The sequence below is a fragment of the Strigops habroptila genome, chromosome 2 (genome assembly GCF_004027225.2).
Source record: "Strigops habroptila isolate Jane chromosome 2, bStrHab1.2.pri, whole genome shotgun sequence".
Lineage (NCBI taxonomy): Eukaryota > Metazoa > Chordata > Aves > Psittaciformes > Psittacidae > Strigops > Strigops habroptila.
This window is the reverse complement of record NC_044278.2, coordinates 107,037,112-107,149,474: the sequence shown is the minus strand read 5'-3', so window position 1 is coordinate 107,149,474 and position 112,363 is coordinate 107,037,112. Positions and strand designations below refer to the sequence as shown.

Here is a 112,363-nt window from a genome sequence, read left to right as displayed (position 1 = left end):
CACCCACTTTGGTGTCATCAGCAAACTTGGTGAGGCTGCTTTCAGTCCCATCATCCAGATCACTTATGAAGATGTTGAGCAGTGTGGGGCCCAGTGTTGATCCTCAGGGACCCCACTTATGACAGCCTGAGTAAAAAACATTGTGTCTAAAGTCAGTGCCATAAAACAGTAGAACGTCTTACTCAAAAATCAATGCAATAACAATGCCTGGGTTATTAGTTGGTCAGGCCTGAATTGTGCGGTGAGCACCTGAGCTGAAAAACCAGACAACTTTCTACTGTCCATCAAAAAGAGTGCCCTGGCAGCAACAGAAATCCCTCATGACACTAAGGATCCTGACAGCCTGCCTTGGAAAAGAGAGCTCAGCTTGCAATGAAAACAAATGAGCATGCTGGATCGAAGAATGATTCACCCATTGTTCCATGTTCAGTAGTAAGTTGTTGTCTGCCCCTAAGAGCGGGTTATTTCGTTAATTTGCTCAGCTACTCCAAAAGCGAGTGCTCTCTCCAGCTGCAGTTCAGCAGGCCAGGGGTATGGGGTTTAGAAACATCCATTTTCCCTCTCCCCACCCCAGCTGTACTAAAGAGAATCTTTCATTTGGGAAATTCTTTAGTGACAACTACTACTAATAAACGTGTTGTGAGGAGGCTCTTACGCATGTGAAATGACATGGTTTTGGTTTTAAAGTGAGGTTAAAGCGTAATTTTGCTTTTGAAAGGTAGGTCAGTTCCAGAAGCCAGGTTGTAGCCCAGCTCAAAGACAGTTCTATCAGCCCATTAGTTACAAGAGCAGCAATACCTTAAGCTGATATTACAGACACTCTGTACAGAGAAACTACAGCCTTTGGCTGCTCCAGAGACCTTGGGGCTGTCTTTGTCCTTTTTTCCTGCTGTTGCTCAGTCCAATGCACACTCACAGAGGCAGCACCCAGCAAACTAAAGGGAGCTGCTGCAACACTCCCAGCTGGACTCCGCATGTGAAGTATCGTAGGAGAGTCTCCTCCTTTCATTTCGATAGAGAATCTAAAACCACATGGAGATGGGAGCATGTCTTTCTCTTAACAAAATGGTGAACACTCATGGAAAAAAATTGTTTGGACCAGTGAGGTCTTGCTGCATGGAAAGGGCTCCAAGGCACTCTAGCACTGTAACAATAATTGTAAAGAGAATTTAACTGCCACAGAGAGTGTCCAATTTCCACCCCATAATTCCTCAAATTACCTTTCATTTTTCTCTTTTTTAATACTACTGTGTTAGAAGGGAAGGGTAATTTCATATCAAATTCTTGTCTCAGCCCTTGACCCAGAAATAGCTATAAATACTGAGTAATGTGGCTGACATCCCAAGCCACCGTCCTTGTCACTGTTCTTGACAGCAAACCCTCCGAGGTGTGTAACACTACCAGCTTGTCTCGCCACTCACCTCAATTTCAAGCACAAATGCCCCTCCAGGCCCCTGTTACTGCAGACACACAGGCCACACCAAGCAGCAGATCTTCAAGCATATGTCGAGATGTTGGATACCACCGAGTCAGAAAAGAGATCATACGGTGGGAGGATGTTGCAAAAAGAGTAGTTGGGATCACTCAAAGAATCACCTCCAGAGATACTAGCAAAAGTGATTTTCATATAAACTTATACAAGTGTGATTCAGCAGAATTCAATGGCAAGGTTCACTCTACTGCATACAAAAGGAAATTGTGTCAGAATTGGTAATGATTTATACAGAAATGGACTAAAGTGACGTGCACAGAAAGTAGAGATATAAAGGAATAAGGGAGATCTTCCCATTGGGTCACAAGGTTCAGACCGGACTCCCTTGCTTTCTAAACTCCTGACAGAGCCTAGGTGCAGCTGAATCCTATCTTAGTCTCAGACTTGGACAATGATTTATGTCTAATGGAAGGAATAAAGGAATAAGGAAATTCTTCTGTTGAGTCATGAGTTCAGACTAGATCCTCTTGCTTTCTAAACTTCTCCTTAGAGAGGAGTCTAGGTTCAGCTGGATCTAGACTTAGTCTCATACCTGGGTCAATGGTATTCATCTAAAGGGTTACACGTATCATTTGGCAGCAATTTGCAGTTTTAAGGTGAATCACAAGATTTCTAAAAACACTTGATTATTAAAGCTAACACACATGCACTTGCAATCAAATACCTAAACCAACACACACACGCACACTAAGATAGATATATAGGTGCATAATTGTGCATATAAATATATATTCATATTTATATGTGTATATAATGATCCTGTCACGCAGCAGTAGTGCCTTATAAGGTCTTTATGCCTCATAAAGCCAAGCACATATTAGACAGGGTGAGAAGTGATTTCTGCCCCCGTATTTCCTCCTGCCTGTTCCTTCAGGAGACTACCTTGCTTGTCAGCCTGGCCATGTGTATTGACTCATCTGAGAAGATTATTTGGGAAGAACAGAGATGAGGGAAGAGCTCTGGCCATCCTAACAATGCTCCTACTAGGGATCCTGGTGTGATAAGTGTAGCTGTGGCCTGCAAGCTGACTCCATGTCTTCCAGGTTTTATGACAGAAGAGAACAGGAGCAGGGCCATAGACTGCAGAATTATGTTTATTTAATCTGCAAGATATCAACAGAAACAGATTAATCGCAGTAATTCCTCTAACTCAAAACATACAAATAAGATAAATCTTCATAATCTGCATTGATTCATCAAAAGGGATTGGTACAAATGTGTTTCATTGCAGATCCCCTTCTAATTTACATCCTTGCCACGTACAGCCTGAGACCCAAGAAATGTGCACAATAAACAAACATGCTTTTTTTAGTGCATTGTTAACAGCACTGCCTCAGAAAGAAGGGTTAGAGATATTTTCTGTAAGACCAAGAAGCAAAACTCAAGCCCAGGTTCAAAAATGTGCCTCCTATTCACTGATACAAGAACCATTCATGCGAGGCCAGGTTCAGCTTTAATGAATGGCGTGCTAAATCACTGCTTTCACTGAACATGTTTGCAATGCAGAATAAGGTGATATGGGCTAGACATATCTTAGTATGCATTTCAGTCTCTTTTCATTGCATTTTAATTGAATACAGGCAATGTGATGCTTTGACTCCCTTAGAAATGTTGCTGCTTTTTCAGAGGCTTCAGTTAATCTAGACGAGGAGGAGACCACGTTACTTTGTGAGTAAGCAGAACAGGAAGTACTGTAACAGTTTTCCTCTGGTCCACATAACTGTGACCCAAGTCTAGCCCAGGGGCAGGATTCTTGCAGGTGACAGCCCTCTCTTGCCAGTGCCATAGGTCTTAAACCAAACCACCTACCAGAACCAGATGCCTTTTAATGCTCTGTGTGAAGCTCTCTCTGCAAATATCAGTTCACAAAGGCCAGAGCAGAGAGCGCTGATAGTGGAGGAGAGTCTAATTCATTTCTTGTTAATTAAAAACGATACCAGACTGGTTGGAGAGCTCAAAAATACTTCTTATGCTCTGAATATGGATGCTAGTTTCCAGTGTCTTTGCAGTAATTTAACTTCAAGACAATTTGAGAGGCAGCAATCTGAAGGAAGACAGGGAACCAAATGGTTGGGCCAGGTGACATATATCCTCTCATTCTGGTGGCCTGAAGAGATGAACTCCAACTAAAACATCCTCTGATCCTTCCTCAGAATATGGGATGCAGAATAAGGAAAGTGAGATGTGAAGCGAATTTGCAGAGCAAAATAAAAAAATAATGAGATAGGAAGCATTCCTCAAATAAATTATGCTTTCTTGAAGGGCAAGACCCCTTCAAGCATGACCCCTTCAAGAAAAGGGTCATGCTAGAAACAGGTTCTTCCGGTAAATTAAAAACAGCATAAGGCTAGTTACCAGACAGGCTATTTACTAAAGGGCTTTATGTCAAAATTTCCCAGCCTGAGATGCCTAAAGAGAACTTACTTTTCAGGAACCAAGAACTGATCTCAGAAAATTCGTGTAGACTTAAAGTGTAGTTGTTAAATTCATAGAGTAATTCCTTTTAGCTCTGTGGAAGTCAGGTCTTTGGTCATGCTTGATCCTCTGTGGATACCTAAGACAGAGAGAGGGTTCAAGGGCTCATCCAAAAAAAGAGCAGTATTTGGACAGTATTGAGGCTTGTGAGTAATCCACCCCTGAGAGGAGTGCAGACCTGGTGATGAGACGGCCTGTTCTTCAAGGCTCCAGGGTTCACATCTCACAAAATTCCTTCCCACAGAGCCCTTCCCAGGATGGCCAATATCCTTTTAAAAGCCAGCACTTGATTAAAAAAGATCTATAAAACGACATGGTTAGAAGTAAAAAGATTCAGGTATGCAAAAGATTGTGTAATGTCCTGCAGTGAGGAGCAAATAATCTGAAGAAACTATTTGAATGGGAAATATAAACTATTAGGATTTTCAAGGGACTTAGGCATGGCATTTCTTGTGAGTCAAGGGATTATTTCAATGTTGGTGTATTAGGAAATATGATGTGGGTGAGAGTTTGGAGGCCATGAGGACAGAGAGAGGAGGCATTCGTGAAGGTGCAAAGATGGACAGCACACACAAGCAAGGCCTCAGAAAAGGATGTTGTGCACAGAAGATTGATTTGGAAAAGAAGAAAAAGAGAAAGAAAAATAGCAGTTCTGTGATGCTAGATTTAGAGAGACCAAAAGAACATATCAAGACTATGCACTGTGTGAATCACTTTTGGAAACTAAGCAAGAGACAAGGAGGAAAAAAAAAAGAATGAACAACCTCTTCTCTATTTCTCATAATTGCCGTCTTTAACTGGCAGAATAAGGCAGCGTGAAAAGCTGTGGAGCTTTGAAAACGGAAAACTGAAGGCAGGGTTTGCCTTCCAATAGCAGGATTCACTGTAATTGTTCTAACAGAGCGTTAGATGTTGTCAGATTGCAACTTGAATGATCGCTGACGAGAACTGCAGCATACTGTAAAGGACTGTCTCCCCGAGATGAATGCTTTAGCAGTTCCTTGGCTGAAAGTTTATACTTTGAACTCATCCAAGGATATGAGAAGTGTGACATTAAGGTCTGATGTGTAAGCAATTGAATGTGGTGAGAAACGTACCTCTCCATCTTCTGCTCTGCACAAGGCATCAAAGATGAACAAGCTGAGGAGATAGGATGGCTCAGCAATCCGGAGCCTATGAGCTATTTTTAATGTTAATAATGTCTAAACTCTGTCTAGGCCTCAGAATCACGTCAGTTTTGTCCCAGATTCTGAACAAGACATCACATAAAGAGCACAAAATCATTTACAAAAATCCATATTTCACACTAATTTATTCTACTGTCTTACACTTTGGTTCGGCAGTTCTCCTTTTAATTGAGATTTCAGTAGGAATGTAAGACAAAGACATAACTAAGAACAAATACATTGATATCATTGATTGTTGTGTTAGAAGATTGCAGCTTGTCTGCATACCAATGATAATTAGTTTTGTATTTGTGGATGAGACTACATCCGTCAAGATAAGAAGAGAGAAACAATGGCAGACCTCATGGAGTATATTGGGAGAAAGGAAGAGGAAAAGGGGAGAAAAGGGGAAAGAGGGGAAAAAAAGAGGAGAAAGGGAGGGGAGCAGGCCAAGCAGGAAGGCAGGCTCACGCAAGGACATGCACAAAGTGATTAGAAATGCAGAAAGCTCAGGAAGGAAAAGCATCACAGGAGCAAGGGGAGGACAAGATTTCAAAACAAGAACAGATGACATTCTCAAAGGTAAAATGAATGTCAGTGGAGACGAGGCTTCAAAACCTTAGCTAAGTCTTAATTTTGCAACTGTCTGGCAGGAGATGGGTATTTTGCTGCTGACCTGAGATGTGGGCTTCAACATCAATATCTTTTTATGTGAGGTGAGATGGCTCAGCCTAGAAATCTGTATCTAGTTTGTCAATGAGAGCACCATCAGGCACTGGAAGAAGCTGTCTGCATTCAACAGGCATCTCTGTAGCAAGTATCTGGTGAGGAGGCAAGCAAGAGAAGGAACATGATTCATTTGTGGCCACAGGAGATGTCAGGTGTGGCCTTTCAGAGCAGTTTGGACAAAGCCATGCAATTCTGATTCTGCCCCAAGAGGACACACATCAGTTAATGCAGGGCAAGTTATTTGCATAATACATTAGGGTCCAAATGCTGCTGTTGTCAGTGTAATCACTTCATATAAAGCACATTAGCACAATTAAAGGGATTTGCAATGATGAATGAAATGTCTTTCCCTCTTTTCTCCCCAATAAATTATAGAAAACTATAGTGACACATAGAAAGTGATAACGACAAGAAATCCTCAACTGCAGCAGCAAGAAGTATACACAAAACAAAGCACACTGGAGACAGTAACTATTAATCTTCTTTAGTATTTCTAGACAAATCTTTACTCTTTCTCTTTGCAAATGGAAATTGTTTCTGTGATATTTACAGGCATAACATATCTGAACTGGAATTCTGAGACTGAAACTCATCCAGATTCTATTAAATCTGAAAATCTTGCAATGTATGGAAAATATTATTACTGTAACTCTCTTGTAACATTTGGGATGGCTTACCATCATAGAATGGTTTGAGTTGGAAGGAACCTTAAAGCTCATCCAGTTCCAACCCCCTGCTGTGGGCAGGGACACCTTCCACTAGAGCAGGTTGCTCCAAGCCCCATCCAGCCTGGCCTGGAACACTGCCAGAGATGGGGCAGCCACAGCTTCTCTGGGCAACCTGTGCCAGCGCCTCAGCGCCCTCACAGGGAAGAATTTCCTCCTAATATCTAACCTATATCTCCCCTCCGTCAGTTTAAAGCCATTCCCCCTTGTCCTGCCACTACATGCCTTGCTAAAAAGTCCCTCTCCAGATTTCTTGTAAGCCCCTTTAGGCACTGGAAGCTGCTCTAAGGTCTCCCTGCAGCCTTCTCTTCTCCAGCCTGAATGGGCCCAGCTCTCCCAGCCTGTTTTCATAGGAGAGGTGCTCCAGCCCTCTGAGCATCTTCATGGCTTCCTCTGGACTCACTCCAACAGGTCCACGTCCATCAGGAGAACACTTTGTACAAATCAGAACATTTGCTGTATGCAGTGACAGCTGCATGACGTTCATTTCTGGCACATGGTTCCCTAAAAATGCTCATTGCCATTCACTTTATATAGAGTATGTCTGAGCTCTGCTCAGGAGAGATTTTCCTACATAGCTGACTTCCTGTATTGTTTTCAGAGGTTCTTTTCATCCTGCATGCACACCAGCAGCTTCCTATCATTCAGACGGAATGCTGTTTCTCTTTCCTATATTCAGTATCTCTGACAGACATTTACTTTAATTGTTACCACTGGGATCATGCCATTTAACTGATCACTGTTAGTCTCCACCCTCTGCCATCATGCTCTGCTGATAGTAAGCTGTAGTTCCTATTCACCAAGTTCTTCCATATAGCATCTTCTTATAATCTCTGCTTTTTTGGCTCCTGGAAGCTCAGAGATACCTTGGTCAAATCATGAACCAGTCATAGCATGGACAGATGTGAGAGACGTGGCTCTGTTCAGGCTGGAGATGAGCACCCCATACCAGCAGCCAGGCCTGATTTGGAACCATCATGCACATGCAGTATAAATAGTGTTGCTCTTCCCAGGAGATCCACTACTTTCAGCATGAAGTCCCACTGGCTTCTCTCTGCATTGGCATCAGCCTACCGACCTGTTTGTCAAACCCTCACTACAATACTGCCCCCTGAACAAGTCTGCAATGTCTCTGAGACGAGGATAAATTATGCTCAGCTCTAGACAGTTTGTTCCTGTACTTTTCAAACCACTGAGTACATAAATTGGGATAAAAGACCTTGACCTAAGTACCTGCATCTCCTGTACAGATTAACTGCTTTGTCTGCTACGAGCAGACTGATGGTCTGCAGAATTAAAGGCTGAATACCTGGCAAATTCTTCTGAACTGCATGTCTTCCTAGGTCCTCATCCTGCTATACATACCATCCTGCACCCTACCATGCAATAGCTTTTCCAGAGGAATGAAACTGGAATGCTCTTTGCTAATGCAGCAACGTGTGAATTCTCTATCTTGATGTCACTATCTATTCAGCTGTCACTTCTTAAAAAGCTTACTATAAACATGTCAATATACTTGTAGAAAATATGGAGAGATTAGGCGAAGCAAAGCTTGGGAGGTGGTCAAATACCATCTCCTGCTGTCTGGACCCTCTACATATCTGCATGGATCCATGGAAGAACCTTGAGCTGGGGCAATCTCATCTGTCTCAGGCCTCTTTCCTCCTAGAAATCACCTATCTCATGGAATTTTTCCCCACGCAGACATCTCAAATGGAATTTTCAGCATAGCTGAGAGATTGGATCTGTGGCTTAAGAGAAGACACATCTCAGTCTGCCTTCACCAGTGAAGAACATGCCTGAGGAACCAAACCCTGTGTGAAATACAGGCAGAGAGGAGCAGCCCCCTGCACTCACACTGCACAAACGTGAAGAGCGCATGCCACAGAGAACATACAAAATAAGGCAGAAGGAAAGAGGGATACACACGAGGGGAAGAAGGAGTCACCTGGCTGTGGGACAGGCAGTAGCTACTCATCACACAGTGCCCCAGTATCGTCCAGGCATTCTGCTGCAAAGGAGACAAGTAAGAGGACAAGACAGTATGTACTATTAAGCATACAGAAGACAAGGCAGAAGAGTTAACCAAACCCATTTTGGAATTTGCAGAAATATGGATCCCAGTAACATGGGAAAATTGTGGGCTGCACATTGAGACCTCTCCAAGATTCACATAAAATGGGAAAACCCAGACTAACCGCCCAGCCCAGAGGCTGAAGCTTGGCTTGCCATGAGGGGCGGTACTTGGGATCTTTCTGTATTGGCTTTTTATTTTCATGTTTGATAACCTGTGCTGATAGAACAAGGGGTAACGGGTTCAAACTAAAACAGGGGAAGTTCAGGTTGGATATAAGGAAGAAGTTCTTTACAGTGAGGGTGGTGAGGCACTGGCACAAGCTGCCCAAAGAAGTGGTAAATGCTCCATCCCTGGCAGCGTTCAAGGCCAGGTTGGATAGAGTCTTGGGCGACATGGTCCAGTGTGAGGCATCCCTGACCATGGCAGGGGGTTGGAACTAGATGAACTTAAGGTCCCTTCCAACCCAAACCATTCTATGAAACAAAGAATTTACTTAAAGTTTAAAGCTTTTTGTATTGTTTCTTGCACATGGAAATTATTTTTCTTCCCCACATGCAGAACTTCGCTAAAAACATGCACAAATTTTTCATCACAGATGTTGTGCACATAAAAATAAAGATCTTGAAAAACCACTAAAAATAAAATAAAAAAAACCCAACAAACCACCAAAACACCCAAACAAACACCAAATAAAAAAAATTAAAAAGTCAGGCAAGGATCAAACCTGAGACTTCTGTTGCTCGGTGATGACTTAGAATGATCACTTGGAAGCTTCACCAGAAATAGGTTCTTAAGTAGATTCTGATGCTTTGATCAAGGACTGACACATAAATCTATCAAGAATTCTTCCATTATATTAAAACTGTTGGAGACTTTCCAGAACAGGGAAGATTGCCTTTCTACTGCATTCTCCTCTGTGGTGACTTCATACAGCCTTGGGGAGCGGTACAAGAGTTCATCTTTGCTCACTCTGCCGAGGCCACTCCTCCCAGCTCTCTGAAGAGAAGCTGTGGTCCCCATGCAGCTTTTTGGGGCTCTCACTCAGCAAAGCAACAGTGTCAGTGTGCTGTCCCTCGCCATCTGCTGTCCTAACCCTCTCCCTGCTAAGCTGAAGTTGAGCACTTCCAGGGAAATCCAGCCCCTCCGAGGTCTCAGGAGTTTTGTCACTGGCAACACTGCACCAGGGTGTCAGCCTGAAGGACCTCTATGAAGGTAAGAGAAGCCCTCAGTGTTCTGCAGGTTTCTGTTTTTGCCTGCCCCCAGGACAACAAATCACATTGGTTTATACTTGGCTTTAAGCCCACAAATGCTCTGAAGCACTTGTCTAGGCAGGGCAGGACATCAGCGGATGGGTGTGTTTGATGCAAGGTCAGGTGGGGTGGCCTGGTGGTCCCTGGAACAGGAGGCTGGGATCTAGGAGGGCAGTGACCCCCAAAGAGCCACCTCTGGCACACCACTAGATGTTTGCCTGCATGTGTCCAGTGCTAAACCAAGGGTCATATTTGGGCCAAAGCAAATATTCCCACCTCCCCATCCTGGGTGCACTAAGGCACTTGGAGGGTGATGGGGACACAGGGAGAACTGGCACAGGAGAGGCACTCACATTCATAACACAGGTCATAGCACACAGAGCTCTGCTTTCCCTTTATCTTCCAGACTGCAGGTGAATAACCATTTAAGCACATCTGTTATTTAAATAAGCCCAAAAAGGAACATCATTATTATGAAAACCACCACACTGTAAAACTTGTAACATTTAAATCTCATTGTTGACCTTAAAGAGTTTCAGCTCATTACACTTCCAGGAGGTAAAAGGGGTGAGTACTGCAGAGGGCAGCTATGGTGGCAGGTAATTCTGTGTTGTAATGAGCTCCTCGATAAACCTCTGCAATAGATTTAACGCCTACCTGTCATCCTCGTCATTTTCTCCTTCACCACTTGATTCTTCTCAGAGCATCATCTGACTTCAATCAAAGAAATATTTCATAACATTTCCAGGCCTCGGAGGATGTCAGAGTTCTTTCAACTCTCCCCATGTCTTTGAAGACCTGACACACTCCTGGACTGGTCCCTGACTCACAGCCCTCAGGAATGCCAGGAAAACTCCTTTTGGTAACAAGTTATGTACTGCGTGTTCAACCCACACATCAGCATTGCCCAGAGCAGGTGTTGTCCATACCAGAACCTCCTTCCGGAACCAGGACCAGCTGAAACCCATCACCACTGGGCTGCCTGGGACAGGGTGAAACAGGAATGGTGACTGGGAGCCAAGTGCCAGCACAGCTGCCTTCAACCTGCAAGTCTGAGGCAGGCAGGAGAAGGCCAAGTGTATTCAGCTGTCCTCCAAGTCCCCACACAATTCAGGATGGGGACTTGTTTAGATGCCATTAGTTACAGCAGCAATGACCTGCCTATACCATAGATCTTGCTGTAACTATGGGCAATTAATCAATGAAAGGGCAATGAGGGCATAGCCCAGCAGTACTGGGTTCCAGAGGCACCAACAGCCACTCACCCTGCAAAAGCCGGTTCATTATACTTTGATTCTGGAAATGCATTGCAGGGGGCACACTCCTTTGATTTAACACATTGAGCTGTGTTAAATTGTGCTGGTCATTGCAGACAATGGCAAAAATAGCCACTGTGAGTCAGCCAGCCCAGCATCAGTTCCCCTCTACTCCAGTTATTTGTTCATCTCAAGTACAATAAATACGTGTTCCACTGCCAACATTTCAGGGTTGAAACTACCCTGCAGAAAATCAGCATCAATATTGCCTTCACTTTAATCTTTTCCCTGTTTTTTTCCAGGGGGATCTGTGCTGTCACCGGTGGCATCCCACGAGCCCTGGTGCCACAGGCACAGAGCCCTGTGCTCACAGGACAGCAGGCATTCAGCAGAGCTGGTCAGGGTGTTCCAGCTGGGCAACCTCACACCTCAGAGGAGCTGTCAACACTACAGTGAAGAGTTAGAGAAATCTGGGGAGTGACAGCATGAGATGTGGGTGCCTCAGGGTCAAGGAAGAGAAAAAGGGCTCTGGTATTCCCAGCAGCTCTCCAGTTCCCCTTGTGGAAATCACTATTACCACAACCAAGAGAGTAAATTCCAAACTGAAAGAGGTCTGTGACCCCTGACAAACACCAAAACAGGCAGGACAGAACTTCAGGCATTTTGACTCTTCATCTAAACTGCTTTATGTGCCATTCGTTCATTCAGCTGGAGCAAGAGCAGAGAGAACCAGGCCCTCTGTCTTTCAGAAGCTCAACCCTGGCCATACTGATTTCCACAGCGAGTATTTTCCCACTTCATCCTCTTCACTGTAATCCACATAAGTAAAATAAACACTCTGCAGAGGCAGTACCTGAGTTTGGCCATTATTTAAACACACACACACAGTACTAGTTACTGTTATTAAGTCCATAAATAATCTTTATTCTGCTATTTTAAAAGAGGTAATAGCTGCAGCCTGCATTAAAAATACCTTTTGCATGGTAAAAAACAAACAAAACACCACATATATTGGAGGTAACACCACAGGCTACAACTTTTCTAGAACCACACACCAGTTTCCCTGATCATAGTAACTCCTTTGAACCCTCACACAATCCAGGGATCTGCACACTGCTTCCAGTTCCCCTTCACAGAACACATGGTAATAGCGGTGGAAAACAGGGCTGAGTTCTTGTGATTCCTTGGAGCCAACTGGAAACAACCCTGTATCCAAGCTTTCCCTTTTCTTTTTAGAGCCACCTTTCAGGTGCCAGGGAACCAGCAAATCCTGAGAGTGAAAGGAGGTTCGGTTGGTGTGAATGGGCAGTGTGGTGTCTGCCATGGGCTTTGCATCACAGCCTTTGTCCTTTGGGTCACTGAGGAATCGGTCAGAACATGCTGAGTCTCGGCTGCTGCAATCAGACATTTGATTGCTGAGAGGTCTCTGGGCCGTGCCAGTATTAATTTCCTCCTCTTTGTCTTTACTGCCATTCTTTTCCTTAAGGTATTTAGACTTCTGGTTTTTGTATTCTTGTTCCATTGCCCAGACATAAATGAGTGCCGTTCCACCAGGTCTCAGAAGCCGGGCGAGTTCATGGATAGTAGCCAGTCTCCTCTCCTACAAAGGAAAAGCAGAAGTGTGAAGCTAGTGCATAAACAAAAAGACAGGAGAATGGAATGGCAGCAATTCCTCCTTACTGTCCACCCCAAGGTACAAGAAAAGTCAGAGCAATTTTTTTGTACTGTTCATTTTCATTCATAATCTAGTCCATTGCTAGGTGCAAGCCAGGCCATTTTCCTAAGCACAATTCTCACTGAAATTTTTTTTCCCGGGTTTTTTCACCAAAAGAGTTGTCAAGCACTGGAACGGGCTGCCCAGGGAAGTGGTGAAGTCACCACCCCTTGATGTATTTAAAAAGACATGTAGATGTGGTGCTTTTAGGGACATGGTTTAGTGGTGGACTTGACAGGGCTGGGGTAACAGTTGGACTCGATGATCTTAAAGGTCTTTTCCAACCTAAATGATTCTATGATTCTCTTTCAATTTGAAAATAGTGCAGTGTTGAGCAGAATTTTCTGGACGTATCAGTCCAACTGGAAACAACACATGCCTCTTCAAGAAGGTTGTTCAGTATCTAAAACCCCAGATTCAAATCCACCATACCTCATGACACACACTCTAAGTCTGCAGCTGAAGGAGTCAGATTTAGGGCTTAAACACAAGTCCACTGACCACCTGAACAGATATGTCAGCCTTCTCCCTACTTTTTTGGAAACATCTGCTGTATTTCAGGTATGGAGAAACCAGTGGGCCTCGCCTAAGACTGTAACTCCATGGTCTAGAAGCTTGTTACAATGGCACAGTTCCTGCCAGGAGAAGCTTGCAGAGCCCAGAGATACAGCAGACTAGTGAGCAGTGTCCCATTTGTTTAAAGATGGACAACAAAGGCAGAGAGGAAAAAATAAACCACACATGAGATCTGCTCAAAATCTGAGCTGGGAAGAATGTACCTCTTTGATTGCCAAAGTAGAGCCCCCTTCTCTAGTGACATTAATTGTAAGCAGATGAAAATAAACCACAAACACCTAGATCAAAGGGCATCTGGCAAGCAAAAGGAGAATGTGAAGTCTTAAGAAGCAGCAGCACAACAGTGTAACTCTGCTCCAACAACTGCTTATACCAACGCACACCTTTGATTTCTCCTCATTTTGTTCTTCCCTTTTGCGTTCATGAGCCCAAACCAGCAGTTTTTAGTAGAATTAGTAGCTGTGCACAGCCACACAGCAGTACAGTGGAGCACAGAGAGGGGCGACTTACCGCTGTTGAGAAATGGTGGATTACAGCAATCGAGATGCAGGCGTCACAAGAACCGCTGCGCATTGGCACTGACAGCGCATCGCAAACAAAAGCCTCAAGATTTTTCTCTCCACAAATATCCACCAGGTTTTTGCTGCGGTCACAGCCAACCTAGAACAGAGTGTTTCATTAGGCTTTTCATAAGAGGATAATTACAAGACTGGAAAATGATTTTTCACTTGATGCTTACAGTAGAGTCATCACAGTCTCCTACTGAGGAACACAATTTAGTTTAAAATAAAAACAAGAGCAAGTGGGAGAAAATAGCTTTAAGAGGCATATATAGTTCCCAGGTATAGACAAAAAGAAAAAACCTTTAAAACAAAGGTGGCAGACTGGATATTAGACAGCTCATTAGAGCACTCTGATTTTGAACCAGCTTAAGACAGAACAGGTTTCAACCCAACTTCTCAGAACTGCCTCGTAAGGTATCCTGAAACCAGCAAAACAAGACGTGACCTAAACTCAGCATTTTCTTTTCCTTCCAATTGCCGTTTGTAACCTGACAACATTTGAAGCAGCCAAATACTGAACTCACAAAAGCTGAATGCACAGCTTCAAAGGACAATCTGGTGACTTTGGTGGCACCACTGCAGTATGCGGCACAGCTTCACTAATCACCCAGGTTTTACCATTTCAGTGTAAGTCAAGAAGTGCTCAGGTACAGCCCTGTTTGCCCTCAGTATCACAATCCACAAAAATTTAAGCACAGTATCATTTTCCAAGGTTCTGTACAGCTGCAGTGAAGTGATCCCTAGGAACCACTTCAGGACACCTCATAAAACATTTCTTTTTTCCCCTTTGAACCTTGCCCAGTGTCCAGGTCAAAGATAAGAAAGTTTTTTTACATGCTTGCATAAAACCACTAAATCCAAACCGAACAAGGAGCGAGGTATGTACCACCCTCATTTTCATGTCTGCTGCATACACTGAATACTCAAACCAAGGCCCTGCTAACAAGATGTATACTGAGCTCAGCTTGCAAGAGAATATTAAGTTTATTTTCGGTTTCAATGATCAGCAACAGGTAGGTAGCAGAAAACAGATTCAGAATCCTAAATAATTACTGCTGACAGTGTTTATTGCATTTGACACAGAAAGAATACTTGATGCAAGAAGAATAGCAAACAATTTGCTCTGGTTAATCAACCCAGCAGAGACAACAGTACTGCTGAAACTAAAAATCTGTTTTGCAATGATTAATGAAAATATATTTATTTTCCATTATAACTTTGTTTTCTCGGTCCAAATCATTTTAGCTTTTAGTGTTACATCACAGTTTTGAAGAACACCAGGATTCTATTCCAGACATATGTCCTGAAAGCTTCCAGGTGAGCTGCTTTCTAGTCAGGTCCCCGACTTCTGGTCCAAAGCAAACGAAACAGTTGTGAAAATGCCAACCTGACAACCCAAGATAATCCTCCACAAAAGCAGTACTATGAATATGCACATATTGTCCTGCCAATTAGCATTAAACAGACCTGGTAAAATCAATCCTAGCATTGCTTTCTTCCCATTTATTCCTTGGCCTCTCTGTGCTTACTGAAGCACTGAGCAAGTAGTGTTATTTATGAATTAAAAAAGGATACTCTTGTTTACTTGGAAGAAAACATAAATCCCCACCATTTCACACTGAAAGCCAACTGAGGCATCTTTTAATTACTCTCATCATGGAATGGATTTAGCTGACAACCTGCATGTTAGAGATTCCACACCTCATTACCGATGCCTTCGACTACTTCTGCAAGCAAGACATTAGCATTCAGTATTTAATAAAACTCAAAGGACCAAATACACTGCTGGCAGAAGGGAAATGAATACTTGCAACTCCCAGTGACAACAAGTCTTCCCACAAAGAATTGCTTTGGCCCTGCACATCTGTAGTAAAACCAGGCAGGATAAGGGAACTCAATAATCCCCTCCCAAAATGTCCTTGAAAAGGACTACGCTGTATGTTGATGAAATCCAATGAACTGAGAATGAGAACAAAGGCACGGCTGCCAGAATGTGAGCTCCTCATTTGCATCTAAATTATATCAAATAATTAGAAAGTCAGGCTTACTTGTATTGTCAGACTTATTAAAGTGACTCTACATCCAAAGCAAAAAGGTTCTGTTTGGCAATGAAAATGGAGATCTTGAAATGGATCACTTTGAACACCCAGCTACTCTAAAATAGGTATATTAAGCTAAAACTTCATGCAGTTTTAATGTAAACATCATAATAGGCGCTATGCATATATGCATAAATGCTGAACACGGGGAGTCACTGCAGATATGCCTGGCACTGAAGCTAAGCAAATGTAGCATCCTCACTAGAATTATCTCTGAATATTTTAATAGAATTATCACCGTCACATTTTCTAGTTTACAAGAAATACACATTCATTAAAAACCAAAATACATTGGTTTCAGTCACTTAGAAAACAATAAACTAGCACAAAGCAGCTAACTTCAGCGGTGCAGTGCCAGCTTACAGCTGGAAAATGAGCCTGCGATTTTTGTGAGTACACAAAACTGGGGCAGAGACCCCAAAACTCAACTTTTCACACCTGCTACTGATTTCTACATTCTGAAGCTCACAGAAGCTTTGATGTGATGAAGCTTCATTTACAGAAAACAGTTCAAAGGACTCTTTTAATTTAGAACAGGCTTATTTTTATCTAATTAAACATGTAATCAAAACTTTTTTTTTTTTTTAAATCTCAGAACACAACTGAAATGTTTTAATTTTTGCCAGTTCATATCTCTGCTGTTGATGCTCAGCACAGGATAGCGCCCTTGCTGACATCTCTTCTAGAAGAGTGGAGGAAGGTAGACAATTTTTATTAGTTCATTGTCCAAACCCAACAGAATCTCGTACCATCTCCTCGTCAGCCATGCTGTATACATTTTAAGGTTCCCTATTTCTCATTATCTGTGAGTCCTCTCAATCATTCCTTATACTTGTTTTCCCAGTTTTCCAAATCAAATTCCTTGTTCAACCCTCCTAATTTCTTATGTATAACTCAAATAGCACTGTTTACTATTCAGCTGAATCCACCTTTTAGCAGGTCCACCTCCCCATAAGTTGGTCTACACCTTTTAGTATTTCCCCAAAGGAGGTTGGCTTCTCAGGTTTCTTGTAATTTACTCCAGGCACTCATTCCCACATCTCTGCCTTTTCAAGGAGTACCTCCATCCCTCTCTTCACTGCTTTTTTGTGATGTGGACAATGGCTCACAGGAGCTCCAGAGTGGCCACTGACACTGGGGCTCAGAAGCCACTTCCATTTTTAACAGCGCTTTAAGGCACTGACTTTCGTTGTATCTGGATAAACACTTACTACATCCAACTCTTGCCTCCACTCTTGTTTTAAGTCAGGAAATCTGTATTAGTATGGAGGCCTGTCACTCTGCAACTAGAACCCCAGCAAACACAAAACTCACAGAAGAGGCAAAAGCATGTCATCATCCTGGCATACAGCACCCTCTCTTTAGGGCGCTGGGTAACACAAACCTTTAGACTAACAGAAATATCAAAAAAGACCAAGATAAAAGAGGATAAGAGAAGGGAGAAACAAACGTAACACCTGTGGTTTGTCTGAGTTTGCAGCAGCTCTGTACTGGCCTTCTGGGAAAGGGATAATGCAGGCAGATACCCCATTTTGCTCCTTTGCATTCCCAGGCACCTTCACCTCCACCATTTCAGCCAGGAGCAGATAAACTAAGTTTCATAAAATCTATCTCATGCAGTGGTTTGGAAGAGATCATTAGGGGGCAAAAGGCACTAAATAGCTTGCTTTGTAATGGTGCTGCAGATCTGCAAGAGATAAATCCTTTTGCAAGCTTAAATAAAAGACAAGCTTAAATAAAAGACCTTAAAAAGGTCAGTGCTGCCCACCATGATACATATTTTTTCCTACATTATCTCATTATAACTAACTCTATCTCGTAGAATTAGTTCATTTAAGTATCTGGAAACTTGATTGATTCAGCACATTAGAAACTGATGAAGAAAACGACATCTAATTCCGAAATCCAGCCGCCAAATGAATTCTGTGGCTCCCTGGAGGAACACCTCAGCTATAACTAATAGCATGAGAGCCTCACGGAATCAAATTACATTCCAGCAAACACACACATAGGTAGGGACAGACACCAGCACAGCCACAGCAAGACAGACAAATCTCCTTGCTCTAGTTGGTCTGAGTCAGGCCTTTAGCATTCCTTCCACGTAGCGTTTTGCTTTGCAATTGCGTACAGTCAGGGCGTCTGGGGAAGTGCTACGGCTAAAACCTGAAGTTCGTTTCTCAATGACAAAGTATCAGAACCAAGCTGAGCAACTCAGTGTTCATTCTGGTTTTATGCTGCTGTTGCCCAGTTCCTTCTGAGCTCTCTTCCCACATGTTCCATCATTGTAATAGCTCGGATTTATTGAGAGAAAAGGGCAGGAAAGGTTCTTCCTGCCTCGCCCTCTGATCCCTAAGATACACTGAACTTGCTCCAGGTATACCTTTACCAATTTGTTTTGTCCTTGCTGCTTTTTACCCACTACTAATAAGTCCCTTGGGTAGGAATCTGTTCTCAATCAACAGAGAGCCAGTGACAGTAAAACCCACCCGCCATTATGCAACCATACTGCAGCAAACATTCACCTTCCCTCTTCCCCACACCCTAGCAAAATCAAACCTGTATACAGTTCCAGCGGATCCCAGTTTAGGACAGTAATGCAGAAAACGGAGATGCACATCTCACAGCAAAAGGGTGTCTTACAAGGTCATGTGAAAGACAAGCTACATTACTGATTACCATTGAATAACACACATTACAGAGATAGGAATGTCTGTATTAAAACAAACCATTTAGGTTCCTGTAACGCCACCACTTTTATTCCTAGCATAGGTACTCTGACAAGGAAGAATAATTTCTTTATATATAAAGGAAAAATATCTACCCAATGGCATTTTAAGTTGTTTGTAACTGGATTTCCCACCAGTTTACCAGATTAATTAAAAATGTAAACCACAAAATTGGAAGGCTTCAATGTCCTTCACTCACACCCTGGCCCTGTAAGGATGCTGAATGTTCCTGGGGGGATTTACACACCACCACACCTACCTGAACACTGGAAACTCGGAGAAAGAGCTAAAGCTCATAAAAATTGATGAGATACATTGCAATGATGTCAGCTGTCTCAGGAATGAAACCCTTGTGGCGATGGGGGGATGGGTAAGGCTGAACCTTAGCATTCTGTAAAAGTAAAAGCCCTACTTACAGATATGAATATTAAGCTTAAAATCACTTAAAGTGTTAAAATAATTTCCCCAAATGTGGTTGGGTGGGAAAGGGATTGTGTAAGAACAACCCTAAAACCATTTCTCTCTTTCGCATTCACTCAAATAATAAAAAAAGCTGGATGTGACAGAAAAAAGAAAAAGTGATCTGAAACTTTATTGAATTCAATCTTTCTCCAGCCTTTGTCCTAATTACATCAGACTTCGATTCCATCTCTCACTCAAACATTCTTAATCTGAATTTGTCATGAAATTGCTGCTCTTTCACTGTGTCAGATAAATGCAGCCATGACAGTGCTGTCATTTTCATTAAGCGTAGATGGACTTATGTGCATTTCATTGTCACACAACAGTACTCAAGTAGATAAGGCTATGTGTAATCATCCAAAGAAACTGAAGCAAATACAATAGTATAGGCCACAGTGGAGACATTCTCAGACAGTGCCTGAAGATGAAAACCATCAAAGGAGCTACCGTGGCTTTGATCTACTATCATTAGTGCTGCTACTTAAACTATCCTATCTAAAAAAGTATAGTAGCCTTTAGAGCATATTGCTTGCCACAAGTTTTCAGTATTTCTGAGCCAAAACACTCCAAGCTGCATAGCTAGACTAACAGTGCTCTACCCACCGCCTAAATAACTCCTAATTTCACAGCACTGCTTTATTGCTTCTTTCCCAGTGGGGCCCAGCCTAAGAACTCCAGCGCACTGTGCATAAAAACTTACCAAGAGCCACAGCAACTGCTGTGAGGGAAAGGCTGCAGTAGTTAAGTTTCTCCCTGGATTTTATGCCCCCAAGTCAAGAGGAGTAAATGAGGGAGGAAATGGATGCACTGCATCTAGCGAGCACTCCCCTCGTCCCATCACTGCACCTGAAATTCAAAGCATGTACTCTAACCTCTCACCCTCAGCTCTGTGCACAACCCACAGTAAACCGAAATAACACAGTCCTCTTCTTGAGATACCTTGTTGAAAGCTTAAAGTATCTGTAAAGACGATATACACCCACCCTTCTTTAACCACGCTTTGGCTGACACATAAAAATAAATATAGTAGAAAGAAGGAGTCACATCCATCCTCCTGGGACTCGGTGCTGGCCTGCAGATAAAAATAAGCAAATGCAATGTCTAGAGTCTAGCTCCAACCGAGAACTAGCTGTCACCAGCAGAAAATAAAACACCAAGGGAGGCCAACTGAATGAAGCTATTCCCAGATCCTGTTTTTAAAACCACCTCGACTGCTTCTTTAAGTTTCCTCCTTTCCACTGTTGCTTTTCATGTTTTGGGTTTCTCCTGCAGGTACATATGAAATGACACAACTCCTAAAGTAACAGAGGAGAGGGGCTGCCTTTCATCTGACTGCCAGTAGATCTTTCTTTCCTTTAGTTGGTTAACAGTGGGCTCCCACAGCAGACTGGTGCTGGTAATTTCGGAACACAACATCTTGCAGATTTCACCTTAAAAATCTACCACAAACCTACACGACAGCATTTTACTAAATTCATTCTAGGACCACGTGACCTTCATGGTCCCCTGATAAACTTTTCTCCTCTCTAGTTAGGTTTGCTGATTTTTCTTATAGGAGAAAGGAGTGAAAGAATGTACTGAACATTAATAATTATACTCAGGCTATGGCAGTCAGGCATAAGCATGCCTACTTATAAATCAGTTGATTTTGCTCTAGCTTCTAAGAACAGTAATGGAAATAAATCCATTACTAATACAGACAAGGCTGTATTAGCCATATAAAACTTATGGTTTATAGCAGGATGGAAACTCCTGAGACAGACAAAGAAGTCTGACTTTTATTATTAATAATGAATGTGTTGCCTTACACAGAAGTTTTCAAGCCTGGTGGATTTCAAGTGTTTCACAGTATAAGCACATGAAAGACTGAGACAACTCTAGAACAGGGGAGAGCAGATACCATGATGCACACCTTTCAGATTTATTTTGGGTAAAAAAAAAAATCAGGAAGTTTGACCCTTGCAAAAAATTCTTTGAAATATTTGCAATAAAAACTAGCTCTTGGTTCATATTTGCATGTGCTTCATATCCCTCTGATAGGAAGGGAGAGAAGTAAAACTGCTCTAAGTACAGACTGAGGCAGAGAAGGTGATAGGAACATCAGCAAGAATGATATCAGAACTGTCTACAAGTGAAGAAAAGTGAGCAAGAGACAGGCCAGAAATCTGTGCTGAAGTTGAGAATCCCCCACGAATTTTATGTTGTCATATTTACTGGGCCTACGCACAGAGTCAGAGGTGGGACAGCCAAACACAACATCAGTCACAGATAAGCCTCACCACCAGGCAAAAGGGAACTGAAGAGGACATATGAAAAGTAGTGCTGCTGGAGATTTCAAGGACATGTACATTGCATTCCTCACCCACTACCCAAGTGAAAAACTTGTTGGAAGCATTCAACCTGTTCATCCATTTTCCCTTTCAATAAGTTTAAACAACAATAACATAAAAGGCTAAAGCATCCATTACAATTTTTCAGTTCTCAGCATCCATTACTATTTTTTTTTATTAACATGCTTTGACCTGCAAAGCAAAAGTGGCTTTGAAAAAAGAAGGGTAATGCACATAGTGAATAGATGTGGAAACCTAACACAACTGGTAATCGATCTTGGATTAGGAAAGAGCTTTCTGTTCCTGGCACTCTTCCCACAAGTGAAACTCCAACATGCTACAAATGCACGATGGAATAAACACTAGTACCAATGAAAACAAAGGAGAGTAGCTACTACTTACCATGTATAAGTCCTTGTTGATGCCTAGATACTTCCCATTACCACAACCAACATCAGCCACTATTGATCCTTTCGGTAGGGACCTGAGAAACTCTACAATCTGGGGCCATGGGCTATGCCTGGTACTGCTGAAGTGTGCAGCAATCTCTTCATACACCTTGTGTACATATTCTTGCTCCAGCTTAGAAGCCTCCATCTCACTGTGAGGAAACGAAGGTTGAACCTGTCTTTGCTGTCCTTTCTGGCTGTCACAGACAGATGGGTAAACTAGATATAGCAACAGATACACAAACAATATTTTGTTAAAGTAATTCCTTGTTGGTTAAGCTTATTTAGCAAAATAAAATTAAAAGTGAAATATTAAAATGCAAACAATGCTTCATTCCTCCTTTACCTTTCAAAAACTGAAATGCAGGTTGAACTGCGGAAGTGTTCGATGACCTTAAAACAAGCAACCTGCCCACATGTACCACAGGCTGTTTGCAGTGATCATTCATCCTGCTACATTAACAAGGTTTATGTTTTCAAAACTGAGACGGTGCCCTTAATAACCAAGATCATGACATTGTCGCAATTCAGCCTCTGAAATTCTCTTCTGAGGGCACAAATGGACTTCAATTCCATGTAATTATTGAGCCACCTATTTACTATATTCTGTCCTGCCCTAAGGCACTTACATGGCTCTATCATTGCAGATCTGACTGCTTCTCCTTCTCTAATGTACTTATTTTCACAAAATTGCAGTCCTCTTCAAATAAAAAACAACCAAAACCGACTGGAACATGAAGAATAATAGCTATTTCTATCCTGCTACATTATTTCAGCAGTTGAGGTCCCAGTAGAAATGCAAGATTCCAGATTACTTGCCCAGCTCTGGAACAAGCCAAATGCCTTCCTGTATAGAGCAACCACACAGATGCAACCAACTCCAATGATACAGTATGCCTAACCCTGAGCTGTTCAGGAATGGCTACCAGGATGCCAAAATTACCCAAAGGGATAAACTGGATGGCTAATAAAATGCTTACATATTGGCAATAAATAACAATTTTGACTTGAAGATCACCTTAAGACACTTACTGCAATTGCAAGGGCTTCTCCTCACTTTCCTGAATGTAAATGATGTCCTTGTTTCCCTTCGATTCAGTGTTAAATCTCCAGCATCAGCAGTGATTGTTCCAACTTTCTGCCCAAGCTCCGATGCTTGAATGACATCATATTTTCGGGGTGTAATCCTAAAACAAAGTAACATAAAATAAAAGAATAATTCAATTTGCACCAGAAAAAAAAACAATCCATTATGAGAAGGCAATTCTTACATACTGTGACAAGTGTGATTATAACACTATTTAATGTACTGCTGCTTCTCAATTTTCAACTTATTCGATTTCAGATGAAAAAGAAAAGAGGAGCTGACACAAACTAATGACGTTAATTAAAGTGTTATTTGATTGCAAGTAATTACATTTCCCTCCCTTCCTTTCCTTCCATAAAAGTTTGATAGTTTATTTTCTTAGGACTTATTTTTTTAAATATTTATTTTCTATAAAAACATGTATTTGCTAAAGATAAAATAGACTACTAGAAATGGTGGCTGTGGGTACAGAAGCATAGAACTGGCTGAGCAGATTGAAGTTTCTTGTTGCAAATAGGCCTCTACAGTGAATTCTGCTTTGCAACAGAATTGCTTTTCCATTTACTGACAACAGAAGATGCAAAGAATGCGGCACTTGGGGACATTTGCTAAAATGCCTAAAGGAACAAACTCTGCTATAGATCTTTCTTGACCAAAATCTATCAAGCAAACTGGGAAGAGAGCTGCTTAAGCTACTTCTGGATTTGGCACGGATCTTAATGGAACAGAAAAACAGTTTGCAAGGACAAAATTCATGAGATGAAAGTGATCTGGAACTTTCTTGGGGTGACAAAAGTTTCAAATAATTTTATTAAAAGTTTTACATTACACAAAAGTATCAAACCCAAGAATTTTTAATAGCTCTACAAATGAACCTCTCTCCAAGCTGAGAAAAGAAAAAAGACAAAGTACAGTCTGAAACACAACATGAAAGAAGAGAAACAGTTGCACCCACAAGTAGCTTCCCATCACTTGCACATGGAAAAAAGTAGATACTCTTGGGGCAAAATGAAAACTCATCAGGGAAACAGCTTAGCACTTCAAAGCTGTTACTGTCACACTGAAGCACTTCCTGAACTTACATCATCAAGGAGATAAATGCCAAAGTTTCCTCAAGAAAAACCAAGAGAAAACATCTCTAAGGAATTGGCCTCTCAATGAAGCCTCTTCAGAGCTGCTGACTTCAAAGTACCTGACTCTCAAGAGAACAAACTCTCACTATAAAACTGACTTCCACATTGGTTAGCCAAGTTTAACCCTTATAGGTTGAGCCAAAAGGGGAGCTGGGGCGTGGGGAAGTGTCTTTATATGTTTTAATAAAGCAGAGCATTTAGCCTCATCTCAAATTTCTACTGGAAATTTCTACTGCAGGTCATATGAAACTGCTGACCAGTGCCTGTAGTTAACCAAGAACGATCCAAATACCGACAGGCAGCCTGCAGCCTGATCAGCATTCCTGTACTTTGCTGTAAGCCATCTTTCCTACTGCAGGGAAGCTGATCTCTAACAGCCACAGGGAAAAAGCATGCAGGGTTTTTCTGTCTGGAAATCAGGGAGCAGCATATTGATGATCCATCCAGATGTTGCAAAAAGGAGACATGGACCAGCCCTGAGAATGGAAATCTCCCAAAGTCAGCCATGGAAAGGATGGGATCTAATAAGGAATTGCCTTGTTCATGGCAGATAATGAAGCTATGATGAAATGATCAGCTGATGATGCTCAAGATTCCCTCTACAAAACTTCAAATACTGTTTGCAGATTTTCTGTTTGATTTTCTTTTGTACCTGCAGCAATAAGCTAAGCATAGCAGCTAATATTTTCAGAAATAGTCTTTTTCAAGGTTCACGTTTCAACTTCTATAATTTCCTTTTGCCTATACTACAAGCAAGAACTCCAGATAAAGACTGGGCTAAAAACAGCATTCTCAGTGTCAGACACTGCAAACCCTCTTGCCTGGCAGAGTTGTTTTACTATTGCAGTGTCAGGAATAGTGTTTTGCCAGGTTATACCCAACCAAAAATGAACCTCATCAGAAAAGCCATAATTTTACTTTCACCTATGAGACAAAAAGAGCACTTATCTTTTGCTCTCCTTGATGTCACTGTATAGGTTATTTCTTAACCATGTTTCTCTTTCAGAAAGAACAAAAAACCTTTTTTTGTGAACTTTGTTAACAGGGTCAAAAGGAAGTCTCTAATTCCCTTGGCATCCAAATATACTCAGTGAAAACATTTCCAGAATAATTCCAAAACTGAACCTTTTGTTCTCAAATTGAACTTCTGAGGATTAGATAAAAGGCATCACAAGTGATTTTAAATACATCCTGACGTTATGCGTGCAAGTGAATTAATTGCGCTCGCTGGACGATTAATCTTGCAGATTACAATAGTATGCCCCATTGGCATGATGGAAAGCCTACTCCAGTTGAGTATCTTATGTGGGATCATCATTTTAACTCTAGTTTATGTCACTAGTTCTCAAAAGACAACCACCACTTGAAGGTACAAGTAATGATCTCATTCTGATTGTTAGTAGGCAGGTTATACTACTCCACCTTGAACACCTGCTGGCAAGTACTGCAAGTGTTGCTCTGCGTGCATCTTTTCTTCTCCTGGAAGTTTGGCTGCCCAGGGCCAGGTTAGGAAGAGCAGAGCTGGTGGCCTTGGAGAAAGCTGTCGTGAAGACAGCCAGAAGCCTCAGCAAGGGCCACTCCTCCTGCCCCTGGGAGCTGCTTTTAAACTGTCTCACTGGGCCAGCCCCAATCACAGCTCTGTCTGTGTGCAGCCACTGCCCCACTGACTCCCAGGCTAACATCCCAGCCCGGCCTCAGCCTGGCCCCATGGAGTTGCCTGATGCCCAGGGGTAGGCACTGCCCCCCAGCTCCTCTGGCCAGCAACAGCAATGAGGTGGAAACTGCACTACGTTCTCAGAGTTGCAAATGACCTTTCCAAAAGGTGACTGACGGTATTTGACAGACAAAATAAGTAGCTTGTAACACTGATATCCGTGTTCAGTCTTGTATACCAAAAAACAAAGGACTTCACTGCCTTGGGCTTCTATAATGATGCACATCACAAGTACCACTTGCCTTTTGCAACTATTTCATTTAATGAAGGAATATACAGGTGGTATAAGCCCTCCGTAAAAATGAACAATGTAAAAGTCATTGGGGAGTTCATATTCGCCCTTCTTCACAATGCAAATTAACCAGTAAAATTAGAAAATCTTCTGCCAATAAAAGGATTTGAAGTTTAATTTACAGAGAATGTAATTAGTGTCTCCAATTGACTGCTGCATCCAGTGACAGCTTGGGTCAAACAAAGGAAGAAACATTTACCATGGGCATTTCTGTCCAACATGAGGGTTTCTATGTTCTCCTGAAGTACACTGCTGTCACTCCCAGAGCTCGCCAAGGTTTTAGCCTTTTTGCCAATGTCAGCACTCCTATTGTAGGTAGCTCCCAGTGCTGCATGATTTAAAAAGCATGTATTTAAACTCTACAATAAGCAAAGCCTCAAGACATATTTTAAAAAACCCAAAGATGCTCAGTACAATACAGCCTTATCAGTAATTAAAAGTGTCCTAAAGCAGCCCTTCTCTAAAGCCTTTGGCATACCTGATCCAATAGGAAAAGCTGGGGGCTGAAAAGAAAGAAAGGAAACGGTAAAGCTAATTGCACTACAATCAATTCTTCGCCAGCTCAGAGTCATTGAGGACTTTCACAATGCAGATGTGAGAGCAATTTCTGAGCAAAACTTTGCTTTTGACAGCAGAGGGAAACTGCAGCTCTGGGACTGGCAATTAGCTTCCTAAAATCCCCAATTTTCTCAGTTTAACCTGAGCAGAGGAATGAATTTGCATATTTATTATGAAATTTAACTTGATTTCTTTTAGAGCAATTTAAAATACATAGTGTCATTGACAAAGCAAACAAACAACATATACTATTCTATTATCAGCAATGCAGGGACTCTTACACGTACCCATGTGTCCACAGGTATCTGGATTCTCCAGCCATCACCAATAAACTGCATCGGGGCAGCATAATTGCCACCATATGGCCATCAGGGTGTTTGAAATCCATCACAATCTAAAAAAAAACCAAAACCAGCCACCATGAACAAGCGTGACTTACAGAGCTTCATATACATGCCAGGCATTCACAAATCCTAGCTTTCTTGGTCTCTTCAATGTGTTCATCAGAATACTGCTATGAAACAGCTACATATTCCTAAAGAGGCAAAAATCTCTAGGTTTCTGTCCTTAGGATCTCTCCTTTTCAGAACTGTGTTCAAAAATCTGAGGCAGCCACAAATACGTGTGTATATATAGATAATTAAAATACTAAATATTTTTTTAACAGTAATAATTTTCCTTGTGAGAACACGGTAGCACTGTTTAACCTTTGTGTGTACCGTATACCCATAAGGGAGAAAAGGATTACTACCCCTCAGCTAAAGGCAACTGCATAAAAGGAAGAGAGGGCTCATTTGCTGTAACTCGGGCACCTGAAAGTTACATAGCTGGGCCAAGGCAGTCAACTGCTGTCTTTTTGTGAAGTCTATGCAGCGAGACAAGCATCTCCCCGGAGTGACTCATCCTAGGCTAAAACATAGAGCTAAGTGAAGTGGAATGACCCCTATGCCCTCTGGAAATGCCTATCCCTTCACACCAGATTGAGCTCAGACAGCTAACTCAGTGTAGATGTATAACATTTAGATTACCAAGAAGAGGTGAGAGAAGTAATTTCCAACCTGCCTACATTCTTGGAGGCTTACAGCACAGCAAGCACATGCAGTCTCCCAAGATCCTAAGATGCCAACTACCAGACCATCCTTTTATTATTTGCCACCCAGCTTCTAGCGATGGCAATATACCAAGGTAACACTTTCAGCTTTATTCCAATTTCACAGCCCAGATGGCAGTGCTACATTTTGCTTCTGCCTGGGCTAGGAATGTTATCCTTTCACATTTCCCAAATGAGAGAAACTCTCACTGTGGAAAATAATAAACACACCAAGTGAGTTACAGAAGACTTATGATAAAAGAAAACTAGTCACAACCTATGCAAGTCAGCAGTTCCAGCTACACTGGAGAATCAGCACCATGAAAGTGCTGCCACCTGATTTGTAACCTAGTAAGTATGCAATTTAAAAGCAGACTTACTACACTATGCCAGACTGAAATGAATTAAGCAGTTCTGCTCCTGCATACAGATGCTTTTAACAAAGACAAAACAGTGGTGTAATGATCAGTCATTCAGCACAAAACCCCAGCAAGACGGAGATTGAATAAGCAAGACTTTTAAACACTAAAAACTACCACTTCCAACATTCACTATTTATTGTTGTGCACACTGAAGCAAACTACAACGGCATTTACATTTTTAGGAAAAAAAAAAAAAACAACCACCCTATTTACACTGTAATACCACCCACATAGAGTGACACAGCTTCTCCTGTTGAGCTATCTAAATTTAAGGCAAGAAATGACGAGGCTGATAAACAGTGGGGCTGAAAGGGGAAGAGAGATGGGGGAACAGGAATAAAGCCTACCTATAAGCTCTGATTAATGATTATGAAACACTTCAATAGCTACATAAATAGACGAATGGCAGCCACTTGCTAATATACTCTTTCCCTTGCACTTTCAATTTCTTCTAGGTATGCTCAAAGAAGCATGGGGTGAAGGAGAAGAAACACAGTGGCTTCACGGATCTGATGGGGAGGCTGTCCCATAAAGCATGACTAGATGCAAGCCTCTGTAAAAAGATGTAGCTATCCGGCAAGGCAAAGAAACCAGAAGGTAACTGATCAAGACCAGCACATAAGGAAAGAAAAAGCATGAAAAGAAAAGGAAAGAAGTGAGGAGTGAAGTGGTTGGATGAAATGGGTGAGATGATAGTCTGTCTTTTGCTCCTCCGGCTCACTGCTGTTGGGGGACAGGTGTGAGGGGACAGTATAGAGACTGGGTTCTTCAGAATAAACTGAACATGAGACTGAACAGATTCCTTCCTGGAAGCTCAGTTACCCCACTGTCCCTCTTTCTGGGTCAGTAGTAGCTACAAAGCTCTGTCCTTGCAAATGATGTTCAGGAACTGCACTTTCTCAAAGAGTCAACGAGAAGAAGGGTCCCCTATACTTCCAGTTCCCATTTCCCCCCGGGGCCCGGAAGAGGACCTTGCTCTCTTTCATTTCTGCATGTCAGGCTGGGGACACTACATGAAGCGATGGGAAACAGTCCCTCCAGCTCCCTGTCTTCTCTGCAGCTTTACCCTACGCATCTCCAATTCCTTTTCCCTCACCAACCACAGGGCCCCAGAGTCTCTTCACAGAAGATGCTCCTCAAATCCCATCCTGTTAACGACCATGTATCCAAACCAGCAGAAGTTCAGAGTGCACTATAACAAATAGCATGTTGGGAATGAGAGGCCACAAAACTATCCCTGGTAGCTGGATTTTCAGGCAAAAGTGGCAGGGAAATAGTAAAAGAGAACATGTCCTCGTGGCTGAGCTACACTAAGCCAACAAGAAATACATGAAATAATCTCCTGCATTTCAGCCTCGAATTCTGCACCATCAGAAATTTTATCTAAGTAACACCTGGCAAGTCTCATCCTCACCAGCACAGGATCCCAGCTCTGCCCCTGCTCCCTATTTTTCCGTGGAGGTAAAGCTTCTGCACTACTGTCCCACATTGTGGCTGCTCCTCTTCTAAATGAACTTCATCCTTATGACAAATCATGATGTTTTGGGGAGGAAAATATAAATAAAGGATTCGTTTACTTGCAGATGGGCAATGACATTCAGTAATGAGCAGTTAGTAGGCCAGTCAAAAACCCAAAACCGAGTTTTGCTTATGAAGCAGAGATCCTCAGCTAGAAGATATTCAAATTTCACATTTTCTGTATTACCAATAAATTTGATATTGCAATTCAGACAGAAAATCAAATTTTAGAAACCCACTGTGAACATCTGAAGACAATTAGTGCAATTCCTGTGCTTCGGTCCTTTATCTAGAACAACTGCAGCTGAATGCTTAAAATAACCCAAGCAAGAGTACTTCTTCTATCCTTTGCTTACAGTAAAGAACATTTAACCCAGAAGGGGTTTGGAAGAACTCTGTTCTTACCTCTGACAAGCCAATCACCGACTGAAGCAGATAACGTTCCCATACTACTACATGTGTCTTTACCACAGAATCATAGAATCAACCAGGTTGGAAAGGACCTTTAAGATCATCGAGTCCAACCTTTACCCCAGCACTGCCAAGGCCACCACTAACCCATGGCACTGAGGGCCTCGTCTGCACGGTTTTTGAACACTTCCAGGGACAGCGACTCCAGCACTGCTCTGGGCAGCCTGTTCCAATGCCTGAGCACCCTCTCTGTGAAGATATTTTTCCTAATATCCAATCTGAACCTCCCCTGGCGCAGCTTGAGGCAGAACATTCTAAATTGTCACTGTCACACACACGCACACAAAAGATTAACGTATTTGGTCCTCTTTTTAATTTACTAAGGACTCACAATCAATAAAGCCACTCTGCCACTGCTGAATCAATCTCTTCATGACAGTTTTGCTCCATAGGAGCTATTTCCAATTATTATTTTTGGTTTTACCCATTTTCTTTTTTCTCTCAGATGGCAGAGTCAATAAAGATCAAATTTCCAGCTAGCCCGCGGTGCAACACCAGGGATTGCATTCAAAAAATAAAAACAGTGGATGCTTTTATCTTATACAACTTTTACCTTCTTCCTTGGTACTGTGGAAAAAGACTGTCTCTAACTATACAAAAAAAAAACCCATAAAAGAAACAAACAGCTAATAATACCTACTTGTGGTTTTAAATACCTTGTCATGATGCCAGGTTTATTTAAGAGATAGTGTTCATGACAAGGGAGCACATGAAGCAGTAAACAGCTTTCAAGGATGGCTAAACATCAAAGCAAAGGGACACCCACATCCCAAACATTGTTCCTGTGGCATAAAATACAGCAACATGCAAAAGCCAGAGAAGAATCCAGTACATAATAAAAAGGAAAGAAAGTATGTTTTCCTTAATTCCTCAGGGAATGAGAAGTCTGCATCACCTTTCAGTGCAATGGCACCACACTTCATGAAAGAGCAGGAGGATGAAGGTGAAGGACTGGTCTATCAAATAAGCAACGATCCAAAAGCAAAATGGCAGTAATGCAGCAGGGCTGGCAGGACGGTGCCAATAAGGATTTCACTGCCAGAGTGTGCAATGACAATGTTGTTTTATCAAACTTTGCCTCTGATGCAATTTGCACTTGATGTTAATAGACTAACTTAGACAAAACATACTCTAAAGCTAAAAAAAAAAAACCACAACACAAAAACCAACAATGTGGAATGCTCCTTAAGTATTCCTGACATTATTTACTGTATTTTCAGAGAGCAAAGACATTATCAGCCTACATAGCAGTTTCCCACATGTAAAACAGATGAAAAAGAATGTCTCCTTCAAAGACAGCTGAGAGGTTTACAGCCCACACATGGAGCTTGAACTACACAGTGGGGCTCTATGTAAAGACAAGAGCCTGCTGGCTTACGCAGGACACTGCAAAACCCATGCTAAATCCCCAAATATGGAATTCAGAAAATGCTGAATTTTACAGGAAAGGAGAACGGGATGATCTTTTCCAAGTAACCCATGTAATAAGGAAATTTATCTTATGTAACTTATGCTGGTATTTACATCCTACATCATGGTCTCTAGCCATGACATGAGCGCAAAGTTGACAATCTCGATGATGAAATATTTCAGTGCTGCCTACCTCGAAAATCTCTCAACACATGCACAGGCCTCCCCCATATCAGATTTAGAAGCATATCATGCCCTGCTAAGCCTGCTTATCTACTTACGCACTATGGTGACGCTAGTCAGATGTTTAATATACTCCTAGGTTTTCTTTCTTCAAAAATTATATACAATTTTCCAGTGCAATGCATTACTATCTTCCTAAATTTTCTGTGTTATTTGAAGTATCTTTATATTTCTTCCTTTTAACTGAAGTCTAGCATAGCAACATGTAAAAAACATTCCAATATACAGACAGCACTTCACTCTTTTCTGAGGTCTCACCTTGTTTGATTTTCTTGATAACCCCAAGGAGGAGAGTGTACGTACAGCATACCAGTACCTCTCCTAGCTATTACATATGCCATTGACTCCATGACACAAATTCTCTTGTTGTCTGTACGCTGCTTACAAGATTCAGGTACTGCACAAAAAGAGGAAAACCACTGCAGTTTCCAAGCTAACTCCTACTGGATGGAGGAGCTTCCAATCCTCTGCATGCCAGCTAGCTGGAATATACACCACTCTTTCATACCCTGGGATGCATCTCTTGAGGTTCACCAAGGTATTAGTCACCTCACTCGTTGGATGCTGACTCCTTACGGTGTCCAGTGGGGTGGCTGCTCTGCCCAGCCTTGGCAGAGGTTGGGATGCTGGTGGTACCTCTGGCAGCGTCACACCAACTTTGGACTGCTGCTGTTCCTATTCCAAGGTCTCTCCACACTGCTACAAATTTTTATGCTTTACTCATACATCTTCTCAAGCTGACTCTTCTTTGATTTAAAAGCCTCTTTGTAAATCCAAGGTTACTGTTTAATCTTGCTGATTGAACAGCAGACTAAAAGTACACAACAAACCAAATTCATTAAAGACTACCCATCAAATACATCAGTTCTTACTACCCCTGAAACCACTGAATTTCTTTTGTATGTCAGGCCATTACCTGAGGCCTTTGTACCTTCCCAGATCATTACCTGTGTTCAAACTCTATGCTGAATATTAGACTCCTACATAGAAGACTCCCAATCTCTACAGTAAAAGGCAATAGTTGCATTACCACTGCTACCCTCTCTCTGCCAAAACAGGTATAAATTTCTCCTTTCCAGAAAATACTATCCAACCCCAGCATATGACCTTGACCTCCTTTTGTGAGTCCAAAGACAAAGACTCAGTGTAGTTCTCAACAACATCCAGTTTATTCAATTTTGCTAACATACCATTTTCATCCTTTAATAAACTACCTCCCTAGCTCTTAGTTCAAACTCCTCTAGGACACAGAAAGGAAAAGGCTAATGCTGTTAGTCTTTATTTCATTTATTTTATTAGCTTAGCCTCCTCTGCAATATTTCCCATTCTTCAAGTCATATGTCTTCCCTTACATCCATGGGTGCTACAACACTGACATAAAGGGAATTGCATCCACCTACAAAAGGGCAGAACGTGCCCCAAATGTACGAAATCATTCATTCTCCTCTCCACAGGAAAGGAAGTTGCCAAGATTTTGTATCACTTGGAGTCTAATGGAGTACAGTTCAGAGGAAGACCATAAGAGGCCTCAGACATCCGGCCTCCAGAAGGCTCAATCTGTTCAAGACATAATGCCCAGATGTCACAAGAAAGCAGTTCTGCATCCTCAAATATATCTCCTCAGACTTGCACTTAATGTATTACTCTATGTCCTGAAAGCAAATAATCCTTATTTACATGGTTAAGGCTGTGCCAAATGTCTACCAAGAAACCACTGAACAAGTCCTTACAACACAAACACAGCTGTTGTGCAACTTCCTATGCAAGCACAATGACATTTACAGGATGCACATCTGGGTTTGTAGTGCTGTGGCATATCTGCAACTCTTTCATGCATTAAAAACTTTCAAGTTCTCAAGAGATTTTCAATAAACACACTGGGGTTCAAAACCAGCATATCACCTTCTTAAATCACTGATAATTTACAAATATCTGTGGAAACACACACTACAATCAGCCACTTTCATGTTACCAAGGTTGCAAATACATGTAGCAGGACTCTCTTCAACCATGATTTTATTTCCACGACACCCTACCTCGACATTATTCATCCTGTCATCAACCATTATTACCTTTAATTACAAATTTTCTGTAACAGAAGCAGTGAATAGGGCCTCCACAAGACAAACCAGGCCTTGGCTGAATAAAACTGCCAAACATTATTTACAGTAATGAGACGGGCATTTCCAGGAGGACAAGAAACACTTACAAGAGGACCTGAAACACTTAGATTCTGGGTGGCACTGACCCAGCAGCTGTAGCATGACAGCCCAGCTCCTTACACGTTGAGACTATTTCAAGGCAAGGGTAAAACATGCTGCACGTTCATTATCCCGTATAGTGGAAAATAGTCTTCCCTCCCTCTCTACAAACATTAGGGCTTTTCATCAGACCTTACTCTCCTCTGGAGGTCTCAGCTTTCTGCTGGTAATGCTGCAGTACAGGAATTCAAGCCAACTATAAGTCATAGGGTCGGAATACTCAATTCAGTTCAAGATTCAGACATCTACATTTGGGCATATATTTTTTAAAATCCTATTAGAGAACTGAAACTTGTGAAACCAGACACTAGATGTCTATTTAGCATGAGCTAAATCACCCCTTTGATTACATAGGAACTCAGGCATGCAGTGCACATATAGACACCTACTTGTAAACACTAAAAATTCAGTATCTTGATCCTGGAAGGATACTGCTGACAGTAACTTATGAAATAAGGCACCCAAATATGGATTCAGCAGATGCTGCAACTCTGTTTGAAACAGTCCTGCCTTAATTAAAACTTCTTCCTGCACTATTTTCACTATAATCTTGCTCTAAACATACTGAGAAAGTAGTATGGAAACAATCCAGTGCTGAATATCTGTAATTCAAAAGAATGAAATTACGAGTTTACTCAGCCTGAGTTTGAAACAAAGGTCAACTAGCCCTTCTCACAACTCCATCTAACAACTATCTCAGAAACCACTGCTATGACAGAGAACTGCCAGAATACAAGACATGCAACTGTGCCTTCCCAAACTAATTCCTACATCATAACTCACAAGAGCTGACAAGACACAGGTTTTAATCTATTGCTGTAGAAACTACCATATGGCCTGTTCCTTAATCCTCTAAATTTTCACTGTAGAAAAGAAATCTGCTGAGGAACAAAGATCTGGGCACAAATGTGCAGAAGTAGCATAAATACATTAAAAAAAAAAAAAAAAATCATTCCTCAGCAGACAAAAGCATATAACTCTCTCAAAAATAAAAAAGGGGGAAAAAGAAATCACAATCAAAAAACAAAGAGTGAACAAAAGCCATCTTCTTGGTTTGATGATGTCTCTTAGGGCCATAAAGTATAACTCAAAAAAGCATGACACAGAAAGACTTCTTTAAAATCATTTGAAGAAAACTTTTCTCAATTCCCAGAATTGCCATGTTTCACCCCACAGAAGTAGCACACGTCTGACATCTAGGTATTATTTTAAAGCAGGTAAAGACAAACTAAAAAGGAAAACCACATTTTGAAGTTTGGCTAGGCAGTATTCCAACACTGCTGATTTTCATCACAAGCAATGCCATCTCCTTCTTCCCTCATTCCCTCCATCTGCTTCATTAGCCCAATGAGCGTCTTCACATAAGGCAGCCAAAAGTTATACAGAAGGGCTCCACCAGGGCCTTGGCATCTGGCCCTGAATTTACAATGACTTACATGAACGTGCACTGCAGAGAGATGTACACAGCAACAGAGGAGAAGGAACTCACAAGGAACTCTGAAGTGTCTACTTTCCACAGCTGCACCATCAACCTTGGGTCCTTCCAACCTTTCTTCTGTTGCCCCAGAAGACTGGAGCTTCACCTGCATTGCCCCTGCAGTGCACCAAGAGGCTGCCTGCCTACTTTCTTCTTCACTGAGAGCACACCTCTTCCCCTGTCTTGAATCAGAATCTTTCTGTCAAGTGTATCAGCAGCACAGGTTTGACAGCTCTGGCTCCAGCACGCTTCTAACTGCTCTAAATTGCCAGTTCCCTAATGAAAATTTCCAGAGTCAACTCTTCTGAAACAAGAATTCTGTGGAGAAACTTCTCCTGAAATATTCAACACAGCTGGAAAGAAAAACAGAACACTGCAGAATGCAAAATTTGTAAAGATGATACAAATGCAGACAGATTTCAAACCCCTTTGCTACACTTATTAGTATTATAAAATTCTGGATCAAAGCTAAGAAACAATACACTACAGCATGAGCTTAACAAGCTAAGCTTGTTTCTTTGTTTATAGACTACTTGTGATTATTATTATTATTATTGAATGACGACTTGTTATTTCTACATGAAATTTGCCACAGTCTTAAGATAGGCTCCTATGACAATAGAGATGACATCAGCAGGTAATGAAATCAGACTTCTTTATTGAATTGCAGAACCGAAGCTCAGCTGAAATGCAACAGCTAAAGATAACAACTTTTTAATGCCCCAGAGTTCAGCCTGCTTCTGTTAATTTAATGCCAGGATTCCATTTCACGCATCAAGAACTGATCTTCTAAAAATAACACGGGGAATAGAAACAACTTCCACTGATAAACCTGTTGTGGAAATTAAAATTTCTTTTAAAAATTAGTAAAGAAAATTAGTAACTACTCAACAATGCAGAGGTTTCTATTAAAAAAAAGGAAATTAACTCTATTTCAAGAGCAACAATCCAAAACCTGACTCAAAAATAGTTTCAGCTGCAAAAGTATTAATTGAGATGAAAATTTAAATGCTCTGTTAGTTTTCTACTATTACAATGATGACATTTTTCACAGCAATAAATAGCAACTTCACCTTTAAACCGTTAATTCATCTCACCACTACTGAAAAGTAGTTCATGTACCATAGTGAGAGGGTACATGGGGCAAGTGAAATGGAACAACAGGAAACAAAAGGTTTTCATTTAAAAAGAGCAATATTGTACATCATAATCTAATGTTTTCTGAGATTTTTATTTATCTATGTATTTCCTACCACATGAAAACCTATCAGAAATCTCTAGCAATAGCAAGGTCCTTTTCAGAGAGTACATTTGCTTCCACTGAAAAATTCAGTATCTGTATTTGTGTGTCACAGTAAAGCCAGATGCCTGAGAATTGGAAATGAAATGACACTGCCTCAGCATACAAAATAAGCACACTACAGAAACAGCACATAGCCTGGAGACAACAGGTTCTGTAAAACAGAATCAAGTTGGTAAAGGAATTATGCAGGAGTTTTCCTTCATTATTTAGCAGCTATGACCACAGTCAGAAAATCGTAAGCGCTACTGCAGACTTCAAACATTTTAGAATGTTTCATTCACAGTAGGACTTCTGTGTGACTGTGAGAAAACTAACTGCAGCTATAGGACATTTTTCATAACGTCTCTATGTATTTTTTCATGTGATATTGAGTAGATTTCATTTTCAAATTCCTCCTAATTGCAATTTCTTTTGTCTCTCTTCCCACATTCACCTCGGATGCACTGCTGGTGCAACTGCCCAGAGGGGTTCAGGAGACAATGAGAACATTCTTCCCACATCCCTTTCTCAACACCAACAACTCAAAGAAAACACAGGATGCTGCAGAGCAACCAACTGACTGGGAAGAGTGGTACGAAGCAGGAGGAGCTGCAGCTCTGCCTTCCCCCTCAGCAGCCAAAATAATGGACCACATGCAAGAAATATAAAACTGCTACACAGAAAGGAGTGAGGCAACTTCCCACTCTAGCAGACCCAGGAGAAATACCTCAGGGAGTCGCTGTGTAGTCTGCAAATCGGAGATCCTCAGCACTCAAACTACAGGCCGACCTTCCTTCCTCACCACTGAAGTAGGACTCTAGCCATTTAGGACTTACTAGGCCTTGCATAGTGACTAACAGCTTTATGGAAAGGTATGGGAGATGACAAGTTTCTTTCTTCTGTGAAGAGGAAGAAAGGCTGGTACAAATCCAACAAAAGGGAGGCAGGAGACAAAGCTTTGCAGAGCTATTTGCCCTGTATTGACCCACAAGTAGTAAATGCCAGACCTCAGAGACTCATCACAGGGACAAATCATACAAAAGAGGCACCTGGAAACTGTAATGTCTCACCAATATGAAAGGGAAGAAGAAAATATTTTTTACATACAAAAATAAGATATAGGCTCTGTCCCAGCTTAGCTTTGATTTTGTTCCTCCAAAATAGCTGAGAAGGTAGTGGAGAAGGTAGGATCTCCTTGCTGCTGTCTTGTTTCTCAATATATTACTGCCCCACAGCTTATAGAGAAATAATGTATCATTCTTCTGGGGCAGTTCTGTCCAAATGCTCTTCTTGTAGCATTTCAGTGCAAATCCAGATTATTCAGCAGACTCCTACAGCACCTGAGAAACACATGTTTGTCTGCATCAGTTGCACCCAGTGGGTGCCTTGCTGTTATCTTCAGCTAAAATAGGAGTTAGCCTATAAACAACCAAGACTGTGGAAAGAGGTGAACAGGTATTGCAGGACAGGTTCCCTCTGAACATTTACATGAAAGCTCAGCAATCAAGATCCTTACAAAGGTTAAAATAACTGACGAGGTGGAAACATCAACATGACATGTTGATATGTGAACAGAATCCTGTACACAAACAGAGAAGAGACATCCAGCACAGAAATAAAAACCCAGAAGAGTATGTTAACCTTTCCCCCAAAACCCAGACTATTATAAGTATTCCCATGAAGAGCTGCGGGCTTTGTTGCTTACCTCAGAGGGCACAACTGAATGCTCAATTACATCAACCGAAAGTTCTCCCTTGATTTTGATGGGTCTTGTATCGATCCAAGCTCAATGACAGTACATTATGTTATGACACAAAGAGAAAGAAACACACAGGACATTTATACAGAGTAAATGCAAACAGGAGGGACAGATTTATGAAGCCTCATGCATTTAACTTGTGGTGCTCAGGACACCTTTCACATGGAAAAGCTCTTCAGTAGTTTTCAAAAATGAAATACCACTTTTAATGGCACAAACCAACCAAACTCGGTATACACTTATACATATAATCCCTTTGGGTTTCCAGCTAAACGATACAGAAACCATGCCAAATCGCTGTTCTTCAAGAACTGAAAATCCATGACTGTAAGAAGGGTACAGCTCAAGAAATGTGTCTTACAGATCTGAAAAGCACACTATTGAGCTACAAGAATCCCACTAGACTCACTTGAACAAAGTTCTGAATTCAGCGTTAGGTTGCAGTCATTAAAATTAATGTCTTCTATTTGGGTTCTATTGGTTCTTCCAACCCAATCTCTTTTTAAATATTGATTGCTATTACTACTTTTTCACGTACTACAATCATGCTGCCAGCATGGACAGAGAAAAAAGTTTGATATAGCCACTGCCAGAGTAATTCCTTAAACAGATAAGATGCTTTCTGCCTTTCCTTAAAAGAAAAATAAAGCAATCTAAATGTAAAGAGTAAATTAAACTGCATCAGCAACTAAGATAAGCAAAATAAGAGTGTGACAACCAAGTTAACAAAACTATACTCGGTGCCTGCCTACCTTATTAGAGCCAACACAAGACATGAAAGAGGTGCTAATGTCAAAGGCTGGGTGCAATCTAGACTTTCTAAAGGCTTCTAAGAACATCTCTCAAGCAGCTATTGCAGAAACAGCTGCTGCTATAGCAAGTACAGGTTTCTGTTTGCTAATTGAGACAGATTAGAAATAGATATGAAGCAAAAGTGCCAGAAAAAATGGTCAATTATCAGCCTGAGAGACAAGTAATAGCAGCGTACCTCATTCTATCAGTTCTAGGACAACCACCAGTCAGACGCATTTCAAAAGGTCTGGTGGATTTTCCTTTTAATACCGCTCTGCTTTCAAAGCTTGAGAGTCACAGCTTTCCTTTACAGATCAAGGTGCTTGATATCTGCAGGCTAGGAGATGATGAATATGTGTTCAGATGAACAGAAGTTAGGCAGAAGTTAAGGACGATCCCCACATGGCCCCACTGTTTAACTCTGAGCCACAAACCTGACTCAAAAGCTTGCAGCTTCCCTTTCACAGACATTTGGTCAGGGGCCATGTCAGAGCATCACAGCAGTTCTCAGTGTTCACACCTGCCCTCTGCCCGGCTGAGGCACAGGAGTAGGAAGCAGAGTAAGGCACTCCAAGAGGAAAAGCAGAAGCTATGGAGAAGAGAAGGACAAGCTTGGGGCTTCCACATCACGGCTGGATATTAGTAAAATGGGACAGAACCACATAAATCACAGCATGGTGCCAACACAACACACCCTTCAGGAAAAATATGACTGCACTTCACCCTCTAGCATAGGGCTATGGGTGACCCAAAGCAGTCTTGGAACAGGGCAGAGCTGATGAGGAGAGACTGCAGCGTGTCACTAGCTGTTTAGTGGGGGTAAGATCTACAGCCAGGAAGGGAAAATTGTTTTATGGGCTGGATGCGCTCATAGCACTACTTAGCTCATTAGAGAAATGCTACCTCTGTATTTCTAAAACTCTAGTGAATCAAGGCTTACATGACAGCATGTAAAACGGCAAATTAGGAAAAGTGAAAAGCAGAAATCTCAATATTGATCAAGCTCCTGCTGCAAACCTGCAAAAGAAAATTTGACACAGGCTTTAACTAGGATTTTTGGAGACAACTGCAAGCTTGGCCAGGCTCCTAAAATGAAATACTGTAAAATTATATATCTTTAGAGACACCAAATGGAGGCACTGAAAATAACACCTAACGAAAATAAAAAGTTCTCAACAGAACAAACTGTTCACTCTTTTTCAGTATCTTTATTCAAATTCACAAACAGAGGACAGGGTTTATCATTAAGCTTAATAAAAATCACTCTGAACTAAATTTACCCCATTGCCTTTCTTCTCCTACTATGACAACTTCTGAATTAAAAATTGTATTCAATAGCACAACATTGAAACTGATATTCATTAATATTTTCAGTGTATCAGCTCCTACAAAGAAAGGGTGAATGTGGTTATTTATAAAATGCCATTATAAGCCCAGAGGATATTCTGGAAGTCTCACTTTATTTTGCAGTTTCCCAGGAGATGCCAAAGAAATGGGTCAAAAACCAAATAAGTGATTAGCCCAAGACTCTCTCTTTTCCTGGAGCATTATGGGACAAGACATCACACCTCACTGCTTTGCCCTCTATTTAGTGGGTTTTATAAGCTAGAAAGAAGTACAAAGTAATAGTGAGACTTTTCTCCTTCAAATCAGGTTTAATCTGTCTTGTAAACACCTTAAAACACAACACACTGCATCAACTAGAACAAGATTGAGACACTTGGTTTCCCTGTGCCTCTTGACAAAGCTGTTCCATGTGTCTGAAATAAGGAGAAACTCCAAATCTCACACCTACATTTCCACCTCGTTTTATGCAAGTGTAAGAATTTGGATTGCTGTAGGTTATCTGATGGCAAGACAAAAGCAATGTTGTGAAGAATCATGCACTTATTTTCTTCTCAAGCTTGTTTGTTCATATTTAAAATGAACACGTATGCCACATAACTATTCCTTTTCAACTTAAATCAAGTTTGCAGAAACAACTTAGACTTATTCCTCTGGCAAAATAGTACAAAGTGCTTTGTTACTGGATAAACTCACTCACCACTGAGGAAAAGACTGATTCTCAATAATGTGATTTAGGTTGCAAGGTATCACTGAAGACAGCAGGGGCACAAACTGCAGTTGGAGACATGCCACCAGTGGAGTACCATAGGAGTTGATACTGGGGCTAACACTGTTTAACATCTTCATTAAATGACCAGGATGATGGGGCAGAGCAGACCCTCAGCAATACAGAAATGGGACAGGAACCTCATGAAGGTCAACAGGGGGAAGTGAAAAGTCTCAGGCATCACTACACGCTGAGGACTGATCAGCTAGAAAACAGCTTTGCCTACAAGGACCTTGGGGTCCTGGTGAATAAAGAGATATACATGAGCCACCAAAGTACTAATGCAGGGAAAAAAAACCCAAGAAAACAACCAAACAAAAAAAGCCATCAAATAAGATGGTTTTTATCAATGTGTATAAATACCTGATGGGAGGGAACAGGGAGCCAGACTCTTGCTAGTAGTGCCCACCAACAGGACAAGAAACAATGGACACCATTTTAGTTACTAGAATCTGTGTAACTCCAATTATTTACTATCAGTGTGTAAATTTTGTACATGGTAAGCTTTAATGGGGGCTTCACTCCTAAAACAGCTAACTTGCATATTACTGCAACTGGTATTTACATTCTAAAATCAGCTGAAGAGCTAAGTGTACAAAACATACTAAAAGAAATCAAAGTAAAAGTACCAGAAAGAAAAGCCATTAAATAATACAGCATTTCATGGGCCACCGGCTTGTTTTACTACATCTGTGCATTAACCCTGCACACCCAAAAAGTGTATTAATGGCCCACTAGGAAAGGCACTGAAAACTTGGGAGCTATCTAACAGACTGTGCCCAATGCCTATGCCCAAAATATCTAAAAATTGCCCAACTCTGGCTGTTTCCCTGATTGAAAAGTACACATTCCAATTTTTAACAGCATCATAATGCTCCAGGCAGTCCACTTCCCAGAAAGGTTTGTATTTCTCAAGTGCTTAAAATCACTTGGCTTTCGGCCATCTCTGAGACTATCACAAAGGTGTGCTGTAATATAATCATCTAGAAATGCACTGCCTATGGTGCCTCATCAATGAGGTATCTGGGCCAGACTCAGCCTTTTAATTGAAATGGAAAGGCTAAGAAAGCCTGGGGCTGCAGACTGAGGCAGACTACGTGAAATTACAGCACCAACACAGTTTTTATAAAGCAAACTAAAGTAACTTTTTTAATTATTAACAATATCAGCATAGGAATATTGTTGGGGTCATCTACTGTTGCTGTGCTGCTCTGAATGCTCAGCATGTATTAGAAAAATTAAACTTAAGATGGGTAAGTTGCACAGAAGATCAGTTAAGAGTCCTTCTCATACAGAAACTGCTCCCTAGCATGGAGGTGCTGGCACTGTTAAAGACAACACTGCAGTTGAACAGAGGACAATACACTATCTCTGAGACAAGGTTAAGCGCGGAAGCCACGTGAGGAAGTAGCCCCTAGGTTAGGAGACTCTAAAACAAAAGTAGCAAGAACTCTACTGCCACTGAGTATACCACCATCACAACTAATCCCAGATGTTCCTACTCTAGAGTAGATGCCTTTGTCCACAGTCAGGCTGAGAGACTGGCAACACTGACACCCGATTTGCAAGTGACCATGAACACAAGCGTGCCACTGCCACATGTTAATGAAAAAGCTATTCCTCCTTAGACTCACCCCTAATCCCAGGAGCTCCACATGCACCACACAACTTGCAAAAAAAGAGGAAGCTGATGCCAAAGCCCAGACTAAAGATTCAAAAATTGTCAATGCTCAGAATATCCAGCCATGTTCTTCTCTCTGCCTAAAGAGCAAAACAAACCAAGAGCAATAATCAAACTGTTGTTTTGTAGCAGGAGAATGCTATTGGTAGTACAGGTACAACTCCACAAGCACACACATCTGTCATCTACACACCACTGCCAGAAAAAACAAGGAGCAGATTAGATCATTCTCTTACAGAATTCATAGTTTTTCACTGAAAGATTCAGAAGTCAAACCTTTTATTACCCACTGCAGTAACTTGTTCTCAGCCTTGTTAAGCTTCTAGCTACCCAGTACCATGGGAATACACAGCAATACATATAACTCCCCTGTCACAAAATCCCAAGACAGCAATGGAAGCAGGCCCTGCAGATGTGTAGATAACACTGTCAAGAAATGCATATGAAGATGGGAAGCTGTACTGGGTTGGCGCTGGCCGGATACCAGGTGCCAGTGACAGTGCTGCTCTGTCACTGCCCTCCTCAAGTGGTCAAGGGAGAGAAAATACAACCAAAGGCTCGTGGGTTGAGATAAAGATAGGGAGAGATCACTCACCAATTACCACATCACAGGCAAAACAGACTCAACTTGGAGAAATTAGTTCGATTTCTTCCCAATCAAATCAGTAGAATAAAGAGAAATAAAACCAAATCTTAGAACACCTTTCCCCCACCCCTCCCTTCTTCTTGGGCTCAACTTCACTCCCAAATTCTCTACCTCCTCCCCACCAGCAGCACAGGGGATGGGGAATGGGAGTTGTGGTCAGTTCATCACATATTGTTTCTGCCACTCCTTCTTTCTCAGGGGAGGACTCCTCACACTGTTCCCCAGCACCAGCATGCAGTCCCTCCCACAGGAGACAGTTCTCCATGAGCTTCTCCAACACGTATCCTTCCCTTCCCAGTTTTTTCTTCACAAACTGCTCCAATGTGGGTCCCTCCCATGGGGAGCAGTCCTTCAGGAACAGACTGCTCCAGCCTGGGTCCCCCACGGGGTCACAGGGCCACGGGTCCTGCCACAGGAGCCTGCTCCAGCACGAGCTTCCCACATGGTCGCAGCCTCCTTCAGGCATCCCGCTGCCTGCAGGTGGGTATCTGTTCCACCACGGACCTCCATGTGCTGCAGGGGCACAGCCTGCCTCACCATGGGCTGCACCTCATTAGACACTAATTAGAACACTAAGACTCAATATATAGACTGTTCTCAGCCCTACTGTTGATATGTTGCAGAACTTCGTGCTAGTCCACTGTTCTTCCATTTCCCTTCTCACTCTTCATCTACATCATCTGCACATGTTAGAAGCTCATGAGATTGGAGCCTACCTCTGCCTGCACCATGACAAGCCCAGTAGGTTCAGACTTTGACTGGACCTTCTACAGTTAATATGTATACTGAATATATAATGGGAGGCTTATGCAGACCAGAGGGAACAGGGGATGACACAAGGAAAAATGTACGTATAAAAAACAGGAGTGATACACTTCTAGATAAATACAAAATTAAAGGAGGTCAGTGGAGAACTGGTTAAAAAGAACGTATCATTGATACCACTGGCAAATCTTCCAGTGACAACATCTCATTGTAGTTACTCATTTCATCAGCATATCGCTTTACCATACATGCTTCATATTAAACTCAGATGAGTGTGAACAGACACCATGGAAAAATTAAACGGACTTGCATTAAACAATGTAAAAATTAAAATTCTCAGTAAAGCATCATCAAAACACATACAGACATTAAGTTTACCTCAGCTCCTAAACTGAGAGAGATTATTTCATCCTCAAAAGCAGAATGTGTATCAATATGAGGAGGAATTCCTGCATTATGGGGGGAAAAAAAAAAGTCAGTATAACAGAAATAGAGTGCAATCTCTGTTGGTAAGCTCAGCTTTCATGGATGTCCATACAGAAGACTGGGATGAACAAATTGTTGAACAAACAAAACTACCATGAACAAGGGAGATGCCTTCCTAAAGAAATCAGGGCAGTTGACTGATGTACATGCTACAGATCAGATGCACACAGTTAATGCAAGTGTCCTGTATCAGTGGAAATATCTAGAAAATAATTCAGGGCACCCAAAGGCCTGCCTTGCCCTCTGAAGACTCCAAATGCTCTCCTTGCTGCAGAAAGGAGCTATAAATCATGATGCTCTCCTCTCAGGCAGTAGAGCACTTAGCACTGAGTTATGCTATGTGAGGTAATTTTGAGCCCTAGTTCATCCATGATCATTTATTTCTCCCTCATTCTCTCCACAGAGAAGTCACCCTAAATACTCCCTCTATTACTAAGCAAATAATTGAGATAAGGCTCTCAACTTCAGAATTAGGACCCACCACCACAAACGCAGGTACTGCCAGCGTCAAACCCTGCCTCTGCTTTGCAGTTCCCAGAAGTGCACACACCACTGCTCAGCTAACCCCTGGGTAGTGCATCTGTTGGTGTGTGTACGAGTAAACACACAGTTGAGAACTGCCAGAGTGACAGCAATTATTCATTTTCATTTTTCTTTCAGATCTGCTAATTGGGAAGAAAACGCCAGCTCGTGCCACACATCTTAACGGCAAGTGCTGAACCGTGAGTGTGCCGCAGCGAGATCTCACCACACGGTGGGGAACTGGAGTCAGCAGTGAGCCTTGCGAGAACTGCAACTACACCTCCCTTTGACACCATTGCAGGCCGAGACAGATGGAGTAACTCCTATGTGATCCAATCTAGAACAGTTATACTTGCTTATTAAAATTCTAGCCACATTCATTTTGGACACTATCGAATTTCTGAGCCGAAAACATTTTTTCCTAACAGTATCAGCCCTATAAAGCATCTTTATTACACACCAGATTTTACCTCCAGATATAAATATCTCAATTCCATCAGTTTCAGTGAAAGCAATACAAGCATTTTATGAGGCCAATGTTTAATCTGACAGAAAATCAGTGAGACTTGAAAACCAAAGCCATACCTGTTGTGTTTGCTCATAACTTTGCCTCAGAATAAAACATGGAAACTCTGCCTTCAGATGCACACCCAACTCAGTGCAATTCACTGTGCAACAGAACACTGACCGCTCTCTTCAGCGTCACCCAGACAATTCAATCAAGATCCCACCGACCTACCTACCTGCTGTTTATATTCCATCTATGAAGCACACAGACACGGCCAGCTATGCATTCAGAAGGTAACTTTCAAGTATAATCTACAACTTTAAACACTGCTGATCCTAAATGAAAACAAGTGCCCTCATAAAGGAATTCATTTAATATGTCTTAAGCATAAACACCCAGAGTCATCAGTCACATCTTTAAATCTCAAGTATAATTTCCAATGACAATCTGGCTCAGAACACCGATACTAAAGGAATTAATATGACTGCACTTTGTGCTCATTCATATCCTAACAATTTGCACTTAATGAAGAACAATTTGCTTTGGTTTTATGGGTTTTTTGTTTTAAAAACAAAAAAAACAAACCTGCTTCTATTCTTGATAGAAATCTACAATTCTAACGAATCTCTAGTGTCCCAGCCAGAAGTACATGACGGTATCAATTTAACAGATTGTCAGATAAATAAACAAATAGGATCAGCTTTTCAGACCCTTGTTTGGCAGACACTGTATTAGCTGTCAGGCATTAATTCTGAAAAAAAAGCTGTCGTCCCTTCTTCCCAAGGACAAATGAGATAGCCACTCTAGAAAGCCAGCCAGATACTTACCCTTGATGATTGACCTTAACAAAAAGAACAGCACATTATTCATTCCCTACAGGTGTCATTAGAAGCATGTTTCTCTTCAGAAATAGACTAATTCCTTATTCCTCAGATAAGGGAACACTGCTTGCATCATGCTTTAAGAGCCCATATATCACATATACAAACATTGCGTATCATCATATGTACTAACAGCAAGAGATGTTTCCTGGAGATTGTATGCACAGTACAAGGAATGAGAACAGTTCAGAGTGAAAAAATGCACTTCAGTAAAAAACTCCAAACATTACTATTTATTCCTGTATTTTTTTATGGTTAATTTCTGTGTGATCCAATGTGATCCCTTCCTTCCTGAAACACCAACAATGTCCATAACAGCGGTACCAAAAACTTCCAAACAAGCTCTCAGGTTCAGAAACTAGTATGAAGACTTCAGTTTTGATTCAATGCATCTCCAGTTACAGAGGAAATACACTAACCAGGTGCTTAAATCCTGTCCCTATTCCATGTCACATTTAGTTACTCTCTTCTCATCTTCAGCTAGGTTATACTGGTTTGGCTGGGGTAACTCATTTTCTTCACAGTAGCTAGTATGGGCCATGTTTTGGATTTATTATGAAAACAGTGTTGATAATACAGGGATATTTTAGTTATTGCTGAGCAGAGCTTACAGACCAACAAGGTCCTTTCTGGTTCTCACGCATCCCTGCCAGCAAGTCAGCTGGGGTGCACAAGAAGTTGGGAGGGGACAGAGGTGGGATAGCTGACCAAAGGGACATTCCATACCATGTGATGGTGTGCTCAGCAATACTACTAGGGGGGTTATCAAAATCCAGGAGGTCTCACTTTTATCGTTCTGATTCTCTCCCCTATCTCAATGAGGGGGAGCAAGCAAGCGGCTGTATGGTGCTTAGTGGCCTACCAGGGTTAAATTGTAATTTAACCCTGTCAAGAGCTCAAAACTTCAGAAGGGCAAACAAACTTACCTTGTCCAGGTTCATACTGATTTACAGTCAGTTGATCAGGTTTATGTTTGATATATCCCTGCTTCAAGCACTTCTCCAAGAACAGGTCACAAATTTCAGGAAGACCTAATTACAGAAACAAAACTATAAGCAAGACAGGATAGTTTTTTACATTTATCCTTTCTTTTTACAATATAATAACTGGACAAGATACATGCAAACAGCTCTGTAGATATATAAATCCATCTTTGATAACGATCCCTCTGCATTTGCTGTAACACACACATCAGAACTAGGGGACTGATCTGCAAGTCTCACATATTTGTAACACCTCACAATTAGAAAGGCCATTCCTCAAAGGCCTTCACATTCAGAAGCAGACTACTCCTTACAAATGCAAATTGCACTACCCCTACACAAACAAAAACAGGCAAAGCTTCCATAAACGACAGTTAAAAAGTTGAAGGCAAGAAGCAGAATTCTTATGCAGAAAATCAGCAGCTGTGCAGACAGCTCTCTAAAAACTTAGCCCTAAAAATCTGTTACTGAATTAGATCGAACATCACCAAAAAAAATAAAATCTGCTGAGGTTAAACTGGTGTTGAAACAGGAGTGAAAGCTGCAGTCCTTCACTGAATCTTTAGTTTGCTATTTTACCTGAGGACTTCGTTGTAAAATTCTGTTGGAGATAACACCCACAAAGATGTCAGTCATAGCCCTTCGATTAATCTATTGATTTTTAGTTGTTGTCCCCAAGGAAGTGTTTATACTTCTCACACATGAAATAGTCCAGCTGTAAGACTAGAAAACAGCTCAAATATCAATGTTTTATGATTATACAGCTTCACTGTTAAAACCACAATGTAACCAGAATCCTCCTCTTGGAAGCTACATCCACCCCATTACACATGCAACACCTTAACCACCTTCAAGCTTTATAGGTACTTAACTCCCCTATTTTCCTATTTTTAAATCTAAGACTATAAAGTGACTCACTTGCTTTGCTCTGACTCACAGCTCTCAACTTCAAATAAGAGCTACTCAAACTTCTTCAAATTGCTTTTAGTCCGAAAGGAAATTCTTTTTTGGTGTGCATCCAGCAAGCTTGAAGTTAGTCAAGACAAATATACACAGCAATATACGTCACAACTCCCAAACAAATGAGTATGTCATATGTAACACATAATTGTTTTATGGAACAAAAGCTAAAAATGAATGGTAATTACAATCCCAAAAGCCTCACTAGACTGGACCTCAACAAAGGGCAGCAACCCCTGGCTGCAAGTGACTAGAGAACAAGTTTCAAGCACTCACAGTAATTTGGAATGGATCTCATTCAAAAGCACTGTTCAGTGTGCGCTTAAGATACAGTAAAGGCTTTCTTTTTATTAGAGTTTCACCTTTTCTTTAAGGAGAATCTGACAATCACATCTCAGTGAGGCTTAAAGGCTTTATATAATGCTTCAAACATCAGTGCGAAATGAGTGTGATTTAATAGGAAAGTTCTCACCTCCAGGTAAAGGTTTGTCTTTATCGACATTGTTGTTACCATAGCAAAACTCGTAGCCAAAATGTTTTACTCTTCTATGCTTTAAAGTCTTCTGGGCTGTAAAAACACACAAGTTTAATTTAAACTACATAAAACAGTATAGGCAATTTGCTATGCTTCCCTGTTCTATCTGACCACTGTCCTTCACAGCACACGCTTCTTAAGCCTTATTACCTTTTATATTTCATCAGGCATCACATTCACTGCTGTCTGAAGTCAAACTGATGGAGTTTTTCTATACGCAAGTAGAGGGAACCAATTTTCTTGAGCCATGTTTAATGCATCTTTATTCTTGCCCTGATCTCTGAATTTGCACTTGATTAATACACTACGGATACAGCAGGATCCTTCACTTTCACCAGTCACCAAGTTACATGTTAGCTAAGGCCAATATAACTCTTTGCACTGTTCCAAGGAACAAAACTTTTCATACACAGAAACTTCCCATAATTTAATTGTTCTTTTAAATTACTTCAGAGATTTAACTCCACAGAGCTCAAGTGAAAGGACAAAAGCATCCAGAATGTGTGTGTGTGACATTTTTTGATTTAAGAGAAGACACAGCTGCTCAGTTGGACATAAATTACAAGGGTAACCTTCACAGAACAGCCTTGTGCTTGGCATAAGACACCAAAAAATATTTTAGCTGATGCTGGATGCAGGAATATTATTCAAGTAAATCCACACCAGAATATCAGTTTGGATCACTTGCCCCCCGGAGTTTAATCACTTCCAATATAAAGACCCAATTTCTAAAATACTAAGAACAAATACACAATGATTTCAAGCAACACATTTACCAATACATAGACTTCTTGGAACTGTAAGAAAAAACAGCATGAAAGTATGGAAATCCTGGATTCCTATGGTTTTGCCCACCGTTTTGAGTGTCTTCACCTCCTATCCAGTCAATACTTTCCAACATTCTCCTTTCTTCCTCTGGAGAAATAATTTTTTCAATGACCATTAGGCCTGGAGGCAAGCTTGTAGGAACAGCATTCTTCCAGAAAACTAGCGTGTACGGAAAAACAGAATATGGTCATTGTTTAAGAAAGTAAAACCATGTGTTCCCTATACTATAGCTGTAAAAATACCTACTTTAATGATGCAACGGAACCCTCACGGGGGTCTTATCTGGTAAATGAATGACCCCTTTTGGCATGACAAAACAGGATAAGGCCCAAGTTTTGCATCATGCACATCACTTCAAAAATTTTACTGCATGAGACCAGCAAGAGTCCATGCTATTCAAACACAAAACCACTTGTGATTTTCCTGTCAAAATAACAGTAATAAGAATTTCCTGGTCACTTCAGGATTCTACCTGCATTTTAGTTTTCCATAACTTTACTGATTTACCAAATCACCACATTAGACTCTGTCCAGAGAAACAATCTGTAATCAAATATAGAGGAGCATAATGCAATGCCTAGGTGAACACAGAATGCTGGTGATTTAGGGACATTCAGTTTGCTATTGTAATAGCTTAAAAAAAGCTATTCACTGGCAGAACGTACAGACCAACATCAGGAACCCTTTTCAGTAAACATTATAAGAGCTTGTAGAAAGAGCAAAGGTTCTTGTACTAAATTACTTACAGTCTGCCATAAAGAAAGCCTGAATAAATCCAGACAGAAATCTTATTGTACCTATTTTCCTTCTTGGATTCAAGATAGAGATTGCAAGACTAAGGTCACACACAAAATCCAATGAACTGTCCAGACATCTCCCAGGCCCCTATGTAGCTCCTCAATCACAAAACCCTCATGTGCAGCTTCAAATGGTCTGGAAACTATCTAAATCCTTTTTCCTTTTGCCTCTAAGTAAAGGAGTTCGAATTACAGTATCCTATCATGAAATATAAGGAGAAAAGATTATTTTATATCCTGAATCTTAAATTGTGGCTTTCATTCTGTGTCTACTTACAAAGTGTGCTTTTAGCTACATTTACAGCCTAGGAAATAAAATCAAAGAGAAACAGTACACAGAAAGTTGGATATATAGGACAGCAAAAAAGTTATACCTTTTTCCACAAAATTAATATATAGAACAATATTTTGGCCACAGTCTTCCAGTGTTATTTCTTTTCCATTAAGGGCATCAAAGGCTTTCTTCGCTGCTTCTGTTGTCCCATATTTCACAAATGAATATGGCTTACTTGGTGGCATTAACAGCGTTTCCACCAATCCATATTCTTCTACTATCCTAAGCAGTTGGTGTCTACTCATCCCATTACCGAGACCAGCATTGGCAATAACCAGGCTCTAATTGAAGAGGAATTAAAAAAGAAAATACATGGAGAATTAGTGATTACTATCAGTTCATTTAAAACTAACACTTTACCAAGAGAGCAGCATTATAAAGAAAAATTAAGCCCATGCGTACTCTTTTATTCCACACAAGATATTTACAGTTCCATGAGCTTGGTATACGAGACTAGGGCAACCTTTGTTTGCCCAGCACATATTCTAGCAGAAAGGCTTGCAACATCTATCAGAGATATCTCCTCAAACAATGTATGTAGTTACTACTACAGGAGCGCTTAAGCTTCGAATCAGTACATGTGCTTTGAGTGTACTTCAGGCAAACAGTGACACTGACACATACAATTTTTGAGGTTTCTAAAATGGAAAACAAAAACAAACAAATAAAACCCTGAAGACTGTGATTTTTTTTTTTTTAAGAAAGATTTTCTGATCTTTTTCAAGCAGAGAGATTGATATTCCCAGTTCCACCTCATGTCCCCCATACATCAGGTTCACCAAAAAAAAGCAGAAGCCTCTAGCAACAGTGCACCTAGTTCTGCTCCAGCACTCTTAGCCAAAAATTCTCCCTCATTTTTATAAACAAAAGGAATTTATGTCCCATCCTTGGTTAACAGAGATTACTTCATGAACAAGGCCCAACTGCTTAATTCTATGCCTTCATAGTGATTTATGTCCAAAATTATCAAGGAGTATGCAGTTTGTGAGGACTGTTGCTGGTTTGCCACATATTTGAGTTCCGTTTTGTTGTTTCTTCTACAGTTTTCTATAAGGACTATTACTCAAGAAATATCCTTAGATTAATACATAGGCCTTTTCAAAACAAATGTGCGAGTTCTTCTGACATATAAATAGCTATATGCCATAATTGGATGTTCAAGCTAATCACAGTGGTTGAAAAAGTTTAGGTCCCTGTTTAAGGCCAAATGAGGATGCAGTCTTAAAGCTTTGATTGAGTCCCAGGGACTGCAAACAGCCAGCAACAATTTACTCAGATTGATCCCATGTAACACCTTTCCAGAAAGCTTTCAGGCAATCTTTTCCTTAAAGCCTAAAAATGTTCTATGACCTTTTCTGAAGGCAGCTAGGAAAGTGTTCAGTTGTTTCAAATAATAGAATTTCACTTCTCTAAAATACACCAAATTAGGTTTAAAACTGAAGACAAGGATGAAATAAAAAAAAAAAAAAACACCCAGTACTGCTGTGACTACACCTATTGCAATGGCTCCATTAACACTTGCTCGTAGCACTGCACCAGGCTGTCTGTTACCGATTACATTTTTCAAAGGTGAACACATTATTAATTATTGTTATTTTCTAAAATGTTATTAATGGAGAGGCCAACATGTACAGAGATGCAGAGACTCAAACCAGTGCTTTCACTGGCTGTAGGTACTTCATCTACAACAACTGTCACTGCACAGCAGCAGCAAGTACAGGAACTGATCATCTCCTCCCAGCTGAGCAATTTCAACATAATCAGGCTCTTAGACAAAGCCTGAAAGCATTTTCTGTATTCTTGACACCTTTGTCACTAGCACTACGATTTTTGTTTCGTATATCACTTATTCAAACATTTTGTCATTGATGAGGAACTTGCTGGACCTCAAAATTACTCTTTGGATAGATTAAATGGATAATTTGGTATCTAGGGCAGTGTCAAGGGGAGCAACTCCTGGATTATGGACCCATTTCCAAGCAACACCAGAAAAACCACAGTCCCTGCCCCAAAGAGGAGCAAGACTACGTGTCATTTTAGCGTATGTCCACGTGGTATGAAATCTCAGTGAACACTATGCCCAATTTCGGTACAAAAAAAGTATAAAGATCTAATGGATGTTTCTGTGTCTGACTGGGAAGAATCTGCAGGATAATTTGCAGGATCAAGATGAACAAGGCTAGAGGAAGTGATACTGCTCAACATTGTTTCAAGCCATTAATGTCTCCCCACAACTGATGGAGGGAAATGATATTGACTTCTTCCCTTTCTGCCTGCAAGTTTCTATCACTTTTTCCTACACCAATATCTGCAACGTCACCCTCTGACCTGCTGCAACTCTTTACTGTAGCAAAAGACTACAAATCAAAAAGCTGACTAGTTTTCTGTCAGGTTAACAAATAAAGTGGCTTACGGCAAAGTTTATTGAGCATCATAAGAAAGCAGAATTCTCTCCTATCTTGTCCCTTTTTGTGCAAGGGAAGAGAAAGTTGGCCCCTTTTCAACAGCTGCAAGTCAGTCAATCAGTTCAACTCCCACAGAACCACAGCCTAAATCAATTTAGGTGAAGAAAACAATGTGGAAAGAAGATTTCCAAGATCAGCATGCTTTTAACGGGGAGTTTAGATGAGGCAAATTATACTTGATAGAGAAGTACAGAGGAAAGAAAAAAATGAAAGCTAAAAGCCAAAGAAAAGAATCAGAGAAGTTTATCCACATCAACAAAGTAACATTTGCCACATTTCCTCCTACTCCCCAACTCAAGGAATTACTGGTTCAGATCAGAAAACTTATCCAAAGGCTATCAAAGTCTCTCCACAGATGTTAAATTGCTGAAGTGCAGTTTTGCTTTGAAATCAGAGGCACATAAAACCTTCAATCTCAGGAAATGGATTTTGGACGGAAACTGCATTTTAGACAAAACATACATGAGAATAGAACACGGATCAGCAGCATTTTCACACTACCATCAAAATCAGAAGTACCAGTCACCTGTGTGGCATGGGAGATGCACTCAATGCCCTCATGTCTCATCAATGTGCGCTGAGCTCTGACTTGTTTCCTCAATACCTTCTTCTTCATTTTCTGGACTTTCAAATGATCTTTGCTGGTTTTAAGTTCCATGCTGGTGATCTGGGAAGCAGAAGTAACAACACATAGCAAGCGTCCTGCTTGAAAAATCAAATACTTCAGTCTGCTCTAGAGAAAGTCTTCCCATCCCACATGTCATCTCTAGAAGAGTAATAGGACTTCAGACAAATTCCAGACTTTATGAATTATTTGGGACTGACAAAACCAAGTCTGCAAAATACGTTCTTCCTCAGTCAATAGCACAGTTTTCCCCATCTCTGAGGCTGTGTTATTAAACTGTCTTATTAAGAGGATCCCTCCCAAAAATAAAGCTTTATAAAGACTGCCATGATGCTAGATTTCATTTTCCAGTTTTTCTCTTCCTCTTCACTCCTTTATTCACAATATCACTATACCCATTTGCAGCTTTTAACCTGCCTGCCCCTCCTGTTTCCACATTGTCGTTGCAGTTCATTTCCTTCTCTCTACAGTCTCTCCGGAGCAGAACGAGAGAAAAAAATACACATGGAGCTGCCATGAGATTTGTATCATCTTAGCCTCTAAGTTATTCATACCTCACCAAATGTTGGAATTGAAAATGAACTGTTCCCATTTGACTCCTTTTTCGTAACTGCCACTTTCAAGTGAACACGACATTTGGCAAAAATTACTTTTTTTTTTGAGAGTAGAAAAATGTTTTCAACACTTATATGTCCAAGATCTAGCAATCAGGAATGCTCCACACCTCATTTAGCACACCTCCAAAGGCCAAATGCAAATCATATTCCTGTCATAAGGAGGAACAGAAAACTTTGTACATATATTAACTACTAAATTTAGTAGCAACACAGCATTTACCTACCAGTGAGTTACTTGAGAGTCACTGGCCTTCTCCAGGTTTTGTTGCATCTTTTGTCACTTCTGGTCTACCACTATACTGAGATCATATAACACCTTCCTACATCCCTTTGAGCCCACTTTCTTTTCCTTCCTCCCTTCCTACTTCCTTCAGACCCAAGGGAAGAGTCCAGACCTCATGTAACACTGACGAAGCTCCCAGAGACTGATGTGATTAGGCTCCTTCTCTTCTTCTCTCACTATAGCATAATCCCTTACCCGTATTTTAGGGGTTTCTTCTCTTCTTTCTCAAGAATTCTCCTAACAATACAGCTGGACAATCCAACTGCAGTTGTCTGTCCTTTTCCGTTCTTTTATTGTCATTGATGTGACAACAATCCTTCCACCTCATCTTCTCTTCACCTCAATAAATATTTTTGGGTTTTTTCAGAGAAGAAAAAAACCCAGACAAGCCCTACACCAATCACTACTATGTGTACATATTTAAAGGTGTCAACTGCTCCAACAGTTGGTTGTTCACTTGCATACCTTCTGCCTTGCAAGACTACGCAGCTGCTTCCCAATATCTAAACTGTAGATACCATCATGATAATACAACAACGTACCACTGGAAAATTGTAAAGGTATTAAAAAAACCCCAAACATATTATTACTTGATGCAACTTTGAGTTGTATTGAACGACTCAGCAAATATTTCCTTCTAACCAAATGTAAATAAGCTAGAAAAATTGTTATAAAAAAATTTTCAAGTTAAGGAATCACAGTCATCTGCATAGAAGTGCAAAACTATGTGGTAGTATCTCACACCCCCATTACAAAGGCCAACATGACTATAGAAGAGCAAGCACGCAGCAGTGGATTAGTCATTACTGCCAACATCCCCTTTCACAAGTACCACAAACAAAACAGCTCCTGAAAACACACCGAAACAATCTCCCCTTGCAGTGGTAGCTCCGGTTATAGCAGGTCACACGACCGGCCTGAAATAACTACGGTCAATGTAAAGCTTTAATGCAATGAGAACCTTATTTGCAGCAGAACACTTACGAAAATGAAAGTGCCTCGGAGCTACCCGGCAGCGGTCAGCAGAGGGAGCGCCGCGCTCAGCTATGAAGTTTGGCAGCTTATTACACGGTTTGGGCTTGGTTTTGCGCCGCAGACACGTAAACGCAAACGTGCACAGACGCTGCATATACATGGACATCAGAACTCAGGGGAGTTTTGAGGAAATTAAGGAGCCCTGACGGAGATGCAGGAGTCCCAGCGTTGGTCAAGGCGCCAGTACACCCCTGCGGCCATCCCTACCCCAGCTCCGCCAGCACTGAAACCTCCCACCGGCACCCCTCAAACTCACGGGCTCTGGGCGCTCGCACGGTAATGGGAGTAACAACAGGAGTGTGCGCGTGAGGCTCTGCGCTGACTAAATTCGGGGGGAAGGGCTGCAAAAGCTGCGAGGAAGACGCGGAGGTTGGCTTGGCCCTGTCCCCCCTTCACACCACGTCGACCCGACAGAGGCGCCAGGCGAGGGCGCGGCGGACTCGGCTCCCCGCAGAGGCGTCGCGGCAGGGAGGGAGCCCGTCCTCTCGCCGCCCTCACGGCTCCCACCTGCTCCTGCTCCTGCTCCCCTTCCCCAACCCGGCCCGGGCACCGCTGCACGTTACCTGGCTGGCAGCGGCCATGTTGGGGCGGGCACCCCGCCCGCCTCCGTCGCTCCGTCATGGCGGCGCCCCGCCCCTGCGGGCGGTGAGGCTGCCGGGGATGTCAATGAGACAAAGCATCTGCTCCGCTGCCGGACGGTGGAGGGAGCCAAACGTCTCCGGCAGCAAGCGGTGCTCGGCGCCAGGGTTTCCTGGTGACCAGGGGTGAAAGCGGCCTCTTCAGCCTCCTGAGCCTTCTGCCTCGGACACACTTAGTGCAAGTGTTCTATCCCCTTACCTCTGCTCGCTCTTGCTGCCCGGCAGGCCCCCCGTGGCTACCTTTTCCCTCCAGACAGAACCAGTTCCTGTCATTCTTCCCATCAGTAAAGTCTTCCTGTGAGTCTGCAACAGAAGAAAAGCGATGTTTGGACTCCACCCGCAGTGGGGCACCTTCCTTTGGCCGCACAACAAGCTCTACTTGTTCACTGAGCAACCTGGGGCAGAGCCTCCTCCAGCACAGCGGATCGAAAAACAATCTGTGGGAGCCACATCCATGCAGTGGATTAAAGACAGGTGCAGGCTGAGGTGCTCACCCCAAGAGACCATCACTGAGACATGCCACCTTCACAGCCAGCACTGATCATATATAACCTTTGGTACACCCCACACTAGGGAGAGAGGAAGACAAAACAATGTCAACTCAGCCAAGACCACACAAAGACCAAGTCTCTCATTTTACATATGCATTTCCCCATGCCCCTCTTCAACTCACTAGCAACCCTGCTAATGCTGCTTAGTAAACCCCCGATACTGAGCAACCTCCCCCACTGAAAGGAAGCATCTCCACAGCTCACTGACTCCCTGCATGAGAAAATGATCCCTTAAATCAGAGAGAGAGCATGTAAGTCTTCCCTTCATTTTTCTCTACCATCATAGACTAATTGAGCTTCACATGATGCCCCTTTCCTCCTTATCCAAAATACTGAAGTTCAGGATTACCTACTTTTTCTGTCCTTACCTGACAAATATTTCTCACTGTGGCTTATTATCAAAGAACTTTTTTTTCTCATCTAATTAAATACTGAGCTGATTCCCCCCCAACATCCTGTGGGTATTTAACTTTCCTAAATATCAATTAGGTGTGGGATTCTCAGGTGGGTGGTATGTGAGGTGACTGATGAGCTTGTAAATTTGTAGTCAGAAACCAGCTCCTCAGGTTTGTTCCAGAGCCACCCTCTGGAGGAGTCTACCTATATTATTAAGTAAGGCTGTGCTTACTGAGAAGAAAAAGTATCTCTCTCTTTCCCTTGGAGCATATACTGTGCCCTATGCCAGGGACACAGACATCCCATGTGTGGGAGGTACAAGCACACTAAGGATGCGAGGCTGAAGGGGCACATCCACCAGTCTGCGAAGGTAGTATTTGGTCAGAAAGGTGGTCCTGCTTCTGTCCTTCTACCACAGTCTGTGGCATTATATCACTCTCCATCTTTAACGCATGTGGTGGGTGGCAAGGTATTGTGATAGCACAGATCTTTTGCTTCAGTTTTTTCACATGTAAAGTGACTGTTAGCTGCCTACCTAGTAAGAGTATAGCATGGAGCTTGTTAACCTTTGCATTATCTGTCTTTTTGTAAGCTAGAATGAATAGGTGTAAGGAATTGCCAGGCAACGTACACACTTGCTCTATTAAAATATTCTCTGAGGCCTTCAGTCTTGGAAACCACCAAACCTGAAAGCTACTGAAAGGGTGATCCTTGATCCTGATCAAATCAGTTTGAGATCAGGAATGAGATCAGGAACTGATCCTAATGAAATCAGTTTGTAATTCATTACTAGTTTGTTCTGACAAGGGGAGAATACCTGCCCAAAGGTTGTTCCTGTTAAGTGCCCATGTTCCTGTTCAAAGCCCTGATTGTGTGGGCGCTCTGTTCTTCTTCTTGGCTGTCCATGTGTGGTTTATCCCACTGGGATGCATTGTTGGTAGGTGAGAAGCAGAACATAGTCTTAGCGGAACATTACATCTCAGAGCACAAACCACAGCATTCTGGCAGCTGCCTGACCCTGTGCTCACCAGTCATCTTTTGGGTTTATTCTGCTTTTTATTTTGAAATCTGCTTTCTGGAGGAGAACAGATTTTTTTCTTGAAATATCTCTGTATGATGAGCATTGGTCAAGAATTTGTGATTCATATTGCAATAACGTTTCCTCTGTAAATGCATCAAGATTTTACTTCTGTAAACAACATTTCCATATAGGAAAATTCCACCAATTGAAAGGAAAACAGTTAAAGGCTGGTTATGGAGTTTTAAACACAAACTTATTTTGGTCAAACCAGAACTGTTATTCCCTTTATAATTTAAGCCTTGAAGCGCTGTGCAGTCCTTCCTCATGCCAGATAACATGGGTACAGACTCCTTCTACAGACACGACAGTGCTTACTGACCACAAGTAAAAATACATCGCCATATGGTTAATAAAATTGTCACTGACTGACCCACTAAATAGTTCACAGAAGTGGAGATTCAAATACATTTGATATTCATATAATCTCTGCTTAAATGTGCTTTGGCAGAAATCTCAATATTTCTTAAAAAAAAAAAAAAATCTAATTTTTATAATGATAATATTTTTGTTTTAAAATTCAGCAAATATTCTAGTTTGAAATTAAGGTTTCATAGTTTTCTTAAGGGAAAAAAAGTTTATATCAGAAAATTTTGGCTCTGCTTCTATTGTTTTGGGGTTTTTTTCAAATGGGTAACCAGGAAATGCCTTCAAAAGCAAAAAGTCTTATGCTCCCATTTAGAAATAAATAGGAGAAATAAAATGCTGCTGATTGCTGACTTTTCCCAGGAGCAAATTACAATGCTCACTATGCTGATAGCTATTTTATTCCCAGGGAGAGTCAAGGTATTTGTCAGTCCCTGGGAATCAACTTCATATGATAGTAAGTAAACACTTCTGTTTTCTTCAACAAACTAGAGATTACTGGTCCATACATGGAAAAACAATCTTACTCCCTTTTATACCAAAGCAAGCCAAGCCATGCTTTAGCCTAATGTGATCACACTGGATTTCCATCACTTTCAAACCCAATTAAAAGAAAATCACAGGAAGATAGTAGGATTTTCTGTATCAAATCTCCTGATTTAAGAAACTGCAGTTTAAGAATCGTGACAAATAGGATATGTTTCAGGATACCAGTTTGTTACAGAAATAAGAAGAAACCTCTTAGCTGGAAAAATCCAGATCAAAATCACCCATGACTAGTACTGTAGAGGAGTAAATGATGAGACACAAGATAGACTGCTTTAGGATAGCATTCATGTAATAGTTAAGGACCTTGACAAGTATCTGTTGACCTAAATTTAAAATGTGCTGCTGCTGCTGCTTGTGATAGTAAAATTCTCCCTAACAAACCTCTGCAATGCCAAAGGCTTATATTCTTCAAAAAGATAGCAGAACTGGCTCTGTGCTACATGTCATTTTGATTCTGCATTTGTGCTGTTCAATGCTAGATTTCATATTTCTTTCTAAAAAAGAAAAACAGCCAAAAAACAACTTTAAGATTTTTTTAGCTATTGCTTAAGAGCAAAAAGAGATGTGCGAAATCTAGGCCCTGGTAAAATCAATGGGATTTTCTAACACTAGCAAACAAAAATCTTATCCTCAAGAGACTTAAAATATCAAGTAGTATCAGTATGCTTTCTGATTTCTAAGCCTTAGGCTCTGTTCATACTGCCATGCTTTTTTTTCCACAAACAGAAGACTTTGGAATACAGTATTTTTTCTTTCCCCGTTTCCTTTAATAAAAGCAGAAGTTGTCCTGAAATCTCTAGACTCAGGGTACTGGAACTTCAAGGAATACATTAAATAGCATAGATTTCATGATAAAATTCTAAGATTTGGCAACACCGTTTCTGTGGCACAAATGCACGATTATTGGCAGGTTCCTGTCCATCATTACCAGGTACAACCTTTTGTGAGGCAAGTTTCTTTACCACGATGACACAACTTCCTGAGAGGAAAAAGGGGAGATTTCAGTTCTGTATTTGGGACAGCTACAGATCTTGTCATCCAGAGAACCAAAACTGGTCAGTGAATGTTTAGTATTGGGCAGAGGTTAGCTAAATTGAGCATTTCTGCTATGCCATGAGATTTTATTAACGAAACACAAACCTGCGTTACCAGAGGCAGGGAGGCACAGCTTTAATGTCTGTCAGACACACTGCAGAGGTGTGCAGTGCTGGGTCACCATATTGGCTAGAAGTAGTAGCGCAATTCCGTAGGCTTCAATCTCCCTTCCTGGAGATTCCTCAGAAAACTCCTGTGAACTCTCAGGCACAAGACAGAAATTACTGTAACTATGATGTGCAAGCTACAAGTCTGAAGACCTTTCATTACTTAAACTTTTCAGCACTACCAGTCCAAAGCTTCAACTTTTGTGAGGTTCCTTCAGCACGTGCACATAGATGTCAACAGAGAATTTCCTCATTTGATTAAGGAAGAATGTAAGAGGTGTAAATTCCCTAGGCATTATTACTGGAAAGCATAACATCTGTGAAGATCAACTAAAAGCTCCCCAAGCAGCTCCTACCAGCTTTTTCTGCTCACATAAATCCTCCCAGCGAATGGTCCCCAGCCTTCAAAGTCCCACATGCACCAATACAAAGCAAATCATACATTGCAGACAATTACTTTGCCCTCAGTTTTAATTTTACAAATTTTCTCTGGCCATAAGCAATGTTGGAGACTTAGGGCTTTAAATCTTTCCAAAGCTGTGCAGGCTTTGAAGAAGAAATGGTAATTCTCTTCTGAACAGGAACTGCTGCTTTCACTATCCCGGTGACTCTGCAATTCAGGCAAAGTCTAGGGCAGATCTCCTTGTGCCAGTCAAGTACACTTCTCAGGGTGTCAGAAAAGTAATACAAAGTACTGAAAGAACCATACAAAGTATTTATTTCCCTCCCAATCACTGAACCCATCAATACATAGATTAGTTTAACCTTGAAGGCACTGTTGTTAGAAAGATTCAAAGAAAGTATTTCTGTTTTCCCTGGCACTAAGGCTGAAAATTATAATCTCTTCTTCAAAGCCTGCACATACTTTACATTGTCTTCTTGCTCTTTATGCCTGTTTTCCATACCAAGGTAGGATTTATTTTTTTTTAATTACTGATTGAATTATATTATTCTTTTCAGGCCTTAGAGTCAAAATCTTCCACTAACCTGGCAAAACTTTAGTTCTGTCACAAGCGATTAGCATTTGGTAGGCATTCAGAAAGCAATGCGACCCTACACAGGGATCCTCCCTGGTCTCAACACTAGGCAGGCAGTCTGCTTTCCTGCACATCCTTGGAAACCATCATTTCTCACAGTTATAACTTCAGGGCATAAGTGTATCATAAGGACAATCATGGAATATCAGGCAGGGAATTTGTCTGCTTCATCAATCAATACATTTTCAAGGATAACGTGCTTGCAGTTAAGACACAATCTGCAAAGTTAATTTTTAAGGGCATGGTATTGTTTACAGAGAGCTAAATATTACATTTCCATCACAAGATCCTCAATTCCTCCAGTGAGACTGGAGAAGATATTGCAATGTGTTCCTTAGACTGGGACCTTACCCTTTCCCTCCCTTTCAGGCATTATCTCAGGAGGTCTCATTACCTGTTGCCCATGCAATAGATTCACCTTCTTTGGAAGAATAGCTGTGCAACCATAAGTTAAAATTTTCTACACAAAAACATGGTCAGTTACGTGGATCACCCCACTTGCCTTCTTGATGGCCCAGTTTTCATTGACTTCCCTGGCTCTGCATGCACACTCAACACATCTGAAAAATATGCATATTTTTCAACTGAATAGGCAAAAAAAGTAAAGCATCAAAACTTAGTGGATTTTTTTTTACAAACACCACTTCTCTGTGACTCAGTTTGCCAATCTGTGTGACATTTACATAAATATTTACCCAACTCACCAAGGGTTGTGAATCTTTATGCATCATTTTTTGTGTAACACTTTGTAATCTTTGAATGAAACGTAGCGTATGCATTCAGAGTATGGATCTGATTAATGGCAGAGGATAAATGAAAATAAAAATAGATTAAAAACTTACAACATTGCTTTTTTCCCCCCCTTGTTCAAGATGGGTTTGAAAAAAAAAAAACAAAACTCTATTAAAAATGCAAATCTTCCTTTTTCCCATGGGCATAATATGGTTGGTACACATCTTAGTGAAGATTAGGACACAGTCTGATGTTAATCAGCATATTCATATCTTCACTTTTATTAAGATAAAAAAGCAGGTGGTGTTAGCATATAGTATTTGAAATTCATGTCTACATCACTTTATTTTACTCTTCTATATAGAAATATCAAACAGAAGAATTTAAAGAAAACCATTATAACATTAATACTCTTAATTCATACGTAGACAATGTCCTTTCTGGCAAAATTCTTTGCTTCAAGAGATGGGTAAACTAAATGAGCATACTGGCTGCTTCACTTAGCTGTCAACTCTCTAAAGGCTATATGAGTAAGCCTGACACACTTCATCTCTCATGTTCTTATCCTCTACATGCTTTTGTTGTTGTCTCCCATGCTAAACTGTACAGTATCGTCAGGCAAAGGAATATAAGTAAAACAAGTGCAGCACTGTGAATTAACAAAATAACTAGGAGAAAGGTTTAAGAAATGATCATAAAACTTGTGTGTAGACTGCTTTAGTTGCTATAATATCAGTGCAGGAAAGCCATGTAATATGCTATCTTAGACAATTCTGTATTTGATACTTGTCCTGAGCTAGACACAAGGAATTACCAGTGGTTTGATATTTTGGAGTAGAGTGTTGACACAGATTTGAAGCATCACAATGATTACGAAATCATTTCAAGTATCATCACAATGATTTCACAATCATTGTGATAATACTTGAAATAGATACTCAGACACAGCAGGAAAATAGTATCTAATTTGGGGAACAAGTTTTTTTAAGCAAACAAAATTACAGAGTTAGAGATTGGAAATATATTTTGTCACCCTATCTATCACAGCAAGATGGTTCTTTATGACACACTTCTATAGCATTCTGAAGCTCAATTGTAGAAATGCATTTTAGGGGGGGATATCTGCAGGGAAGTCCCCGTCCACTTCTCAATTGCACAGGACACTCTTAGGAATAAAATCAGGACCTACTTGAACGTGCATGAAGACCAAAGAGAGGAATCCATGACTGAATCACATCATTCAGGATCATGCTCAATATCTGAGCACTGCTTGGAAGGGGCAGGAATGAACTACAAACCCCAGGTCCCACCCAGTAACTCCGTGCGTGGACAGATATGATTATATAGAGTAAAAACATATGGCTCCTACATATGTTATGCTATATCAGAGATGCTAGCTCGTGCTAGCATGAGTATCCTCAGACGAAAGGCTCCAAAAGTGCAGTAGTTCTTACGTATAAGCAAATCTTTAGTGCTCTGTGTCTAGATTCAGATGGATCTCCAAGACAGCCTGTGTCCAAATCTTCTAAAGCTTTGTTTGAATTATTTATTAGAAATAAACTATAAAGCTCCAGGCAGATATGTAGAAGTTTCTGGCCATGCTGATGTAGGAGTAAGTACTGTACTGGGTTCTGCTGGACCTGCTGGACAAGTCCAGCAGCTGGAAATTGATTGTATTTAGACACCTTTCACTAGAGAGCTTGCTATAATTAGTATACCTCTTGTGATTCCTGCTTCCAGTGGCAGCCTCCAAGAGTCCAGATTCCTCCCCTTGCAATTAAGGGTTGTTTTTTTTCCCCAGCAAGTAACTTATACCACAAATGCATAGAATCATAGAATGATTTGGGTTGGAAGGGACCTTGAAGATCATCTAGTTCCAAATCCCCTGCCATGGGCAGGGACACCTTCCACTAGAGCAGGTTGCTCAAAGCCCCATCCAGCCTGGCCTTGAACACTGCCAGGGATGGGGCAGCCACAGCTTCTCTGGGCAACCTGTGCCAGGGCCTCACCAGCCTCACAGGGAAGAACTTCTTCCATATATCTCATCTAAATCTTCCCTCTTTCAGTTTAAAGCCATCCCTTCTTGTCCTGTCACCACATTTTGCCCTTGTAAAAAGTCCATCTCCAGATTTCTTGTAGGCCATCTTTAGGTATTGGAAGACTGTTCTAAGATCTCCCCTGAGCCTTCTCCAGGGTGCCATCTCTCTCAGCTTGTCCTCTTACAGGAGGTGCTCCATGTGTGCAAAACAGTGACAAGCTGTGCTCAGACAAATGTTGTCCTCCCATCTGCACCTGTACGTGAGCATCCCATTCACCGGGATGGTATAACACGTCCCAGAAGACATAGCTGGAGGCTTGCTTGATGACATTCTGCACCTAAGGTAATCTGAGCTTCATCCTTCTGTGAACAAAAGCTCTAGTCACCATCAGACTCACTAATTGCAGCTTTTTTTTTTTTTTTTTTTTTTTTTGTCATCTGCTTGCTACTGGCTTTGGAAAGGCTCCGTTTCACCACATACCAGTGTTTGGTCATTTCTTACAGAGGTCTAACACCAAGATCCCATTCAATTTCATATAAAGATACAGGTTTCCAAATGACAAGAGGTGAGATGCCTTTTCCTGTGGAGTTAGGGCAAATAGCTATTTAAACTGAAATCAGACTTCATGTGTTCCAGTAGATGAGAGAACTAAGAGAAAGGTATAGCCTTTTTAATGCAAAGCTTTTTCCCACAAGCAAAAACATTTTATCAGTTCAATCAAATTAATAAAGAAACACAGCAGCTGGTCTTGCAATACTTAATCCACTATTGTTCCTTTGGTATCACAAGTATCATTATACTTAGCAGTATGCTTCCATTGCAGCAATTTTCTTTAAAATGCACAGCTCTGTCACCAGTTGCCTAATGTATTATGGTCTCTTAAATCACACTTGGGCTAATAGAGCCAGAAGATCAAACACTAAGAAATAAAACATAAATACTTTTAGCTGATCCACAGGTGTCAGGAGAATTGCTAGCAGACTAAAGACAAGGGAGTGGTTTATCACACCCAGATAATGCCCAGCTGAAAAAAGGGTCCCCTGGTGCACAATGAAGGTGAGAAAAGTTGGTAGTAGAAGCTTTTCATCTATGTTGAGAGTAGTTTGTCTCATCCTGTGTAAAACCTAAACAGATTGGTAATCTGGATTTACAAGAGATTTTGCAGAACTGAGGTAAGAAAGTTCTTTATGTAAGTGGGGGGTTTTACTTCTTCCTTATCTTTCCTTATTACAATTTTTAAGACTATTTTGGGACTAGGATTGCTAAGTGAAATATATTCTTTCTCTTGTCTGTTTTAAGTAAAAGAATACAAGTATCTGAAGTGCTTCTACCACCGTCTGTATTATCACAAGAAAAATGCTATTTGTTAAAGCAAACAAAAAAAGAATACTATAAAAGCTTTAACTAAAGTGTAAGTCCTTATGGTGTATTTAATAATGCTCGGGTGGCAGTGTCTTCTCAGAGGTGTGCTGGATGGTGTCAAAACACATTAAGTTCTTCGCAAGGGCATAGCACATGTACTCTTTATCAATCTTGCCTTTATCAGTAAATTGTGCAACAAAAGCTTCTATTCAAAATAACGAGGGACTTAAGCTGTTGGGTTTTAACCAATATCTGAGCTAGGTATGTTGTTATCTGGGGTTTTTTGCTGCTTCCGTCACCTTCTCTGCAGTGCTAGATTAATCATGCAGGTGACCTTGCTGGTTTTTATTACACATGGCAGGCTGTATGAGCTATTGCTGGGAAAGTGTGACATTGCTCAACTAGTGGGGTCCTGTATCTGTTTCTTCTAATGCATTTTTTACTGCCCCTTCTAAGTATAGGCTGTATTTCTGCTGTCATGCACAGTTTCTTTTACTGGCCATAAATTAAAAATAATTATGCTTTTAGAAGGAAAGCACAGCATAGTAAAGTGTTCTGTAACTGCTTATAATCAAAAGAGCTGCGGGCTTTTTAATCCATGCCTCTGCTATCTTTCAAATGCTGGTTTGCCTCAACTTTCCATGAGAATGATGCTGCTGAGCATAAGAGGCATAGTAATCTGGGTAGCTTCCATCACAGACACTGAGTGAATGCATATATCAAACTGCAATTTGATAACAAGGGTCTTGTAAAAATCCAGTCAAGTTTGAAATGGCACTGCATGACTCCAGTCTAGCTATGTACTACTGCATGATTCTGGAGAATGGGCAGGAGGCCATCTGGAAACTCCAAACCTATCGGTCTGATCCCCTAAATTTGCCATACCAGTGAGGGACTAGAGTCAGTGAGCCTTTCTAGCTTACAGTTTAAATTCCTCCATGTTTGTGGACAAGAGAAATTATTTATTAGGAAAAAATTCTTTAGTGTGAGCGTGGTGAGGCTCTGGAACAGGTTTCCCAGAGAAGCTGTGGATGGCCCCATCCCTGGCAGTGTTCAAGGCCAGGCTGGATGGAGGTTTGAGCAACCTGGTATATTAAGAGATGTTCCTGCCTATGGCAGGGAGGCTGGAACTAGATGAACTTTAAAGTCCCAACCCAAACCATTCTATGAGGAGTATGACATCTGGGAAGGTAAGGCTACTTCTGTGACATGGATCTGGCTTTTCATCTTCAGGATGCATCTTGCATAATTAAGAATGCATTGTCTCACAAAACTCTGTTCCCAAACTTATTTTGGGAAGCATAACTGAATTCTGCTCCTGAAACCCCTGAGAAGTTCCTCAATGCTGGATTTAGGCTGTTCAGAGGTGTAGTGACCTGTGGTGGCTGCTCCTTGTGCTAGAGCAGTTCCTGACAGGCTCAGGAACTGAGAGCAAGGATCTATGTGTTGGGGGTGGGTATCATTGGGATATACTAATTGGACACACTGCTGTAATGCTGGAGACAGGAGAAGGAACTGCTTTTCTAGTTTTATTGGTACATGGAATGAAGCGTGAAAGCTTACTTCAATGTGCAGAGCATGACACAAATAAGAGATGGTGTAGTAAAGCTGTGGCCTGATACCTGTCATTCGGTGGGTTCCTTTGAGCATTGGACCTTGTTTGCTGATGGATGGTGTGGCTGTGGTGGAGGCTGCTGAGACCTGTCCATCCTTCCCTGCCATTCAACCAGCTCCGCAGATCACAGCATCTGCCAGCTGGGTGCACCAGGCATGCTGCTGTCGGGAAGTGGAAGAAGGACTATATAGCTCTAGCTAGGAGGAGGATTAAGTACCAGTCTGCTTTCCCTTGAGTGTAAGACATAAACAGTCTAGTCATTAAATGTTCAACTTGGTGACCCTGGTGTTTTCACTGTACTTTTTGAATGTGACAGTTGATTATAGGATCAGAATAACAGAAAAAGGAGATTCAGAAGAAATGAAACCATGTCCCTGTAACAGGCATGCAGAAAGCTATTTTCAGGTTCGGCAGAGAAAACACTTTGAAATCGAGGTTAATTAGCATTCTCAAAGGACATCTGAAAACCCAAGACTATTGGACAATGTGGGGATGCCAGCGTGGCCTGACAGCCTGCTTACAGCTTCAAAGGCACCTCTGGACAGATGGCAAGGATGAACAGCAACGCAGACTATTTGCCTGCTGGCAGTAGTTACAGGACCGGGCAACTTTAAATGATTCTGTGGATGCTTCAGACAATTGTGGTTATTTGCTTGGAGGGCAGCACCATATAGATAGACTGGCATTGCCTGTGATCCTGACTAGCAGATTTTAAACTTTGAAGATCAAAAGCCTTTAGTGTATACTGCTGGGAAAGAAAGGATGCAGATCTCCTTGACAGGAAGGTGGGATGGGATAAGCAGGCAGGGTGCTGACTCCCTGCCTGGACATCACCCTAGCTAACCAGGACCTTAACCGCTCAGAGACGTCCCCTGCTCTCTTGTAGGACCTGAACTGTGGCTGGACTCCCCTCCAGCGCAGACAGGTATCGCTTTCCCCGGCAGCCGTGGGAAGGACCGGAGGGAAGGTCTCGGAAGTCCGGCTGCATTTTGGTCAGGGGAAGGTCAAAAAGGTGCACCCTGCGCCGGGGACCCTCACGGAGACAACGAGCCAACGCGCTCGCGGGAGCCGGCCGCGTCCCCTTCCCCTCCCCTCCCCGCGGGGCGGGCTCGGGCCCCGCCGCAGCCTCCCCCTGCGCTCGCCGGTAGGCGGCACCGCCACCCCCTTCCTCCTCCTCCTCCACCTCCTCACCATCGCTGGGCGCCGGGTGACCCACATCGCGGCGGCAGCGCCGCACCCGCCCGGCGAGAAGGGGTGGCCCGGGACGGCGGCGGGGCTGCGCTGCGCTGTGCCGCGGGGATGTAGCGGCGCGGAGCGGTGAGTGCGCGGCGGCAGCGTTGGGCCCTGCCCGCGGGTCGCCGAGCGACGGGAGGCGGCTCCAGGCACCGCGGCGCGGCTCCCCCGCCCCTCCCCCCGGCGGTGGGAGCGAAGTTTTGCCCCTTTGAACGCGGGGCTCTCCCTGGAACGACATTTCGGCGTGAGGAGGCCGGGGGACGCTGGGCGGTTTGTGCGTTTGGGGGGGTTGTGGGTTTAACGCCCCATCCTCTGTAACTGGGCAGGGCCCGCGGGCGGGCGCTGGGCTCTGCGGCTCCGCAGCGGGCTCTGCGCCCTGCCCCGGCAGCCCGCGCTGCCCCGGGGACCGCCGGCTCGGCTCGGCTCGCCCCGCCGCCGCGGGGAGCTGTCCTGAGGCTGAGGACCTCGGTTACACCGACATGTGGGCATGATAGCGGTGTTTTGGTTTTGGTTGGTTTTTTTTTCGTGGCAGTCTCTTCTTCTCTGCCTCCCCTTCTTCCCCCCGCATGGTCATTGTGTATTGAAGTTGCACTTGCTCCTGAGTTAACTCTAGGATTGATGTCTGTGGTCTGTATGTTTCTCTTTGTCCTCACCATTTCTGCTTTTCTTACCATTTCTATGAAAATGGCTAAAAGAGAGTAGCTAAATTGTTAGGGGGAGGGGGGGAGAGGGTGCGGATGGGGTTGACAACACCTTTGTCCCAATTCAGTCAACAGTTAAATCACAACAAGCTGGTTTTTGTGACAAAGGCGTTTGAAACAAAGGAGCCATTTTAGAAACTGAAAAATTTATTTTGTGGCTTGCATGCTTTAGTAAATGCAGGTTTTCACTCTCTTCTCTTACGTGTGTCGTGCCTCCCCCCCCATCCTAATCAATCCTAAAATGAAGTAGAATAGAAGAAATGGCATCTCTTAAATCCTGCATCATCCCATGCACTACAGCAAGCGTACTGGTTCCCTTCTGTTTCAAACGTTTCATTGTGCATTTTAAAAGACCATTATTTTGTACTGGTAGATCTGTGAATAGTTGAAGCAGTTGAATGTACTTGTGATAAGAAAGAACATCTCATCTCGCTAAGATGAGAACAACAAAAGACCTGTCATGTGCGGTAATTTGGTAGGTGTTGCATACTGATGTTTATTTAGCAAAGTGCGGGTCGGGGGAGACTTGCTGATAGGAGAGCCTGCTTTTCTCTGACTTTCTTAGGAAATGGGGACTGCTGCATTTCGAAACCAAACAGGTGGAGTTACATCTAGAAATATTTTTTGACTTGTTTAATTCTCATAATTTGCATATCACTTTAAACAGTATTTCCACTAAAACAAATGCAAAGCCACATCGCTGTAGCAATTTACTTATCACCAAGCCTAATAGATGCTCAGAGGCAGGAAGCCTATAATTTTCAGGAGTGAAATCATGTGACAGCATCAGATGCTGAATGTATCAGTCACAGAAACCTGGCAGAAAATACTTCCAGGAAAGGACTAAACAATGGAAAATTATCTAACAGAATGCATCAGTTCACTTTCCTGCTGCTTCACTGATCTACAGTAGAACATGTTCTGGTAGTGTGAAAACCTACTGGGGCTAAGCATGTAAACAAGGTGTCTAGAATCCTTTGCCTGCTCGGCTCTTGAGACAGGGTTTTATTAGCCACGGGACAGCATCACATTAGCTGCACTGACGCTTGTGGATCCAAGAATTTCCTCTGATCAAACAGATCTGTCATTCTTGCCAGGGAATTACAGCCCCTTGAGCTATGCTGTACTTAAGTGGGGAAACTTCAGGGCTATGTTGCATTAGGGGGTTATTTTGTTATCTGTCATCTCCCCTGCACCAACAGAGTCTTGCTGCTGCTTGCAGTGGTGGAAGCAGAGAAAATACTGTTGTATCAATGCTAGTTTGTCAAGACTGCTGCTAGTATTTAAGTGATCTTGTATTTTAAAGCTGTCTGGAAAGCTTGTACTTACAGCTAAGCTGTGATCAGCTGTAACCAATGTTAACAAAAATTCCAGTTAGCTGTACAGACAGGGCACAAGTGCTATTCAGAGCCAGGCAAGCTTGCTTTTTCCCAAGGGGTCATTTGAAGTGTTAGCAGAAAATTGCAATAAGAGTAAGCTTGGGCTGCCTAGAGATCAAATCTTGTTGGATTAAATGCACTCTGGCTCATGAGACTCTTTTTTTCTTTTTTTTTTTTAATTTATTTTTTTCTGAACATCTGCTCAGCCTTCTTGGTTGGAAGGCTTGTTTTATTTGACATTCCTCTGAACTCTTTTGCTTGGTGATGTGAGCCAAATGTTACCCTCCTTGAATGAAAGCTTTGGGAAGGAAGAAAAAAAAGAGTAAACCCAGGGTAGGGTTTGCTGGAATATTAGGAAGGAAGCTAGGTGGTGAGATTCCAATCAGGAAAGAAGGATAAAGTAAGACAAAATAAGATGAAAAAATGCGGCTGATATAAAGAGATCTGGTGAATGGTTGCGGTAGTGAAGGAGCAAGGCTGTGGTTCAGGCTTAGCATCCTCAGCATCCACATAACGCTATCTAAGCTCAGCCAATAACTGAGCTCGAGTGCTGAGCCGTGCTGCACCGCAGGACTTGCCAAGCCTGAGCCCGGGGTGGGAATGCTGCTTGTGCTTGTTCGCGCCAGGTGGTGGAGAGAGTAATCTGACAGCAGAGGCTGCGGGAGCAGCTTCCTGAGTCACTTCTTGGTGGTACGGGGCACTGCTAAGCATTCCTTTTCAGGGCAGAGCAAGCATTTTAGCAGTGAGCTGACCTGTCTGACTGCCTTGAAACAACTTATGGATATATTTACACTTGTGATTTGGCTCGCGTCCAGTCTGCGTATCAGGCACATGCTCTGGAGACCTTCTCCAGTTGCCTTGTCGTGGTTCAGGTCTGAGAGCAGCGTTGCTACAAGACACCTGAACTCTCACACTGAAACTAAACCAGGAGTCCTGCTCTGGGAGCACTCCCAGGCAATTACTGAGTCTTGCATGAAACAGATTGATTTCTTAAAAGTACCTCTCAGCTGTAATCGAATGAGCAGTTCTCATCCTCTTAAGCATGAAACCAATGAAGAGTCCCACATCAAGTTTATCTTCAAACACTTCTGGCAGTTCATTCTGGAGTGCTATGGCCCACTCCCCTAAAAAATCATAGAATCATAGAATAGTTAGGGTTGGAAAGGACCTGAAGATCATCTATTTCCACCCCCCTGCCATGGGCAGGGGCACCACACACTAAACCGTGTCACCCAAGACTCCATCCAACCTGGCCTTGCTCACTGCCAGGGATGGAGCATTCACAACTTCCTTGGGCAACCTATTCCAGTGCCTCACCACCCTCACTGTAAAGAACTTCTTCCTTACATCTAACCTGAACTTCCCCTGTTTAAGTTTGAACCCGTTACTCCTTGTCCTATCACTACAGTCCCTAATGAAGAGTCCCTCCCCAGCATCCTTGTAGACCCCCTTCAGATACTGGAAGGCTGCTGTGAGGTCTCCCCGCAGCCTTCTCTTCTCCAGACTGAACAGCCCCAACTTTCTCAGCTTGTCTGTTACAGCTGAGACACCCTTCAAGAAGATATTTTCTAGCACTTATAGGAGGATTACTACCTGAGCGGAAGCAAGTGGTTGGGCCTGGTGTTTTTAACATGTCCTGATCTGTTTGCAAATCCTCAGGCTGAGCACTCCGTTTTGGTTCAGGCAGCTACAGTCACAGACGGACAAGGGAGCCTGGAGAATAGGAGAAATACAGGAGGTGCAAACACTGTATTTGAAAACAATAAGCAGGCTGAGCAGGTGAGATTACAGCTTGTTAGAGCAGATTTAGGAGGTACAGGATACTGTAGTCTTCATGGCTAGGTCTGTAGGAAACCGTGTGTACCTGTGAGCTCCCTTCTCTGGTGCTACTGTACCTAGAATTACTTTACAGCGGTTTTAGTCTTAATATAGATGTTACACTAAGTTTTAGCTGAGGCAGACAACATGTTTTTGAAGCAAATGTCACAGTTATTCCCTGCCTTTTTGTTCTTCACCTCACTTTGTCTTGGAGCAGCTGAAAATAAATGGGAGGAACTGTTTTGGAGGCACACCAAATGCAACCTGACATTGCTACTACTGCAGGTACTCCAGCATCTCTATTGAGTGTTTTGTTTAAAAACAGACTTTCTTATCCACCATCTATGTAGTTTCAATTTCAAATGCTTGGCACCATTTTCTTCTAACTCAGCAGAGCCGTGTCTGTTGGTCTGTGCTGTGTGCTGATGTAGCTCCTGTGATAGGTGTGTATTTTGCTTCTCCAGGGAAGGATGCTCAGGTAGAGAGACTAAGGGACAGGACCAAACTGAAGAAAATTAGTTATATGATGTTCTGTCTCCACAGCTCCCTGTATTGTGCTGCTAATCTACTCACAGTAGATTAGCTGATGTCTTCTGAATGTGCATAAGGAAGAAAGGCTGTGTCTGTAAAGAATGCTTATTTAGGAGTGTGTACAACTAGCTATCAATTTCTCAATTAACAGGAATTATTCCTTAGCATCCATCATCATCTGCTACACAAGCCCATATTGTGTGCCAGTGTCTGAGTCTGCCAAAAGTGAACTGATAAGTTTCTTAGGACCCCAAAATTGTGACGCTGCTGGGATCAGCACATTGAGCAAGGGCTTTTGTGGCCAGTTCCAGATTGCACTGACAACAAACAGGAGTTTTGCCACTGATTTCTGTCCATCCATCCGTCCCCTGGTCTTATTTATATATTTAAAAACAAAAATCCCTACCTTTCGTTGTCCTCCAGGATGCTTTGGGTATTGAGAATTTTCCCATAGTATGGCAACCATTTGTTACTGCAATGATAATAATTGCACAATTGGGCATGCAGGTGATAGGAATTGGGCACCTTAGTACAAAGCAATCCTGTGGTCATGGAAACTGTAGTCCCCTTCCATAGCTCTGGTAGGCAGTTATAAGAGCAAATCTCTTATTCTCTCTCCCACTCTGCTTTCACAAAGCCACATCCATATCAACATTGGCTTGGATGCCTGCCATCAAACAGGTTGTGCCTTTGAAACACTAAGATCAATGTGGGGTTTGTTAAATTTGGGCTTGCTAGGCCTTCACACTGTCAGTGTTAAGGCAGCCTGAGGAGAACAGATGGATTGAAGGAGGAAAAGAGGAGTTCTTGCTGAACCATTTGAGGAAGGGAGAGGAGTGAGGAAGGGAGAGGAGTGATGATGCTCCCAGAAGAAGATACTGAAAACATGGCATACCCTGGGCACAAGTTAAGAGAATGCCATGCAAGCTGGCCCAGCTATTTGGTGGGGGACAACAACAGTATTCCCAAGAATCTAAGATAATCATGTTCTTTGAACATTGTTTGTCCTGACCACCTACGGTACAAGTGTTTTTGATCAGGGCTGGTTGTTTCTATACATCATCTTTGCTGTCTTTAGGCACCTATATGCAAACAAGATGCCCTAGAATTGCCAGATTGAGGTTTCACTTTGAAAAGGAAAAATGTTTTGGTGGGGTTTTTTGTACCATAGGCTGTTTTAGCTGGAGTAGCTTTTCTTCCCACCCCCACACCCTCCTTATTTATCATATTGTAGGGATTATTTGAAACTTGAGGACATATTTTTTCAGAGGGGGAGTTGAGTGATGCTGCATGAGCAAGGGGGTGCTCTTGCTCCTGTGCAGCTTGAACATCTAGTTAACATCATAAGCAAACCAAGCAATTCAGGACTAGATCTGAAGCTTGAAAGATGAGATTTTTGCCACCATTCAGTATAAAAAACCAACCAACAGCAACAGAAAAACCCTACTGAAAACAAACCCACTGAGTCTGGAGAACATCTCAGTGTGCACATGGTAACCTATATGATACGTCACTATCTCAAGGATGATATCAGGTCATGCTACTGAATTATTATGGTTGCATCTGCTGCAAGTGTTCTGGCAACTTGTTTTATTTAGTTTCTTTTAAAAGTTTTTTTAACTCTTACACTTGTGACATAAAGGATAGGGCTATAAAGAAATGAATGCTCCACTCTTCTAAGTAGAAAGAGATGCTGAAGGAAGGAGACTTTCACTGTTGCATTGTGTTAAGAATAAGCGTGTTACGGCAGTGCTGTCAATTATCCTGTCCTAGTTTGTATTCTTCTTGCTCTGCTTTGTTGTTCTTCCCTCTTGGTAATGGTGTTACAGGAACAGCTTCCAATGGTCTGCATGTCTCTTTCTCTTCTCTTCCCGCATTGTGTTCTCCTCTCTCTCCACTTTTCTGCTATCAAACCTTTGCCAGCATCCTTTTCTATCTGAGACTGGGTACCAAAAAGAAAGCAAATGCCCAGTAGGACTGAGCAGGAAGTGGCAGAGGGGAGGAGAGCACCATGGCACTTCACGTTTCCCTTGCCACTGACTTTTTTCCTACTTGGGTGAAAAAGGGCACTTTGTGCAATAACCACATAAGGATGATTCCTGAGCAATGTCTGAAAGTGTGTTCCATAAGTCTTGATCACCAGCTGGTGTAACTTTATTGACCTTCAAACTATTCTTTTAATCTTTACGTTTTAGAGATCTTCATCATGTTTTCCTTTTGCTTTGTCATGTTAGAGGGGTGTTTGTGTAACCCTGTTGCTCCTTGCTATGAATATCCCCGTCTCCAAACTCCATCCTAGCTTTCTATCTCCACTATTTATGGAGCAGTGCTTGACGTTGGTTGTTTTTGTTGTTTTGTCTTTGCTTGAGTTTTTTTTTTTTTTAGTGCTGCCTGGAGTTAGATTAAGCTACAGAAGGGTGAAGTGAGTCTTAATACAGTTACAGTAGTTCACAACCCTTGTTAATGGAAATCAAAATTTGGTAAGATACATGTGACTTCCAGGTTGAAGAGTCAATTGGTAGCTGCTAGTACATAGGCCTGTCTGAACAACAGATCTGGGAAGATGCCCCTAAAGTGATTTTTATTTTTGAATATGTTACCATTCAAAACTTTATCCTAAAGGCGGTCATAAAACTGTTTCAACCAAAGCATGGAGTTTGCAATATTTGCAGAAACTTAAGAAAACTTCCTGGTTTCCATAGGAAAATAGACTATTTCTTCCACTTCTCCTCACCCCAGACCCTCACTCCAGTTGGTAAAACTGGAGCAATCTACCCTGAGCATGTCGTTCTGGGCAGCAAGTGCATAACAAGAGCTTTCAGCAAGGTCATGCACTTGGAGCTGTCCTGGTTTCCTGCCTCTTGGGTTGCAGAATGTCTCACTGAGTAGCAAATGGGAGATGAAATACTAGGCCACAAAGTTTGCAAAAAAACCTGCAGTGGGATTTTTAGTCCTCTTGTCTGCAGATTAAATAAGCAGTTGCTCATTTATTGTGGTCCTTCTATAGGTTGCAGGACTGCAGGCAGCTGAGAGCTGGTGCATAGCACTTGTTATAGGGTGCTCACAGTTTCACAAATGTGGTGCTCCATCTAACATTATCTAACTGGCTTATGGCACAGAGATCATTATTCTTGACTCCTGTCTTAGGGAACGTTGCGTCCGTAAAATTACAGAAGGACATGAAGAAACTCTCGTACCCTACTCTTGCATGTCTGTCTCGGAGAGTTCTGTGGTGAAGTTGTTACTTGCATGCCAAAGTAACCCGGGTACAGTGCTGGGGACACTGGGCGCCACAGCAGTTTTTGGTTAGATGAGTATGAATTGTGTCTGATCTTCACCAAGGTTCAGGGTAAATAAATTGCTTTTATTGCTTCTTATGCTTCTCCAGCCTGCAAGCTTTGTCTGGCCTTTCTCCTGACATGTCTACTGTCCTTGTCTTTTTGTTTGACAGTTAACAAAATAAATATGAAAGTCCTTATTTCTACATGCTTTCCGGCTGATGCTTGGTGTGTGATTGTATTGGTCTGATGGCTGAATTAACCGCATGGCCCAAGCAAACATAATGGCTGTTAGAAAGGTAGAGCAAAGGATAGAGCAAGCATCTCTGGTGTCATTTTATTGACACTGCAGATGTGCATGTGACCCATTGACAGAATGATGTTTCTTCCCCACAAACTACTACATGTTAGGAATTGGTAGGGCTCTAAAGCAATTCTAGACTTCAGTTAATTTTGGTGGCAAGTGACTGCTTCATCTTTGCCTTTTACCTTGTACATTCGTCTCACCTAGGCAATGAGGTGGAAACTAAGAAGAGAAGGCAAAAGAGCATCAGTCACTCACTTTCAGAAATAGTCACTTTGGGTTTTTTCCAGGAAGCTTCTGCAGTAATTATTCTGGGAGCTAACCAGGCAGCCCCTTTGGATTTTACACATCCAGGCTTGTAGAATTTATTCTAAACTTGAAGGAATGTTGCTACAAAGTGTGATGTTTTATTTAGAACAGATTTTCTTGCAGCGCAAGCTGTTGTATGGTGTGTCTGGAAACAGAGCAAGTAGGCCAGAAACATTGCACTGAAACCCATGTAAGCACACATGAGCCACCTAGATGCTGCTGCTGTTCTGGGTGGACTAGTCAGTGGTCAAGTGAAAGCTCATGAGAAGTGGCTAAAAATTATGCCTCTTTATAATGCATGAGGGGGGGGGCGCGGGGAGATGTTGCTGTGGGTTAAAGGCTCTTTTCAAGCATGAGACTTTGGTTTTAGCTGATATATCATCTATTCGGGCCTCTTCTGGATAAAATACACTTTCCTCAATAAGTAAAGTAAGCTTGTTAAGGATGGAAACATAGATGGAGACAACACTTGAATGCTTTAATTCCTGTTGAAGTTAAGCATCTAATTACATTTCTAGAGGTTTACATTACTTTGGGGTGTGGAAAGCTTCCTCTGCTTTTTAACTTCGTATTAAGTATTAGAAATAGAATGTACCTGAAGCGACTTCATATAATTTTGTCCTCAATGTCTTTCTACATTGTAATAGAACAGAGCTAATAGAAATTGGTAAAAGTAGATTATTGCCACAGTTCTGCAGTCAAAATATGTCTGTATGCATGTACGTCTCCTTTGTTGAATTTCTAGGATTTAGTTTGCTTTAAACAGTCAGGCACAGAACCATAGCCATTTTCTTTTAAAGGGCAGAGATCAACGAGGAACTGCGGATACAAATGCAAAGTTTTGGGTTGATGTTATCTTCATCAGCCTGTGGGTTATCACTGAACAAAAATCTACTGAGAAATTGCAGTGTGTAGGCTGAACCGGATGGTGTTAGAAGTAACCTGCCATGTGAGATTTGACAAGTAAGTTTTCTTGAACCCACATGCAGTCCTGTGTGACTGTGACCCCCTTGATTCTTCCTTGTTTGTTTCTTGTATCTGTGAAGTATTTGCCACTTTAAAGAGGCAGTTATGGACTGAAGTGCTAAGTTAAGACTGTAGAATTAGGGGCTCCTAAAACACTGTTCTGTGGCTTGGGAGAAGCGGGGCGGTGGGGGGGTGTGTGTTTATGCCTTCCCACCCTCCAACTCTGCTGTGATTTTAAGCTTTTATTAAGAGCTCTGTCTTTGTGTTACTTAATTGTGCTGTATGTGCTCATGCTCACAGGCTCTTTATTCAGAACTAAAATTCAGAGAATTTGCCTCCATGCCTAGTCTTTCCATCACTCTCCTAGTGAAATACAGAAACATAAAATGTCAATGTGTGATGGAGATTAGGAAAGGAAAAAATCTTATTACCTGTGACAGTGTGACTGAAGTCGAGTCTTGCTTATTAGCTTCATCAATCAAGTGTGACATTTTGTTCCAAGACTTTCTTCTAAAGAATGCTTGAAGCTGAATATAGCCTCATCTTAGGCACATGGAAATGAAAATACCCTTCTGTACTGAGATGAGGAACTGAGCTTACACAAAACAGGCATCCGCTGTTGATCTTTGAGGTAGGTCCTGCCAGTGGCTGCAGCTTTTGGTGTCGGGCAAAGCCACTTCTGAGCCCACACAAAGCACTTTTGAGGTGACCTGTTCCTGAGAGCCTTTTTGGCAATAGAGCCATTTCCCACAATGTGTTCTGAGTTGGAGAGGTCTGAGCACTGTTCTTGCTATAACATTTGAAGACCTTTAAATTACTATGCTGCAAATGAGATGATCAAAGATCCTCTATTTTTACTGAGGCTTTAAATACATTTTTTTATTACTTTTAGGCCACCTTTGGGCATGAATGCAAGTTGGAAGGTGCAAGTAGGTATGTCTATTCCATGGAACAGCCTGATAAACAATACTTGCTGAGAATATGCCTGACCAAGCTGGGGTCCTAGAGTTGTTGGGGGGTTATTTGTATTTGGGGGTTTTGTGTGTGACACTGATACTGGCAAGACTCTTATTCTTAAATTGTATGGTTGAATTGAAGAAGCTTTCAGGTGGGAGAGGTGGGGAAAGATGAGATAAAGAGAGTAATCTTATTCCGTCCTCAAGATATGCTTTTTTTCCATGGGAAACACTGCAAATTATATGGGATTTTAGTGAGACGTTAGTAGCTCTTAAACTAATAAAATAGCAAGGACTTGAGCACCCTGTGTGTTGTATAGAGTATTTGGGTATCTGAGATCTCATAAGAGTGACTGTGGGGAAGCAGAGAATCAAAGGCGGGAAGGGACCTCAAAGGGTCTCAAGCCCAACCTCCTGCTCACAGCAGCATCAGCGTTGAGGTCAGGCTTCTTGGGGCTTTATTCAGGTGGGGCTTGAAACCTCAAAGCATAAAGACTTCACAGTCTGTCTGGGCAGCCTGTGCCACTGCCTGGCTGTCCTCTTGGGGAAACGTTTTCACCTTGTATCTAGACTGAACCTTTCATATTTAAGTTTATGCCTGCTGGTTTTCACATTCCTAGCCTGCACTCCTGTGAAGAGTCCATCTAAGACTTCTTGATGACCTTCCCAAAGGCACTGAAGGTGCTGTTAGGTCCCCCCCAAAGCTGTCGCTGCTATTTTTTCAGCCCTGGGCTGAAAAAAACCTGTCTCCCCCAGCCTCTCCCTTACCATCTCAGTGGCCTCTGCTTACCACTGTCCAGTTTATTGATATCTTCTGTGTATTCCTGGGGCCTAAAACTAGACAGTGTCTAAATGTGGTCCAAAGAGTGCTGAGTAGAGGAAGATAATCCCTTCCTTCAATCTGCTTACTGGCTTTGCTTGTGTTCATGCAGCCTAGCATGCTGCTGTCTGTGCGTACTGCTGGCTTATGGCCAGCATGCTATCCATCAGGACCTCAGGGGACATTTCATAATGTATATAGCTATTCTTCCCCTTTCTAATTCTAGTTATTGCAAGTTGGTATTCAGGCTAGAGGAGCATTAACAGTCCCATCAACAACAACAACAACAAAAAGAATACAGAGTAGCAAAACACTTTTGGTGAGGTAAGGTTCAAGATTTTTACCCCTCACAAATAAATACATGTAGGCTTTTGAGGTGAATGAGGGATAGACTACAAACCAGGATGCTACTAAGAAAAGTTGCAACCTGAAGTCAACATCATGGTAGTTCAGAAGAACCTTCTTTGAAACTGTAACAAGTGAACCTAAAAGAGAATGACTTTTCCCCCTCTGCACTCAAGATGACTGATGTAATTACTACTTTCTGTTTCAAACATATGTCCTTTTTTTGCAAGGAGGAAAGTTTGGATGAACTGTGATCTAATGATCCACATAAACAAAGTCCTATATTCTGCCTGCTCATCTTAATGGTTGATGGTTTGTCTCTTCAGCACAGCTATTCTTTCACCATAATTAGAATATAAACTTTCTAAAAATGTTTGCAATATGCCAGGTGAGTCATTAGTTTGCAAGATAAACATTGCGGGGGAAAAAAAATACGTTGGTTTTATATTTTACTCTGCAAATATGGTGATTTATATTAAATAATGTGATTTTTTTTGCTCAGCTGTATCTGCAGCTTTCTGGAAGACCAACAAAGCAAACCCTCTGCTTCAGATAGAGGTGACTTTTAGGGCTTACTCTTGACTTCTTTCAGCCTTCAGCAACTGTTAACCTTTCAGGTTGATGCATGTTTTGCTATACAACTTAAAAGATCATAGTCACAAGGATTAAAATAGTTAATGTTTATTTAAGGAAAGCTTAATTTGTATTTTGAGACAGATCTTGCAATGGTTTTGCTGTTCTATGTGATTTTAGTAGTACAGCTTTTCTTTCAAGAAAAGCTGCAGCTGGTTTTAGGAGGGGAAGTTCTCCTCTGGTTTAAGATAAACTGGGTGAAACAATTGGTAGTGAATGGGTACGTGGGTGTGTTGTTGGAGGCAGGAGGAGGTTGAGTTGTCTAAGTGGTGTGGTATGGGGTAAAATCCTGCAAGCTGAGAAACTTGAGAGTTGGGAGATCCAAACTGCGTTCTTGCTCCGTCATCCTCAGTCTAAAGCCTTAAACTATGAGTATCTTCATGCCAAAGAGCTAACTTTAAACATTAGGCCAAGAGGTTTTCAGTGGTGGATTTATGTTTTTCTAGGGAATTAATGAAAGCTGGTGAACAAAGTCAAACCTCCTTGTCTTTAGGCTTATTCCAGCTTCATGGCTTAATCAGAAAAAGCTGAAAAACTGCCTACAAAAGGAGAACAGGGGAAGTATCTTGCAGGTTCCTCAGTGAGAAAATGTGAGTGTGTATAGCTTAAGGCTGGAACACTTTTTTAGGCTGCAGAAAAATAGCTGCAAGTTCATGTGAGTGAAAGCATGTAAGTGTGCAGACTCGGGCCCTCAGAGTGGTGGGTGGGTGGTGTGGCCAACAGGCAGCTCCCCATCGGGTACCCGCTGGCTCTGGGCATCCTGCTGCAAGTCCGGCGCTTTCTGACAGAAGTGGTATTTCCTAAGCGCAGGGAGTCTTCAGAAACTTGTATTTGAGTCTCCCCAAATCCATAACTGCTGTCAGCTTCTCAGCTGAGTTGTATAATTGTTGTATTCTTTCTGTCAACAAGCTCGCAAACATGCAGTACCCTGTTTATCTGTCACTTGTAGAAATCTTTTTCTCACATGTGTCTTCCTTTTCCACAAGTGGACTTTTGAAGCCTTCCTGATCTGCAGACATCCAACTTGATGAGAAAACTCTTTCCTTAAGAAAACAGGAGCTTGGAAGTGAAGACCTCTCTGGCCACAGAGCTTGGGGGATTTTTGTTGTGTGGGGGTGTTTTTGTTTGGTTTTTGGGAGTTTTTTTGTTCGTTTTGTTTGTTTGGTTTTTGTTTGTTGGTTTGGTTTTTGGATTTGTTTGGTTTGTTTTGTTTTTTCTGAGCACACTTAATGACAACTGACTAAAATTTTTTGGCAGACTGAAGTGTCGTCCAAAGCTACAGCTGCTCTTGTTCACTGAGATACTGTAACAGCTTTTCTAAGAGTAGGATAGGGTAGTGCTTTATTTTGTATGGAATTTTCTCTTTTCTTTTTCCTCCTCTCTCCCCATCCCCCTTCCTCACTTAAAAGAAATCTGTTACATTTTGAGAGGAAAAGAGGATGGCAGAAATTAGGTCTTGTGGCTCCACAAGGTTTATGAATAGTTGAACTTACTCAGCTGTGAACTGTGGTAACAATCTTTTTAAAGACTTTAAACACTTTTCATCAGAGGCAATCTTTACTGAGCTCCCCTAGAGGATCGCTTATGGAGATGTATGGAAATGAGGAATGCTGACCTCCAGTCCTACTTACTTGAAGATGACTGTAAATTCTCACCTTCCGATTTGGCTTCCCGGTCTAACTTGGATGTCAATAGCTTACTGCCATGTGTATGTGTGTACCCACAGAAGTGAATTGTTGCAAGAATTGCAGAGCACGGCATTCATTTCTATCTCTGTACATAGCAGATGACAGCGTTTACAAAGCCTGTCTGCCAGACGTTAAAGCAAACTTTCTTTACTTTATGAACCAAGACAGCAGTGTAGTCTGTGCTTTTGTTTGTGCTGGAAGTCTTGCCTCTAGGTCTTGAAACCTTCTTGGTAGAGTCAGGTGGAATTTGATTGCTTTGTGCTTGAGTGGAGGAAACTGCTTTTGAGACCGCAGCCTTTCTATGGACCTCATTATCGGCTGTGCCTCTGCTGTAGGGCACTAGCTGTTGAAGCCTGCAGGATGAACTCCTCCTCTCCAAGCTGGGGGGCTTTGATGTTGAATTCTGTGTCATCAGGACTTCTGCTGTAAAGTTTTTATGGTGATTTCCACCCCTGTCCTCTTTTAATTAAAAAGAGCAAGGAGAATTATTCCTGTAATTCCAAGGGTGGGCTTTTAAGGAGATCCAAAATAGGCGCTTTTAACTGTTTGTCATGCTTGTTGTGTCACTTAGTTATGCTTTTTCTTTGCGACCAAAACCAACAACCTACCTTTGAGTTTAACCTTCTGGGAAGAAAGCAGGAGTTTATGAACAGCAGTGTTGACTTCTTAAAAATACAGTTTTTGAAACAGTCTAATTTTTAATGAGCATTCAAAACAAATTTATAATTGGCTCTAGCTGGTAACTGTTCTTGAAGGGAGAGTATTTCAAAGCTCTTACCATGCCACGCTTGAATGAACCAATTCTGGAGTAGCAGCAAGTGGAACTTCTCTTCCCTTTAAAGCAGTAGTAAAGAAACAGCATCACTTTCAGCAAGGACCTTGATCAGAATCCAGAAGAAGCTGACTTCAGAGGCTGAGGCCAGCACACATTTTTAGAGGGGGTTGATTTGACAACTCCTGGCACTTCTGGTGTGTTCCTTACACTGCTGCCCTCATGGGTCAAATATTGTGGTGAAGCTTTGTTCGAATTGATGCTAAAAAGCTGAGACTCAGCTGTAAGAATCTTTCACAAACCGTATCTTTTAAACAGCAAATTATTAGACTGGAGAAGGGGAGCAGGTTACATCCCCTCCAGTTTTCGCCTATCTCCTGTGCTCCCTGTGCTTGCTGTCGTCAAAGACCTATCAAAAGCTGTAGCAGGAAGTGCTAGGAGCCTGCCTACTGTGTTCATTAATGAACCAGAGTTTGATGTTAGCATCTCTCTGCCCTTGCAAGCAGGTGTCACTGCAGCCAGCACTAATTACAGCTGTATTCAGGGGACAGCAACATGATTCAGCCAGTCAAAAACAGTATAAATGAATGAAGCTTTTGCAGTTCAGGGATTGTGTATTTTTAGCAAGTGAGATGTGATGTAATCCAACAAGATAGCTGCATTTTTCTGAACTTAAATGCTTGTTCTGTTCCTGTCAGCAGGCAACAGCATAACATGAAACTTGCAAGTTACAAAAGGGAAAGAATATAAGAACAAGATAGGGTAAGATGATTTTTATCCCGTCAGTGCTGGTAAGTCCTGCAAAAGAAAAATAGATTTGAGGTTCTTATAAATTTGTGACAAAAGAGGCCAAATTTTTTTTGTTTTTTAAGGCCTTTGGGTACTGTTGAGCATGCTGCATGTAGTGCTAGTAAAAATTGATCTCTTAAGTGATTTCTTAACTGTGCAGCTTTCAGCCTACACAGCTGAAAAGCTGCAAGTTTTTCAGGCCTTTTGTTTACTTTGAGAGTGTGGTCTTGTTCTCTTTAAGTCTTGGATTAAGCTATCCCAGTAGCAGACGTGTAGCAGTACCTTGTTTTCTGGCAGCGAAGAAAGATGTTTTATTGCCTTTTACAGGATATGAAGTACAGCAGTCTGAGAAGTGTGCATCTGTTAGTCAAATACCACTTGTATGTGAATACCCCCTTTTAGAAATCCAAAGTAAAGAGGTGGTGACAGGGCAGGGTCTGTAGTACATGAGCAGTGCTATATTTATGATGTTTTTTCCTGAATTATTCCTGTTCCTCCTCCTTTACTGGAACTAAATGTTAATCATAATGAAAATTACCCAGATCTCAGAACAGATGGACAACCTGATCAACTGCATCTGTTTTAAGACCTCACTTAATAAAGTAGGTCACCAGAAAAATTGATTACCTGACATCTCCTATAGTGAGTTAAATTAGGACTCAGCAGCTCTTTGCTTACATGCTACTTTTACACCAAATGGTATTGTAAATTCTGAGAACAGAGGGCTTTTAACAGCAGAGTGAGACGAGCATCTCTTGAAACTGCTGCTTGGAAGCTGCTGTGAACCAGACATGTTTTTGAAGAACACAAGAAGTGTTTGAAACTGTAGATTTTTTCTTCAAGCTTCCTTGCTTATTTCTGTACTCCTACTGAAATTTTTTGCTTTTCTGAAAAAAGACATGGGTAGTATAGTCTGGCCGAAGTATGTGCTCAGGCTGAAGAGTGTGAACAAACCATTATTTTTAATTTTTTTTGTTGACGTGAGATTTCTTAACATCTGTCCCATGCATTTCCATAGATGTTTGTTTCAAGAGCAGCTTAGCAAACTGAAATACCACTTTGTTTTGTTTCTGTTAGTAAATACATCTCAATTCTATTTTTACAGGACTGATATTGCCTGCAAAGCAGAGGCCATCAGCGATCAATAGATTACGGCTCCGGCAACACAAACCAAACCGTCACCATGAAACACTTCCTGAGGTAACTGTTCTGCTTTTTTTCAAGTGTTAAATTATTCTAATTACTTCTATGCTGCAGTGACTTAAGAGTTTTAGCTGTTAGCAGTAGTACAGAAGGTGTAAACTAGTTTAGACTAGATTGCTTTCTATTGACCTAGATTTCGCTATTTAATTAAAGTTGTTTTAATTTAAAATTTCCTTTCCAGTTTTCATAGAAGCAAATAATGTGGGAACTGTCTTGTGGGATTGGAGCAGTGATGTCTCAAATCAGCAGTGCCTGATATGTCAGGGGAAAATAGGAAAAACTGTAACATAAAACAGCGCTTGAAAAATGTTGGGTTTTTCTTTCCCATTCTTGCCTGCTGTCTGTATTTTTGGAGTGTTATTTGTGAAAGCACAGAAGAGGAGATGGCTGCAAAAAAATCTGCAAATGTGTTTTGAAGCCAGTTGTGCTCAATTTGGAGGGGAATGTCTATTACTTTCTCCTATATATGACTTGCAGTTGTTTCTCTATAAACCAGGGTACTATGGGGGACTTACAGGTACCAGCTGTAGGTGCAGAAAGCCCATGTTTTCTTTGTTGTGCAGTCAGTGGAGAGAGTTGAGCACTCCTTGAAACTAGCAGAGATAACGAACTTAATTTGTGTATAAACCGAAGAAATCATTTTCTGTCTAGATGGGAAAAACCTTTTCAAGAGAGCTGAAACATATGCTTCTGTAGAGAGCATCTGTCACTATATTTTTCTCTCTTTTTAGACTCTTTGTAGTAAAAAATTGTATCCATTATGGATATCGGCATCATCACCTCTAGGCTGAACATCTGTAATGACTTTGCTACCAAGCCAGCTGTGGCTTAAGCATTTCTGTGGGGTGTTTAGGTCAGTTTTCTTAGGTATCTTAAGCAAGCTGCAAAAGGACTCTGTAAACAGGATATACACAGGTTAAAAGTATACAACAAATATTTATTTGCCAACACCCACAAAAGACAGTTAAGATTTAATGAGCCATTAGGCTAATTGTTAATGTGCTCAGCACCCTGATAGATACCAGTCAGGAGGGAAAGGACTGACCCCTGCAGCTGTGTGGCCCAAATCTTGCGATTAGATAGTCCCAAGTCTTCTGTTAACTCCATTGGTACTGGTCCAGCGACCTAATGGCTAACATCCCCGTGGTGTTTTTCCCCTTTACAGTTTTAAAACATTCTGTGTTGGAGTCTTCCTTCTTGGATCCTGCTAATGATTTTCATCTCAGCAGTCCTGCCTCTAGAATTTTGATCTTTCTTTCTCTCTGTAGACTTGCTCAGCAGCCTGGCCCATGGGCACGAATTGGTACCATATGGGATCTGGGCCATGAATCCTGCATAAATGGGACTCTGCCATCCTGGGGGTTGGGTGGGAGCCCCCAGCTGGGGTCACAGAGGGTGTTACAGCTTGCCCCCATAATGGCCTGGTATCTTTTGAGCATAATGCAATTTTGCTCCCTCCTGATGGAGAAGCTGAGCTTTTGACAATGTCTAAGCAGCCAGCTCTTCCCTGACTACAGTAAGTATGTTGCCTCTCCCTTTAAACTGTCTGGCTTGCCCTCCTTTGGATGTCCTGGCCCCTTGGTGTTTCCTTTGCATGTTAGAGAAGGCTGTTGCTGAGGCTGTCTTGAAGAAACTACTTCCTACTTCTTTTCATGGTATTTCTAAAGTCAGTGAATCCTAAAAGATTTGGGAAGTCTTGATGGTGTTAGCTTCTCTTAAGTAGCCAAAGTAGATCATCTGAAAAGCAATTGCTTATCTAAATAGACTAGGACTTTGTTATGCAAAGTCCAGTGTTACAAATGCTGAACAGAAAGTCAGATTAAAGGGTGGGGAGGGGGTAATATGGAGCACCTCAAATAAGAAAACACTGTTGAAATAGGAAAGCTATTCTGTTTACGTACAAGCACCTGGATTTTCCTATTTTATGTTAATGCTTTGACACAAACTGATATGAGTAATATACCCTCATATTTTGTAAATATAGAAGAAATATGGGGAGATTAAGAAATAACCTGGGCTCAGTCTCCAAGAAAAGTGCTCACTGGGGACACTGAGTTCAGTTGTATGTGTTGCAGTTGCAGGTTTGTGTGATAGGGAATAAAGCAGTGAAGTTTGGAGCTGCAGGGGGATATTTGTGCAAGACAAGGATATTAAGCCTTCCAGCTTGGAAATCAGATGGAAAATAAACAAGTTAACGTATATTGTGTCCCCTGTTGTTTGTCTGTTACCAATAGCAGCAGCCACCCAGGAGCTTGCTAAAAGCATCCTTAACTGCTTGTGACGATCAAATGTAGGTCTGAATGTGGTGTACTGATGGCAAGGACTGCTCAGTGGCACAGTGTTCTCCTTATTGCACAACATGGAGCACACACCAGACTGGCTGAGATGTTGATGGCATAGATAATCTCTGTGTTTAAAACCAGTGACTTGAGTTAAGCCTATACAAACTGCAGGACATCTTCTTGACTGCAAAGTAGAAAATGCCATAAAACTGAATAAGAGCGAAGCAGGGCTTTCATCTGTAAGATTAAGATAATCTCAACTGCTCTCTCTGAGTAGTGACAGTACCTTACCTGCAGCAACTGCATATTCACCTGGAGACCCAAGGGCGACTTTGAGAAGTGCCTTTCAAATCCAGCTTGTTGTAAGAGAAGACTCTCACCTGCAGGCAGACTTGCCACTCAGCCCTGAGTTAGGTTTGTGTACTGGGGGCACACTGTAGTCTCTGCTGCTACTATCTAAGAGCATCAGGGCTGCATCAGGCCTCTCTGATTGGAGTGCTCCATAACCTGGTACTTAGGTCAGGCCTATAGATCCCTGGATCCTCCTTCCAGCCCTTCTTGCACATGGGTGTCACATTTGCTAACTTCAGTCAACTGGGACCTCTCTCGTTAGCCAGGACTGCTGACAAATCATGGAAAGTGACTGGTGAGCACTTCCACCAGCTCCCTCAGTACCTTTGTGTGGATCCCATTCAGCCCCATAGACTGTATGTCAAAGTGGTGTAGCAGGTCACTGCCCATTTCCCCTTGGATTATGGCGACTTCATTCTGCTCCTTGTCCCTGTCTTCCAGCTCAGGGGGTTGGGTACCTAAAGAAAAACTGGTCTTACTGTTAAATACTGAGTCAAAGGCGGCATTAAATACCTCAGCCTTTTCCTCATCGTTTGTCACTGCATTTCCCCCTGCATCCAGTAAAGGATGGAGATTTTCCTTAGCCCTCCTTTTGTTGCTAATGTGTTTGTAAAAACATGATCTTATTGTCTCTCAGGGCAGTAGCCAGATTATGTTCTAGCTGGGCTTTGGCCCTTATCATTTTCTGTCTGCATAACCTCATGATATCCTTGTAGTCCTCCTGAATTTCCTACCCCTTTTTCCAAAAGTCATTAACTTTGTTTGTCATTCCTGAGGTCCAGCCGAAGTTCTCTGTTCAGCCAGGCCACTTTTCTTCCCCACCAGCTCATGTTTCAGCAGGTGGGGATGGCCTGCTCCTGAACTTTTAGGATTTCCTTCTCGAAGCATGTCCAGCCTTCCTGGACTCCTTTGCCCTTCAGGACTGCCTCTTATGGGACTCTTGTCAACCAGTCTCCAAAACAGGCCAAAGTCTGCCCTCTGGAAGTCCAAGGTGGCATTTCTGATGACCCCCCTCCTTACTTCTCCAAGAAGAGTAAACTCTATCATTTAGTGATCACTATGCCTCAGACAGCCTCCAACCACCACATCACACACAAGTCCTTCTCTGTTCACAAACAGGTCCAATGGGGTGCCTTCTCTAGTTGGCTCTCTCAACAGTGGTGTCAGGAAGTTGCCTTCCACACACTCCAGAAACCTCCAAGACTGTTTTCTCTATGCTGTATTGAATTTCCAGCAGACATCTTGAAAATTGAAGTCCTCCATGAGGACAAGGATTAGTGATTGAGAGACTTCTTCCATGTGCTTATGGAGTATTTCATCTGCCTCTTCATCTATAACAGACTGCCACCATGATATCTGCATTGTTGGCCTTCCTCCTGACTCTTACCCATAAACGCTCAACCCTATCGTTACCATCATTAAGCCATAGACAGTCAAAACACTGTCAGTGATACTTCACTTTTACTGTAACTTATACATCTGAAATAAGAACAACTTGGAGAACCAACTGTAGCAGATACTTAGGGGGGTTTTTTTCAATAAATCCTGAAAACTTGGCACCTTCTCTTGATCTACTGCAAATCAGTGCGTGAGCACTGGCATATTTTAAGTGTAAGTTCTGTCTTACTGGAGTCAGATAAAATCATCAGATAAGATGAAAATCAATCAGCAAAAAGCAAAAGTGGAGAAGTGTGGAAAGCTGCTGTTAAAAACTACTCTTAGTTGCCACAGTGACTTGCTTTCATGTCTAAATGGAGAAATAAGGTGGATTTCAGTTGTCAAGCCTGCAAAGTCACAGAATGAAAAAGAATCTCGTGTGTTTTAAAGGAGTTGATAACAGGTTTGTCTAGCAGAAACCGTCATCAGTATGTTACTTCTTGCTTGACCTTGTGTTCATGCTGTAAGTTGCACAAATAAACCAGAGGTAGTCAAGTTAATTACCCCCTAACAGGGTAGTGTCACTTGCTTACTCACCTATTTGGACAGCTTGTCATCCATATCTTCTGTGTCCTTGACTTCTAAGCCATAATTAGAATTTTCAGGAAGGAAATATTGATGCGTGATGCTTTCTTTGGGCTCAGCATGTCCTTCAGGAAAAATAGTTGTGTAAAAGTCTTTCCTATCCATAGGACCTAAAACAGGACACACAGGAAAGAAAATGATGTGTAAGGAGATTCAGCGACTTTCATTTCATTCTTTTAAACTAGTGATTTTGGAGGGTTTATGGTTGGGTTTTGGTTTTTACTTGCTTCTTCCCTTCCCCTCAGTTTTAAATGCAGTCACTAGCATTGGGTATCTAGTTGAAGTTTTCATTCTACCCAAAGTACTTGTTCCTTTTGTTGCTGGCTCTGAAAATACTATGGTTCTGAAATTACTGGGGGAGGAATAAGCACCTTCTAATTTATTAGTTTCAAAAATGTTGCACAGTAGTTAATCTGTACTTCCTTTCATGTCGGTGAAACACTATGTGTTGCATTATACATACACCCTGCTATTTAGGCAAACATACCTTACACAGGAAAGAGCTTCACAGAAATGCTAGACAACTTTGGAAACCTTTACTGCTGCTGTGTGCTTCCTTACGCCAGGCAGAGGAATAGACGTGCTGTAACTGCAGTAGCGGTACTCTTACTCTGTTCTCTTTTTGGCTTTAAATTTCGCTGTGTCTTGCAATTGCAGAACCCCTTTTCTTCATCCGCTCCCTTGTGGAAGAAAGCTCTCCAGAACCTCTGGGCCCATTATTGCTTATAGAGATGGGTTGCTTGTTTGGTGTTGCAGCATTCCTGATAGTCCTTGCAAGGGACTGACTGCCTAATTCTATTTTTTTTTTTTTTTTTTTTTTTTAAACTGTTCTTAGTAGAAAATTAGAGCTCAGAAGCAGTGACATGCAGCAGAGAAGATATAAAAGACAAATGCAGAGGAGCAAGGCAGGAGAGGTGAAATAAATGCATGTACTAGGCCCTAACTGATATTTGCTAATTACACAAAAGAAAACTTTACATTTCTGTAGCTGTGGTGGTGGCTTTAAGCACTGGGTAGTATTCTGTAAGCCCGTAAGGCAATACTTACTCATTTCAGAATATCTTGGTTTGATCCCCCCCGCCCCCCCTTGGAACCCAAGTAACAAGTACAGTTTCTGTAGTATTGATCCCGGAGCTCAGTGACCCTTTCTGTGGGCCAAGTTGGGAGAAGTACACTGAGTTGTGTTGATATTCCTCAGGAGCGAACAGGTAGCTCTGGTGCCCAAGTGTTTGGCATCAACAACTGGGAATGAGTAATCCTGACTTCTTACGGGAGAATGGCCGCATGTGTGTCCACTCGTACAGCATCCTTGGCAAGGGAACTGCCTGTTGATTGGGCCTGTGTACATCAGCATCTTATTATGCAGGTTTTTTTGTTGTACCTGAATAAATGTTTGTATGAACTCTTTTAATGCACTTTGCATGTATAAACACAAATCTGTAGGTCTGTGCAGCTGCAAGTAATACAGGAGGAGGAGCTTGTATTGGGATGGGGAAGAACAGAGTGCAAGTTTTTGAGGAACACTTTCATTTCTGCAATACTTCTGTTCTTAAAGCTCACCTCAGGGTCTGAAGTATCGTTGTATATGACCACACAAACTGCTGGTGAAGCACACTCTCCTGTGCTAAGAAAACTAGCAAAGTCAAGCAGAACAAATAAAAAAAGACATAGAAGAGATTGAGTGGAGAGGAGGTTTGGAATTGGGCTCTAAAGCAAACCAGAAGTTAATGCCACTGTGCAGTAGTCAGACACATGGCTCATGCTTCACTTCCATGTGAGTTCATGCTCATGGTACACTATGTTTTGTTTTATAGCTGCTAGTGTCTCCACTTTGCTTACATGAACTGAAGTGCATAGCTGCTAGCATGTAAGCCAAGTTTTATAATCACTAGTGTGCTTTTATTACAGGACTTCTGCAAGCAAGAATTCCGTTTTATAAAGAACAACCCTTTGAAAACAAACTTGTGTTATTTTTCATGCTGTTCATGTTACAAATGGAAGATTTCCACTGTTGTAAGCTTGAGATGGATGAGTAGTAGAAAATTGAAGGTATCGACAAGGCTAACTTTCTTCTATAAGCTACCTAGTAGAAAACTAGTGTTTGTTTGCTTTATTAGTAGTAGCTGCCAAGCATATTTTAGTGAATCACAGATGTAGTGTTTGAGTGCTGTAGTGACATGTTTTTAGTAGATGCATTTTTATTAGATAATCTTTGTGCAAACCACAGCTGAAGCACAAACTTCAGAGGGAAGGTGATTGCGACCATGTGATAATAGTTCTATCCCATTTAGAGTTTTTTCCTTTGATTTGCAAATCTGTCATTGAGCCTAAAGGCAGCAACATATAATTCAAATGCACCTAACACTTCCCCCCACACTCCAAAACTTACCCACATCAGACAATACAGTAAGAAACAAGGTTTTGAGTAATGAAATGGGTTGTGATGTTTTAGCCCTGTAGTCATGAATTTTGTGTGGTTTTTATGGGAGCAGTCTTCCTCATTAGAAGGAAATCTGCTTACGTGGGCTGTTAACATGAAGTGAGTCTTTCCTCCCTTCTTTTGTATAGAAGAGCTCTCTACCCAGAGACTTGCAGTAATAGAGGCCTAACCTTTGGAAACAAAGCAGGCCAAAGGCAAGCAACTCTAATTTCTACCACAGATATGTGGTGAAAACCCAGAACTTTGTTTTGCCACACTCCACCTTCCAGTTTGACATTAATCTCTTGTATTCATTTCTCTGGCCCTTCAGCCTGACTACAGATCTGGGTTGTTCTGAGGAGGCTGAGGAATGGCTATAGGTTGTGTTTGGATTATTCAAAGATGGTGGACGAGTCAAATCTGTGAAGGTTCATATCAAATGTCTGCTGGAAAACCAAAATGCCAGGTGCTAGCCAGTGGTTTTTTTTTCAAGCCACTATTAAAGGTTTCAGTTTGAAGTCATTAGTTGACTTTATATGAGACTGACTTACCCTTCTGACTGTTGGAAACTTGAAGAATGGCTGCTTGGCTGATGACAGACTTGCCTCCTGGTAACTGGTCTTGTTCTTAATACTGAAGGTCATAACCTGCTGTGAAGCACATGCATACTCTTCCCAGTAGTGTGTTCTGGCACATCTTGCAGGGAGGGGGGACAGACCAAATATTTCAGTGTAGGAGCTGAAACTTTTTTGCTTGTCTAAAACTTGATTCTAGCGTGGGAGTGATTCTTCATTCTTTATGTTTCATTTTGTATCTAAAATAGAGGCTTCCTGATGCGTAAAGACAAGGGGGTTGCCTGCATGCAGGCGTTTGGGAGTGTTAAGTGAAGTAACTGAAAGTGTGAAGATAAAGTGGATGCTTTTAAAGCATGTTGAATAGTTGTGTGGATGCTCTCTATTTAAACATAAAATGGCTTTAGTTCTCTCAGCTTAATCCCCCTTCAAAGGCAATTAAGCTAAAGTGAACATAAAGCAGATTAAACTCCTATGTGGACATAAACATGAGTTAACTTATCTTCCCTTCCCTGAATGTCCTTCTACACCATGCCCTTCAGGATGTTTTTAGGAAGTGATGCAGTCTTCAAGCTTTATTAAAGCTGTCTGGAATTCAGTATTTCAGAATAACCACTGCACTCCATTGAAAAGAATAATACAGAGTCTCCTAACAAATAACTGTCCTTTGAAAACACCAACAGCATGTGAAAAAAATAATGGGCTAATGATGAATATGCATACACACAGGCTTACAGACCCAATTATTTTTGACCGTTTAATGGCAAGCTAGCATATCAAAGCTGTATTGATGTTTTCCCATAGTATAATCATAGAGTATAATCACAGAGAGTTTGAGGTTGGAAGGGAGCTCTGGGGGCCATCTAGTCCACCCCCCCTGCTCTGGCAGGGCCACCTTGAGCTAGTTGCCCAGGATCATGCCCAGATGGTGATGTTCCAGTTGTCAGGTCTTTGCAACTTGCCTTCCTGAAATGTGCTTCTGAATCCAATCACCCTGGGAAGATCCCCCACACACACATCAAGTCCTGGTACATCTCGCAAGGGTTGACATGTTGGATAACATGGCAGGATCTATGCCTCCATAGGTGTAGAAACAAGGAAGCTAAACTGTGTCCAAATAAGTTACAGTCCATGAAATCTGATTTTGGGATGTGTTATGTGATTGTGGTAGCAGTATGTGGGCTTTGGTAGCAGCTGCAATGCTGCTAAACAAACTTTAAAATAGAGCATTCCTCATGTATGCAGCCTTTTTCAGGCTTTCATAGGATCACAGGATATTTCAGGCTAGGAGGGATATCAGCAGAAATACCCTTTTGAGAACTCTGGAGCTGACTTATTCTGTGCTTCCAGTTCTGGCACTTTGTGCAGCCAAGGCTAAAAACCATTTTTAACACTTACCAGTATAACCCTTTGCAGTGTGAAAGCTGCTTTTGCTTTAAAAATGCTCTTAGGCAATGGGAATTTGGGCTGAGAAAGTACCTTCTGTGTGGGTGGTGACCTTGTTGAAGTAAACTTTGTTTATTAAGTAAACTTTGAAGTAAACTTTGCTTATTAAGACTCTTATTTTCAAGGCTTCTTCTTTTGCCAGGATGTTTCTCCAGGTATGCCTGTACTTCTACTGCAAGTGCTTGTGGCGCTGCCTGAAATTTGTGGTTAGGAAACTAACTGGTCAATGTGAATTGCAAAGGATTTGCTACAATACCAAACCTGGAGCTGCCAGAACTATGAAAATAGGTAACTGCAAAATACTTTTTCATGCCTTTGTACCTTTCTGCCTCTGCTAAAAATAGTATGACTTTGTTCTTGTAAATAAATAATTGTTCAATGAATCAATTATAAACTTAGCTTGTCTGACATGATGCTTTCAAATATTGTTCTCCTACAGAGGCATCACTGAAAGGTTCAAAAAGTAAGGTGAGTGAAAGATCTCATCACTGACCTTTTCTGTTGTGTCCTGTGCATTTGGTTTGTTCAGTCTGCTGTTTGCTCATCCCAAAAAAACACTTTAAGGCTTGATATGATTTTTATTAAAACCATCTTCTACTGAAGAGGGTCTTGTGTCCACAAAAGCAGGTGATCTTGCAAATTCAGGGAGAGTGTCCTGTGCTCCAGGGACAGGCACACTGTGGCACTGATGAATCAAGGGGGCAGCAAGCTGTGGTGGAGATGATGTGATATATTTTGGGGCTTCTTGGCTTGATTCCTCATCCTGTCTTAGAATTTTTGTAATCTGCAGTCAGTCACACACTTTACACCTCAGGGTTTTTGTGTGGAAAGCAGGGATAAAAGAGGCTGAGGGCAATTCTTAGATAACTGACACAACTGTTCTTTGCTTTCCTTTTAAATACATTAATGGAGAAGAGCCTCTGTCGCTTCATCCTTTCACTGTAGCACTGGTTATGCTATCCTAAATTCTTCTCACAAAGCATTTGTGTATATGTTAAATAGCATCATTCAGCTGTTCATTTCTCATTGGCATGAGAATCGGTGGTGCTGAAAAGCTTACCTCAGCATTAGCAAAACCAGCATGGCAGAGCTCATAGTTCAGCATAATGCCTCCAAATATACTTGTAGCACAAACAGAAAGGCAGAATCTTATCTAAAAACTTCCACTTAAGCAATTGTGTAGTTTCGAGATAAAGCACCAGAAAATTCAACCTCTTAATCCTTTAATGTTGATTTTTGAATACTGAACTTCCGGCGGCATCTCTACAAAGTGCAATGACATGCAAGAGAGGCAGAATGTTTTGCTGTCCTGCTGCAATGTGTTGGGAGAGCTGTCAAAGGAAGGCTAGCAGTTCCAGTGTAATCAGGCAGATGATCTTTGCTTCTTGATCAAAGGCCTCAGTGCAGATCACCTTCACTTGCAGCCGCCACACAAATGCAATAGACAGACCACAAGGGCATGGGAAGTGACTTGAGTTCTTAGAGGGCTAGTGCCTGAAACTAGTTAGTAAGATTGAATAGACTGGAAAGGTGTGTGTATTATGTTGAGTTGGGTCTTCTGGGCTCTTAATCTAGAAGCTTTTGGGTATCAAATTTGCCATTGTTAACTTCTATTGAATAATAGTTTCCATAAGAATTAACATGCGTTTAAAATCTTTTTAGCGGCTGCAAACTTCAGTAAGTGTTCACCCTGATGCTATTGAAAAAACGATAGATGACATCATGGAGCTGAAAAGGATTAATCCAGATATAAATCCACAGTAAGTTTATGGTTTCCTTACAAAACAAATGCGAATTACTGATTTCTTCAGTGCCTAGGTCCATGGAGAACTGATTGTCTGTAGCTGTTGTGGCACACAATTTGAAGATGAATTGCATCTCTCAGCATAAAACTCCAACTTAAGCTTTGTTGTCAAAAAGCTAATGAAAAAAATGAATGATCTTTTATGGTAACTGTAACAGGCAAGTCCTGAGTGTCTTTTATCTATCTGCTTCCTGAATCGTGCTGTCTTAGTATATCATTGATGCATTGCTTTACGGAGGCCACTTCCCCACGGATAAAATACCACCAAGGCAGGTGGTCCTGGCAGTGACAGTGATGGCTTCGTAGCAAGGCTGAACGTGGCCTTTTGAGAAGGGAAGAAATCATTCTGTTGTAACTGATATAAACGGTATACTGTTTTAAATTTTAAAACTGCCTTTAATTATCTAAACTCAAGTTTTAATGATACAACATAGCTGATACTAAATTGAAGAGGTTGACAACAAACTGTTAGATTTGTAAGTGCGTATTTCAAGAATAACCACTTTTGTGATTGCCTTACTTCTCAGGCCTTAGCATAAGGCACAAGATGGTTTAGGTCAGGAATTAGTGGTAGAGAGTTATATTATTCAGGTGATAAGTCTAAGGTTCACTCCTCTTTCTAAACTTGAAATTGATATACATAATCCAAAATGAGCATCCATAAATTGACTGCTGCTGGTCAGCAGCATCTACAGTGGGGAATGGGAGCCTGGGATGTACAAGGTGATGCCATATACACAGAAACACACCCTGCCACTAAATTTGCTCCTTATATTAAATTAATCATAGTTCTGCTAAACTTTAAGCGTCTGCACTGCAGTTTTGCTTGTGAGCCGTTTATTTTACACTAAAGTTTTCTGGAGAAATTTCAGCAAAAGCAGGTCAGTATTTCTTCAGTCAGGATTAAGGAAAATTCATTGACTTGCCTACTCTTGAACATAAAAAAACCTGCATCCGAACTGCCTTGTTCAGAAGCTCTGGCCTTCCCTTGCGTAGTAGAGACTTGAAATCTCCTGGGGTAAGGACAAAGGGACTTGTGTCATACTGTGTGTGTTTCTGCAAATCTATATGCAGTGATTTTTTTGTTAATGTAGCATCTTTGCAGAGCTGAACTAGCATTCTAGGGGTGTTTGCACTGAGCTATTCTTGAAGGCTGTGGGTCGCTGTGACCTGAAGAGGAGACCCACAGTAATTTCTCTTTATCAATGTCTTGCAGATAAGTGCGTATATTTAGTGGTGGGAGGAAGTAGGTCGAATAACCAGGTGACACATGCAGTCTACACTAACTGTGGAGGCAGTCCTTGAAATACTTCTGGTTTTTGGACTCTCCTCTATCTGTTGGAGCACATGGAGCTGAGCGCAAGCCCAGGCAGGCTGCTCCTGTGCTCTGAGAACTGCCACTGCCAGCTCAGGGATGGCAAGGAGGAGGTGTGGGCTATCAGCAGCTCACTTGCCCTCTGTGTTTAGCAAGGAGGAGACCATTCCTTAATGAGAAGGAGAGTGGGGAAACTAATTCCACCTGCTTCCCCCTGCCACGAATAACATTGCATAGAGCATTCGACTGGCTTTAGGTAAAGTGCAAATGTGGCTTACTTTGTATATGTTGTGCAACTTGGAACTTAAAAATACATTTTTTTTTAAGATAAAATTGCTCTGCCACCACCTGTCACATTCTGTCCTAAACTACTCCGAGGTTATAGAGTAGTTAAAAACATTAGGGCTGTGGTTTAGTGGTGAACTACAGCATTTTACATGCAGTCTTGTCAGGCTTTCCAGCTCTGTTTGAAATGCAACCTTTCTGTACAGCTGTAGAGTATAACAAGTGAAGCATGTTTAAAAAAAAAAAATCCCAAATTTTATCACCTAAGGAAGGCACTATGCATTTCACAGCCCTTGTTAAATGTAATATTGATTTCTGAAATTCTCCCATTGTAATTAAAGTCTTGGGCTATCAATTAATAGATGTAATATTACTCATGTAAATTAATGAATTAAACAGGTATGTACCTAGTAGTGCTGCTCATATAATTGAGCTGGATTACGTTACTTCTTTTCCCCCCTGCTGAGGTTGGGAGTATCTCTTCAAGCATGCCTGCTGCAGATTGTGGGATATAGAAATCTGATTGCTGAGGTTGAAAAGCTTCGCAGAGAGCCCTATGACTCAGAGAATCCGCAACATGAGGAAATGCTTCTGAAGGTAGGTGCTTAAGAGGTACTTAAAGGGCATCCCTTTTTATTTGTGTCAGCTCCAAACAGCCTCTCTGTAAAACATCAAGAGATATTGTTGCCTTCCTCCATTGTATACCTGTTTTAAGGTTATACAGCATATTAATCTGGTCTGGGTGTAAGTGTAACACCTGCCAAGCAAGCAGGTCACTCTCTGCTTGATGAATGCATGTCCCTTGGCTAGACTATATCTAGGCACTGGATACCCAGCTCTTACTGCAGATAACAGCTCTGTGCTATGAAACCTGTAAAAGTAGGCTAATGTCCTACTTCAGTCCACCTTTCTTCAATGTGAGAAGGGTATTTTTCTCTCTTAACTGGAATAATTTTATTTTTTTTTTCCAATTGGATTTTTGAAGATACTGTGTATCACAGTGGTAACTCTCTAGCTTTCATTGTGTGGGATGGAAGGGTGAGAGATGATGACTTATGCACTTATATTTACCAAGTCTATTTTCAAATGAAAACAAAATGAAACCATTCTTTAGATAATACATGCAGAGTGATGACAACCATACCAGTTGGATATGGTTTACCTACTTCATGCTTTCAGGAAAGCCTTGCACTGGAGCAGATGATAAAAGTATTTTTCAGGAAGATAATCTTGAAGCCATAAGCAGAGGGAGAGCTAGAGAGCTCTTATATTAGAAAGGAATTGAGAAAGGAGTAAAGGGGGTAGAAAACAGTCTAGTAGCAAGTCCCATTCTTTCTTCTGATTCTGTTTCTCATCATAGCCAGTGCAAGAGAAATGGCAAGAAACATAGAATAGTGATCTGCAGGAAAATGCGTTTTTACAGAATTTTCGGAGGTCTTATAAAACATATCACCTATTTGGTGGTGTTATGATGAAGCTGTTTTTCAGACTCTGGCTTGCAGCATAATGCTTCACACAAATTACAGTGGGAGCTTCTAGAAACATTACATTATTGCTTGGGCTTCCAGGTACTTCCAGAAATCCCAGTAGGCATCTTGTATATAAACACTTACAGATGTAAGTAGCTATTTCTAACAAATGCCTCAAATGGTCAGAGAGTTCCTGTAGGTGTCTGGAAAGCTGTCTTTAAGGTTGGCTCCTTGCTGGGAGGTGGGAGTCTCACCGACAAGGAGTGAAAATCCAGAGCTGCCCCTGAAGGAGTGCTCTAGCCACAAGGTGGGATGGGCCAGATGGAATCCTCCTGTTCGAGTCCTGCCCTTGTGCAGCCAAACATACAAACTTCTGTGGGTAGAGTGGGCTTTTAACTAAAAGGACACACAGATTTACCTAGTGAGGAAGCCTGTGTCCTGGAGGTGAGAGATCCGGGTGTCAGACTATGATGTTGGTCCCTGAAAATACCAGCTGCCTGTCTGAAGGTTTAATGAGGGCCTTTGGCTCCAGGAAAGCATCCCTAAATACATTGGGTATCTACACTGCCCAGAGAGCAAGAATTTGGGTCTGAGGACAGGATCACAGGTGAGAAGCACAAGAGAGCTAGGTGTGGTGGTCTCCCTGGCCACCCTTGTCCTGTGAGAGCAAGGTCCAGGTTCTTGTATGCTCCTGAGAATCATGTCAGCGATGATGTGTAGTCACAGAAGTGCTGTAACAACATAACTGCATGAGAATAAAAGCAGAATGGAAACTGAGTATTTGTCTGAGGGGAGATTAAGCAGTGCAGCTTACGCTGTAAAATTCATAATGTTGAAGAAAGTATCGGTTTCACTGTCTGCCTCCGGTGTAATCTGTGTGTTAGCACTTCTTTACAGCAGTTTTGCTGTTGAAAATTCTCATGTCAAATGGAAATATGTCCAAGGGTTTAATTCTATTTCCAACCCACGCTGCGGAAGAACAGGCCGGTTGATTTTCATTCCTTTCAGGTGTTCTGCTAAGTGATCTCTGCAATGGGTAATTCAAGTTCCTAATGTCTATCATTTATTCATGTTTACCAGGAGGGCACTTGAATGAGAGAAAGATTAACTTAATGTGATTGAACTAATGAATAATACTGTATTTACTGTCGATGGATGAGCAAGAAAGATAGCAAATATGGTTTAAACAATGATGCTTTATGCAGTTATTACAAAGAGAAATCATTACAGTTTTAACCTTCCTAAGGTACTTCATTTTAAATGCAGTTAGAGTTGCTAAAATTAAAACAATTTCTGGGATTTTCTACTTTGGGAAACATGCATATAGTTCCTTCCCTTGGGAAGGCCTTGTCTTGTAGTTCTTGAGGCCCTACTCCCCTACTCATAGTTTATGGAGAACACCTGATTTCTTAATACACTTTGGAAAGGGTGAGTTTGTGATATGGCACATGAGGTGTTCAGAAAGTTATGTATTTTTCAGACATGTCAATTTAGGCTGCTTTTAGCTGCCTAGCAACATGATATTTGGGCATTAAAGTTGCTGGACCAGTGCAGCTAAGTGGATTTATTCCAGCTGAGGATCTGGTTTGTTAAATCACTTTGTCTTTTTTCCTTTTTATGCAAGATCAATGAATGATTCACCCCTTAGTTAAGTACGAAGGTGGCACATGCTGTTCTTGTATGGATTTTTATTTTATGTTCTCTGATTTGCTTTTGAGCACTGTGGTAGCCAAGTCAGCACTCTTGATTTATAACCCTTCCAGAGACTTGCAAAAGATGCTGTAGAAAAGATTACTGCAGGGCCTCAGGGACTTGAGAGCTGATTGCCTGCGGCTTTGTCAGTGATTTACAACCAAATTCCTGCCCATTCCTGTCTTTGCGCTTACGGAGGCAGACACTAGTTTGATGCATAAAGCGTGAACAAAACAAGCTCTTCTGAGAGACATTACAGCAGCTGCCAATGAGGTCGGAAGGGCCTTGTAGGGCTGAAATGTCTGAAGTACTTAAGAGTGGTTTGGGATTTCTCCTCACCTTCCTCACCCCCAGGAATTTGATTTGATGCCTGGGTTGCTGGGATAGCAATGTTACATCAGAACATAGCTTGGTTTAAAAAGAAGAAGCAGCAGCCTTACTAATGTGTGGAAGTTTAATTATGTTTTACCTGTAATTTTCCTAGTTGTGGAAATGCTTGAAGCCCAATTCGCCGCTGAAAGCTCGTATTTCAAAGCAGTGGTGTGAAATTGGTTTCCAAGGTGATGATCCTAAAACAGACTTTAGAGGGATGGGTCTCCTGGGCTTATATAACTTGGTGTAAGTATGCTCCTCTGTCTGTGTGTCTCAAGTCATGAAAAGCAGCATTACTTGCAGATTTTTAGGAAGTCTGTGGGAATAACTTGTAAAAGTGTTAGGGACTGATATAAAAAACTAAAAGAATTTATTTGCTAGCCCAGTTTTTGGAGGGTTTCTCTTCTCAAAGGGGTCTCTTTTGTTTTGATATTCCTAATTCAACTCAGTAATACCACTTGCTAAACCCTTTTTTAATTTTAGTTTCTCTGTGGCACAGTAATTTCGCACTCTATTCCCACAAGAAAGAAACTGTAAAGTATATTTTCACCAATATCCAGATCTCATTAAACAAAATGCCCTGCAAGTGAGTAGGTGGGAGGGTTATGTTACTGCTCAGCTTTCTTGTTTGGGAATTTCATGCTGAATTCTTGGGCAAAACACTTGAAATGGGGTCTTGATGGCAGACTTCTGTAGTTAGACTGCTGCTTCAGTTTCTGTCGATACTCAAAATTAAGCAATGAGTTTACATTACTTTTCCCTTTTGCCTCATGCGCACCAGGTGTTGGTACCATGTGTGGTTGGTAATTTGGGAATCAATCAATGCCTGTTATTTCCTCCAGCCCTTTTATCTACTGCAGGTTGTTACATAACTTTGAAACATTTAGGAAAATAACCTCTCCCTATGTTGGGAAAAAGAAATATTTTCTGTTTTTACAGATTGAAGGACATAAATCATCCACTGTCTGTACATCACTGTTTAGCAAAGCTCAGTGGAGGAGCTGGACTCTGACTCTGGCTTTGAACTTCCACTGGAATCCCTACCATTCTTGGTCTCTTGTGATGACTCTTATCTTGCTTAATAAATCTGCCAGATCAAGAAGCCTCAACTGCTTTCTCTTGAGCTCAACAGCCAGCATGCTCTAGTAATAAGCAACTAATTTTTTTTTTTTTTTTTTTTTTTAGGATGGATAGAAAGGGGACTCTGGTTATGCACATTCACTGAGCGCTCATGGGGGTGCACTTTCATTTTGGGGTCTGAGTAGTAGCTTAATGAATTTAACACGTTAAATGCCACTCATACTGCATAACACACGTAGTGTCCTACCATGGCCAGCTCAGTATAACTTAAGATACTTTTTTCATTGTGTTTCTTTAAAAATTCACCCTGAACATATATACCTGCAGGTATTTTGCTGAATGGGACACTGAGGTAGCTCAGCAAGTTCTCTCTGATTCTCTTCATCCTAAATACAGGTAATGTTTGAAACCAGAAAAAAATAACTTGAAAAAGCACTGTCCTGGCTGGAGTTTGGGGCAGGAGGGGGGAGGTGTCTTTTTGTTGGGCATATGCTTCGGTCTTGCCACATGATATCTGTTTTCGAGTACTGGATTGATCATGACCCATCCATGAAAACTGATCAAGTCCAAGAGGCAAACTTGTATACAGAATCTTAGAAATAGTTAAACTTAGTGTTAAATGTTTTCATTTATACTTCTAATTCCAAGTGATTTTGTATTTTTATTTACCTTTCTTTTAATTCTTTTGTCTTTTCATAATGAAGGGAAGTCACTAAGAAGGAACTAAGGTATTTTTTTTTTATTTTCTCTTAGTTTTATGAGACCCTACATGTAAATAAAGATCAAATCGTACAGCAAACTTGGCATGTTATAAACTGAAAGTCTTTGTTGCAACATGGAGAGATCCATATTCCTTTTTCTAAAGTTACCTCAAATATAACTGATGGTGCAACATTGGGTACATCTGAGCTTATATAGAAAGAATGCTTATATATAAAGAATGAAATCAACCTTGCTTGATGTAGCTAAAGCATGGTGGTTTACACCCATTTAGTACAAGGCTTAAGGAACAAATGTGGGGGACTTATACCTGTAGGAAAAAAGTCTAAGCAGTGCCACTGTGGTGTCACAACAGCTGTGACTGACTTGGTAATCAAAAGTAGTCTAGGCCAAGGACTTGTTAGGACAGCTGAAGAGCCCCTTTATTTATAGTCACATACTCTGTCTATCTTGACTAATGGTGGGTCTAATCTGACCAGTCTGTTGTCCTGACTGTTGAGAGATCAGGTACCTTCAAGTGGCAAAAATTTTGTGTTGAGAATGATTTGTGAGTAGGAGATTTATTCCATAATTACTGGGGGTGGAGATGCCTCTTAGCCAGTTACGTGGTAATCAGTTGCCTTAGAAGACATTTTTCTTCTGCTAGTAATGTTAGATTTCCCTATAGAAGGTCCACATCTGAATCCTGTGAAGCTTTTGATCTCCTCAGTATTTTGTGGTTGAGTTCTCATGCTAATTCTGTGACAAAAAGTGTTTAGAACAAACAAGTGTTCTTCATTTACATGTTTGATTACCAAGGACTGTCTTGGAGTGCTGTGTGAGCATGTGCAATTTCTATCCCTTGAAAGGGAATTCAGTAGAAGATAGATGCTGCCGGTGGTGCCCGTGGTGTTTTTCCTGGTGTGGTTGCTTAGCAGCCATGCTGGTTTCTGATGTGATCATGATCCATGTAATTTCTATTTCTGTTGAATTGTATTGCTTGCCCACATCCTACATGTGCCACCTTTATTATTCAATGCTTGCTTGGGGTTTTTTTAACTGGTGTTATGCCACAGCCTACAAAGATGGTTAAGATGTTAGAGAATGAGTGAAGACTGATATATTCCTATATGCTAAGCCATTTAGGAGGTGAAGTTTTGCCTTCACGCATGCCACCTCGTAACACTCAGGTCAGGATGGGTATGAAACTATTAGCATCTTAGATACTTAATAGCAACAATTTTAAAATACTATGTTTGCATGAAGGCCAGGGTATTGTTTTCAGTGTAATGTATACTAATTATAGCTCAAGTATAGTCCAAGAACAATGCTTTCACACATTGGTGTCTGTAATTTTGGATCTAAAGCTTGCAAACGCTGATCTGCTTTACCAAGGCAAAACTCCCCCCAGCATGTCTAAGGTTGGTTCCATGCCTGCTTTTAGCTGGTGATAAATGCAGGCAAAGATTTCTACTAAACTTGCTCCGTATGAGTAGATTAAAAACTGGTTAGTGTGATATCAGCTGACTGGTTGCATCAAACAGCTCTATAAATGAAAATGTTGCTGAACAGCAGAAACATAATGAATGTTATGGGAAGGACCTTCTGTGTCCTTGAAAAGCTCTGCATTATTGTGCCAAATAATAAGAAATACTAATCCTTATTTTTGACTGCTGAGTGGCTTCTAATTTGGCTGGACACAAATACTTTCTGTCAGAGGAGTATTTTTCATGTTTGCAACCTTATGTGAATCATGCCTCCAGTGATGAGTGCCGTGTATATCTTTGTCAACATGAAAGGCTGAAACCATCTTTGAGTTAAAAGAAATGTAATATTTTCAGCTTTTGTGTAGCTCAGACTTAAATTAAGTGGGTTGTATTTGTGGTCACTATAGAAAATAACTGGCTTTTACTGAGAGCATTGGCATAGATGCATACTTGATAATGATTAAATAAGTTTATCAGCAATGATATAAAGCCAGTTACTCATTTCAAGTCTTTTTATACCAATCCATTCAGTCAGAAGCAGAGTTAAATGTGATTACCTCAGTGGAGGTAGAATACCATGTTCAGTCCATGTTACCATATCAAAGAAATTGAAAGAAAATACTTATCGCTTAGTGATGCATGACAATTGCTGGATTTTAATTTTCTTTTTCCCTTCTCAGCCAACTGAGCAAAGCTGAATGGGAGAAGAAAAAATTTGATAAGGCAATTGGGTAAGTTTAAAAATCTTTTTAAAGTTACCACAAGCCCAACAGTTAACAATGATGCTGTATATTTGAGGGGGAAAAAGGTGTTTCCTGGTTACATTTTAAAGGAAATTTCAGTGTACATACTAACATGTATTGTCTTAACCACACCTTGACCTTGATCAAAGATTACAGGAAAAGTAGTTTAAAGTAAGAATTAGGAAAAATAACCAAAAAGGAGAAGCTTTCTCTGTATGCTATGAGTAGTGCAGTGATGAATAGCTGTTTAATTCTTCTTAACATGTAATGTGATCAAGTCTTGCTTCTTACTGTCAGAGCCAGGTTCTGATCTGCTTCCAGGAAAGCATAATAGGGAAGAAATATTAATTAGGTTTCTTTCTTCTTAAGCAGTGGGTTTGGTGTAGCTGCATTATTCATGAGTATGGAACTGGATGTTCCTTCTGAATGTATCTGAAAATCTGTAATACAACATTTTAATGCCCATATTTAATTTCTCTGTGAAACTTGCCATTAGGCCCCATCTTGCAGTTAACTTCTGGACTTTTATTATTTTTTCCTTCTGAAAGGTATCAAAGGTTAAAGAAAAGGAAGGTATTTGGTTTGCTTGACAGATAATTGAAAAAATACCCAGGACAGTCTGCAGAAGACAGCTGTGTTTAGAGGAGGGGAGGAATCATTTAATAACTAAACAAGTTTACTTTTATCACTAAATGTCAATGTGGTACATTGTATGTTTTCTTGGGAAGAAGTCACTGTGAGAAATGTCAAGTTCTTCATGCAACAGGCTTACAAATTAAGAAATAACTTCCAGTTTCTGAGTTTTGTTGTGCCTAAATATACTTTGCTTGTTGATATCTCTTAGCAGGACAGGAGTTTTTTTCATGAGTCTGATTTTCTTATTTCTGTTTCCAGCATGCTCTGAATTAGGTTTCTGCCTGTTTTCTGGCCTGTGTATCTAGTTCTCTGTTAGGAAGACATTGGAGGTGACTTAGCTGGATCTTTTTCACAAGCTTTTTAGCCATATGAATGTCTTTGTAGGACCAGCTGTTGAAACCTGATGTTCCTAACTGCCCAGTGGGGCAGATGGGTTAAAATAGCAAATGATGGGTCACCCTGCAGACACAGCCACTGTGTGGAGTGCTTGCCTTGTGTCAGAGGTGAGCACAGGGACGCCTGGGTTTGTTCTTATTCTGTAGGAATGAATCTGTGCTGCTCCAGTGAAAATGCTGGCACAATGAAGAAACTCCTGTTTTTCACTGTGACCATATGTTTCACAAGGGAAACACTGCCATTAGAGTGTACAAAGCAGACAGGATAAATGTGTGTGGTGTTTTCCAACCCCCTCATTGAAAGCTCACAAAGGAGAAAATTAATACACCTCAGTAGCACACAAAATCTGCAGTGTCGGTCATCAGTTTTTCTTACAGTGTAATGAAATAAGACAAACTTTCAACAAACGTTGCTTTATCTTACAGCTATTCTTTTGCTATCGTGGGCATTAACATAACAGACCTCGCATACAACCTGCTTGTCAGTGGAGCTCTGAAGACCCATTTCTACAATGTTGCTCCAGAAGCACCAACACTAACGCACTTTCAGCAGACGTTCTGTAAGTGGCTGGGAGGTGGGAAATACATAATCTGTGCTCCTGGTAACACTTTTGTACTACCCATACTATCAAAATCTGGTGACACAGCACAGAGACTGTCATGCTGGTCTTGTTCTCCTGTCTTTAGGATGACTGGATTAAGTGCTTGGTTGTGATGGATGCCACTACCAAACCAAGGGGTAAAAAAAAACCCCAAAACAAGCCCCCCAAATAACTCAGACCACCAAGTGGCTGAACAAGTAACCTTCCTGGTGTCTTAGAGTGCATTTAAATAGCAAGAAACTAAAGGTACTTTAAAAAGCTTCTGGAGTTTGCTTCCCCATAAATACAGTTGTCTTAAGATATTTGCATCTACATTCAAGTGTCACTCTTCCCCCTTCAGTAGAGTTGTTCCAGCCCTTTCCCTGTGTTATAGCATCCCTCCTGCTGCACAGACTTGCCATGCATCCTCGCACAGTGGGAGCAATACTTCTAATATTTTTCAGTGTATAGGCAAGAAACTGGTAAGAAGTCAAGATGCACTGTTTTCCACATTTATGGCAATTGCAAAGGTTCTGTTCTCTTTGTTTATTTGTTTCAGGTTTTTTAAGTTTGGCTATTTAGGTAACGGATGTTTTGTTTTGCAGCTATAATGATTTCTTATTGCTTAACTGGATAAATGGCAAATATTAGCATCCTGGGCATCTGTTCCATTAAATAGTATAAGCTTTTCAGAACAAGGATGTCGCGGTTTAAGCCCAGCCGGTAACTCAGAACCACGCAGCATCTTGCTCACTCCCCCCCTTATTCCTTCCCCCGCTCCTGGAGGGGTGGGGAGGAGAATCAAAAGAATGTAACTCCCACGGGTTGAGATAAGAGCAGTCCAGTAACTAAGGTATAATACAAGACCTCTACTGCTACCACCAATAATAATAATGATAAGGGAAAATAACAAGGGGAGAGAACAAAATTGCTCACCACCCGCCGACCGATACCCAGCCCGACCCGAGCAGCAATCTGGGCCTTCCGGGTAACTCCCCCTGGTTTATATACCGGGCATGATATAGTGTGGTGTGGAATAACCCTTTGGCTGGTTTGGGTCAGGTGTCCTGTCTTTGCTTCCTCCTGCTTCCCCTCCTCCCTGGCAGAGCATGAGACTGAAAAGTCCTTGATTGGAGTAAACATTAGTTGGCAAGAGTTAAAAACATCGGTGTTATCAGCGTTGTTCCCAGGCTGAAAGTCAAAAACACAGCACTGCACCAGCCACAAAGAAGGAGAAAAATGACTGCTATAGCTGAACCCAGGACAAAGGATGCTATTTAGTGGTTTGTTTGGGGGTTTTTTTTGTTGGTGTTTGTTTGGTTTTTTGGTTTTTTTTGAAGGGGTTTTACTGAGCTTTTTTTTGAAAGTATCATCTCCTGTGGCTGTTGGAATACATGGAGGAGATTTGAAGATGTACTTAATGTACCTTTTGCATGAAGTTCCTCAAATTGTTTATGGGCAAAAAATACGACTATGCGAATATACCTTGAAATTGAAATTTAGAAGTATGTATGTTATAATTGTCATACAATAGAAATAAATGGATACAAGCAATTAAGCCTGCAACAAATGCCCTCGCTTTCTGGAATACAGAGAACTTACTTGCACATTTTGCTGTATTGGGAGGAAGGATTATACATCTTCAGTGATTCATCTGCTGTGGAAGCTGGGATTGAGACTGGATTCGGTTCACTGAAGTCCTAGTGCTGGATATAATGCTTTTCCTGTCAGTGAAACTCTGAGTCCAAGGAAGGCACAGAACTGAGAGGGTAAAGACCTTAATCAGAGCCTGTATATTAAACTTGCTTTGGAATCAAATTTCCTTCCTGCAACAGGAATGCGTTACCAAAGCTAGTGGTTCTGTATATCACCTTATCACTCATTTTTCCAGGATCATAGGCATAAGTGTTAAACAGCATTTCCAGCAAGGTCGTGCACACACAAGGTAAAATTGTGCATGAGGATTAATACAGAAAGGTGTGATGGTAACAGTTATATTACCTATGAGTACATTCTCTTTCTTTAGTGGAGGATAAGCAATGTACCTGTGAGGAAATGTCTGTGAGGCAGAACTCAAATATAAATAAAAAGCTGGTGGAACAGCATCAGCAGCATCTTTCCCTGCTTTTATACTCATTAGTTTAATGTTTTAGTTCATGTATCCATATATCAAGACAGCTAGTGACTTCTTGTGTTTACTGTGACAAGTTCTGCCAATATATGATACTCATCACATTTGGGGTTTGTCCAGAATGAGTTTAGTCTTGTCCCTGCATACTGTTGTGAGGTGTCAGACCTCATTGACCAGGGTTTGCTTCTTCATAATTTTGTGTGTGATCTTACATACGGTATCTGTCTCTTCTACTACTTCTTTTTTATTATTTTGTAGGCTACTTAATGCATGAATTCCACAAATTCTGGATTGAAGAGGATCCACTGGACATAATGGAGTTCAATCGTGTCAGAGAGAAATTTCACAAGCAAATCTTGAAACAGCTCCAGAACCCAGAGATGGCTCTTTGCCCTCACTTTGCTGCATCAGAAAGTTTAATCAATATGTAGTTACTCACTCAATTTTATTTGGAAACACTGTGTCACTCTTGTGTTAGATCACTGCTTAGACCATCACTGGCATACTGAACGACCATGGCAATTGTATGCATGTTTTTGGTGCAATATTCATCTATTTTTTTTTTGTCACACGTACTAGATCCCCTTCTGCTTCTCTCGTTGGGGATTTCTCATTTTAAGTGGGTGCTCATATTGCCGCATTATGCAGTGTTACATTCTGAATTGATGTCTGGATATCAGAGGTTTTCTATTTTTTTAGACTTTCCTCATAATTCAGCATTGACAATTGAATTGTATTTCTCTAGCTGTGTTTTGGTATATGTGGAATAAGTAGCTGGATCTTGTATTGTGAAAGCTTTTTAACTTGGTATGTTTTAAGATAACTACTGACATTTCAAGCAAAATATTTGTTTGGACCTCATCTAGAAGATAGTGTGTGTAACTTAATCTGATGCAGGCAAACACATTAAAGTCCAATTTCCTCCATGCAGCCATTATATGCTTAATGCAGAATTAATGAGACTTATGAGATACAAGTTTCAGTGAGAAGAGTTTATGCAGAATTGCAATCAGACTCCACAGCTGCATGAATACCAAATGGTCTGGTGATGCTAATACATTCACAGTGAACTGCAAACACACTCACAACCACTGGATACTGGCAGGGGCCAAAAATTCTATCATCAGGCTGTCGTCACCACCACCGTGGTGAAGCATGGTCTAAATTCCTGCACATTCCTTTGAACATACAGGGGTTAGTATTTTGTGTTGCATGTTGGAAGGCAACATGATTTGGTCACCTTATGCTTGGTGAATTCAGGGGAGCAAAAATCTGGTTTGTTTTTGGTGGGTTTTTTTGGTTGTGTTCTTTGGGTTGTTTTTTTGTTTGTTTTTTTTTTTTTTTTTTTTAACTACTGCAAATGTTGCTTTGGTTCTCAATTCAGTTCCTAAGAACTGGGAGAAATAACTGATTAGAAGGTTTAGAGCAAAACCACCTGAGTTTCCCAGAGTACTTATGAAAAGAATTAAAAATGGCAAACTGCCTTTTTTCTTAAAAATGAGTAAAAGTGTCTGACACGAAGATTGTGTAGTATATTGAACAGCATCTACCATGGCATTTCATACCCATGGTATTTTTTACCTTCTAAGCAATCAATTTTAGTATTATATGTTTGTGTAAATCACTTGCATATGGAAATTGAGTAGTGTCCAACTACTTGTGAATTATATGAATAAATTATATGTCATTCTAAACTGAAGCACTGTGGGTTTATTTTTCAGATATGCACTAATACAGGTGAAAGCTGGTTTACTTTAACAGATCAGGTAAAAGGGAATATAACAGCTTTGTTGTATTTCCCTGGTCTGAAGAGTGATCTGAACTTCCTCAGATCAGGTTCTTTATACCATTTCTAGTTACAGCTTAGGCCATCACTTTATAAGTGAAAAGTAAATCAATGGGGGTAAAGTTCTTGGGAAGCTCCTTGCATTTAAGCCCTCTCATTTCTTTGCTAAAATGTAAGATGGGCATTAGGACTTCTCTGCAGGGCTGGAAACTTGCACTCGTTGTGGAGTTAATGAGCAAAACTCTAGGGGTGTTGTGATAATTAGTCTTTTCTGATTAATTTGGAAATATGAAACTGGAAGTATTAACTGTTGATATTTTGCATGAAATACAAGAAATAAAAACTGCATGTTGAACTTACCTACCATTGATTTTGGAAAGTGGTTATTGATAATCATGAGATATCAAGGGTGAATTTGCATCACTCTCAACTTCTAAAATCAGTTTCTAGCAACAGTTTTGATTGTTTCAAATCTTAGACTCTCGCTTTCTTTGCCTGCCCCACTCTGACTTGAACACCACCTGCAATTTGTTAGGCTATGCTGGTTTATTTTTGATTCTCTGCACTGGAGCTCGTGGAGGTGGCGGGGAGGGAGGCGTGAAGGTCCCTGCTACCTTCTTACTGCTGTGGTCCTCCCAGTTGTTATACCTTGTCTCAAGGTGTCAACTTGAAATAAAATCAGAAGATGTCATCTGGCTCAGTGTCAGATTGTGTCACTGTAATGTAGCTGCTTTGGGTGATTGTTTTTCCTGTCTTGCAGGGAGATGGTTTTAATGAAGCTAAGTGTGAAATTCCTCCTGCTGTGGAGCCTCTGCACGCTGGTGCCTACAGATCTTATCCTCCT

General features: G+C 41.4%; 2 protein-coding genes across 7 annotated transcripts; one reads left to right on the top strand and one right to left on the bottom strand.

Annotated features, from left to right (window-relative positions):
* Positions 1-12,064: 12,064 nt before the first annotated feature.
* Positions 12,065-57,307, bottom strand: ALKBH8 (alkB homolog 8, tRNA methyltransferase). Of its 3 annotated transcripts, none has more exons than XM_030477827.1 (12): positions 57,226-57,307; positions 54,629-54,769; positions 51,678-51,918; positions 50,534-50,665; positions 49,616-49,711; positions 48,127-48,231; positions 45,182-45,252; positions 27,161-27,267; positions 23,122-23,276; positions 22,043-22,308; positions 13,971-14,120; positions 12,065-12,770 (listed from the first exon to the last, which is right to left on the bottom strand). In XM_030477827.1, the coding sequence occupies exons 1-12, from the start codon at positions 57,241-57,243 to the stop codon at positions 12,201-12,203; spliced, it is 2,052 nt and encodes a 683-aa protein (XP_030333687.1). In that variant the 5' UTR covers positions 57,244-57,307; the 3' UTR covers positions 12,065-12,200. The 3 variants fall into 3 exon arrangements, with proteins under 3 accessions (XP_030333687.1, XP_030333689.1, XP_030333688.1); XM_030477829.1 differs by having other exon boundaries at positions 56,919-57,260; XM_030477828.1 differs by lacking the exon at positions 57,226-57,307 and adding an exon at positions 56,594-56,769.
* A 12,033-nt stretch (positions 57,308-69,340) lies between these two features.
* Positions 69,341-111,878, top strand: ELMOD1 (ELMO domain containing 1). Of its 4 annotated transcripts, none has more exons than XM_030477818.1 (12): positions 69,389-69,544; positions 85,855-85,949; positions 95,187-95,332; positions 95,484-95,512; positions 96,707-96,804; positions 98,916-99,045; positions 102,094-102,227; positions 103,389-103,457; positions 103,766-103,789; positions 105,928-105,978; positions 107,448-107,581; positions 109,992-111,878. In XM_030477818.1, exons 2-12 carry the CDS (start codon positions 85,933-85,935, stop codon positions 110,162-110,164), a joined length of 1,005 nt encoding a protein of 334 aa, XP_030333678.1. In that variant the 5' UTR covers positions 69,389-69,544; positions 85,855-85,932; the 3' UTR covers positions 110,165-111,878. The 4 variants fall into 4 exon arrangements, with proteins under 4 accessions (XP_030333681.1, XP_030333678.1, XP_030333679.1 ...); XM_030477819.1 differs by lacking the exon at positions 69,389-69,544 and adding an exon at positions 69,580-69,704; XM_030477820.1 differs by lacking the exon at positions 69,389-69,544 and adding an exon at positions 69,615-69,734.
* Positions 111,879-112,363: the final 485 nt, after the last annotated feature.

What these genes read in the sequence shown, in the direction of transcription:
- ELMOD1 (XM_030477818.1), top strand. An exon ending in TGAAAGGTTCAAAAAGTAAG is followed by an intron (nt 95,513 to 96,706) that starts GTGAGTGAAAGA and finishes AAATCTTTTTAG; the next exon opens with CGGCTGCAAACTTCAGTAAG. An exon ending in GTCACTAAGAAGGAACTAAG is followed by an intron (nt 103,790 to 105,927) that starts GTATTTTTTTTT and finishes TTCCCTTCTCAG; the next exon opens with CCAACTGAGCAAAGCTGAAT.
- ALKBH8 (XM_030477827.1), bottom strand. An exon ending in CTCTCAGTTTAGGAGCTGAG is followed by an intron (nt 27,268 to 45,181) that starts GTAAACTTAATG and finishes GTTTTTTTTTAG; the next exon opens with ATTGTGATGGATTTCAAACA. An exon ending in GAGAAGCCCTTGCAATTGCA is followed by an intron (nt 22,309 to 23,121) that starts GTAAGTGTCTTA and finishes TGCTATATCTAG; the next exon opens with TTTACCCATCTGTCTGTGAC.